We start from the raw sequence: 113,240 nt of genomic DNA, 5'->3' as shown, positions 1-113,240 counted from the left end.
TAAAATCAGGATCGCATCGATGGGTGGTGTTCATTTCTGTGGCCGTTCTTTAAGCAACATGTGGCAGTCCAAACCAGCCACAGCTTGCTTTCTCCTATAGGTTCTCTCATGTGGAGTTTCTACCAGATGAAAACTCTGGAGTTGAAAGGGGACCCCGAAGGTCATCCAGTCAACCCCCCTTCAGCCTATGCAGAAAATCCACCTCTCCAGCATCTCCCAACAGGTGACCCTCTAAACTTCCACCAAGGAGTGTCTACCAGTTCCCAAAAGCTGTCCGTTCCCTGCTCAGACAACCCTTCCCATCAGGATTTTCTCTCCAACCTTCAGCTGGAACGGAGATCTGAATCTTTGGCGTGAACCTCTGCCTCCAGTTTGCTGCCTTTGAGACTCTATGATGGTGAAACATTAAATAGAATTGTTTTTGTTTATTCCATTAAATATAAGTGCATTTATTTTTTTAAATAGCTTGAGTACAGAACTTTTTTTTTAAAAGAGTGACTTTCTTCCGTTATATCACGCAAATAATGACTTTAAGCTAATCAAACCGTTCCAGACCCCACATTTTAAAAAGCTGCTGGGTGAAAGTTAGCTACCTATTTTCAAACAGTAATTATTTAAAAAAACAAGTGTCCAACAGCATTAGTTCTCTGTGCAGACCTGATACCGTAAACTCATCTGCCTCTTGCTGGCCACTGTGTTCAGATGAAATACTTGAATTTTCAGAGTTCAGGGAAGCATCCTTAATTTGCAAGACTATATTATTGCACTCAAGGGTGTAAAGCACATCGCCAGCATAAGAACGGAGGTGTTTCTGAGGTGGCGCCTGTCAAAAAACATCTCATTTCCAACATTAAGGAAAAAGGATCTGACCGGAATTTGGGCCACTGGAGAGAGAAGATGAAGGAGACGAGAAAAACAGCTTTTTATACACAAGTAACCTGGAGCGTTGTGAAGAACTTCACTTTTAGAGCCACCACACACAAATGTATACACACAGAGACACTCATGAACACAACTACATGGCATTGGTGGGCAACATAGGAAGGAAGGAAGGAAGGAAGGAAGGAAGGAAGGAAGGAAGGAAGGAAGGAAGGAAGGGCCAATATGATTGTGTGTGGCTAACCTTGTTAGAAATCAGAAATCAGAAGAGGTAGGAGCATGAATTTGTGGGTTTGTGACGGAAATGAAGCCACACAGCTTCTGTCCCCCCGACAATACCAGGGGCTTCCAGAACTGGAGTGCTCAGAAAAACCAGTTTCATCCTTATCAAACCAAGTCTAGACTACAGAAGGTGGACCGCTCCATTGTACAACTTCCTCGCTTACAGAAAGGTAGCCTCTCAGGGGGAAGGATTCTCACTCAGCCTCCAGCCCTGACACTCTAGCGCTCAGCTGGCAAGGACAAAACAATCTCTGGAATTGGAAACAAAGGGCCGTGAGCATCGCTAGGTCTTTGGCACCGCTTAACCGCCTCTCGTGGGCAACATTTTCAGCCTGCCTTTCCTAGGGACTAAACCTACACACACACATACACACCCCACACAAACAGACACAATCATTTCTTGAAAAACTTCTTGTTCAGGAGGAAGATGAGAAGGTTGACGTTGACTTTGGCCTTGTCGAACATTTTCATGACGGCAACGCCCTCGTACTGCAGCTGCAGGAGGTCCTGGTGGGGGGGGAGGAAGAGCGAGAAAGTCTCGTTACCTCTGAAACGATATTTCGGGGAGCAGGCTCACCTCTTCATCCTTGGGAAGAAAGGACTCAGGAAAATACCTTCCTCGTCCCCTCGCCCTACTGGACCCCTTTTTGGGGGGGGGGTTCCCCATAATGGTCAAAAACCCCTCCCACTCCAACTGAGACCCCAGGGCTTGTCCCTCTTGCAGTCAGAATCCGGCCCTCGGCAGCCTCCCCAGGCTTTCCAATAATGGCCCGAAGCTTAGAAGCTTTTGCAGGGTTGCATCCTCTGAGTTCATAGAAGCAAATATATTTCCATCTATATTTCCATCTATGAACTCAGAGGAAGCAAGCCTGCAAAATACATTTTCCATAGATTTTTTTGCTTTTTCCACTTGCTGTTAAAGATGCCTTAAGTAGGGGATGAATTCGCCTCCCTATTCCACATATCCCACTTCAGAGATTTAGCTTTCCAGCAACCCCCACAATACTTTTCCAATTTAAAAAGCCTGAGGTTTTCCCCCCCAATCAGGAAACAATGGGGGTGCAATTTTCCCACGTCTCCCCCCCCCGTAAGATGTTTGAGCTCTGCCTGTCTATCTATCTGTCTGTCTGTCCAAGCATTGTCTAAGCCTTTCCTATATCAACAGATTTCATGTCAGGGCATAAATTATAAAGTTTTTTGTCTGGTGTTGTATCTATTACAAACCCCACATAGTGCCTGAGCCCTAATAGGAGGGGTATATAGAAGTTAAATAAATAAATAAAAATTAATAATAAAGTCCCATTAAACGACCCTAATTCAATTGAACCCAACGAAAACCTTTAAAAAAATAAAAAATAAAACAGTAACCAAGTCTAATGACTGGACGTTGTGATGGAAAAGAGATTCCTCTCCATTTTTTCCTACCTCCTGGGCTTTGCTCATCGTCCTTAGTGCATTAAATGTTAGTTTGGCGGCTCCTTGGGGCAGAGAACACTCTCCTTCTCCCCCTTCCCCCCCACCGTGCAATGGGAATGCCCTCCAGAACAGAGACTCCACCAGAGGTGCGGCCGAACTGCTTCCTCACCTGGTAATGGAGCTGAAACTTTTCCATCTCGATGCCCATAAACTTTGCCTTGACTTGGAACTTCCCGGCTTCCCCACAGGGCACAATTTCAAAGACAACATTTTTGAGTCTAATTAGAGAGGCAGAGGAAAACGGTATGTGTGTGTGTTAGGTTTTTAACTACATGGAGAGGAAAAAACACAGTTAGAGGCCCAGAATAAGAGGTATTTTTTCCCCCATTCCACAAAGCCGCACAATGTAGCGGTTAGAGTTTTGGCCTCAGGCTTTGGAGAACCGGGTTCAAATCCCGGCCTCTCAGCTCTGGAGTTCGTTGGCCGAGGGCAGGCCGACCGTCCTCCCTCTTTGCACCTGGACCACCTCGCATGGCTGTTGTGCAGGTCAAGGAAGCAGAGCAAGCCACCGGGAGTGATTTAGGGGGAGAAACACCTAATGTACCAAGATTTAAAAGTGCAGGTTGACAGATTCTGGGTGGAAAGCCAAATATCAGCCAGGAAGAAAAACAGTGGATCCGTTTTCTCCATTGATCCCACACCAGCCATGTGGGAAATCAACTTGCCAACCCCTGAGAGCCCAAGGGAAGGCAAAAGCGACCCCCCCCCGTCCATCTGGAGGGTGTCCCCCCTCCCCGGCTCTGCTTACTGGCTGAGCGGGAGGTCCTCGATCGCCAGCAGGACGCCCTTCTCGTGCAGCCGGGTTCCCGTGTAATGGAGCACCGCTTGCTTCTTGCTGGACCTGAGAAGAAAGGCGAAGAGGACGACGGTGTCGGTGCCGGCGTGGGAAAACCCGAGACTCTTCGCTCTGCTTGCTCTCCACCGCCCTCAACCCCTCTCCCAAAACACACGCTGACCCTTTGCAACCCACAAGACAGGAGCAGGCACCCCTCTGGGTCCCGATCCCCTGGAGGCAGGCAAAGGGAGCAACCGCGTTGAGGGGCGCACCTTTAAGCCCGGCGGAGAACCATGCCCTCATCATGGCCTCTCATTCCCCGGCAAGCAACTGCTTTGGGACAGTCTCCGAGGGTGGCCCCACGTACAACGCCTTGCCGTAATCTAACCAGCTGGCAGCTGCTGGGGTGTGTGCGTGCGTGCGTGTGGGCAAAGAAAACTGTGTCCAGGGTCAGAGTTTTGGACCATAGCAAATCAGGGGGAGAGCATTAGCCCCACGCTCCATGAGTAGAGATAAAACTTTGAGATGAGTCCTGTACTTTTATTGCACCACTAAACACACACACACACACACACACACACACACACTTCCAAGTCCAGCCAGAGTATTTTGTGGGAATTTTTTGCTTATCCTTTCAACCCCCCCCCCCCCCCCAATTTTAAACCAACTAAGCCTGGAAACAGATTCTGGAGAGGTTATTTTTTTTTCATGATGGAAATTAGGTGCTGCTTAACCCAGAACCTTTTTTTCCCCCTGACTCTTTGCTCCCAGAGAAGGTGGAAAGATGAAAAAGGAACTTCTCCAAATCCTGCCTACCCATGACTTAGACCAGGGATCTATGCCCTTGCCCGGGAAGCGCCCATTCCTTCTTTTCCCGGCCAGGAGGGTGGCATTTCTCAGCCGGCCCGCTTGCCCCCCCACCTCCTCCCCCCGGTTCGGGAGGCACCTGTTCTGGGCGGCCAGGTTGTCCAGGCACGTCCGGATGTACTGGTGGTAGAAGTCGATCTGCTCCTCGTAGAAGGCCTGCTTGGCGTGCAGGCCGCCCAGAGTCCGCTGCAGGCTGGCCAGCTCCGCTCTGCGCCGCTGGCGGTACCGCCTCTGGTTGCAGATGTCCTGCGGACGAGAGTTGGAGAACCCCCCGGGATCAAGTCCACGGCCCAGAGGTAGACTGCCACTGAACATGGGGGTTCGGAAGGCCCCGTTCCTGGCTTTCGGCAGTCCCTCGTTCCTCCCTTGCTTCTCCTCCGCTGAAGACAAAATCTTGGTCTTGCCCTGTACACCCCAAGTGCGAATCCTGCAGCCTGCCTTTGGCCCAGAGGGCCCTGCTTTATGGCTTAAGCGTTCGGCTTACACCAGTCCCTTCCCCTCGTGCCGTTAACTGCCTTCTCAGCCACTCACAAGCACACCGAGGGACCCACATTTGTGTGTCTAGAAGGCAGGACCTGCTTTTGATTTGGTTTCAATGGACAGGCCTTCCCTGGTTTTGCCCACAGAAACAGGTACGTCTGGGAGATGATCTTGCTTCCACAAATGATCCGAATGTAAGACAGTATACACTTTACGGGATGCTAGGCTCTTTCTCCCAGTCCCTTGCTGCCGGGAGTACCTGGGCCATCTCGTTGAGGATCGCCTGGAACTGGTTGCCGGCGTCCACCAAGCCCAGGCTGTCGAGCCGCCGAAGGTTCTTGAGGACGATCCTCTTCTTCTCCTCGAGGGAGAGGCAGGTGTCGGCCGCCAGAGGGTGGTGGGACCTCAGCCTGTCGGGGGCCCGGGCCTGGCACTCGGCCCGTTTCTTCATCCGCTGGTGGTGGACCACCTCCTGGAAGAGAAGGTGAGGGTTAGGGTCAACCATAAAAGCCATTAAAAAAGAGGAAGAAGAAGATGGAGAAGTCAGGAAGGAACCCTTTGATGCCCATCGACCCACCTGGTCCTCTGAGGCTGGTGTCTGCAAGATCTCCGTCAGGGAATCTCCCGGCTGGGACTGGATCACGTCCACCAGCAGCTGCTTGGTGCTTTTAAAAACAAAGCAAGATGAACATCCAGAGAGAGAGAGAGAACTATTTACAGAATCCCCTTGATCCAGTGCTGGACACTGAAGTTTACATGGCTTCAGAAAAACAATTCATCCACCCATGAGGATGACAGCCAGTGAAGCCTCCATGCTCCCAACGCAGTCTACCATGGAATCAGAGGTCCCCAGCTGAGAAAGAAATGAGGGACGGGCACCTCCCTCCAGACCTGCCTGACATCTCTGTGGATGTGCAATGCTAAATGGGGCTAAAGTCGATTTTCTGACCCAGACACCCTGCACTGCGATCAATCTGAACCTGCTCCAAACGTACCGGGGACCCTCTCTGCCCCTCGTGCTTATGGGTGGAGATGATTAAGCACCCCAAACATTTTTTGAAGTGCACAAGAGTGGACAAAACATCAGCAGATTCCCCCCCCCCCCCCCGACCATCATCTCCTCCTCTGCTTTTGGCATTTCGAAGCCACGGGGGTGGGGTCCCCACCTCAGCAGTAAGCTGTGCGTATCCTTCCCGCCTTCTGCGTCGATCGCGTCGGCGTCAAATTTGCTGCTCAGGGTGAGTGAGATTTCCATCTTGGCCAGCTGAGCTGGGGGTTGCTCCAAAGCTCCTGGCCCTGGCTTTTCACCTGCAAGTCATCATCATCATCATTATCCTCCTGCACGGCACATTCAGCAGCCCAGAAATAAGGGCTGGCAAATTTGTAGCGAAACACAGAACCGGGGAGCATCCTTGGACATGCCGGGGCCACCCCCTGGCGGCAGAGGGGAGAGGACACCCCATGGGCAGCTCAACCCTCAAGCCCGGCCCTTACCGATCACCCCATGGATGGTGGGCAGCTCGCCCAGGTCTTCCAGAAGTTCGTGGAGAGGGTCCCGAGGATCGGGGGCTACCAAGCGCTGGTGCTCCAGCAGCAGCTGCCTCAAAACACAAAGAATTCAGAGCAGGGCTCCGTTACGAAAAGCTCCCTTTCTTTTTTAACTACATGGCCCAAAATCCCCAGAGCCCATCCTTTATACCACCCTGCCCTCTGGTGGCAAAGTCTCTCCACTGCAGCCTGCCTGTGTCAAACTGTGCTTCCTTCTAATTCCCACACAGACATCCTCGCACTCTGTCAGAAGTAAATCAGAATTTGTCCATTTGCTTGAACGACACAAAATTCTCTCCCTTTGTAGAAAAAGGACATCATTCAAAGACAATATTTAAAAGCTCAGAACACGATTTACAAATGTGCTATTCCCTGTAAAATCCACGGTTTCCTTAAAAGTTAAGAAATTAAACATGTATTTCACTCTCATGCACTTATTCTGCATCGTTTAGATGTTTCATTTCCTTGCCTCTGAAGGCAGCCTTGGGCTGCAACTGAGGGTGGGTGGCGGGGATCCTGAGATATTTCGGAACTCAACTCCACCTCAATGAGGACTAGAAACCCCAGAAGGATGCCTAACCTTCCCATGCTTTGCACGCCCTCACCTTGTGCGTGTTAACCAGCTCCTCGGCCGTAATGTAGATCACCGGCTTGGTGAGGGCGACCATCTCAGAGTATCTGTCCACGTTAAACCGGTCTTCTGGCTCCGGAACAGAGCAGGCGGCGCTGATGAACTCTCTGGATGCAGGAGAAGAGAAAGGACAGACGTGAGGGGAGATGCTGGAAAATCCCAGGTCTCCAAGCCAGCCCTTATTTCTATGGACACCCCTTTAAGGACGGGACTTTCGGGGACCAACATCCTCTGCCTCGCACCCTCACGCCACTTTGCCAAGAAAGCTGGCGCTTCCGCCTGCTTTTGCGAACCATCCATCACGATGCAGACCAACCTGAACTTGAGGTGGGTCTCCTCCAGGTACTGGTTGACCACCCTCAGATGGGCATTCTCCCCTTCAAAGAGCTGGCCAGCGGCCGCCTGCTGCAGGATCTTGGCCACGGAGCCCAGGTTGCGCCGGTGGTCCGGATGGAGGGCCACGCCGGCCGAGAGGTCCACGATATCGAAGCCATCGGGGGCCACCACCGCCGGGTTCATGAAGCGGTAGTAGAGCAGGTTCCCAACCACCTGGCGAGGAGGCAGAAAAGGCCACTGAGTACAGAAGGACCTCAGCATTTCCAGGGGGCGAATTCCCACCCTTCCGGCCCCCGTGGATGCTGAAAAACGTGGAAGTATCGAACACTATAAATTGCACAGTCTCTGGATCCCTCTCGTGGCCAGTTCTAGTAAACAGACCCTGGCAATACATCTATAGAGTTGTTTCTGGGATTTTTTTAATTAATGTTTTCAGCCAGTGAATAAGTGGATATTGGTCCCGTGGATAGGGGGGGTCCTACTGTGTTTTAACTAAAGGCCTTCCAGATTCAGAGCCTGCGGGCTTTTCATTCTGCGGATCAAGCCCTTCCTTCCCGGCCACCACTCACCTTGTCAATGTCTCCCTGGTCGGTCTGTGGGAACTTCTCCGTTAAGGACGTCTTCAAGACTTTAGCGATGTAACGCATCCCATAACTGGCAGAGGAGACGAGGTTTCCGAGTCAACATAACCTTTTGCGCCCCTTTATTTGTTACTTTGTGGGCAGATGGGGGGAAAGAACAGAACTTTGCAGCAGCAAAATTGCCTCTAATGAACAAGTCACCGCTTGGATTCCTAATGGTGGGCCGAGAACCTTGACTGGCTCAGGATGAAGAATCACAGAGGGGATTTTGTTCACTAGCAGCAATTTGCTGCTACCCTCCCCCCCCCCGAAAATAAGCCCTAGTCAGTGTGATTTTCCAGGATGCTCGTCATAGAACCCCTAGCCCCCAAAATAAGCCCCAGTTAAGAGAAACCTCGCCTTCCACTCTTGTGCAGCAATACCTAAATATTAGCTGTTTATTTAAAACGCCATTTAAATGACTGAAATGCTACAGGAGCAAGAGTGGCGACCAAACAAAGGAAATTTGGGGGAAAAAAGAAAGCGAAAGGAGAACCAGTTCCTACGGGAGTTTGTCGACAGAGGAGATGATGGCCGAGAGGAACTTGTCCGTCACTGTCAGGAGGTTGCGGATGGAGATGTCCAGCCTCCGCTGGACCTCGGGGTGACCGAGGGCTTGCTCGGGGGTGACGTCGTAGGGGAGGGGGCTGCCGGGAGGAGAAAGGACATTTTATTCATTCTGAGATTCATATCCCCCCCCCAAAAAAAGAAGGGGTGCAGAGTGGAAACACCCCTTCGCAGCCCTTCCCTCATCAGAAAGGCTCTTTTCCCCACTCACTTGTCTCCTTACTCATGAGTAGACTGCAATAATCTCTTTCCCCCCCCCCCCTCGCTGGTGCTCTAAAAACCTCCTTTATTTTATTTTTTAAAAACATGGCAGTTGGGCTGCTGCTCTTATGTGCAAGAGGCTGCATAGCTTGGAAAATGTACTACAAATCCCATTGGCTGTGCGGACCAGGGGATTTCAGGATTTGTAGTCCAACGGGACAATTTGTCTCGCTTCTTTACCTGAGCCCCTTCCTTATTTGGAGGACTCGAGGAAATCCCTCGTAACTCCCTTTTGCAAATGCTCCTCTGACTTTTGTGACCAGGTTACTTTTCAAAATAAAATACTTTAAATATTAAAAGAAAAGAAAATGCGTATTTCTGTGATGTTATTACCAGAACCAGCCACTAGAGGGGGGCAGAGACCATGCTATGTATAGGAGTTGCTATTATCCGCAGTTTTCTGCATCCAGAGGCAGACTGGCTATTCATCCCCTACGGATACGGAGGATCGTACTGTATATAAGCTGGGCCAGTCAGAATTACAGAACTGCAGAGTTAGAATGTTCCTAAAGGTCATCTAGTCCATCCCCCATCAGTGGTGAATTTGAACTTAGCCACCCTGTGACTCTCTTCTCCTGACCTTTTCTGCCCCGTCTGGGACTCGGTCTGGTTGATCCACCCTCGGTAGATCTCCACGGGGCACGTGCGGATGCTCAGGGTCTTGTTCTGGAGAACCTCCTGGACAGGACCCCCTAGGATTTCACGCAAGGCGTTCTGCCCCCGGGCGTTGCGGTAGAAGCTCACAACCATCCGGATGACCGTCGGGTTCCCCGTCAGGATGTCACGGATCCTGGCGACTCTGGAGCTGAACAGGCAAGAAAAAAAGGGAGAGAAAAGGTGAAAGAAGAAAAAATCGGCACCGCAGAGACACAGGTCAGATGTTCAAACCTGTGCCGAGCTTTCTGGGAGCGTCACGACGGCACACTCCGTTCTGTTGCCAAGCTTACAAAAAGGTTGGACTTCCTTATTCCAGACCAGTCTATCTGTGGACTACAACTCCCAGCCAGGTGGGGATTTTGGGCACTGGCCTTCCAAAAATAAAAAAAAGTGCTTTTCCAGGCTCGGGAAGGTAAGTGCCCCAAGTTCTCCTGTAGGTATGCAGCTTCATTTGCTGAGGTTCGGCAGTGCTCCTCACCCAAACCATGCGCGCTGCCGGCAGATCACGGAGTGGGTGACCAGCTGGGAAGGAGTCCAGGAAAGAAGAGAGTCTCGCCCAGAGGCACAGCAGACACCCCCTCCTTCCTTGGAAGGGGGAGAGCCACCCCCCCGTGACATCCTCGCAGGCCAACTAAGCGAAACCGTCCCACCACAAAGGACCCACGAAGGCCAGCTGGGATTGGGGCCGTGCAAGGAGACCCCTCTGCCCCTCGGGACTCACTGGACTTCTTCTTGGAGGGCCGCCCTGAAGAGCCGGAGCAGAAGGCAAGCCTCCCGGGAGTTCGAGGCGTAGTTGTAGAGGGAAAACACCACCGACTCCATGAACCTGGTGGACTTGTTCTGAGGCATTTGTAAGACCAAGCGGGCCAAATACACCGGGTGGGTCTAAGAGAGAGAGCGGGTGAAGAAAGAGAGACAGCAAAATGGTCATTCTGCATTTTAACCCATGCTTTTCATATTCCTGGTCTTAATCGGCCGATTCTGAGCCTCGTGCACTCAGGGATTTGATCCCGAGAAGGCCAGCCCTCGTCCCTCTCCTTTCAAGAATTATTTTCTCTGCATGTACTTCGAGGGTCTTCCTCGGGGGGACCCTCCCCAAAAACAGAACAGAGAAGAAACAGGCCCAAAACTCAGCGGGACCATCCTGAAGAGAAGGAAGGACCAGAAAACCAGCTGCCAAGGAGCCCAGGGGTGGGTTTTCCAAGCAAGGGGGGGCCTCGCGGGCCAAAGATGACGCCGACGGACCTGCAGCAGGTAGAAAAGGTGCTGATATGCCTCCAGGGTCTTCCGCTTCTCCTGGCTGAGGGCCTTCAGCCCCTGGTCCTTGCCGGGGCCCATCAGGTCCGAGAGCTGCTCCTTGTTCTTCCTGGTGAGCTTCTTGCAATGAGAAACCACCTCCTGTCTCGGAAAAGGAGGGGAAACTTCCTTAAGGAAGGACGGACGGACGGACGGACGGGCCACCTTCTCCAGGCTCAGCCTCCCCTCCCCTCCTGTTTTGCAAAAGCTTGAGAGATTTCAATTAACCTCTCACCAATCAAGGATAAATCCAAATTCCAAACTTATTCCATCTGCTTTTGTGCCAGGCTGGGAGAAACTTTGCCCCTCTTTCCCACTTCAAAAAGCTGCTTCCGGCTGTCTCTTTTTGAAATTTTAATTCTTTTTTTGTGGCGGGGCTAAGATCCCATGGTTTCTCCCAACAAATCTCAAGGGAGGTCCGTGAGTCAACATGCCCCATTTCTGGGTCTTTAACTTTGTTTCTTGGGGTGCCTGCTTTTTTAAAAACTGATTTCCATGAACTTGGTGCTCTGAACACTCATTCTTCGAGGGTGAGAATTTAAGACCACGAATATAAATACTGTTGAGAAAAGTCACATCGGAGACCCTTCAAGAGCAGCTCACCCCTTGGTTAGGTGAGATTCTTCCTGCTTACACACAAGGAAACCCCCTCAAGAGTCTGCTTCTCCAATACCTTAGCTCCTTTGAGATTTCCCCGCAAAATCAACTCTCGGTTACCTGGAGGGTGATCCTGTTCTTGACCAGCAGCCCAATTTTGATGTCCATGAGATTGAGGTCGCTTTCCAGCTGCCGGTTGGACCGGATCCCTTTCACCACGCTCTCTTGGAGTGCCAGCAACTCCAGTTCCTCCCAGTAATCCTGCTGGCTCTGTTCCAGCAGGTGCGCAAAACGCCGGACGATGCCGAGGGGTGGGTTCCGGCTGTGGACTGGCATCGAAAGAGAGAGAGAGGTCAGAATCGTTACCTTGAACTCTGCACTGGTTCCCCAACCTTGACCAGACTAAAATTTCTTGGACTACAACTCCCAGAAGCCTTCGCCCCTCGCTGGGCTGGCTAGGGATTCATGGGAATTGTAGTCCAAGAACCTCTGGGGACCCAACGTCTACTCACTTGCAAGAGGAAACTAAAGGAAAATGGCTGGGCCAGAATCCACTGAGGGGGTCTTCCTCTTACCCGCTGTGGCTTGAATAAAAGGCAAGACCTTTTTATCTCATGATGTGTTTTCCATCTTTCCCACAATGCACAAAGGTGCACATTTTGTGTTTGTTAAGGGCTCCTTTTGAACACCACACCAGCCACTCCAGGATATAAATCAAATAAATAAATAAAAATAAATTTCTTCCAGAGACTAAACTCTCTTTCCTAGGCTTGGATCAGACTGCCCCCCCCCATCAAGGGTCTTGAGCCCTATATAGCTGGCTCAAAACCCTTGCTTTTAAATAAACCCTGCTTATCCTTCCCAAGTCCGTTCAGGGCTGAACCTTTCGGAGGTCAGAAACTCACGGGGTTGCCAGGATTGTGCCGTGACTTGAGCGCACTTGCCACAAGACTCTGTCAATTTCGTGGCAATGCATTCATCGACATGGCCATGCTTCGGAAGCCTTCCTCTCTGTCCCCGACTGGGTCGCCCTCTCTGGACACCTCTTGCTTTTAATTATTAAACCGTACTTTAAATAGCATATCGTTTAGCTGTTTTTTTTTAAATGTTTAACTTATTATGTTCTAAACGGAATTCCTTTTAAATACTGTGAGCCACCTTGAGTCCCCTTATCTGGAGAAAGGTGGCTCACGAAGAAAAGAAACAAACTAGAGGAGATCCGGCAATGACCGGCAACGTGGTTAGAAGGCAAAGCAGACCGGCCAACAGTCTCTGGACCCCCACCCCCACCCCCCCACCCACCAAAAGACGGGCACTTACCCAACATCCTGTAATCGCCTCGTGCTTTATTCGCCCGTACAAACGCCTGGATTTTAATCACGGCCCGTACCTGCCACGAGGGACACACACACCAAACAGAAGCCGGTCTAAATCCACACCATTGCAGAGGAACATGTAGAGTGGGAAGGGATCCTGAAGATCATCTAGCCCACCCCACTGCCAATGCAAGAAAGGCCGACTTCTTCCAGGGAGCGCGAGTCCCGGTCTACTCGCTCTGGGTGGCAAAGGCCAGCCCTTGTCAGGAAACCCGGGACCCCGGACGACCCCTGCCGTGCTGGGGGTAAGCCTGGGCCTCCTGACCCCTCCAGAGAAGGCACCCTATTCATTCACTTGATGGACAATTAAGAATCCTTAGGATGCACCCTGAGCACTAAGAAGCAGGGTTTTACTGCACAACAGGCATCATTCAGAAGCATGATTTTTTTTTTTTAAATTCCCAGTCGCCCGGTTGTGGACAAGAGAAGAGGGACCCTTGCACATCACGTTAATTCCACACTGGAAGGATGCTTTTAATTTCACGTTTGCAAAATCTACTGTTTCCCTGTTTGGCAGACAATCCTTCTCCCGCCCCTTCCAGCGAGGAAACAGCTCAACCCTTCCCACCCCAAAAAAGACCACCGGGGATGCCGAGGATGGCAAAAGGCTCACATTTCTGCGGAAGTAACGCAGCCGCTCCAGGTAACGTTTGCGTGCGAGCCACATCCGAACCCAAGCTTGGATCTGGAGACGGCAGGAAGAGAAGGCAGGTCATGTCATGCCCCGGAACTGGGAAGCAAGGAGACCCAAAGTAAAAGCTTCTTTCCAAACCCCCCCTCCCAAAAAAACCCTCCTACCTTGCGGGCGGCCCCCACGTGCCTCTGGAAGAACCGTAGCCTTTCCAGATAATTCCTCCGTTGCCGATACCCCCTCCAGCAGGCCTGAAAAGACACCGCATAGCAGCTGGTGAGAGGCGGGAGCCAGAAAGTCCTGGTTTCGAATCCTGCCTCCCCTGCTTCATGGTTTGCAGCCATACTGCCCTGCTGTCCAGGCATCCCATTTTCCAGCATTGTGTTTTTATTAACTTCAGTTTACATCTTTGTTGTTGTTGTTGTTGTTCTTGCAGGAAAGGGACTGGAGGAGGCTCACCATAAAACAGGGCAATTATGTAAGAAATGCAGGGAAGATTTTAAAAAGGTTTTAAGACATTAATTGGGGGGGGGGACCCACTAAGAGAAAACACCCAGTTTAAAGTCAATTCTGCTGTTGTTCCTTAAACAAAAATGGATTTGCCCCACTCTGGGAAGTACCCAGGAATAGCAGGTTTTGTATAAAATCGATTAGGGGGCTGGGTTCCAAACCCAAACAGCTCACAGCTTCCAAAATCACATCTAGAACTGGCTGCTGTCTTCACTACCAATGTTTTCTTTTAAACTTTGCATTTAAAACCCCTCCTTTTTTTTGCATCTTAAAAACCCTTTTTTTCAAGAGCTAACCAGCTACCAAATGCTGATGTGAGCACACTTCCATATTGCACAGAGAGAAAAGGACTTGCTTCATATGTACCGTAAAGGCGAGATTTGAACACAGGGCCTCCCAATACGTTGAGCAGGGAAGAACGGGTTGGGCGGCTCCCTCCTACCTGGATTTTTGTAGCCGCCGGCACCTGTTCGGACAGTAAGTGCCTCCGGGCTGCAAACCCCTGTCGGACGAGGAAGCCCCTCATCCGGGCTTGGAGACGAATCACCAAGGGGACGCTGGACTCCCAGAGGCGCCTCCGGTCGTGGGCAGCCGTCACCCTCCTGATGGTGGCCTGCAAGGTCAAGGAAGGGCACAGTCCAAGATGGGGGCAATCCAGGAGAAAGCCCAAGAAAGAAAGGGAGGGGGGAAAAACCAAGACAGGGACATTCCCAAGCCTTGGCAATACACTGCACTCCTTGTTTCAAGCGTCGCTCTGTGTATACCCTTAATTCGGATGCTTGAGAATAAAGATCTGTTTGCACGGCACAATGAGACCCCGCTGCTTCCATTTTCATGGCTCCAACCTATCGAAACCTGGGGTTTTTAGTTCAAGAAGGGGCTTTGAATCCAAATTGAATACTCTTTGCGGGAGAGAACATGAACAATGAGGTGCCAAGAGGTTTCCTAATTTCTGAAAGTACACCCCGTTGGAGGTTTAGACCATCAGGAAGCTGACGAGAACAAAAATCACAACCGAAAACAACAATGTGTGTTACTTGAAGGCCAGCTGACTGCCTAGAATGCTCTTCCCCGTAACATGTTGTGTTTATTTATTTATTCAAAATATTTTTTTACTCTGCCTTTCTCTTTAAGAAGGACCCCAGGCGGCTTCCTTTATTAAAAGACAATATTTAAAAACAGCGAGTCTACAAATCCAAAAAAGGATCAAACAGATGCCCGCCTGAAGAGAAAGGTCTTTGCCTGCTTGCAGAAGGATGGCCAAGAAGGGGCCAGCCTGGACTCCAGTGGGAGGGAGTTCCAGAGTCTAAGGGCAGCCACAGAGAAGACCCGTCTCCCCAGCAAATGCACCTGGGAGGAGGACGGGGCCAAGAGAAAAACACGTTGTGTTGATTCTAACACTCAGGGAGGCTCCTAAAGGGAGACTCGCTCCTCGGGATAGCTTGAACCCCCAAGTCTCGGCCCCTGCCTTTCCACAACGCCAGACCCAGCCAAGCCCCGGGCGGCTGCCCCGTACCTGGATTTCCTCCCGGCTGAGATGCGTCGTGTTGAGGGCGCAGGGCCGAGGCGGCTCCCACGAGCCCTCAAAGGTCTGCAGGCTGAAGTAATATGCCATCCCGTCCTTCAAGCAGTGGTGCACCCAGGGCTTTTTCGAATCCCCTGGGGGGGGGAAAACCCAAATAAACCAAAGCAAAAGCTCAGAGGGCATCGACATCCGGCTTTAAATCTAGTTTTGAAATTCCTGGAGGATGGGATAGCAGGAAAGTGGCCGGCAGGGGGTGGGAGGAGAGTGGAAAGGAGGTCGGGAACCAGAAGATCAAAATAGGGACATGCCTCTCTTTGTCTTACCTGTTTTGCTCCTGGTGGCCAAGAGGGCCCTCAGCTGCGCCTGGTAGCCCTCGGCACACTCCGCCACCACGCCGCAGAGAGACACGTCCGGATTGCGCAGGACCCGGGCCGTCTGCGCAGCGTTCCCTTCCTTGATGGCCTGGTTGATGGCCGCCACGCCTAAGGCCACTGCAAGGCAGGGTTAAACCGTGAGACGTGGTTGGATCCAGTTTATTCGCTGACACACTTCATTGAATCATAAGCAGCATGGAATAAGACACAATAATGTGTGAAATTTACAGGACGACTGTGGAGAGATCGGTCCCAAACTCCCCCTGCTCTGCGGATACCAAAACATGTGGAAGCATCAAACACTCCCCTTTGCATGGTCCGTTGTCCCCTCCGGTGTCCTGTTCTGGGAAATACATATTAATATGTACTTCTGGGGTTTTTAATTTAGTATTTTCAGCCAGCGGATAAGTGAATCAACAGATATCGATCCCGCGGATATGGGCTTCCTACTGTATTTTTTTCTCTAGCTCCAACCACTCTTCCTTAGGTTGCATTTTCTTCCACTTTGGTGCCACCTCTGCTGGGAATTGCACCCCCTAAGTGGCTGGCCAACAGAACTGGCCCATGGGTCAGAATCTTGTCCTAGAGCTCTCACCCCTCAGCCCCCCTTATCACTTTGTGGAGTTTGTTGGAAAGATTCTGTTCAGCAGCAGAAAAACAAAAACAAAAACCAGCCCCAGGCCGAAACGCCCGTACTTCTCATGGCGGCTTCAGTGTCTCGGTTGGCCTCGGAGACGCCATCCACGATCTCTTCCCACCACAAGGCAGCGCCAGCCTCCCCCGTCACCTGGAAGAGAGAAAATCCGGAGGTGCCTCTACCGCAATGCCCTGCTAGGCATTCCCCCCACCCCCACCCCCCGTGGCCAAAACCCTTTCCAGAAAAGAGGCCCTGACAACTCCAGGCTCGCTTTGGGAGTCTGTCTGTTCTGCGTGGTTGCAAAACCTCCGTAACTGCTGGAAGCGTTTAAACTCGTCCTTTCTTGGGTCCTTCCCAAAAGCATCATCACCTCCGCCGCCACCTCTCGGGAAAAGCCAATCTAAAACTGGACCAAGCTTCAGCAGGAGGTAGCCCCCCCCCCCCCCCAGGATAAATTGTTCGGATAACCATTCTAGTTGCCACAAGGCTCTTACTGTTTTTTGTCTTTGAATTTTTGTGTATTTGTCATTCGGCAGCGCCTGTTTTTGTCTCTTGCTATGAACTGCCCAGGACAGGGCGTCGCACTAATTGGGGAGGCCTCTCCATCAATCAAAGAAATAAATGAATAGCGATTCTCTTGGGTGGGCCAGCCACTGGTTCCTCCCCCAAAATAGGTTCGGGAAAGGAAGAGCCCTTCTTAGCTCTACAATTTGCAAATCCTTTTTATATATTTAAAAAAAACACCTTCATCTTTTTTAAAAAATTGTGCTGTATATGGGTTTTCTCTTCCTCCCTACATTAGCCTCACAACGATGCTGTGCAAGGTAGGCCGGTTGAGAAAGAGAAGGTTAAAAATCATGCACGGAGTCTCACAGCAGCACTTCTGCATGCTCTAACCACTACTTCCTGTTGCCTCCTCTTCCTTACCTGGGCTTTCTGCCTCAACCTCCGGGCCAAAACCTCGTGGTAGCGTTTAGCCACCGGCAGCCTCACGTCCTGGAGGCCGGCAGAAGGCAGCATCAGGGCCGTGAGGGTCCTCTCCGGGCTCCCTCGCTCCAAGGCCTCGTTAATTAACCGGACCGCCAGGATTTCTGTCAGAAAGAGAGATAAGCCAGAAGAGGACGCAGAAGCAGAAAGAGCCGGATCCTGAACTACCGTCAGAGCCCCGGATCTGTCGGGGAAACCAGTTCCAAGCAGGTGCTAAAAAACACAGAATGCTATTTTATAGCATGGTCTCTGGATCCTTCCAGTAGCCAATTTAGGTAACTTCATTCCACTCTTTCCCCAAAAATAAGACCTAACCTTAAAATAAGCCCTAGTATGATTTTTCAGGATGCTCCTAATATAAGCCCTACCCCCCAAAATAAGCCCCAGTGAGGTGAAACCCTGCCCTCCCTGCATTTTCTGGAGCAAAAAATAATATAAGACCCTTTCTTATTTTTGGGGAAACACAGTATTAAATATATATTTCAGGGGATTCTTCTTTTAATATTTTTAATCTTCTCAGACAGTGGTGAAGTGAATCCGTGCATACTGATCCCGTAGATAAGGGTGTCCTTATTTCTGGAAAAATCCTAGAAATATATATTTTTATAGATGACATTATCAGAACTGGTCGTTAGAGGAAGCCAGAGACTGTGCTACACATAACATTCACTATTAAAATGGTGTTTGCGATCATCCACAGTTTTCTAGCATCCACCGGGGGGGGGGGGGCTTGGAACGGATCTTAATCCCCCTCCCCGATATGGGGACCCTACTGTATATGGCCAACTATTTGGTTATTCGTTCTCTCCCTGGTTTCTATCCCATTTCCCTCCCAAACTAGGACTCAAACCTGTCTAACGACCGGGGAAAAAACCCCACACAAATAAAAAGGAAGTTTAAACAAACCATAATCTTAAAACAGAACCAATTTGAAAACTCACAGCTCCCAACTCTCAGGGAGAAAGCTGTGACAGGCTCGTGGGTCACCCTGGAACGATGCTCTGCGCCCAAACGATAACAGACTTTCCCCCCCCCGAAAGGCTAAGAGTTTGTATTTTTCAGTAACCTGGTGACTTACTCTCCTTTTCCTCCTGGACGGAAAGATTTGCCCTCCTCACAGACGCCTGGATGTCGTTCCAGCTCAAGAAGTGACTTCCGGATCCGGGAGGCGGCGTCGGCTTCTCTTTTAACAACTCCTCAAAATAACTGGGAAAGCAGAAAGCAGAGGGTTCAACAGTCGGATCCACTTCATAGCTATTCGCAATGTGGAACCTATTCTGTGGGCGCATTCGCCACTTTGGATACCTCCCAGAAAGTTCGGACGAAAAACCGGAGTGGAGTTTCACATGCAAACACACATAACACTGTAAAATCAGCTTTATAGATGTGTCCTATCCCCAGATGTATAAAACAGAGAGTTTTTCCCTATGCTTCAGTTTAAGGGAATTCCTGAAGACCTGGCGTAGGATATACGCCAGTCTAGGCTCCCTCTTCTCCAAAGGAAACCGGTCTCTCAGTCTCACCACCTGCAAAAGATCCTGGCCTGCGGAACTCCCTGCTCAGGGAAACAAGACTGATCCCCCCTCCCAGAGTTTTTCAGCTGGCAAAGACCTTTTTATTCAGCCAGAATTTGGGCACTTAAGCTGCAGAGGTTTTTACTTTTCAACTAGTTGATGGCATTGGCTCTTTTGTGTTTGTATGTTTTAGTCTATTTGGAAGTTTCCACTTTACTGTTTTCCCCCCTATTTTTAAGCCCTTTCTGGGTGGGAGTTTAGATACACAGTAGGACCCACAGATCCGTGGGACCGCTGTCCACAGTTTCAATGAATAGATTAAAAATGAATATCTATTAAAGTCTGAATATATTAAATATATATTAAATATATATTTAAAATATTAAAAGAAAAAATTACATAAATATGTATTTGCACCATGTATTACTGGAACTGGCCACGAGAGGGAGCCAGAGACTATTCTATGCAGTATGCTTATTGTTGGCGAATACACAACATGGTCTCTGGCTCCCTCTGGTGATTAGTTCTGGTAATACATGATGAAAATACGTATTAGTGGATTTTTATAAAACCATGCTATGAATACTGTTTGCTATTATCCACAGTTTTCAACATCCACGTGAAGCCTGGTAACAAATGCCCTGAGGATGGGAGAGGGTTTTTACTGTACATTATAAATAAATAAATAGCGTATTAAATTTTATACCCAGAAAGGGAGAGGAGGGAACAACTTTGGGTTGTGCCAGACTGTGCTTCCCAGTTCTAGCACTCCAAAACTCAACCTGCAATTCCCAGCAAGAGATCCACAAGGAGTGATCTTGAAGATCTAGTGCACCTACTAACTCTGCTAGTATAAGAGAAGAGAAGAGAAGAGAGAAGAGAGAGAGAGAGAGAGAGAGAGGGAGACCAGGCTTTCTCGCTTACCACTGGGCGTTGCTCTCTTCCAGATCAGACAGGCCCAAACTAGGGCTGGCAAGACTCCTCCAGAAGCTGCGGGCATCTTTGTCTTCCAGGGCTTGGTTGACCAGAGCCACTGCGGACAGCATCTCGACAGCCACAAACAGCTCCTCCTGGACCAGTGCACCCTGGCAGAGAGGAAACAAGGGCGGGGGGAGGAACGTCCTTGCAAATAACGGCAATAGCGTGGTGGACTTTCTTTCTTTGACACCTTGCGGGGTTTGCTCAAAATTGTCTCTGAAGAAAGAGTGCAGGGACCTTCAGGCTCCACCCATAGCACGAGAGCTGGAAGACCCACCCGAAGCCCTTGTGGGGAGGGGCCAGGAGAGTCAAAGCTCGCTAGATCTGCCAGAAAAGCCAAGATCCCACCAAGCAAGAGAACTTGCGCCGTCTGTCTCTTCGCCCACCTGTGGATGATGACGCTGGAGGACAGAAAGCTCTCGCTGGTAGAGGCTGGCAGCAAAGAAGAAAACGTCAGGCAACTGGGCCACCGGGTCGGCCAGGGCCCGCACGGTCTCCTCTGCAGCCCCTCTCCGAATGGCGGCATTGATGCGCCTCACAGCCTCCGCAGCTGCGCATGGGGGAGGAAAGCAGACTGTTGTTTGGGTTCTCACTAAAAGCAGGGCTTGGAACGGCCCAGAATAGGAATGAGGGAGGATATCAAAGTGTCCGGGCTCAGAATTTCATCCCTCCTGCCTCATCCCAGGCACAGAAGGATCCCATACACCCAGAAACAAGGGCTTCATGGGAGCCATTATCCTAAGTATAAGGAGCATCTCTGCTCACCAGCTCGTTCTTGGTCGCCTCTCTCATTGGCCACGTAAAGGCCAGCCTGGATTTCCTCTTGCTCCAGCATATCCACGTAGCCCAGCTCCTGGGAAAGGGCAGGACAAAGAGAAGTTTCAAATCAGTCTGGAATTATATGTTTGGATGAGTTTGGCTTGCATCAAGATATACTACATTCTGAGCATGCCCCTGATCTACTAAGCTTGCAGCCCATCGAAAAAGAAAAAGAAGAAGAGAGAGTGAAAAAGAGAAAATAACATTCAACCAGCAAAGTTTGCTTTTGAGAAATCCACGATATCCCTTTGGGATTCTTGTGGAAGTTAGCAGGTCCAGCTCTTCCCCTCCCAACTGTCCCCCATCCGTACTTACCAGGGCTTTCTGCTCCCGATCTGTGCTTAGTTGCTCCAGATACCAGTCTGCATTCTCCAGACGCAGGTTCCTCAGAGCCAAAGAAGGAGACTGCAAAGCAGAATACAGGCCCTGGGCGTCCTGTTCTTCCAGAGCGTCATCCGCCATCTCCAGAGCAGCTTTTACTGTGCGGGTGTGGTTTTCAAAAATAAAAAGCAATCAAACGGGAGGGATCCATACCCAGGAGTGAAATTCCCTCTCGCCAGGCTGTGTCCCCAGAGGCTTAGGCCCTGGCGTTCTGGGTTTACAGCTGGAAACACCCTGGCAAACAGCTGCCGGCTAAATGGGCAAGTGGCAATGTGAGGCACTCATTACAGCAAAGATAGACAACTCCAGAAGCGAGTTTTTATGGGAAGAGATGGAAAGATTATTAGGGTGGAAAAGCCAAAGACTGAAGACACAGCCAAAGGATGTTTGATTTGCTATTCAGGATGATTAAGAGAAGGGCATGATACCTGATATTCAGGAAATTAGGGAAAACAGGATTATCCAAAGTGGCCTTCAGTAACTTAATCCTTAGACACTGTTAATACCTGAAAAACTGTTACTAAAACCCTTTGAAAAATGTCTTACACCACCTTTAAAAAGTAACATTTGAGAGTAACAAAATGTTGCCCATTGCAACTCAGTAACTTAGGCATTGCTTATTATACCTGAAAGGCAACTTTGTAACTCTTTGCTACACTTTGTTCTCAAAAACAAAGTAACCATTTATAGGTAACTGTAACTAGTTACTTCCACCCTCTCTTGGAGGTGGACGACCTTCTGGGAAGCTCCCTCTGAATAAACCGTTTGTCCTTAAGGGGTGGGGGGTTTTCAGGTGCAGACGGGGCTCCGCATTTGGGTTTGGTGCAATCCCAGGACCCCCACCCAGGATTTGTCTAACACCCCCCCCGGAAAACATGGACCCGAGGAGAGAGGAGAGCTGCCCTCTTGCTCACCGTTCACCGCGTGGATTTGCCCTTGAATCTCAGCCTGGGTTAAGCACCTGTCGTAAAGGTCTTCATCGTTGGTCCTTTCCTGGAGGTCCTGCAGGACAGGCGACGGGCGAGAGGGAGCCCAGAAGACTCTCAGAGGGGCCACTTCTGAAAGGTTACTTCCTGGCTCTCGTGTTAGAGCAGGGCTCCCCGACCTTTGGGGAACCCCGGGGGGTCTTGAACTACAACTCCCAAAGCCTTCCCCACCAGCTGTGCCAGGACGAGGTTTCTGGGAGGTGCCATCCAGGAGCACTCGGGGTCCCCCAAGGGTCGGGAATCTCTGGTTTAGAGACGATGGTGCCCCAAATTCCCCCTCCTGCTCTCTAAATTCAAGCCTGAAAAGGGTTAAAATCAGGTGAAGCCAACCCTGTTGTAAAGAAAACCCATTTAGATCAAGGAAGGGGGGGGGGCGATTAAAAGCCAGACTGCAGAGCAGATCAAACACGGTGTGGCAGTTGAGAAAGAGACAAATTCAGAAGGGAATCCCAAAGGTCATCTAGTCCCCCATCTGCACTCACCTCCCCAAACACTGTTGGGGGTCCAAGATGGTCGGAGAGGATGACACCCCCCCCCCCCATTTTCCCCAAACTTATTCTGACTCTCCCTACTACTCTTGGCAAGCCCTACTACTCTTACCCGGTTCTTGGCGTTTCGGGCTTTCTCCACCTTGGCGTGGTAGAGGACTTCCTGGTAGATCTCGCCCAGGTGTTCCTGGAGGTCGGACAGCCGGGCGTTGGGGTTGCGCAGGGCGGCCATCGTTTGGGCCACATGGCCCACCTCGAGGGCCTGGTTGATGGCCAGGACAGCTGCGTGGACTGAGAAAAAAACCACAACAAGAAGAAGAATCAGGCACCAGAAAGGGGCACCGAATCCCTCTCACCCCCAGTGCGGACAGGGGTGAGCATCCTCCTTGGAACCTGCTCACACCCCCAAGAAGCAGCTCTCCTCTTTATGTGTCTTTAGCGCAGGCAACAACACCACAGCAACATGCATTTTGGCAGGGGATGGGCAGGATCCGATGGCCCATTGACGTCCGCCCAAGCAAAACAGCTTAAGGGGCAAGCAGAGAATTTTCCCCGGAGGAATGAGCTGCTCATGGCGCTCCTGCGGGTATGTCGTACGCATGACCAGGAACACCTCCAGCGCAGCATGGATTTTAGAAGCAACCTTGCTCCAGCGCACACTGTTTCCCCTGGTGCACCCCTTAAATAATGAGCACAATTTGGTCCAGCAGGGGAACAAAGAAGGGGGAGCCACACAGAAAAATATTATTTTGCAGAACTAAAGCAGATCTTTTTTTACATATTAACCACCATCTATCCGTGCATATTCCCATTCTCTATTCCACATCAGCTGAATAGTGGGAAGCGGCTTGGTTTAATGCCTTTTCAGGCACCGTCTTGGTCAAAGGCCCCCCGTGCTCAATATAGAGTGCAGAAGCCAACTGTTTTACCAAACATGAGACAGGAAGCCTATGCTCTCCCTGGTAGCTCTGCTGAGATATACTGCTCCTAAACCTGGAGGTTCCACTGGCCCTCAATGACCCCTCCCACAGTGCAACTTTTCTCTTCCACAGAAGCCCACGCCTGGCGTGCCTTACCTGCCGCTTCATCCACTGAGAGCTCATTAGCCAGGATCCCACCAATCTTGCTGAACGAGGGAAGCTGCAGGCCATATTTCTCCAGTTCGCGCTTCATGTGGTTGATTTCCTCATCTGGAGCAGGAGAAGGAAGGAGAGGAAGACCCCGCTCTCAAGCAGTTTTTTTTGGGGGGGGGGGCAATCAGCTCTCAGATCAGAATCATGAACAAAAACTGTAGGGGAGCCATTTGAAGCTCCCCCCCCCCCCCGGTGGATACAGAAAATCGCAAATGAGAGCAAACGCTACAAATACATCGTGGCCAGTTCTGTTGACAATACTATGGAAATATGCATCTCTGGGATTTTTCTTTTAATATTTTTAGATCACGGATAAGTGGAATAACCATGAATACTGGGGTCCTACTATACATTCAATGTATGATTGCATATTAGATGCTACGAATTTTGGGATAAGGGGATTCTGGGTTCTGGAGTCAATCGTTCGATATAACCTCTCCCTCCCTTTGGAGTTTTCAGGGAGGTCTTACCTGTGAATTTCACTTTTCCATACAAATCCTGGATCGGGGGCGCCAGGCCGAGTTTAAACAGGTACAAACTAGGAAGAAGAAAAAAATCCACATTTCCTTGTTTATAAAACAGGCTTCTGAAAAATGATGTGCTCAGAGCAAAGGAAGATCCTCTTTCTGGAGCCCAAATCCCAGAATCTCCAGGAAGCTATGGTCTAGAAAGAAAGAAAGTCTCTTTGAAACAGTGCAAATGACTGTGGGAGGGAGTTCCCCAGTTCCGCCACCAGCTGTGCAAATAAGCACAGCAAGAAACCACTTGATTTCCCCACTAAAAAGGCAGAAAATCATACATTGGTGCCTCACAAGATGAATGTAATTCATTTGGTGGTTAATGTTGTCTTGCGAAAAATTCATTTTGTTAAACATGTTTTACCATAGGAATGCAATGAAATCTAATTAATGTTTTCCTATGGGCGAAAAAAGTCAGAACAAAGTCAAATTTTGTTTACAAAGGGTTTATTAAGTGCTCTTTAAAGCCATACATATTGTGCAGATGATTTCAAAAATTTCAATTAAAAAACTTTAACTTTTAAAACATCATAGAAAAACATTTAAAAATCAGCAAACGTGAGGCAAGAGCAAAAAATGGAAAACATTTGTCTTGCGAAGCATGGCCATAGGAACATTTGTCTTGCAAGTCATCAACCCTATTCCCAAAACCATTTGTCTTGTGATTTTTTTGTCCTGTGAGGCATTTGTCTTGCGAGACACCACTGTATTTTCAAAGAATGCACACCCGCTCTCCCCTCAGTCCTGGCTCACCTCAGCGCATGGATGCAGTACACCACGCGCGGCATGTTCTTCTTGTCGTAAATGTCAGTGGTCTCAGGGTGAAAGATCTGTCGGGGAGAGGAGGGTCAAGGAGACCAGAGGCAAACGGGAAAAAAAACACCGGGTGGAACGAGGTGAGGGGGACGGCGGCCTTACCGTCGGCAGTCCGATGTGGCTCATGGCATTTCGCCACCGGTTGATGTTGTCGGTGTGGCGGAAGTGCAGCCCACACGCCTTGGGGATGAGAGGAAGGAGAAAAGGATCCGTCAAGGTGGTGTTTCACCCCCTACGAGGCTGAGCACGAGACGTCTCTCCCTGCTTTCTCTCCAACACGGGAGGAGTGGAGAGAGGCAGGATTGGACCCCAAGCCTTGAAGGGGGCATCCCCTAGGCTAGAGAGGTGCAGGAATGGGGGGTGCACGACCCCAATCCTTTCCAGGTCCATTTGGAGACACAAAGAAATAAGGAAGGAAAAGGACCCTATCCTGATTTGGGCGGGGGGGGGGAGAGAAAGGGAAGCACTGTGGCTTAGAAGAGGGGGGAAATGGGGCTGGAATCAGAGCTACCAAGGCCATCTCCCTACAGCAGAGCCTGGACCAAATTGGGCTCACCCTCGGTCCTCCGGGCCCAGAGGTGGAAAGGCTCCAGGGCTGTTTTTGCATAAATATTTTCACAGACGGGGAATAAATGCAAAACTGAAGGACGGAGAATGAAAGGACTTAGAAAGGCCAGAAAGGGATGAGGTGGCTAAACCAGCCAGGCTGTTCCCCCACCTGGAGGCTTCATCCAAAAGACAGGCAAGGTATCGTTGGCTTCAGTTTTCACCTTTGAAGTGAGTTTCTGCACTTTGTCAAAGCTTTTGCTGACTAAAACTTGGCAAGCTTTAAGGTACCACAGGATTCTTCATGCAACACAATAATGGGAGGGGGGCAGAGAGAAACATCTGCACAGCGGCGGCTTCCATTCCGGTCACTTGCCTTGAAACGGGCCTGATCCAGGTCATAGATTTTTCCCAGGGGACAGACGTCGGGGGCAAAGAAATGCCCCAGTTTGGCCAAGATGACACCGTTCCTCAGACTCTCCTCCAGGTCAGTCGGGGCGGCCAGGGGCTCTCGTAGGCAGGCCTCCATCCAGCTACGACAGGCAGAGATACAACAGGAAGAGTGGCTTTTCTCCCGAGGTGCCGTGGGTGCTAGTCTGGCTTTGGCGCCTTTGAGAACCACCAGGGGAGGAAACCCTTCAAAGGAGCGACAGAACCACCCTCTCCAAAGCAGATAGACTGCCCTGACACACTGGCTCTCTACATTTCCCCAGGCCTCAGAAAAACTCCTTTCCGAAGCAGTAACTATGGGGCTATAAGAAGGTAAACAATTTAAACTTATTCTCCTTTTCTTCTTAGATTAATTTGCCTAAGCCTCTTTTCCAGACCATCCAAGCCAGGGACTGAAACCAGGGCACCAAGTGGCGGGGAGTTCCGCTGACTCAGCATGCCCGCAACCTCAAGAAAGAGAAGAAACTGTGGCGAAGCTGGGAAAAAGTTACTTTAGAAGGGCCAAGAAGAGCAGACCTATCGAATCAGAACTTTATAAGTCAAAAAGCATGCGAGTCCCATTGATTCAACAGTTACATGTTACATTGAGCTAAGAATTAGATTTAGGGGGAGAACTAACATCCCCATAATCCCCATGGCTGCCTGAAGCAGGGGAGCATGGGACTCCATATACACCAAGCCCTGATGCCCTAATAGCAAACCTACCGCTTGGCCTCTTCAAGATGACAAAGATATTGGTAGGCAACGTTCTGGCGTCTTTTCTCATCCATTTCATCTGCCGTAAGGCGCTCATCTTGGAAAAACAAGAGAAAAAAACATTCGATATACACAAGGCAAGCGTCTGCAGAACACCGGAGATAAAAACGCAGGAGGACATGCGATTTGAAGCCTCCTTTTATCCACTTACAATTGAACTTGTGTTTCATTTCAAAACAGATTAACGGTTCACGAGGGCCACCCCAGGACTTCGCACGAACAAGGAAAAACCTTCTGGCTCAAGCAGACCTTCAAGATCTCAAGAAGAGCCACTTTTAAGCATTTTTCTGGTGTTAACTCTTAACAATGTGAACGGAGAGGCTTCTAAACAGTTTCGAATTGCATCCCCTTCCAAGAGGGCAACCGATTTAATCCTGTGTTTATGGACGCCTTGTTTTTATGTTCTGTTAATTATACGGCCCCAGTTTCTGGGAGACAGGTGGGATACAAACGCAGCTCGCATGGTGACATGGAGGAAATAAATCAGGGCATGCATCCCGGATTTTGAATTCGGCTTAAAATCAGTTGGTTTGGGTGTCGGCCTGCGTATCCTGCCAGGAACACTTCTTTAAGATGTGTTGTATACACATAATTTTAACATCACTGCCTTGGGGGGCTTCATCCTGCACTCTCTCTTCCCCCCCCCCGCCCTCATGCTAGCAGCCTCTCATGGCCACGAGGCACTGCTGCGGTTTTTAATAGTTTTGAATGTCTTTAATTAAATTCTTGCAATCTGGAATAGCGCCAGCACAGAATGACAGATTGGGGGGTGGAGAAGATGAAAACACAGGTTTCCTTGCAGCTCAACACATGCACAGATGGGGTAGACTTTGGAGGGGGGTGCCAGGTAGCCAGGCTGAAACTGACCGGAGACATTGACTAAGCTTGCTAAAGAGGGACACATACACAAACACACACACACACACACAGAGGGGAGGGGGAAATGAAACTGACCAGAGGCATTTTGACAACAAGGACTAGGTTTGTGAAGGAGGGAGACACAGAGCAGAGGGTCAGGCTGACCAGAGACATTGACGGGGTTGGTGGAGAGGGAGAGAGAGGATGTGGAAGACACACCGGGGAGTGGTAAACCCCACAGACACAATTTAAACCAATAGAGGAGCTAACATATGCCAAAATTATTTGACATCCTTGTTAAAATAAAGGGCAGAAAAATAAAATGTCTCCATTTGGATTGAAACAACGCACTCCCCTTTCAAAACAATCTGCACTTCCATGTCCCTCCTGTAGTCACCTTTTAAAAAAATCGATTTAAAACATGCTAAACCTGATTCAAATTCAGAGGGGTTTCCCCCCATCCCCAAGTCTAACCAGGCTAAAATATATATATACTATTTTTTAAGGGGGGGGCTATTTCTGAGAGAAAGGAAGGACGGACATTGAATCAGGCAAGCCAGAAATGGAGGGAGGAACGGAAGCGTTTTTCAAGCCAGGGTCTCATGGAGAACCGTGGCCCCAGGGAGGGGCCTGATCCGCAGGCTTCCCCGAGAGAGGGAGGGAAGGAGCCAGCATAGAGCTGGGGAAAAACAGAAGTGGGGCCGTTTCAGGCCCAGGAGAGGATGATTCATCCCCGCCCGGCGGCGGTTTCCCGGCCTCCCCCGCAGTCAAGGCTCCCTCCCTCCCTCCCTAACGTTTCCTTCTCTGGAAAAGATGTAAACAGGTCCCCGGGCGGCAGGGCGGATCCGCCCCACCTTTCGGCTCGACTCCCGCAAGAGGAAAGGAAAGACCTTGAACAACAAAGAACCCCTTTCACCGCTTTTTTTCCTTCCGGGAAAGGACGGGGCAGCCTCGGCGGTGGCGGCCACCGTTTCCCGCACGGGCCGAAGCCGGGCGTCCTCAAGAAAGACCCCCCGAAGCCTCTGGGGGCAGCCACGAGGGTCGCCTTCCAGGCGGCCCCGCCGGAGGGAGCCCCAGATTTTTGGCTAACAGGGGGGGGGGAAGAGCGGCTCCCCTCCCTTTGGCGTTGGGGCTGGAGAAAAAGGGAAGCCCGGATTCCCTCCCGGGGGGGGGGCGGTTTCGAAAGCAGGAGCCGCGGGAGCCCCTTTCGGACCGTCCAGCGAAGAGAAGACGCAAGCATTTTAATTAGGATGATTTATTTCAGAGCAACCAGAAGCGCTCGGCTGCAGGCTGAGAAATCTCCCTTATGTCAACTGAGGAGGGGTTTTTTTGGGGGGGGGGGGTGTTCGTTCTTTCTCTTTCTTTCTTTCTCTTTCTCTCTTTCTTTCTTAGCAATCCCGACTTGCGGATGATGGGAGCTGCTCTGTTGTTCCTCCCAGCCGCGAAAGGAGGACTCACTTGAGAGTCCCTTACTGGGGTGGGAAGGCCCCCCCTCCTGCGCCCTGGACTTGGGGGGGGGGAAGAACTCATGCTTGCCCTCCGCCAGATGCTCTGCCAGCGGCCACAGAGAAAGGAAAGGAAGGAAGGAGGAGCCAGGGCGGAACAGGAGGAAAAGCCTTGCAGCTGCTCAAGGTCTTCCCGGGGTATTTTTGGGGCTGGGGCGCGGGGAAACCACAAACCACCCTCCTTTCCGGTCCCAACGGAGACTCACAGCCCGCTTGGGTGGCGCCCGGCCGCTCCATCGCTCCAACCGGCAGCGTCCCGGTTCTCCTACTCCACCTTTGCTCGGCTCCGGCTGGAGACTTTTTGAATTCTCCCGCCGCCTCTTCCTCCTCCTCCTCCTCCTCCCCCTTCTCTAGCCAGCTGCGCGGCGCGGAGGATGCTGGGCGCTGTAGTTCCCTCGGGGGCGGCACAGCTGGCCGAGGCGAGGCCGGCTGCCCTTTGCGCCCTGGGCGCACGGCGCGCCACGACCGGGCCAGGGCGCGCGGGAAGCGCGGCGCTTAAAACTGGACGCTCTCATTTGGATCGCGGCTGGAACAGCTGGGCCAGGAGCCTGTTTGAGGGAACTACAACTCCCAGGATGCAACAGGTCGGCCTGGGAGATTTCTGGGATTTGTGGGAAATAATTTTCCCTAGTCTTGGCTGGCGAAAAAGCGAAAGGATGCTCCCCTAATAAAAGCGCTTTTCCAGGGTGGATGTTCGCAAATTCCAACCCACTTCCCGGGTCCGAGAAAACGCGGCGTCCGAGAGAAACCTTTTCCGCTCTTAAAGGGCCACCATTTATTTATTCGCTGGTTCGTTCGTTCCTACTCAGGTCCCTTCGGTGGTTTTCGGAGAGACGGCCCTGGTGTGTTTCAGCAGCAGCACAAACACAAAGCAGGAACCAAAGACCCTTTGAAACTCTTTGGAGTTTGAAACCTTTTCTTCTAAAGGATTAAATTCCATTTCTTCAGACCCATCTCAGGGGGAAAAAAAATCACAGGGAGAGACAGCTTTTAGCCTTAAATGGACCACAGTACTGTATTGTACCGTTGATTTATTTTTAATTGCGGTTTTGTTGTTGCTGCCACAGCAGAGAGGCCAGTGTCACCTCTTGAAACTCCCTCTGTTATATACAACATGGTTAAAGATTCAGGAACCCTGCTTTCTTTTTGCTGTGGCCACTGGACCCCCTTCCCTGGGTCCTCAGCCCAGAGAGCAGCAGCTGGCCAAAAAAAACAAAGAACCCAGTACAATGTAGTTGTATCAAAATCAAAAATTAAAAAGACTAAATCTGAGTCTATTGTAGTTTGGGAACATCATGAGAAAGCAGGATTCTCTGGAAAAGGCTATCATGCTGGGAAAGGTTAAGGACAGCAGGAAAAGAGGAAGACCCAATACAAGATGGACAGACTCCCTCAAGGAAGCCACAATGCTTGCGTCTGCAAGAGCTGAGCAGGGCTCTCAACTTTCCCAGCGCAATGGTCTTTTCCAGAAATAATCTTGCCTTCTCATGAGGTGCCCCAAGTAGGACCGCCCTCAGCTGCAGCATTTTTGTCTCCAGAGAGAGAGAGAGAGAGAGTTCAGATTGGATTTGATCTAGCACCCACTGGTTCGTCTTATCTGGCTGTCCAGCGCATGCCCAAAGCTCTCCTCCAGCACCAGTTTCCGACCAAGTCAATGAATAAACCTGTGTCTTTAAAAAGCAACATGAGAAAGCTTCCGTATGAAGCCCAGCCGAAGGGGAGACACGGGAGCGTGGAGCTGGTATCCATGGAGAGATTCAGCCTGTCTCAAGCAGACTGAAAAGAAACCGAATACTTTCAGACCGTCACACATGGAAGGGAGAGAGACGACCCCAGTGGGCTTTCTAGGGCAGCTGGCAGCTCGGCTGCCTCTTATTAACCTTCCTGCAGAAGAAACCAGCCGAAGGTAAGTTTACTGTACATGCTCATTTAAATTGAAATTAAAAAGAAGATGCTGATTGATTGATGTACTTGTTTTTGCTAGAAACACCGCACCCTTTCTCCCCACGTGCCTTTTAAAGAAGCCCTGGAAAATGTCAACAGACGGATTTTCCTGGAGTTTTCCAAAAATGCTTTCTAACCTCTCTTGAATTCTTGGTGGGTCACTTAAACATCCCCCCCCCGAATGTACCCTTGGAAAGTCTCAGGGCCTCTGTTGTCATTGGAGGCATGCATTTAAATGAGTTCTGCCCCCCCAAATCCAAATAAAGTCCTTGGAAGGAGAGAGGGGTGCAAAGGCAGGCAGAAATTCCACAGGTGATGCTGGTAGATTTGCAGCTCAATGGCTTTTCTTGCTTTAGATTTAAAGTTTGGTTTTCGTTAAAGGAAAGGATTCAAAGGGAAAGGAAAGAGGTTTTTGAATTAACATGAAGAAGAACTTGGCAGGAACGGCTGTGGCAGAGCAGGGACCGGCTGCCTCCGAGGGCGGGGGGGGGCCCTTGGAGACTCTTCAGCAGAGAGGCTGGGTGGCCATCAGCCAGGCGAGGCTTCTTTCCCTCAGAGACGCCCCCTGGTAAAATGTTAGTTCTAGAAATTCAATGAATGTTTGCGTGGGGAGTAATTGATCAGTTGTCAACCAATGTTGAAATGAAAAAACCATACCGCCTTACTCCTGCAGCTTCTTCTCTGTTGATGTCCCTTTAGGAGATTCACGACTTCCCACCCACCCACTCGACAAGCCCCCGATGGCTTTGGAAGACACGTCTGCGCTGGACGCAGGGCTGATCCGGGAAGGGGGCTCAGGGCAGGCCCCTCGGGGGTCCGTGAAGCAGAAGAGAAAGAACAGTAAAAAAAGCAAAGCAGAGATCAGCGCAGAGGAAACGGAGAAAAGGGAACACGAGGAAACATCCCCGAGGAGAGACACGGATATTGAGGGCCTGACCGCGGCGGGCCACCGGGCCTTGCTTCGCGGCGATACCAAGAAAGCGCTGGCGTGCTTCAAAAGAGCTTTCGTCCTTTCCGAGGGGACCGCCAGCGAGCAGGCTCGGAGGGTGTGTGCCTTCAACCTCGGGGCGGCTTACGTGGAGGCTGGGAAGCCGAAGAAGGGCCTGGACATCCTCCTGAGGTCTCCGCCGGGAGAGGGAGAGGAGGCCGCTGAGCCCACGGGGGACCTTTTCTTCAACGTCGGGGCCGCCCACGCGGGGCTGGGGGACTACGCCAAGGCCCTGGAGTCTTTCCGCCAAGCCCAGTCCTGCTACCGCTCCGTCCAGGCTGGGTGCGACGCCAGCACCTCTGTGAAGATGGGCTACTGCTACCTGGGCCTGGAGGACCCCTCCCGGGCCGCCTCCTGTTTCCTGGAAGCCGGGCGAGCCTACGAGGAAGCCGGGAGCCCCGAGCGAGCGGCCACGGCCCTCTGCCAAGCAGCCAGCCTCATGGGGCAGAGCGGGCGCCACGGGCCCGGCGAGGTGGTGCAGGTCTTGGACCAGTGCCGGCAGCTGTGTGAACAGATCGTGAACAGGGCCTTGCTGGGTACGTTTCCAGAAAACGCACCAGCCCAGATCCTGGGGTCAAACTCTCAGTACACCCAGTATTGGTATCAGAAATTGGAAGGAGAGACTAGGTCTCAGGGTGTAGAAAAATGTAAATCATCTTTATTCTAAATCAGGAGGGCATAATGGCCTGCTGCAGTTCCCTGAAGGCTGACCATGCGTGCCTGAAAGGGCACGGTGCTCTGCTTTCTGAAATCAACCTCTGAGCATTCCCAAGCTGGAAAAGACCCTCTGGATCATTGGGTCCAGCCCCTCTCCTCTGGCCCCCGCAGCCGGAGACCTAAACCTCTGAGCTATCCATGACGGAAAGCCTTCTGTGCCAGCGCGACACCGGATACGCTGCAGAAAAGACACGCCAGGGCCACACGTTGGAGACCCTGAGGGCAGGGGATTCCAGAATTATGGAATTTTGTCTCCATGAGAGGAGTTGGTTCAAACCCTACAATGACAGAGTTGGGAGGGGTGTCCAAGGCCATCTAGTCTGACCCCAGAGGCAGGAAACCCACCACTGAAGCAAGTAGGCGTCCACTTTAAAACTTCCACTCTCCAAGGGAGTCCATTTCCCTGTCAAACAGCTTGGATGCTGTCACTTCGGTGAGTGATCTCAGGAGGCTCGGGACCCCAGTTTTTGCCTGGGTACTCACTGCCACATGATACCCGCCACAGCCTGCTTTTCACATTCGGCACACAAACAAACAAGCGAAACCTCTTTGTCCTTATGAGGCCAGCAGATTCTCTGATTTGTTTAAATTTGAGCCAATGCAGGAAGAGACAAATATATATTATTGCACACACACACACACAAAAACACACAGCGAGTGTACACCGTTTTCTCTGACCCGCCTCTCTTTCTCTCCCGCTCGCAGGAAAACTCTACAACGACATCGGACTCTGCTTCTCCCAACTCAAAATCTTCTCGCTGGCAGCCGAAAGCTTCGAGCGCGCCCTTCCTTTTTGCCAAAACGGGGAGGAGGAAGCTGCTGTTCAGGATCGGGGCAAAGAGGCTGCCGTCCTGCAGAACCTGGGAGCGGCCCAGAACATGCTGGGGAACTTCAGCAAGGCCCTGGGTTTCCACCAGAGAGCTGCAGCATTGCATAGTAGGTGGCCGGACGGATCCGTGGCAGGAGTCTCTCTCTCTCTCTCTCTCTCTTTGTGGGGTTGGGGGGGATTAGGGAGAGAAATCTAAGCAAAATATTGGCCATTCCAGGACTCTTGTAAACACCTGCATTTCATGTTGTGTATGTTTGGTTCACCCAACACACAGAGTTGGAAAGATGGAGTTTGGCGAAAGCATCTTATTTGAACCAGGATGGCCATTCCGAGAGGTGGAGTCCCAAAAACAACCGCCCCCCCTTCCCCACATGCACACATTCCCCAGATCTGGGTGGGTCTGTCTGTTTGGAAAGCCGTGCAGCTGGTTCAGCTCTGTATAGGTCAAAAAAAGCAATCTGTATTGTTATGTTTTCATGTGAACATGAAATTTGGCAAAGCCTTATGCACATGGATAGGATGCTGGATGACATTTTGTAATGCAATAGGACCCCTGTATCTATCGGATCAATATCTGCGGTTTCACTGACAATATTAAAAGAAAAAGCAATCACCCAGAAATATTTATTTTCACAATGTATTTACCAGAACTAGATGGAGCCCGAGACCATCCTCTTTTCAGAGTCTGCAGATAAATGTAACCCCATACAGACAACACGCTGCTCTGATTAAAACAGACTTCAGCGCAAAATCCAGCAGAGCAAGGCAAGGTTAGGGTCCAAAGCCGAGCAGGCAACGAGGAGGTGGAACGGGTGCGACGATTTGTGCATTTTTGTGCCTTTGTGTCTCTGTGCGTTGTGCAGGCGCCCTGGGGAACCGGAGGGCCCAAGGGCAGTGTTTCTGCAACACGGCCTTCGCGTTCAGCCAGCTGGGGGACCACGAAGCGGCCGAGGAGAACTACCTCCATGCCCTCCAGGCCTTCAAGGATGCAGGTGAGGCCGGAGAGGGGACGAGAGGGGGGAGGGAGTGTCGAGACGAAGGAGACGCCCGGCCCCACCAGCTCCCTGGGGTCCTTCTAGACCCACTTCAGGATCTCAGGGGGTCCAAGCTTAAGCCTTCCTCAAGCCCTTTACCTGGTGGATGTCCAGACATCCCATTCCTTCTCTGGGGCTTTCACTCCATTCTAAAAAGCCGAAACACCCTCATTGAGTCTTAAGGACCGGATCCTTTGGTTTCACCATCTGTGATTCAGAACAGGTGGTGCTTCTCTGGGAGACCATCTCTCCCTCTGTTACCGAGAGGGCCAGTGCTTGGGAAAGTTCCTTTTTTTTTCCAGACTAGCACGCCAAGGGGCTCCCCGCTGGCCGGAACCTCCTAAAAGAGTTTTGGTTGCAAGCCGGACTCTTTTGAGGCTCTAAAGCCCTTCAGGGGTGAACGGGTGGGTTCTTCTCGGTCGTGGGCTTCTCCCCAACCGGGTTCCCCTTCTCCCTCTGCAGGTGACTTTCAAGGGCAGCGCCAGGCCTGCGAAGGGCTTGGGGCCTCGCGATTCCACCTGGGGGACCCCGAAAAGGCCGTTTTGCATTACAAAGAAGCCCTCCGGCTGTTCTCTCCCTGTCCGGTAAGGCTCCTCGTCTTTAGTCCTTTAAATATTTTGCCAATGGTCATCTAAAACAACAACAAAAACCCTTGTCCTGCTGCCTGTGGATACAACTTTGCAGCTGCTTCATTAAGAGGCGGAGACTGTGTTTGGAAGAAACGAAGGGACTGCTTGAAACGAACTGAGTTGGTCTCCAGGGAACGGTCATGGTAGGGAAAAGGCGGAAGGCAGCAGCAGGAAAAGAGGGAGTCAACGCAATACGAGATGGGCAGACTCCTTCAAGAAAGCCACAGGCTGGAGTTTGCAAGAGCTGAGCTGGGCTGTTCAGGACCTTTCGGAGGTCCCTCGTTCGTGAGGTGGCCATAAGTTGGAAGCAACTAGAGAGCTGGGACTGTGCAAAACGAAACAAGGGGAGACTCTCAGGGCAGGGAAAAACAAGGGGCTTTTGGGCGATCGCTCCTTCATAATGACACCATAAGTCGGGGTGTGTGAGATGTGATAGCAGAAAGCAACCCCAGGTGAGCACTTCCCTCCCCGGGTGTGGCCGTTTGGAAGTCTGATAGATGTAAGACTCCAAAGGCAATCCTAAAAAGGGGATTTTTCCCTTCCCAAGCCGGTTGCTTTCCATCCCCTCCTGCAGGGGAAAACCATCTCAACCTTTCCCAACCCTTTGGAAATCAAACGGAGCCGCCGTGCTAAAGGCCTGATGGAAGCCAAAGAGTTCATGCGTTTGTTGCTCCTGGGTTCCAACAGCAAACACTCACCGCCGATCTCCCTTCCTCCCTGGCAGGACGCTTCGGGCCCGGCTCAGGAGCGGATCGTGAACAAACTGACCGATGCCCTGCAGTCCAAGCTCTCTTGGAACAGCCGGATTTTCCATGGCGGTGCGAGGACCCCGTCGGCTCCGATGGTGAGTGCCTCACCTGTGCTCTTTCAAAAACATTCGGGGTGGCCTCTGGTCCTGGTGGCTATGGATAATTCTGTGGGGCAGAAGGCTGGTTGCCTCGGAAGAGCAGATCCGGGGAATCACAGGCAGGAGGGTTGCCTTCGGCTGGTGTTCTCATGGCACTAACTGGCCACAGTGGGTCCTTCACCCTAATCCCGACGGCATGAGGTGGGAACTCTGCAGCCCCATGATACAGTGCAATACCTCGTCAGCTGCTGCGGTTCCATCTGACGAGCATCCCGGGCTTCGTGGTTTGGTGGAAGGTGTGCTTTTCCATTGACACTCCAAAGGTTTGCTTCTAAACTGTGCTTTGGATTGCTTTCCATGGGCTTGTCCTTTAATCCTTTTTTCCAAAAGCTGGCCGTGTTTGGCCTTTGAAGGGCATCCGTGCTTTCTCCCTTCCTCCTCCTGGCTTTTCCTTCTGCTCCTCTGGGCCGGGAGCCATTAAGAAACCGCAGAAGAAGTTGAGAGGGCAGGACAAGAGGGGAATGGTGGATTTATGGGTCTGCTCCACTTCTCTTGCAGCCCTCTTATCCACACCTAAACTCCCTCCCCAGACCCACGCACCTCGAGCGCACCTAGATCATCAGTCTGCAACAGTTGCACCGTAACAGAGAGGCATCCCATTGCAGTTTTTACAGCGTTGCGTGCTGCCTGTGGCTGAGTGACTGGGAGGGACTTTTCTGGGGTGACTGTCAATCTGTCCAGCATTGACCAATCATACTCGCCCACCTCTGAATTCATAGAGAGCCCCGCCTCTCTGCTAAGTGTTCTTTCCCCCTGTTTATTTGTTTATTAGAATTAAATCTAAATTTATTTATTTATTAGATTTAATATCTAAAGCCCCTGGGTTCCATCTTTTGGAAGTCAATGTTGTTTGTTGCTTGCTGTGGATCTGTGCACAACTGGAAGTAATGAGACGTTTGTATTCTTTCTCCTGCGAACGTCTCAGAGTGGGTGATTAAGATCTCAAGTGCCATTTAATGAAAAAAGGGGTGGACTGTCTGAGGAACGTGAAGCTATTCTCTTCTCTGGGTCTTGAGCAGGGTGGAAATTGCAGAGTAAAGTCTCCGAGCTGTTTCTTTGCCAAAGCATCCTCACTTCCACCCCTCCCTCCCAATCCTGGTCTCCCCAAATTCATCCCTCCACCCACCTACCCACTCCCGATCTTCTTTCTTTATCTGGAAGCAAGATTTGAAGTTGTCAGCGCTGATCCAAAGTGGGGGGGGGGAGGTGAGGAACCAGGAAGTCTGTTTTATGGGTCTTTGCTCCGACATTGGTCTTGTTCGGCGTGGTGGTGGTATTTTGTTCCCATAAAAACAGATGCAGGATTAAGGCTGTTATGATAGAACCGTTTATTTATTTATTCAGGCAATCCCGACAGCGGTTAACAAAGTCTCATCCTTTCCTCTTGTTGCCGTGCATAATTATCTTTCCAAAACACCCACACACAAACACACACATCTCCAGATTGGACCGACGAAGGGAGGACGGCTTCTCTCTTGACAAGGACGAGGGTGATCTCGATCTTGGTCCGTTTAATGTCCGTCCTCTGTCCAGGCTTTGCTTGCCATCATCTTCCTCTTCTTCGACAAGTATCCCCAACGGGCTTTTTGGGGACACTTCCGCCTCCTTCCGCCGCCTCCCAAATTGGGCCCCCCGCTTCCCCTGAGGGGTCCGCTGCCGTCTCGGCCCCCTGGGGTGTCCCCTCAGAACCCAAACCCATCTTCTCCTGGAAGAGAAAAAGGGGGGGGAACGGTGAGGACGGGAGCCCCGGGCCAGGATCCGACTTGCCGTGGGGCTTGTCCAAGCGGTCCTGGTAGCCCCTGGCGTGGACGCTCCACCACCCGACCCGGCTGAAACTCCGTGGGTCCCAGGGGGGAATCCCAGGGGCTGGGGGGAGATATTTAGCCGCACAGCATCCTGGCTTCAGCACCCACCATGAAGTGATTCTGGTCGCGGACCCCCCAAGAGGGGTGCGGGGGTCTTCGCTGAGTAACCCCCTCATCTCTTTCCAAGAGGAGTCCATCTCCTCCTGCCCCTTTCCAAAGATCCTCTTCGGCTGCGCCAAAGTGGGCGGTGGCGACAACGCTTCGTCTCCCTTTCTGGAGGGTCTCCGGGTGTTCGAAACCCATTTCCTCCTGAAAAGAGAGAAAGGGGGTGAAGAAGACAGGAGCTGTGGACCTCCAACCCGCTCGCTGTGGGACCTGACAAAACGCTCCTCGGGGCCCCTTACGTGGACCTCAATCTCCCAGGAGTTCCCTTGACGAAGGAGGTGCCGTTTCCAGATGAGGAAGGAGTGCTCCTTGAAGAGGCAAAACTGATCTGCGTTGGGCCAAACCCACGCTTGGTCAATCAGCCTGCCTTTTTGCTTCATCATGCGTTGAAAGAGGATGCCTCTATTTGCATGCTTGGTGAGTCCCAGCCAGGCAGCCCTGAAAGAGTTGCGTTGCTGGAGGGAAACCGGCTTTAAGAGGGAGGCCTGGATTCAAATCCCTGCTGAGCCCCATAAACTCACTGGGGGAGGTGACTACGGGAAGCCACCCCTAAAGTACGTCATGCCCCTCAGAAGGAGCGCCACCCTAACTAAGGGACGACTTCTCAGTGCCGCTCAGCAATGACAACGGCTTCAGGAAACAACAGAAGTCTTTGCTTTTCCTTCTATAAAAGGCAAACACAGCGGGAAGGGGGCCCAAGTGGGAGCCCTAAGGGCTGTTTGCTCGGTCGCTCTCTGTGCCTGCCCTCCCTCGCAGGGTTGTTGGGGGGGGAATAATCTTGGTGACCAAGCCAGGAAAGAGTTTTAGGGTCCCCGGGGGGGGGAGAACCCCGTGACATCCTTCACACACAGGCCCATGGAAATACTCACAGCCTCAAAAACATGCTTAGGGGCTGGTAATGGTCCGGTGAAATGCTAAAACAGGGGCGTGACCCACAGAGCACCCCCTTCACACCACCGCCCAAGAGAGGCTCCAATGGACAACTGACCGTTGAGCCCAGAGGTGGACATTCTGCCAAGAATCCCCCCCCCTTTGTTACGGCAACCCTCCTGCGTATCCTGGCAACGGGCCCCTCCCTGCCCCACTGCCTGCCTTGGGGAAAGCCCCCCTCCCTCCATGCTCCCCTCTTTCCTCTTGGGCTCCCCAGAATGTGGTCTTGCAGGATAGACTACCACCGGCCCTGGAGGTTCGTGTGGACCTTCTCACAGAGGAGAACTTGATTGCCTCATGTCTTGCGGAGAGAGAGAGAGAGAGAGCGGCCGATAGGTCTCCCTGGGCGAGGACATGGGGACCCGATCCAGCTGGCGCAGGCCGGGGATGAAGGAAGGAGAGGGAGGAGGAGGAGGAGGGGACTCGGGTTCAAAACCCTCAACAGAGACCAAGGGGGAAGCGAAGGAGCAGGAGGGCCCTTTTTCCGCCCCTCAGGGAAGGTGGAGTGTTTGCTGGTCCAGAAACGCTGGGCCAAGATCCGGGTGGGAACCCCAGCGGAGACCCGAGGGAAGGCAGCAGAGCGGAGGCACCCCGAAATTCAGCCCGCTGCCATTCCCAGCTCCTGCGCCCGCCCTGGAGGGACCTTGGCCACAAAGGAGGCTGGGGAGGCCCAGATCCCACTAGGCCGCCTCCTCGAAGGGTGTGGAGGGGCTTCAGACTCGGCTTGCTTCAGGATGCCGCCAGCAGAGAGAGGACCGCCTGGACCCGGTGCCAGATGCTCAGGAGCCTCGTGAGAAGCTGCTCAGTCGCTGATCTTGCTCGAAAGGAGCGCTGTGGAGACCGTTTCTGGCGGATGGGCTTCTTGAAGGACGGGCCCGTCCCGGCAGTAAAAGGCACGCCGAGCAGGAGACACACTCTCTCAGAAAAAGGGGAAAGGGGGAAGATCGTTTGATTTCTCTCCACCCTAACGAAGCGGAGTCCTTGCCAGTCCCAGCGTCCAGAGTTCATCGGACCTGCGACCAAGGCGGGCTTCGACTCAAACCCCCACCCCTGAGAGGAGCACCGGAGCTCCCGTTTCTGAAGGGGGGGCGGTCTCTTCCTTCTGGGATCTCAAGAGGCCAGGAAATGGAGGACCGGTCAAGCTGGGGGGCTGGAGGTGGGGTGGGGTTTCTCCCCAGGGACCACCTGATCCTTTCCTTTGGAGGCAAGGATCCACCCAAATGACATCCCACAACCTCATTCAGGACGACCCTCCTAGGGCCCGTTTGACTTAGTCGTTTCCGTGTCTGGCTGCGGAGCGGGAGGTTGGGGGTTCGATTCCCCAGTGGGGCCTCCTGCGAGGCGAGCCGGCCTGGGTGGCCTTGGGCAAGCGGCCGAGTCCCAGAAGAAGGGAACAGGGAAACCACGTATGCACCTTCTCTACCGGGAAAAACCCTCGAAAGGTGTTGCCCTGCGGAAGAACTGACCCGAGGGCGCATTAAGGATTATTATTCCCCACATGTACCCAGAGTCCCTTCAGCAAACAGGGAGACGAAACCACGGGAGGCCGTTGTGCGAGGCTGGAACTCGAGCTTTATTGGGAAGGAAGACGCCGGAGAAGCTTCACCCCGAAAACAAGCAGCGGAAAAAAGACTAGGAGGGAAAACCACAGAGATTGCGTGGAAAGCAACAGGCTGTCTTTTACATATAGGGTTGGGCCAAAGCAGGGGGTCCTGGACAAACACCAGGCAAGGAGGGAGAGCCGGAGGGAAGGACGGAGGGTGTGCGCCCTACGGAGGGTCCCACAAGATCTCTGCCCTTCTCCAAATACTTAGGATCATGACAGGGGTCCTGAGACCTCCTGGGAAGGCTTCCCTTTGGTTCATTTTTCTGTTCCTCTCAAAAGGTTTTTAGCCGTTGTCTTTTTCCTGCTTTTTGAAGGACCGTCGTAGGCGTGTCAAGGATGGCCTTGGAGGCAATTCCCCTCCCAAGCCAGGCTCCATCTCAGGCAAGTTGCCAGGGCGTCCTTTCCAATTATGGGGTGAGAGGAAGAGGGGAGGGATCGAAAAGCCCCTCAAGGCGGGGAGGACGCCTCCTCTGAGCAGGTGGCTCAGAAGCTGGATGGAGGAAAGGCAACACCCTCAGCCCTCAAGAACGAGTACAGTATGGGATGTGTAGAAGATGGACCTGATCCAAGGCGGATCCCAACTCCCCTCCGAGCCCTGCCCTGTTTGAACAAGAAAGGAGCCATCCGAGGACCAATCAGGTTGGCGCCAGAGAGGGTAAACGGGGTGAAATCCAACAGGGAAGGAGGCAGCTGCCGTCAGGAGGCCCTCCTCGCTCACGATCTCCTCAAAGCCTCAACCCCGGGGGCTTCAAAACCCTTGCCTTTCTTTCAGGCGGCTGGTGGGGGGGAGGGGTGGCCATTATCTGCTGTCAAGTGGAAACCAGCTTATAGTCACCCTTATGTTGCTCTTAAATAAATCTGGTCTCTAAGGAGGGGTTTCACCAGTTCCACTCCCTTAGTGAGTTTCCCTAGCCGAGTGGGGATTCGAACCCTGTTCCCCAGAGTCGATATCTGTCACTCTGTGCAGGGCACCCATCTGGGTCCAGGGCAGGGAGAGGCACGGAAGGGAAAGAGAGGGCCCCTGCCGTCCCTCCTCCTGACAGTTTGCTGGGGGGGGGGTGTTCTGTTGCTCGCCTTGAACCCTCCCGGGCCCTTCTTGCCGGGTGTCCCGCGATGGGTGACCCGAAAGAAAGGGTATGCATGATCCGTCTCCTCCCACCCTTCCCTGGGGCTTGTTGTCGGGGTGGGGGTGGGGGGAGAGGTATCCCCCCCAGGGGAAGGTGGACAGGCGAGGGGGGTCCCTGGGTTTTGGGGAGACAAAACCACGGGAGGCCGTTGTGCGATGCTCAAAGTCAAGCTTTAATAAGATGGAAGAAGACAGAAAAGCTTCACCCCAAAAACCAGCAGAGCAAGAAAAAGGGAAAACCACAGGGATCTCATGGAAAGCAAAGGGCCGTCTTATACGTATATCATTGAGTAAAAGCAGGGGGTCCAGGAAAAACGCCAGGCAAGGAGGGAGAGCAGGAGGGAAGGACGGAGGGTGTGCGCCCCACGGAGTATCCTCGGGCGCCTCTTCCTCGAGGGACCAAAGAAGCCTCTGGCATCAGGTTTCTCTGCCCGGGACTCGAAGGTTGGTGGAAGGTGACTGGGTGGCTTCAGGATGACCCTGAAGGCGGATCCGGGTTCAAAAGCCGAAGGAAGGAAGGACGGAGAGCAGCAAAGGGACCAGGAGACCACGTTAGAGCGAAGAGGAGACGGAGGCAGCCGTGGGTCTCATGAAAGGGGGTTCACACTCCTTGGCGTGGCCGTGGTCAGAGAGGCCGGGAAAAGAGGCCTCGGAGGGACTGTCGCCCCCCCACTAATGATGGAGGGCCCTCCTCTGGACATCAGCAAAAAAATCAGGGAAACGGCCTGGGCCTGGAACTTGCACAGTGGGAGGTAATGGCCTTAACATGACTTCATGGCGGGCGATAACATGAAGAAATGGGCCTGACATTCTGGAGGGGGGCCTGAAGGTTGGAATTCGCACAATCACAGGTGGTGGCTGTATAGAAATTACATCACGGGGTTTAACGCGACCAAGTCTTCCCGACATCCTGGAGCAGGTCCTGAGGGGAAAAAAGCGAGAGAGCCAAGATTAAGGACTCCGGGGGAGCAAAGGGGGACCCGCATCCCCACCCCTGAGGTTCCCCTCCAGCCTCCGGGTCGCCTCCGTGAGAAACAGGGACGGGAAAGGGATTCATGGCCTCCCCATCTCCGTCCCCCCCAGGAGAAACTCCCGGTCCTGTCGCCTTTCCCCGGCGGTGGAACGGAGGAAGCCCTTTTCCCTCGAGGGAATAAATGGACCCGTTTAAACCTTCAGACTCCTCTGAATCAGAAACAAGAGGTAATCCACTGTATTTCCGGGAAATGTCTTTCAGAAAGTTCCTTCTTTCAAATGAAATTACCTTTCCTTTCTATCGACGTAAATCCATCTGGCAGACTTTCCACATTTCAAAACCAATTTGAGAAGCTGACTTACCAAGGCCTGAAGAAGCCGAAGAGCAGAAGCCGAAAGGAGTCCGAAGGCGATGTCGGAGACGCCGGAGACGGGAAGAGTTTTATATGATTCACTCATATCCCACGAAGAGGGTGGACCAATTCGAGGGTACCAATTTCCTTAAGTATAGGACAAGGCTAATCACCCCTCCCTTCTTGGAGGGCACCCAGGTGTCCAAATGGTAACGCGGAGGGTCCCACACGGTCTCTGCCCTTCTCCAAATACTTGGTCACGACAGGTGTCCTGAGACCTCCTGGAAAGGCTTCCCCTTGGCTCGTTTTTCTGTTCCTCTCAATGGGCTTTTAGGTGTTGTCTTTTTCCTGCTTTTTGAAGGACCGTCGTAGGCGTGTCAAGGATGGCCTTGGAGGCAATTCCCGTCCCAAGGCAGGCTCCATCTCAGGCAAGTTGCCAGGGCGTCCTTTTCTAATTATGGACGAGAGGAAGCGGGGAGGGCTCGAAAAGCCCCAGAAGGCGAGGAGGACGCGTTCTCTGAGCAGGTGGCTCAGAAGCTGGATGGAGGAAAGGCAACACCCTCAGCCCTCAAGAAGGAACACGGGATGTGGACAAGATGGACCCAATCCAAGGCGGATCCCAACTCCCCTCCAAGCCCTGACCTGTTTGAACAAGAAAGGAGCCATCCGAGGAGCAATGAGGTTGGCGCCAGAGAGGGTAGACGGGGTGAAATCCAACAGGGAAGGAGGCAGCTGCCGTCATGAGGCCCTCCTCGCTCACGGTCTCCTCAAAGCCTCAACCCCGGGGGCTTCAAAAGACTTGCCTTTCTTTCAGGCGGCTGCTGGTGGTGGTGGTGGTCGTGGCCGTTATCTGCGGTCCCGTGGAAACCCACTTATAGTCACCCTGATGGGACTTTCAGGGCAAGCCTGGTCTCCAAGGAGGGGCTTTCACCAGTTCCTTTCCCCCTTTGAGTTCCCATAACTGAGCGGAGATTCGAACCCTGTTCCCCAGAGTCCGATTCCATCACTCTCTCCACGACACCCGCGTCTGGGTCCAGGGCAGGGAGAGGCAGGGAAGGGAAAGAGAAGGCCCCCGCTGTCCCTCCTCCTGACTGTTCGGTCGCGTGGATGGGGGTCTGAGATGGCTAAATTCAGTCTCTCCCCGAGTCCCCACAACCCATTTTTCTTTGAAATCCCTTTTCTCGCCTTGAGCCCTCCCGGTCCTTTCTTGCCCAGGAAACGGGCAGAAGGGAAGGTCCCGTGACCGGCCGGATGTCCCTGGGTTTCGGGGAGACAGAAGTAGCCGAGGCCGTTGTGCGATGCTGGACGTCAAGCTTTAATAAGAAGGAAGAAGCCAGGGAAGCATCATCCTGAAAACAAGGAGGGAAAGCCACAGAGATCTCATGGAAAGCAACGGTCCGTTTTATATGTATAGGACTGGACAAAAGCAGGCCAGGAGGGAGAGCAGGAGGGAAGGACGCAGGGTGTGCTTTCCCTCGGGCGCCTCTTCCTCGAGGGACCAAAGAATCCTCTGGTGTCAAAGAATTCTCTGCCCAGGACTCGAAGGTTGGTGGAAGAGGACTGGGTGGCTTCAGGATGACCCTGAGGGCGGATCCGGGTTCAAAAGCCAAAGGGAGGAAGAACGGAGAGCAGCAAAGGGACCAGGAGACCATGTCAGAGCGATGAGGAGATGGAGGCAGCCGGGGGGGGTCTCACGAAAGGCGGTTCACACTCCTTGGCGTGGCCGTGGTCAGAGAGGCCCAGAGAAAAGGACTTGGAGGGACCATCGGTCGTCCATGATGATAGAGGCCCCTCCTCTGGACATTGCGACAAATCCACAAAAGACCTGGGCCTGCTATTTGCAGAATCACAGGTGCTGGCTGTATAACAACTAACACAAGGGGGATAACGCGACCAAGTCTTCCGGACATCCTGAAACAGGTCCTGAGGGGAAAAAAGCGACAGAGCCAAGATTAAGGACTCCGGGGGAGCAAAGGGGGACCCGCATCCCCATCCCTGAGGTTCCCCTCCAGCCTCCGGGTCGCTTCCGTGAGAAACAGGGAAGGGAAAGGGATTCACGGACTCCCCATCTCCGTCGCCCCCCAGGAGAAACTCCTGGTCGTCTCGCCTTTCCCCGGCGGTGGAACGGAGGAAGCCCTTTCCCTCCTGGGAATAAACGGCCCATTTAAGCCTTCAGACTCCTCTGAATCGCAAACAAGAGGTAATCCACTGTATTTCCGGGAATCTTCCTTCAGAATGTTCCTTCTTTCAAATGAAATTACCTTTCCTTTCTGTCGACGTACATCCATCTGGCAGACTTTCCACATTTCAAAACCGATTTGGGAAGGTGACTTACCAAGGCCTGAAGAAGCCGAACAGCAGAAGCCGAAAGGAGTCCGAAGGTGATGATGGAGACGCCGGAGACAGGGAGAGTTTTATACGATTCGCTCTTATCCCACGGAGGGGGTGGACCAAGTTGAGGGTACCAATTTCGTTAAGTATAGGACAAGGCTAATCACCCCTCCCTTCTTGGAGGGCATCTCCGTGTCCTGACGCCAACGCGCAGGATCCCCCACGGTCTCTGCCCTTCTCCAAATACTTAGGGTCACAACAGGTGTCCTGAAACCTCATGGAAAGGCTTCCCCTTGGCTCATTTTTCTGTTCCTCTCAATGGGTTTTTAGGCATTTCCTGTCCTCTTTTTTTCTGCTTTTTAAAAGGACCGTCGTAGGCGTGTCAAGGATGGCCTTGGAGGCAATTTCCGTCCCAAGCCAGGCTCCATCTCAGGCAAGTTGCCAGGGCGTCCTTTTCAATTATGGGGCGAGAGGAAGAGGGGAGGGCTCGAAAGGCCCCAGAAGGCGAGGAGGACACCTCCTCTGAGTAGGTGGTTCAGAAGCTGGATGGAGGAAAGGCAACACCCTCAGCCCTCAAGAACGAGTACAGTATGGGATGTGTAGAAGATGGACCTGATCCAAGGCGGATCCCAACTCCCCTCCGAGCCCTGCCCTGTTTGAACAAGAAAGGAGCCATCGGAGGACCAATGAGGTTGGTGCCAGAGAGGGTAAACGGGGTGAAATCCAACAGGGAAGGAGGCAGCTGCTGTCATGAGGCCGTCCTTGCTCACGGTCTCCTCAAAGCCTCAACTCCGGGGGTTTCAAAACACTTCCCTTTCTTTCAGGCGGCTGGTGGGGGTGGTGCTGGTGGCAGTTATATGCTGCCAAGTGGAAGCCCGCTTATAGTCACCCTTATGTTGCTCTTAAATAAATCTGGTCTCTAAGGAGGGGTTTCACCAATTCCACTCCCTTAGTGAGTTTCCCTAGCCGAGTGGGGATTCGAACCCTGTTCCCCAGAGTCGATATCTGTCAGTCTGTGCAGGACACCCATCTGGGTCCAGGGCAGGGAGAGGCACGGAAGGGAAAGAGAAGGCCCCCGCTGTCCCTCCTCCTGACAGTTTGCTGGGGGGTGTGTGTTCTGTTGCTCGCCTTGAACCCTCCCGGGCCCTTCTTGCCGGGTGTCCCGCGATGGGTGACCCGAAAGAAAGGGTATGCATGATCCTTCTCCTCCCACCCTTCCCTGGGGCTTGTTGTCGGGGTGGGGGTGGGGGGAGAGGTATCCCCCCCAGGGAAAGGTGGACGGGCGAGGGGGGTCCCTGGGTTTTGGGGAGACAAAACCACGGGAGGCCGTTGTGCGATGCTCAAAGTCAAGCTTTAATAAGATGGAAGAAGACAGAAAAGCTTCACCCCAAAAACCAGCAGAGCAAGAAAAAGGGAAAACCACAGGGATCTCATGGAAAGCAAAGGGCCGTCTTATACGTATATCATTGACTAAAAGCAGGGGGTCCAGGAAAAACGCCAGGCAAGGAGGGAGAGCAGGAGGGAAGGAAAGAGGATGTGCGTCTCCCAGAGTTTCCTCGGGCGCCTCTTCCTCGAGGGACCAAAGAATCCTCTGGCGTGAGGTTTCTCTCCCCAGGACTCGATGGTTGGTGGAAGAGGACTGGGTGAGTTCAGGATGATCCTGAAGGCGGATCTGGGTTTAAAAGCCGAAGGAAGGAAGGATGGAGAGCAGCGAAGGGACCAGGAGACCACCTGAGAGCGGAGAGGGGACGGAGGCAGCCGGGGGGTGTGAAGGAAGGGGGTTCACACTCCTTGGCGTGGCCGTGGTCAGAGAGGCCGGGAAAAGAGGCCTTGGAGGGACTGTCGCCCCCCCACTAATGATGGAGGCCCCTCCTCTGGACATCAGCAAAAAAATCAGGGAAACGGCCTGGGCCTGGAACTTGCACAGTGGGAGGTAATGGCCTTAACATGACTTCATGGCGGGCGATAACATGAAGAAATGGGCCTGACATTCTGGAGGGGGGCCTGAAGGTTGGAATTCGCACAATCACAGGTGGTGGCTGTATAGAAATTACATCACGGGGTTTAACGCGACCAAGTCTTCCCGACATCCTGGAGGAGGTCCTGAGGGGAAAAAAGCGAGAGAGCCAAGATTAAGGACTCCGGGGGAGCGAAGGGGAACCCACATCCCCACCCCTGAGGTTCCCCTCCAGCCCTTCGGGTCGCCTCCCTCGGAAACAGGGACGGGAAAGGGATTCACGGCCTCCCCATTTCCGTTCCGCCCCCCCAGGAGAAACTCCTGGTCCCGTCGCCTTTCCCCGGCGGTGGAACGGAGGAAGCCCTTTCCCTCCTGGGAATAAATGGACCCCTTTAAACCCTCAGACTCCTCTGAATCAGAAACAAGAGGTAATCCACTGTATTTCCGGGAAATGTCTTTCAGAAAGTTCCTTCTTTCAAATGAAATTACCTTTCCTTTCTATCGACGTAAATCCATCTGGCAGACTTTCCACATTTCAAACCCAATTTAGGAAGCTGACTTACCAAGGGCTGAAGAAGCCGAACAGCAGAAGCCGAAAGGAGTCCGAAGGCGATGTCGCAGAAGCCAGATACGGGAAGAGTTTTATATGATTCACTCTTATCCCACGAAGAGGGTGGACCAATTCGAGGGTACCAATTTCCTTAAGTATAGGACAAGGCTAATCACCCCTCCCTTCTTGGAGGGCACCCAGGTGTCCAAATGGTAACGCGGAGGGTCCCACACGGTCTCTGCCCTTCTCCAAATACTTGGGTCCCAACAGGTGTCCTGAGACCTCCTGGAAAGGCTTCCCCTTGGCTCGTTTTTCTGTTCCTCTCAATGGGTTTTTAGGTGTTTCCTGTCCTCTTTTTTTCCTGCTTTTTGAAGGACCGTCGTAGGCGTGTCAAGGATGGCCTTGGAGGCATTTCCCCTCCCAAGCCAGGCTCCATCTCAGGCAAATTTCCAGGGCGTCCTTTTCAATTATGGGGCGAGAGGAAGAGGGGAGGGCTCGAAAGGCCCCTCAAGGCGAGGAGGACACCTCCTCTGAGCAGGTGGCTCAGAAGCTGGATGGAGGAAAGGCAACACCCTCAACCCTCAGGAAGGAACACGGGATGTGAACAAGATGGACCTGATGCGAGGCGGATCCCAACTCCCCTCCGAGCCCTGCCCTGTTTGAACAAGAAAGGAGCCATCCGAGGACCAATGAGGTTGGCGCCAGAGAGGGTAAACAGGGTGAAATCCAACAGGGAAGGAGGCAGCTGCGGTTGGGAGGCCCTCCTCGCTCACGGTCTCCTCAAAGCCTCAACCCCGGGGGCTTCAAAAGACTTGCCTTTCTTTCAGGCGGCTGCTGGTAGTGGTCGTGGCCGTTATCTGCGGTCACGTGGAAACCCGCTTCTAGTCACCCTGATGGGACTTTCAGGGCAAGCCTGGTCTCTCAGGATGGGCTTCAACAGTTCCTCTCCCCCTTTGAGTTCCCATAACTGAGCGGAGATTCGAACCCTGTTCCCCAGAATCTGAATCCATCACTCTCTCCACGACACCCACGTCTGGGTCCAGGGCAGGGAGAGGCACGCAAGGGAAAGGGATGGCCCCTGCTGTCCCTCCTCCTGACTGTTCGGTGGCGTGGATGGGGGTCTCAGATGGCTAAATTCAGTCTCTCCCCAAGTCCCCCCAACCCATTTTTCTTTGAATTCCCTTCGCTCGCCTTGAGCCTTCCCGGGCCTTTCTTGCCAAGGGAACGGGCAGAAGGGAAGGTCCCGTGACCGGCCGGGTGTCCCTGGGTTTCGGGGAGACAGAAGTAGCCGAGGCCGTTGTGCGATGCTGGAAGTCAAGCTTTAATAAGAAGGAAGAAGCCAGGGAAGCATCATCCTGAAAACAAGGAGGGAAAGCCACAGAGATCTCATGGAAAGCAACGGTCCATTTTATATGTATAGGATTGGACAAAAGCAGGCCAGGAGGGAGAGCAGGAGAGAAGGATGCAGGGTGTGCTTTCCCTCGGGTGCCTCTTCCTCGAGGGACCAAAGAAGCCTCTGGCGTCAGGTTTCTCTGCCCGGGACTCGAAGGTTGGTGGAAGAGGACTGGGTGGCTTCAGGATGACCCTGAAGGCGGATCCGGGTTCAAAAGCCGAAGGAAGGAAGGACGGAGAGCAGCAAAGGGACCAGGAGACCATGTCAGAGCGATGAGGAGATGGAGGCAGCCGGGGGGGTCTCATGAAAGGCGGTTCGCACTCCTTGGCGTGGCCGTGGTCAGAGAGGCCCAGAGAAAAGGACTTGGAGGGACCATGGGTCGTCCATGATGATAGAGGCCCCCCTCTGGACATTGCGACAAATCCACAAAAGACCTGGGCCTGCTATTTGCAGAATCACAGGTGCTGGCTGTATAACAACTAACACAAGGGGGATAACGCGACCAAGTCTTCCGGACATCCTGAAGCAGGTCCTGAGGGGAAAAAAGCGACAGAGCCAAGATTAAGGACTCCGGGGGAGCAAAGGGGGACCCGCATCCCCACTCCTGAGGTTCCCCTCCAGCCTCCAGGTCGCTTCCGTGAGAAACAGGGACGGGAAAGGGATTTGCGGCCTCCCCATTTCCGTCCCCCCAGGAGAAACTCCCGGTCCCATCGCCTTTCCCCGGCGGTGGAACGGAGGAAGCCCTTTCCCTCCTGGGAATAAACGGCCCATTTAAGCCTTCAGACTCCTCTGAATCGCAAACAAGAGGTAATCCACTGTATTTCCGGGAATCTTCCTTCAGAAAGTTCCTTCTTTCAAATGAAATTACCTTTCCTTTCTATCGACGTAAATCCATCTATCAGACTTTCCACATTTCAAAACTGATTTGGGAAGGTGACTTACCAAGGCCTGAAGAAGCTGAACAGCAAAAGCCGAAAGGAGTCCGAAGGCGATGCTGGAGACGCCGGAGACGGGGAGAGTTTTATACGATTCGCTCTTGCCTGCATATGGGGTGGACCAAGTCGAGGGTACCAATTTCGTTAAGTATAGGACAAGGCTAATCACCCCTCCCTTCTTGGAGGGCATCTCCGTATCCTGACGCCAACGGGGAGGGTCACACACGGTCTCTGCCCTTCTCCAAATACTTGGGTCACAACAGGTGTCCTGAAAGCTCATGGAAAGGCTTCCCCTTGGCTCATTTTTCTGTTCCTCTCAATGGGTTTTTAGGTGTTTGCCATCTTTTCCCCCCCTGCTTTTTGAAGGACCGTCGTAGGCGTGTCAAGGATGGCTTTGGAGGCAATTCCCCTCCCAAGCCAGGCTCCATCTCAGGCAAGTTGCCAGGGCGTCCTTTTCAATTATGGGGTGAGAGGAAGAGGGGAGGGATCGAAAGGCCCCTCAAGGCAGGGAAGACACCTCCTCTGAGCAGGTGGCTCAGAAGCTGGATGGAGGAAAGGCAACACCCTCAGCCCTCAAGAACGAGTACAGTATGGGATGTGTAGAAGATGGACCTGATCCGAGGCGGATCCCAACTCCCCTCCGAGCCCTGCCCTGTTTTTAAACAAGAAAGGAGCCATCCGAGGACCAATGAGGTTGGCGCCAGAGAGGGTAAACGGGGTGAAATCCAACAGGGAAGGAGGCAGCTGCCGTCATGAGGCCCTCCTCGCTCACGGTCTCCTCAAAGCCTCAACCCCGGGGGCTTCAAAACACTTCCCTTTCTTTCAGGCGGCTGGTGGGGGTGGTGCTGGTGGCAGTTATCTGCTGTCAAGTGGAAACCCGCTTATAGTCACCCTGATGGGACTTTCAGGGCAAGCCTGGTCTCCAAGGAGGGGCTTTCACCAGTTCCTCTCCTCCTAGTGAGTTCCCATAACCGAGTGGGGATTCGAACCCTGTTCCCCAGAGTCTGAATCCGTCACTCTCTCCACGACACCCGCGTCTGGGTCCAGGGCAGGGAGAGGCATGGAAGGGAAAAGGGGGGGCTCCCTCCTCCCCTCCTCCTGACAGTTCACTGGGGTGGGTGGAGGGTCTGAGCTGGCTACGTTCAGTCTCTGCCCGAGTCCCCCCCCCAACCCATTTTTCTTTGAAATCCCTTCGCTCCCCTTGAGCCTTCCCGGGCCTTTCTTGCCAAGGGAACGGGCAGAAGGGAACGGGCCTGTGACCGGCCGGGTGTCCCTGGGTGATGCTGACCTTGGGTGACCTTTGAAGGAAGCACCATCCCCCGGGGCTTGGTGTCGGTGGGTGGGGGGAGAGGTTTCCCCAGGGGGAGGTAGATGGGCAGTGGAGGGTCCCTGGGTTTGGGGAGACAAAACCACGGGAGGCCGTTGTGCGATGCTGGAAGTCAAGCTTTATTGGCAAGGAAGAAGCCGGAGAAGCTTCACCCCGAAAACAAGCAGCGGAAGAAAGACGAGGAGGGAAAACTACAGAGCTCTCGTGGAAAGCAAGGGGCCGTCTGATACTTATAGGATTGGGCAAAGGCAGGGGGTCCTGGAGGGAAGAAAAGAGGGTGTGGGTCCCGTGGAGTTCCCTCTGGCGCCTCTTCCTCAAGGGACCCAAGAATCCTCTGGCGTCAGGTTTCTCTGCCCGGGATTCGAAGGTTGGTGGAAGGGGGCTGGGTGGGTTCAGGATGACCCTGAAGGCGGATCCGGGTTCAAAAGCCGAAGGAAGGAAGGATGGAGAGCAGCGAAGGGACCAGGAGACCACCTGAGAGCGGAGAGGAGACGGAGGCAGACGGGGGTCTCACGAAAGGCGGTTTGCACTCCTTGGCATGGCCGTGGTCAGAGAGGCTGGACGAAGAGGCCTCGGAGGGACCGTCGCCCCCCATTAATGATGGAGGGCCCTCCTCTGGACATTGCGACAAATCCACAATCAAGACCTGGGCCTGGAATCTGCACACTCAAAGCTGCGGGCTGTACAACATTTATATTAAGGGGGGAAACGCCACCAAGTGTGCCCGACATCCTGGAGGGGGAGAGGACGGCTGGAACTTGAACAGCCAAAGCTGCCTGCTGTACAAAAAATACATCAAGGGCGAAAATGGCATCAAGTATGCTCAACATCCTGGAGGAGGTCCTGAGGAAAAAAGCGAGAGAGCCAAGATTAAGGACTCCGGGGGAGCAAAGGGGGACCTGCATCCCCACTCCTGAGGTTCCCCTCCAGCCTCCGGGTCATCTCCGTGAGACGGACGGGAAAGGGATTCGTGGCCTCCCCATTTCCATCCCCCCAGGAAACTCCCAGTCTCGTCGCCTTTCCCTGGCGGTGGAACGGAGGAAGCCCTTTCCCTCCTGGGAATAAATGGACCCGTTTAAACCTTCAGACTCTTCTGAATCGCAAACAAGATGGAATCCACTGTATTTCCAGGAATCTTCATTCAGAGTTTTCCTTCTTTCAAATGAAATTACCTTTCCTTTCTATCGACGTACATCCATCTTGCAGACTTTCCACATTTCAAAACCGATTTTGGAAGGTGACTTACCAAGGCCTGAAGAAGCCGAAGAGCAGAAGCCGAAAGGAGTCCGAAGATGATGCTGGAGACGCTGGAGACGGGAAGAGTTTTATACGATTCGCTCTTATCCCATGGAGGGGGTGGACCAAGTGGAGGGTACCAATTTCGTTAAGTATAGGACAAGGCTAATCACCCCTCCCTTCTTGGAGGGCATCTCCGTGTCCTGACGCCAACGCGGAGGGTCCCACACGGTCTCTGCCCTTCTCCAAATACTTAGGGTCACGACGGGGGACCTGAGACCTCCTGGAAAGGCTTCCCCTTGGCTCATTTTTTTCTTTTCCTCAATGGGTTTTTAGGCGTTTCCTGTCCTCTTTTTTCCTGCTTTTTGAAGGACCCTCGTAGGCATGTCAAGGATGACCTTGGAGGCAATTCCCGTCCCAAGGCAGGCTCCATCTCAGGCAAGTTGCCAGGGCGTCCTTTTTTAATTATGGGGCGAGAGGAAGAGGGGAGGGCTCGAAAAGCCCCACAAGGCGAGGAGGACACCTCCTCTGAGTAGGTGGCTCAGAAACTGGATGGAGGAAAGGCAACACCCTCTGCCCTCAAGAAGGAACACGGGATGTGGACAAAATGGACCCAATCCAAGGCGGACCCCAACTCCCCTCCGAGCCCTGCCCTGTTTGAACAAGAAAGGAGCCATCCGAGGACCAATGAGGTTGGCACCAGAGAGGGTAGACGGGGTGAAATCCAACAGGGAAAGAGGCAGCCTGGTCGGAGACGAAAGCCATCCAGCCATGTTTAACCACCTCTTTCAAGGAAGTGGGAGAAAGACGCCTGGTATAAATTTCTCTTCTGCTGACAATCAGACCCTCTCCTCTCCTTCGGGTCACCCAAGGTCAGCATTGCATGGGGGTGGGACACCCGGCCGGTCACGGACCCTTCTCGTCTGCCTGTTCCCATGGCAAGAAAGGGACAGGGAATGCTCACTGCAAGCCAAGGGATTTCAAGGAGGAACGGGAAACTCGGGCAGAGACTGACCTGAGCCAGTCCACAGACAGAGAACCGGGTGCAGGCGGCATGCCACCCACACCCACCTCTCCCCGGAGTTTCATGGAGAGGTCGAACAATGCTGGAGACAAAGCGAGACCCTTCGGCCGGCATCCAACTCAGGAGGGGACCCTGGGGGGGGGGGCACCTGGGCTGCTGACATTGCTGCCCTCAAAGGTCAGGCTGGCCTTCTCGAGGGATGCTTGGGCATCGTTCTGCACACTGGCGTGATGATGCAAGACAATGCCACCCATTTCAGGATGGCTGCGGTTGGGAGGCCCTCCTCGCTCACGGTCTCCTCAAAGCCTCAACCCCGGGGGCTTCAAAACCCTTGCCTTTCTTTCAGGCGGCTGCTGGGGGTGGGGGTGACGGCCGTTATCTGCTGTCAAGTGGAAACCCGCTTATCGTCACCCTGATGGGACTTTCAGGGCAAGTTTGATCTCCAAGGAGGGGCTTCACCCGTTCCTCTCCCCCAGTGAGTTTCCCTAGCCGGGCGGGGATTCAAACCCTCTTCCCCAGAGTCTGAATTCGTCACTCTCTCCACGACACCCGCGTCTGGGTCCACGGCAGGGAGAGGCACGGGAGGGAAAGGGATGGCCCCCACCTTCCCAACTTCTGGCATTTTGCTGGCGTGGGTGGGGTTTTTTCCTGAGCTGGATCCGTTCAATCTCCCCGGGATTTTCCCTGTTCTTTGAAACCTCTTTGCTCGCCTTGAGGGCCCCCCCCTCCTTTCTTGCCAAGGGAAGGCCAAGTGTGTCCCTGGGTGGTGCTGACCTTGGCTGACCCGAAGGAAGGGAGAGGTTCCCCTCAAGGAAGAGGCGTCTGGGCATGATCCTCCTCCTCCTCCTCCTCACATCATTCCCTGGCGCCTGTTATGGGTGGGTGGGGGGAGAGGTTTCCGCAGGGCAAGGTGGTCAGGTATGTGTGTGTGGGTTTCCTGGGTTTCGGGGAGACAAAACCACGGGAGGCCGTTGTGCGATGCTGGAAGTCAAGCTTTATTGGGAAGGAAGAAGCCGGAGAAGCTTCACCCTGAAAACAAACAGTCAAGGCAGCCTTTCCCTTGAGGAGACGCTCCTCAGATGGCTGGAGAGAGAGAGAGAGCAAAGGGCGAAAAAAGAGGTGGTCTTGGCTGGGATGGAGGGAAGCGATCCGGGAGAGAGGAAGGCTCCTCGTTCGTCTCAAGGTCTTGCGAGGCCCTTTCGCCTCCTCCTTCTCAGTGAAAGGCAAGGGAGCCCCATCGGGCCGGATCCCTCTGAGCGGGACTTGAGGGTTCCTCAAAAACAGGGTGGGAGAAACACATCGTGATCCTGAAGGCCGGTCCGGGTTCAAGAGAGGAAGGAAGGAGAGCAGAGACCACGTGAGAGCGAAGAGGAGACGGAGGCAGCCGGGAGGGTCTCACGAAAGGGGGTTCGCACTCCTTGGCGTGGCCGTGGTCAGAGAGGCTGGGAGTAGAGGCCTCGGTGGGACCGTCGCCCCCCACTAATGATGGAGGCCTCTCCTATGGACATCCGAACAAATCCAGCATAAAGAATTGGGCCTGGAAATTGCACAACTGCAGGTGGTGGCTGTACAACAATTTCATCAGAGGGGATAATGCGACCAGGTGTGCCGGACATCCTGGAGCAGGTCCTGAGGGGAAAAAAGCGAGAGAGCCAAGATTAAGGACCCCGGGGGGGGGGTCGAAGGGGAACCCACATCCCCACCCCTGAGGTCCCCCTCCAGCCTCTGGGTTGCCTCCGTGAGAAACAGGGACGGGAAAGGGATTCGTGGCCTCACCATCTCCGTCCCCCCCAGGAGAAACTCCCGGTCCCATCGCCTTTCCCTGGCGGTGGAACGGAGGAAGCCCTTTCCCTCCTGGGAATAAACGGACCCGTTTATACCTTCAGACTCTTCTGAATCGCAAACAAGAGAGATTTATACGATTCACTCTTTTCCCCAAAGAGCATGGACCAAGTCCAGGGTACCAATTTCGTTAAGTATAAGACAAGGCTAATCACTCCTCCCTTCTTGGAGGGCATCTCCGTGTCCTGATGCCAACGCGGAGGATCCCACCCGGTCTCTGCCCTTCTCCAAATACTTAGGGTCATGAGAGGTGTCCTGAGACCTCCTGGAAAGGCTTCCCCTTGGCTCGTTTTTCTGTTCCTCTCAATGGGTTTTTAGGCGTTTCCTGTCCTCTTTTTTCCCTGCTTTTTGAAGGACCGTCGTAGGCGTGTCAAGGATGACCTTGGAGGCAATTCCCCTCCCAAGCCAGGCTCCATCTCAGGCAAGTTGCCAGGGCGTCCTTTTCAATTATGGGGTGAGAGGAAGAGGGGAGGGATCGAAAGGGCCCAGAAGGCAGGGAAGACACCACCTCTGAGCAGGTGGCTCCGAAGCTGGATGGAGGAAAGGCAACACCCTCAGCCCTCAAGAACGAATACAGTATGGGATGTGGACAAGATGGACCTGATGCGAGGCGGATCCCAACTCCCCTCCGAGCCCTGCCCTGTTTGAACAAGAAAGGAGCCATACGGAGACCAAACAGGTTGGCGCCAGAGAGGGTAAACGGGGTGAAATCCAACAGGGAAGGAGGCAGCTGTGGTCGGGAGGCCCTCCTCGCTCACGGACTCCTTGCAGCCTCAACCCCGGGGGCTTCAAAACACTTCCCTTTCTTTCAGGCGGTTGCTGGAGGTGGTGGGGGAGGGGTGGCCGTTATCTGCTCTCAGGTGGAAACCCGCTTATAGTCACCCTGATGGGACTTTCAGGGCAAGCCTGGTCTCTCAGGAGGGGCTTCACCAGTTCCTCTCCCCCAGTGAGTTCCCATAGCCGTATGGGGATTCGAACCCTGTTCCCCAGAGTCCGAATCCGTCACTCTCTCCACGACACCCGTCTGGGTCCAGGGCAGGGAGAGGCACGGAAGGGAAAGAGAGGGCCCCCGCTGTCCTTCCTTCTGAGAATTCGCCGGCGTGTGTGTGTCTGAGCTGGCTATGTTCAATCTCTGCCCGACTTTCCGATTCTTCTTTGAAATCCCTTTGCTCGCCTTGAGCCCTCCGGGTCCTTTCTTGCCAAGGGAATGGGCAGAAGGGAACAGCCTGTGACCAGCCAGGTGTCCCCGGGTGGCGCTGACCTTGGGTGACCCGAAGGAAAGTGTTACGCACAATCCTTCTCCTCCCACCATTCCCCGGGGGGCTTGGTGTCAGTGAGTGGGGGGAGAGGTTTCCCCAGGGCCTGGTGGACGGGGAGTTGGGGGGGGGGACTCTCGGTTCGGGGAGACAAAACCACGGGAGGCCGTTTTGCGATGCTGGAAGTCAAGCTTTATTGGGAAGGAAGAAGCTGGAGAAGATTCTCCCTAAATACAAACAGCGGACGAAAAACTAGGAGGGAAAACCACAGAGATCTCGTGGAAAGCAACGGGCCGTTTTATACCTATATCATCGAGCTAAAGCAGGGGGTCCTGGACAAACGCCAGGCAAGGAGGGAGAGCAGGAGGGAAGAAAAGAGGGTGAGCGCCCCACGGAGTTTCCTCAGGCGCCTCTTCCTCGAGGGACCAAAGAATCCTCTGGCATCAGGTTTCTCTCCCCGGGACTCGAAGGTTGGTGGAAGAAGACTGGGTGGGTTCAGGATGACCCTGAAGGCGGATCCGGGTTCAAAAGCCGAAGGAAGGAAGGACGGAGAGCAGCGAAGGGACCAGGAGGCCACCTGAGAGCGAAGAGGAGACGGAGGCAGACGGGGGTCTCACGAAAGGGGGTTCACATACCTCGACCAGGCCGTGGTCAGAGAGGCTGGGAGAAGAGGCCTCAGAGGGACTGCCGGCCGCCCCTGATGATGGAGGCCCCTCTTCTGGACATCAGCACAAGTCCAGCAGAAAGAACTGGGCCTCGAAGTAGCACAATTACTGCTGGTGGCTCTATAACAATTTCATCAGTGTCGATAACGCCAGCAGGAGTGCCCGACATCCTGGAGCAGGTCCTGAGGAAAAGCAGCGACAGAGCCAAGATTAAGGACTCCGGGGGAGTGAAGGGGAACCCACATCCCCACCCCTGAGGTTCCCCTCCAGCCTCCGGGTCGCCTCCATGGGAAACAGGGATTCACGGCCTCCCCATCTCCGTCCCCCCAGGAGAAACTCCCGGTCCCGTCGCCTTTCCCCGGCAGTGGAACAGAGGAAGCCCTTTCCCTCCTGGGAATAAATGGACCCGTTTAAACCTTCAGATTCTTCTGAATCACAAACAAGAGGTAATCCACTGTATTTCCAGGAATCTTCATTCAGAATGTTCCTTCTTTCAAATAAAATTACCTTTCCTTTCTGTACATCCATCTGGCAGACTTTCCACATTTCAAAACCGATTTGGGAAGGTGACTTACCAAGGCCTGAAGAAGCCGAACAGCAGAAGCCGAAAGGAGTCCGAAGATGATGCTGGAGACGCCAGAGATGGGGAGAGTTTTATACGATTCACTCTTATCCCACGAAGGGGGTGGACCAAGTGGAGGGTACCAATTTCGTTAAGTATAGGACAAGGCTAATCACTCCTCCCTTCTTGGAGGGCATCTCCGTGTCCTGACGCCAACGCGCAGGATCCCACCCGGTCTCTGCCCTTCTCCAAATACTTAGGGTCACGACAGGTGTCCTGAGACCTCCTGGAAAGGCTTCCCCTTGGCTCGTTTTTCTGCTCCTCTCAATGGATTTTTATGTGTTTCCTGTCCTCTTTTTTCCGTGCTTTTTGAAGGACCGTCGTAGGCGTGTCAAGGATGGCCTTGGAGGCAATTCCCCTCCCAAGCCAGGCTCCATCTCAGGCAACTTGCCAGGGCGTCCTTTTCAATTATGGGGTGAGAGAAAGAGGGGAGGGCTCGAAAAGCCCCTCAAGGCGAGGAGGACACCTCCTCTGAGCAGGTGGCTCAGAAACTGGATGGAGGAAAGGCAACACCCTCAGCCCTCAAGAAGGAGTACAGTATGGGATGTGGACAAGATGGACCCGATCCGAGGCGGATCCCAACTCCCCTCCGAGCCCTGCCCTGTTTGAACAAGAAAGGAGCCATACGGAGACCAAACAGGTTGGCGCCAGAGAGGGTAAACGGGGTGAAATCCAACAGGGAAGGAGGCAGCTGCGGTCGGGAGGCCCTCCTCGCTCATGGTCTCCTTGCAGCCTCAACCCCGGGGGCTTCAAAACACTTCCCTTTCTTTCAGGCGGTTGCTGGAGGTGGTGGGGGAGGGGTGGCCGTTATCTGCTCTCAGGTGGAAACCCGCTTCTAGTCACCCTGATGGGACTTTCAGGGCAAGCCTGGTCTCCAAGGAGGGGCTTCACCAGTTCCTCTCCCCCAGTGAGTTCCCATAGCCGTATGGGGATTCGAACCCTGTTCCCCAGAGTCCGAATCCGTCACTCTCTCCACGACACCCGTCTGGGTCCAGGGCAGGGAGAGGCACGGAAGGGAAAGAGAGGGCCCCCGCTGTCCTTCCTTCTGAGAATTCGCCGGCGTGTGTGTGTCTGAGCTGGCTATGTTCAATCTCTGCCCGACTTTCCGATTCTTCTTTGAAATCCCTTTGCTCGCCTTGAGCCCTCCGGGTCCTTTCTTGCCAAGGGAATGGGCAGAAGGGAACAGCCTGTGACCAGCCAGGTGTCCCCAGGTGGCGCTGACCTTGGGTGACCCGAAGGAAAGTGTTACGCACAATCCTTCTCCTCCCACCATTCCCCGGGGGGCTTGGTGTCAGTGAGTGGGGGGAGAGGTTTCCCCAGGGCCTGGTGGACGGGGAGTTGGGGGGGGGGACTCTCGGTTCGGGGAGACAAAACCACGGGAGGCCGTTGTGCGATGCTGGAAGTCAAGCTTTATTGGGAAGGAAGAAGCTGGAGAAGATTCTCCCTAAATACAAACAGCGGACGAAAAACTAGGAGGGAAAACCACAGAGATCTCGTGGAAAGCAACGGGCCGTTTTATACCTATATCATCGAGCTAAAGCAGGGGGTCCTGGACAAACGCCAGGCAAGGAGGGAGAGCAGGAGGGAAGAAAAGAGGGTGAGCGCCCCACGGAGTTTCCTCGGGCGCCTCTTCCTCGAGGGACCAAAGAATCCTCTGGTGTCAGGTTTCTCTCCCCGGGACTCGAAGGTTGGTGGAAGAAGACTGGGTGGGTTCAGGATGACCCTGAAGGCGGATCCGGGTTCAAAAGCCGAAGGAAGGAAGGACGGAGAGCAGCGAAGGGACCAGGAGACCACCTTAGAGCGAAGAGGAGACGGAGGCAGACGGGGGTCTCACGAAAGGGGGTTCACACTCCTTGGCGTGGCCGTGGTCAGAGAGGCTGGACGAAGAGGCCTCGGAGGGACCGTCGCCCATCCCTGATGATGGAGGCCCCTCTTCTGGACATCCAAACAAATCCAGCAGAAAGAATTGGGGCTCGAAGTAGCACAAGTACTGCTGGTGGTTCTATAACAATTTCATCAGTGTCGATAACGCCAGCAGGAGTGCCCGACATCCTGGAGCAGGTCCTGAGGAAAAGCAGCGACAGAGCCAAGGTTAAGGACTCCGGGGGAGTGAAGGGGAACCCACATCCCCACCCCTGAGGTTCCCCTCCAGCCTCCGGGTCGCCTCCATGGGAAACAGGGATTCATGGCCTCCCCATTTCCGTCCCCCCAGGAGAAACTCCCGGTCCCGTCGCCTTTCCCTGGAGGTGGAACAGAGGAAGCCCTTTCCCTCCTGGGAATAAATGGACCCGTTTAAACCTTCAGATTCTTCTGAATCACAAACAAGAGGTAATCCACTGTATTTCCAGGAATCTTCATTCAGAATGTTCCTTCTTTCAAATAAAATTACCTTTCCTTTCTGTACATCCATCTGGCAGACTTTCCACATTTCAAAACCGATTTGGGAAGCTGACTTACCAAGGGATGAAGAAGCCGAACAGCAGAAGCCGAAAGGAGTCCGAAGGTGATGATGGAGACGCCGGAGATGGCAAGAGTTTTAGATGATTCGCTCTTATCCCACGGAGGGGGTGGAACAAGTCGAGGGTACCAATTTCGTTAAGTACAGGACAAGGCTAATCACTCCTCCCTTCTTGGAGGGCATCTCCATGTCCTGACCGGCAACACGCAGGATCCCACACAGTCTCTGCCCTTCTCCAAATACTTAGGGTCACGATAGGTGTCCTGAGACCTCCTGGAAAGGCTTCCCCTTGGCTCGTTTTTCTGCTCCTCTCAATGGATTTTTATCTGTTTCCTGTCCTCTTTTTTCCCTGCTTTTTGAAGGACCGTCGTAGGCGTGTCAAGGATGGCCTTGGAGGCAATTCCCCTCCCAAGCCAGGCTCCATCTCAGGCAAGTTGCCAGGGCGTCCTTTTCAATTATGGGGTGAGAGAAAGAGGGGAGGGCTCGAAAAGCCCCTCAAGGCGAGGAGGACACCTCCTCTGAGCAGGTGGCTCAGAAACTGGATGGAGGAAAGGCAACACCCTCAGCCCTCAAGAGGGAATATGGAATTAGGACAAAATGGACCCGATCCGAGGCGGATCCCAACTCCCCTCCGAGCCCTGCCCTGTTTGAACAAGAAAGGAGCCATCGGAGGACCAATGAGGTTGGCGCCAGAGAGGGTAGACGGGGTGAAATCCAACAGGGAAGGAGGCAGCTGCGGTCGGGAGGCCCTCCTCGCTCACGGTCTCCTCAAAGCCTCAACCCCGGGGGCTTCAAAACACTTGCCTTTTCTTTCAGGCGGCTGCTGGGGGTGGGGGTGACTGCCGTTATCTGCTGTCAAGTGGAAACCTGCTTATAGTCACCCTGATGGGACTTTCAGGGCAAGCCTGGTCTCTCAGGAGGGGCTTTCAGCAGTTCCTCTCCCCGAGTGAGTTCCCATAGCCGAGCGGGGATTCGAACCCTGTTCCCCAGAGTCCGAATCCATCACTCTCTATACGACGCCCGTCTGGGTCCAGGGCAGGGAGAGGCATGGAAGGGAAAGAGAAGGCCCCCGCTGTCCCTCCTCCTGACTGTTCGGTGGCGTGGATGGGGGACTGAGATTCAGTCTCTGCCCGAATCCCCACAACCCATTTTTCTTTGAAATCCCTTTCCTCGCCTTGAGCCCTCCCGGTCTTTTCTTGCCAAGGGAACGGGCAGAAGGGAAGGTCCCGTGACCGGCCGGGTGTCCCTGGGTTTCGGGGAGACAGAAGTACGCGAGGCCGTTGTGTGATGCTGGACGTCAAGCTTTAATAAGAAGGAAGAAGCCAGGGAAGCATCATCCTGAAAACAAGGAGGGAAAGCCACAGAGATCTCATGGAAAGCAACAGACCGTTTTATATGTGTAGGATTGGACAAAAGCAGGCCAGGAGGGAGAGCAGGAGGGAAGGACGGAGGGTGTGCGCCCCACGGAGTTCCCTCAGGCGCCTCTTCCTCGAGGGACCAAAGAAGCCTCTGGCATCGGATTTCTCTCCCCTGGACTCAAAGGTTGGTGGAAGAGGACTGGGTGAGATCAGGATGACCCTGAAGGCGGATCCGGGTTCAAAAGCCGAAGGAAGGAAGAACGGAGAACAGCGAAGGGACCAGGAGACCATGTCAGAGCGAAGAGGAGACGGAGGCAGCCGTGGGTCTCACGAAAGGGGGTTCACACTCCTTGGCGTGGCTGTGGTCAGAAAGGCTAGGAGTAGCGGCCTCGGAGGGACCATCGGCTGACCATGATGATGGAAGCCCCTCCAATGGACATCGGCAAATTTTGAGAAAAAATTGGGCCTGGAATTTCCAGAATTGGAGATGATGGATATATAACAATTACATCAGGGGGGGAAATGCCACCAAGTCTACCCGACATCGTGGAGCAGGTCCTGAGGGGAAAAAAGCGAGAGAGCCAAGATTAAGGACTCTGGGGGAGCAAAAGGGAACCCGCATCTCCATCCCTGAGGTTCCCCTCCAGCCTCCGGGTCACCTCCGTGAGAAACAGGGACGGGAAAGGGATTCACGGCCTCCCCATCTCCGTCCCCCCCCCCCCAGGAGAAACTCCCGGTCCCATCGCCTTTCCCTGGCAGTGGAACGGAGGAAGCCCTTTCCCTCCTGGGAATAAATGGACCTGTTTAAACCTTCAGACTCTTCTGAATCGCAAACAAGAGGTAATCCACTGTATTTCCGGGAATCTTTGTTCAGAATGTTCCTTTTTTCAAATGAAATTACCTTTCCTTTCTGTCGACGTAAATCAATCTGGCAGACTTTCCACATTTCAAAATGGTAATCCAGAATCTCCTACCACCTCTATATCATTGCAAAATTTCTCGTTATGGGTTTCACCCAAGAATCTTACGACGAGGATGAGCCTGGAAATGTTTTAATTCAGGAACTGCCTTAGTGAAAGATTAATCTGTAGCCTTTGTGAGGCTGAACGTCTGCAGGCAAATTGGGTTGGAGGTCATGGGTATGGACAGGTTCCCCACCTCCACCCCATAGCACAGGCTACCTACTAGAGAAGTCCTGGGAGCCCTCTTGGGTTGGGGGCTCAGGGACTGGGGCAGAAAATGGGGGTCTCACCTGGACATTATAGGTGAGCGTCTGCCCTGGATGGATCACAAGAAGCTTAGACTTTGAGGAAGGAATTTCTAAATGTCCATAAAGGCTTGATAATTGGGAACCAAACAAAACTCTCAACCGTCTGAAGGGACAAGTATCTCTTGCAAGGCCAAAGGAATGCCATACCTGGCTTCCAGGTAGGTACTCAAGAGGCCAGAGAGCAGCAGAGGCGACCTGAACTCAGCACCACCAACATGGCTAGAAAGGGCCAAAGATTCTGGATCAAGAATCCAGAGGAAAGTTCGGCCTGGATAGGGGAATCATTCGGCTCTCTTGTCCCCCGAACTACAGCTTCCCTTTTGAACAAACAATTTCAAGATCTTTCCATCAGATTCATATCAAGTTTTGCAATTTTGGAGAATTTCTTAATTTTTCTTTTCGTTCATCCCTGTAAATAATTTCGGAAGGTGACTTACCAAGGGCTGAAGAAGCTGAACAGCAGAGGCCGAAAGGAGTCCGAAGGCGATGTTGGAGACGCCGGAGATGGAGAGAGTTTTATACGATTTGCTCTTGCCCGCAAGGGGATGATTAAGGGGGGGGGGAAGGTGGGACCAAGATTGTTAAGCAAAGGACACCATGAACCGTTCCAAATTTCAGGGACTGTGTCTGCGCTTTCTGGTAACTGCGAAGGTGGATCCAGAAGGGTCTTTTCCCCTTCTCCGAATTCACAGGCTGTGACATCTTGGAAAGGCTCCACCTTGGTGCTTTTTCGTGTTCCTCTTAATGGGTTTTTCGGTGCTCCCTTTCCTCTTTCTTGGTTTAGATGCACCGTCTTCGGCATGTCAGAGATCCCCTCGCGGGCAATTTGTGTCCCAATCCAGACCAAGCCAATCCCTGCCCCCAAATAAAAGTCACCACGGCGTCCTTTTAGCTGGGAGAGATGAGGAATCGGTAGGGATCGAAAACACCCTCAATTTGATGGCTTCTCCTCTGAGACAGTGGTTGGGAAACATGACTGAGAAAAGGAAAAGACCCCAACCGCTGGAAAAGAACAGACGGAACGGCCAAAATGGGCCAGATCCAAGGTAGATCCGAACTCCCATCCATGCCCTGCCGTGTCTGAACATGAAGGGAAGGTGGGTGCCAGATGGCGAGAAATCCCACTTTTGAACAGAGAGAAATCCGACAGGGAATGACACGGCCACGCTGGAGCCCTGGGTGGTGGCGGACGACCTGCTTCACAAAAACCATCCAGACGGGCTTAACTGTCCCTTTGGGGGGGGGGCAAAAAAAGCAAATAAAAGGAAAATAAACCTCGCAAACGTTCCAGTGGAGCTGAAACTCCCGGGCTTTTCATAACTGATCCTTTCCTTTGTCCAAGGATGGGAAGCGTTCAAGGCTGGCGAAGGGCTTTGAAGCCTAGAAAGAAAAATCTGGGGTGACCCCGGTGGCACCAACCACGATCCAGGTTGGCCAAAGAAGGGTGGGTGGGTGTGGAGTGTCTCCCAGGAAGAACATTTCCCCCTCCATTGTGTTCACTGATGATACCAGATTTCCTCCCCTCCATCCAAGCGATGCCAGGTCGAATGCTCTCCCTACTTTTAAAACAGTGAGAAAGCCCTTGCTTTTGGGTACGTTGAAACCTTTCCTCGAAAATAGGAGGAATCTGTTCGGTTGGTTCTTCCCGTTGAAGAAGAAACAAAATCAAAATCAAATCAACAAACACAACCCTTTCAGAATGATCTATTCTAGTTTCAGCCCCTTAAAATTATTTTCTTTAAAACAGTGGTTTTTGACGTCTGCTGTTCTCCAAGGTGGCTGAGTAAGAAATCACTACCATAATCTAAACCTTTCTCTTTAAGGTTAAATCTACTAAAGCAAAGTCAGGGAAAAGGTGGCACACGAGGGAATGTGATTGTCCTTAAACAAAGTTTCTTGAAGGGTTTCTTCAAGATTTGGAAAGATTTTTTTTCAATCCGTTTCTTAAAGCCATGTTGATTTCTTGAGAGGGAAATTGAGGCGGTTGCGTGGGCAGAAATGCCAGGAAGAACCCACCCTTAAGCGGCACCGGATGGCACCGATTGACCGAAAGCAGGGGGAAACGAGCCCTCCGTCGGGATGAGCCCTTAAAGGGTCGCAATCCAGTATCAGCAGCTATCTAGGACGGATCGTGGGCCTGCATTTCGACGAGGGGAGAAGCTGACCTTCCACGCCGTGAAGAAACAGGAAAGGAAAGCCACGCTTTGGGTCACAAGAGGCAGGGTGGCTTCTGGACAAAAAGCCTCTGGGCTGAAAAGATGCAAGGTGTGCGCACACATCCACCTCCCTGGATCACCTCGTCCCTCACGCAGTCCTGAACCAGCTCTGCATTTCCACCGCGTCCAGCACAGCGTGCACTTCTCTAGCGAGACACCAAGGACCGGACGCTCAGCGGAAGGCACCGTCCCGAATACTCAGGACCTGCTTCTTCTTCCCCAGGGAACTGCCTGAGCCGGACCCATCAGGTCTAATTTAAGAACAGACAACTATTCATTTCAATGTACCGAAATGTTCTCATAATTACTATGACGAGGCCTGTTTTCCTGGGTTCACCTCCGTTGACTCTTTCTTCAGACTAGAATGCCTTGGTTTCCGTCATTCGGACACAAAAGCCAAAGAGTTTTTTGTATTAGCTTCAAACGTTTAGCATTAGCTCCTAACACCGCTTGCGGCCGAGCTCTTTGCAAGCCCCTGTACCGGCGTGAAGAAAAGAGGTGGTGTCATCGTTGGTCTCCTCCCGATGCCCAGCTCCTTCCTCACGTACTCTCTAGAGAGAAATAGGCGGCCGAAGGAGGAAGTTAATTAAATTAAACAAAGCCGCCTTTTACTAGTGTTCTAGCTATTGAGCTCAATGGGCACATTTATTGTAAATACGCCTAGTGCTAGTTAAATGCAGGTTTTATTGTTTTTGCTGGTGACTAGGTGTTCTTGTTCTCATTGTCTGTTGTGGTTTTGTACTGTATGACGTGCAGTTGTGCCTTCATCGGTTGTGAACCACCTGGAGCGTATTTGCAGTAATGGGGCAATATAGAGGTTTTAATACCTACCGACCGACCGACCTACCTACCTACCGTGTGCCATATCGGGGTCTAAGAAGGCCCAGATTAAAATAAACCTTTCAGTCTTCAGTGTGTCCCCAAGACTTCACTGGGTTATTAATCCCTTTAATGCAAGATCAAAGGGATCCCGATTAAGATGCGACCTCTCTGTGTCTCTCTTCAGAAGCAACTTCCCAGATCACACCCTGCCAGCCAAGTCCGGTTCGCCGTGTCGCTGCAACACAAGAACGAGAGCTTCCCTCCTATGGCCTGCCGGGCGAGCGACTCGTAAGTAAGAGAAATACCACCACGGCCCTGCCTTGCGCTTTTCGCAACCGCTGGGATTCTCAGCTTCCTTTCTGCCCATTTTCCTCAAATGTTTTTTTCTCAGACCAAGGAGAAATAGAAATGACGGGTGAAGGAGAAGTGGAGAACACCCAACTATGACTAATAGCACAATGTGGATATTTTTAAAAAGCGAGTCTCGTGGAGCGATTTTTGGGAACTGTAGCCAAAATAAGTAACGTTTCCCTGAGAGATATTTACAAAATCAGCACCCAGAAGAACGGTAGTACCCCCATATCTGTGGGATCAATATCCACAGTTTCACTTATCTGCAGTCTGAAAATATTTAAGATATTAAAAGAAAAATGAGAAATATGTATTTTTGTGGTGTATTCGCCAAAACTGGTCACTAGAGGGGGCCAGAGATCATGTTCTGTGTTCTTGTTGAAGAATGGTCTCTGGCTGCCTCTAGTGGCCAGTCCTGGTAATACATAGTGGGCATTACCTGAAATGAGATGCTTCTCCCAGTCAATTTTCAGAAGTTAAGTTTCAAAGGCCTTTTAAACACATTTTGAAGCGACTTTTCAAAGCTTAGGCCCCCTGTCTTACAAATCGTAAGCGGCTGGGTTCTGTTCCTTTAACATAAGAAAAAGTCGCTGGCAAGAAGCCTGCAAACGGGATTGTAACAAGCCTTCTCCTCCCAGGCTGAAATGACTCAACAGGATAAATTCCTTTTGAAAACTAATTTTTCAGCTCAAGATTAAAAAATGGTGGGGTTGGTGGGTTGTTGTTTGGTTTGTTTGCCACACGCTGGCTTCCAGGAGCCCGGACGAAGTAGCTCAGAGTCTGGATTTGGTTTATTGGTCGTTGATCTTAGGTCTGTTGGGCAAGAAGACCACCAGAATCAGCGATCCGCCCCGGTCCAGTCCCTGAGCCATGGGCTACTGCACTGGGGGGACCTTGTGGCCCCTCAAATACCCAGCCCGAAACCAAAGTACCGTGGAGCCTCAGGTAGGTCGTTCCGTCGGCTTCCTCTCTCCTTCCCTTCCCACCTGCACGGAGCGGCCAAACCACGGTTCAGAAACAGGGCAGAACAAAGACCACGTCGAGGAAGAACGGAAGTTCGCAAACCATGGTTTGTGCCAATTGTGGTTTGTTGTGACCCCGGGACTGGCAAACCAGAGTTTAAGCGCTTGCTTTGTCTCCAGAGAGAACAAGACGAGAATGCAAGCAGCCCTTAAATAGGGCGAACCGATAGGCCTCAAGACTATCTATCTATCTATCTATCTATCTATCTATCTATCTATCTATCTATCTATCTATCTATCTATCTATCTATCTATCTATCTATCTATCTATCTATCTATCTATCTATCTGTCTGTGTCTGTCTGTCTGTCTGTCTGTCTGTCTGTCTGTCTGTCTCTATCTATCTATCTATCTATCTATCTATCTATCTATCTATCTATCTATCTATCTATCTATCTATCTATCTATCTATCTATCTATCTATCTATCTATCTACTTATTTATTTATCTCTCCCACCTATCTGGTCAATATGACTAGCTTATTAGCTCTCGCTCTTCCTGCAGCTCAGATCGGGGCACCCGGGATCCCCAACGGAGACACGGCCTTGCTCGGCAAGAGCACGGAGGACACTCGGGGTCCCTCGGCATTCCCGGATTTTCACAAGCAGGGACAGGAGAGCAGGTGAGCTCCTCTGGAGGAGCAGCTGGCCCCGAAGGCTGCTGGCCCCTGGAAGGTATGCAGCCGCCGAAGGTTTCAGAGAAGAAAAGGGGTTGCCGGAGTGTTCTTTTATATCCCAGAAAAAAATGTTTCCATTTAGACATAAGACATAAGACATAAGAAATTTATTTGTCATTGCGCTCACAAGTGGGTGCAACGAAATGAGGTGCTCTTCCCCAAGGTAAAACTGGACAACACTACAAAAAAAAAAGTTAAAATATACACAACTTTCACCATCCAAATATAGATACCCCGTTTTCTCTCAGCAATTAAAAAGTCCACCAAAAACTTATGGCCCCGCATTTAAACTCAATACTGCACTTGGGTAAAAACTGTTCTTGAATCTGCTCGTCCTTGCTTTCAATACCCTGAATCTCCTTCCTGATGGTAATAGTTTAAAGAGCTGATATCCCGGATGAGAGGAGTCTTTCAGTATGTTAGATATCTTCCTCTTACATCTGTTCTTATACAATTCTTCCAAAGAGGGGAGTGAACAACCAATGATGTTTTCGGCCGTCTTGATCACCCCTTGAATTGCCTTTTTCTCTGCCACTGTGCAGCTCGTGAACCATACACAGAGACAGTAGGATAATATGCTCTCAATCGAACTCCGATAGAAGGTGATTAACAAACTCTCAGTCAATTGTTGCTTTCTAAGAATCCTTAGAAAATACAACCCCAAAGTGTTTGCCTTTAAGCATTTGCAATATATTAAAAAGCATTTGCATCTCTCTCACACACACACGCACACGCACACGCACACACACACACACACACACACACACACACACACACACACGGGGTGAGCAGAATGAAAGCAAAGTGTCTGTTTTGCCAAGGCAAAAAACAAACAAAAAAAAACCTGGACAAGTTACTTCTCAGCTCTCAGCGGCTTCTCTTGTTGTTGTTGTTTCCAGCCACCTCAACACTTTCCTCTACCCGGATCCTTTGCACCAAAACTGCCTCCAGAGCAGGAAGGCCTGCCACGCACAAACATGTAGGTACAGCAGGGAGTTGTGGGGGGGGGGCTTCTCCTTTGCTGAACAAAACTAGACGGCACAGTTAACGCAGCGTTTTCAAGCAGGGTTCCCTGAAGGAGGGGAAACACTCTTGTTTCCTTCCACATGTCCCAAACTCACTGGCTTTTATTTGGCAACCGGTCCTTGAGAAGTAAACAAAGATTTTTGTGTGCAAGCCTGGCTGCTCAGACATGGAGCTTTGAAGGATCAGGGTATCTAGAGGGAAAGTGTACTTTCCTAAATTTTCTTTAAAAGGTGGTTGGTCTTGGCACTGCTCAAAGAGGCTCAAGGGCTGCTCTGGTGTTATTCACTTTCAAAGCAAAGGCGGTGGAAGACACGTCTCGAACTGCAGCCATTGGCAGCCTGGGTTTGAATCTTGCGTCACTTTTGACAAGAGTAAACCCATCTCCCCAATCTGAGGGCGTTCTCCCAAAAACCCCAAATCGGGGCGTCATCTCCTGTTTTTCTCTTTCGTCCGCCAGGCCAGCAGGAGCGTGGAGCCGTCCAGCCGAGAACAAGGACCTTACAGAGGTACATCGATTCATGGGCTCTGGCGGAAGGGATCCCCAATAAAAAAATTAAAATAAAAATCTTCAGCGGGAGAGAGGAGGTCCTTGAGGGCACAGGCAGGAAGCCAGGAGAGTGGCTGGAAAAGTCTGACAAGAACAGAAGGCCTTGGTGAATCCATCCAGATGTATCCATACAGGTTCCCAGTAAGAAAGCCATCGGGGTTTAGCTGTTTAGCCCTCCGGTGAGCCAAAGGGGGGCCCCGCGGGCTGCGATGATCTTCTGAGCACCTGGCTCAACCTGTTAACACACACCCCTTCCTCCTTTTCCTGTTCCCTTCCTTGGCAAAATGCTTCTGACGCATACACGCTACACAGCCTCTGCATTACCCGCTGGTATTGCTTTGACCCCCCCTTGAACCGTCGTGGCTCCGCCCTCTTGAGGAATCTTGGGAGTTGTAGTTTGAGGAGGGGCTCAGAACCCTCAGCAAGAGCAGCCTGGCACACACACACATACGCACTACACGGAGCCTCTAAACGACTGCTCCCAGGTCACAGCCCGAGTGAAACACACACACACACCAAGTGAAGCAGCGACAGCGCAGAGCCTTGTCACGCCTTCTCTCTCCTTCCTTTCTCAGGGCCCCGGGGCCTCCCGTTTGCGTCTCCGGCCGGCACCTGGAGCCCCGCCAACTCGGATGGAAGGAGAGGCTGAAGTCCGTCGTGTGTGCCTTGATGTGACCACGACTGGGCGCCCGATGGACCACCGGACGGGAACCTAGGAGGGATTCTAGGTCCAAACGGCCATTCCACAAACAGCCGCCGGCTGCGGATCCTCCGACGGACACGACACCCTGTCGGGGAAAGCAGCTGCCAACAGGTCACCCAAAATGAGGACAAAGAAGGTCCACATTACTTGCACAAAAATTGCATTGGCTGATATGTGTATATACCGATATGTGTATGTGCAGAGGCAAAATTAGACGTGGTTCTCGCTATTTAAAAATTCAGGTGGGGAACTTTCTCCTGACTCCACTGCTGCTACCCGGAGATGATCGTGGCTGCATAACTCTGCACCAGGATGGTGGCCGATAAATGAATACTATCGGTGAAGAAGAAAGCTTAAATTGAACACAGGCAGGATTTTGTTCTACCTCTTGAGTAGAACGCTAAAAACCAAATTGCAAATCGTGGTAAATAAAAAACGGCAACCGGTTCAAAGGAAAAACCTCACGAGACCTCTTTTGCTCGAGATTTTGAAGCACAGATTCGGTGGGCTCTCCCATCAAGGCGGCTTCAGCCGTGGGTTCTCCGCACCCGCTGGGGTTAGACTAGATGACCTCTGAGATTCCTTTCAAATGTACGATCCTGCCATTCAGTGAAACAGGAACGGTTCCAGCAAAACATGAAGCTGGACCAAACTGGACTCCATACGTGGCTTTATTAGTCATGCGCGAGGTGGAAAGCTAACAGGACAATGAAGGGGAAAGGCTTTGATTGTTATAAACAACATAAATAAATAAATAGGAGCCCATTCCTTTAGGAGGGTGAAAAGTATAAATCTGAGTGACGCTTGAAGCAGATTTCCTACAACGCCGCCGTTGCTCACGTTACAACCTGTCAACTCAAAACAGCGCCATTCCGCTGACTGTACAGAGAACTTTTTAAAGTAATATTTTCTGGATCATTGGTGTCGGAACCTTCCGGTCTCTGTGGTCAATGGGATTTGTTGGGCGGAAAGGTTTTCCCAGCCTCCAGGTCTAAGCCAACGAAGGGCCAGGGGTGGTCCCGGCGAGCCTCCGATGGGTCTTCTGCAGGCTGCCTCCTATGTTTTTACCGGAATTCCTTCGGTCTTTCCAGCAACCGCAGTCCCCTCGGAGGTCCTTAAGCCGTATTTGGGGGGAATACGCCACGCGCCTGACGGGATATTCCAAATCGCTTTCGGTGTCTGGGTCGGCTCCGTTCGTCTCTTCTTGGGGGTCTTTCCCCAGAGAGCTTTTCCCCGAAGGCCTTTGTCCCGTGGAACGGGCAAGAGGCTTCCGGGTGAGACTGGACCCCTTGTGGTGACCCACTGCTGTCGCAGGGTCGGGAGGGCTGTGGGGCAACTGAGTACCTGGGTTTGGACGCCCACCAGGACTGGGAACCCCAGAGGGACCCATCCTCCACCCTTCGGATCCTGAGCTCTGGGCAGGGGAGTAAGCCGGGTCCCCGGGATCAGCACGCAAGAGGCTTCCAGGGGACGGCCCGCTTTCCAAGCCTGAAGGTGACTCAATGGGGGAGCTGCTGTACTCAAAGTCTGAAGGCAGGCCGTGCGCCAGGGAGCTCAGCGCCACCGGCGAAGCAGGGGAGACGCTGCTGGGTTCAGACTGGGACAAACTGGAACTGGACTCTTCCCAAGAACTGCTGTATTCAAAACCGGAGGAGCTGGTCAGTTCCGGCGAAGAGGAGAGACTTGTGTAGTCGTAGAAGGAGGCGCTGCTGTATCCAGAGGGCTCTCTTCCGGGAAGCCAAGAGGAAGCCCGCTGTGCCTCTTTCTGGGGATGCGCCTGCATTTTCCTCTTGGGGTGTGTTGGGTGGGGTACTTCTGCACTGTTGGAATCAATAAAGGTGAGATTCAACAAGGCGGGAGGACAGAACGGGCTGAGAAGGAACCAGTGCGAGCACTTTTGCGTCACGGGGAATCTATGGGATTGGGGCCCTGCACGGAGGGGGCCTGGTCACAGAAACCAAACAGGCTGGCCTTGATGGGTTTGGGGTTAAGAACGGTTCTGGCTCTGTTCGGAGGCTGGCTTGCATGTTTTGGGGTCTCTCTGATTTCCCACACATATAAAAAGGGTTGAACTCCGTGGACCTTCCAGCCCTTAAATTCTACGACGCTATAATTTTTTTATTTCTTATTATGGGTTTAAAATATGTTTACCCCGCCTTTCTCCTAAAATAGGACCCAGAACTGGCTCGCTTCGACCAAAGTGGACCCAACAGGAAGTGCCAGGGGCCAACTGGGCAGGCACAGAAAGCTACCCTGCTTCGCCCCCTACGAACTACAACCCAATGGTAGACTGCCACTAAACTTGGAGGTTCTGTGCACCTGTGTAAGAACCCCCCACATGCCAGGCTGTATTAGACCCAGGGCTCCTCTGGTCCAGCACCCGCTTCCCAACAGCACCTACATTGCCACCTCTTGAGAAAAAGCAAGAGAGAAATGGCCAGCCTCTACCGGGGCACAAAAGCCAGTGGGGTGTCCCGGATAAAGGACTCAGAAGGCCCGCGTTCAAATCCTGTCTCGGCCAGGGAGACACCCTGCCAGTGGAAATAAGAAACCACTCCTTGACTATCTTCCACATACAGTACTTCGAAAACATTATTAGGGCCTCCATAATTCGGAAGCAGCTTAATGGGGCATAACAACACCCGACGGTACAGTTCACCTAATCATGGAGGCTCTACACCTGGGAGGCTAATAAACAGCTGCGCAACCAGCTCGTTCTGCGCCTCGGACTTCTCGGGACACCCACGCGGGAGGGCTGCGCTTGGGGTCAAGCAAGGGGTCCGTGGGCACAACGAGGGTCCCGTGGCTTTTCGTTTTGCAAGAGAAGAATCCACTCAACCGCCATCTTGGGACCCGACTTTACGTCCCCGGCCCTCCCTTCCTGTACCTGCTCCTCTCCAGCCACAGACCCACACAACACACACACACACACACATACCCTCAGCAAGCTGCGCCACAACCCCCAACCTCTCGGAGGGTCCGGCTGCCCTCGGAAGGCGGCCGGCGGGGCCGATTTGCCACCAAGGCGTCGCCCCCTCTGGCATCGCCCGGCTGCCCTCCGTCCTTCCTCTCCCGAAAAGGGGCTTGGGGGGTTTTATTTGGGGGGGGCGCGTCTTCCGCCTCCCCGGGCGATCTGCCTTTGGTTCTGCTTTCGGAGGTTTCATTGTTGCCAAACCAGCCGGCCGCCCGAACAAAGTAACCAGGAGAGGCAAACAAGGCGACCCTTGTTTATTGTTGTTACTGTTGTTGTGCTTCTCCGGTTCGGCGTGGGCCCGATCCGGCTTCGGTCCCTCCAGATCCCGGGAGGGAGGCAGGGCGGGCCCCCCAGACAGGCCTCCCCGCCCGCCCGCCTGCCTGCCTTGCCTGCCTTTGCCGGGAAGAGGGCTGGCCTCTCCCGAGCGGGAGGCGAGGGCGCTGCGCAATTACGCACGGCCGCGGCGCGCGCTTGGAGAGGCCGCATGCTGGGGCTCGGACGTCGGGGGACGGCGGTGCTGGGGCTCGGCCTCCTCCTCTCCCGCTCCGCCCTCGCCGCCCTCGGCCCGGGACGCTGCTCGGCGGCTCCGGGGCTCTGGATGAGGCCGGTTCCTGCGCCCGGCTCCTGCGCTCCGCCCGCCGCGGCCATGGCCACCCAGGCGCCGCTCAAGTACCTCGGGTAAGGAGGGTCAGGCGGGCGGGCTCGCGGGGGGGGGATCCGAGGGGACCTTGGGGGGGGGGTGCGAGGAAGAGGCTCCCGGAGCACGGGGCTTCAGGGCATACGCAGAGCGCCCAGGAGAGCCTGCTGGACCAGGGTCCTCCCCCCCCCTTTAAATCCTTGGAAGACGCCCAGAATCCATTCCCCCCCCCCCAGCGGGCCAACGGTCAGGCGGGGCGGAGGAAGCCCAGGAAGGATCCGGTCGAGTCGGGTGGAGGAAACAGGCGGGCCCCAAAGAGCAACACCTGTGAACAAACATCACACTCTGGTTTCGTATTGAACAACAACAATAATCATAATATTTAGTAATCGGAGAGCTGTGGGGAGGAGCCCGTCGGGTCCAGCCTCTCTCGGGGAGGCCCGGAGAAGTTGCGGGGGGGGGGGGTGCGCGATGGGACTCCCTTGCAGAGACCGGCCTCTCAGCCACGGAGCTAACCAGCTCTCTCCCCCCCCTCCTCCTCTGTGTGTGTGTGTGTACAAACACACACACAATTATTATGGTTGAGCTTAAAAGTATTGCAGGTGTGTACATTATATTTGGCTCTTTATCTTATTGCATATTATTGATTTCCTTGGAATGCTGTGTGATATAGACTAGAGCAGTGGTTCTTAACCTTTGTTACTCGGATGTTTTTGAACTGCAACTCCCAGAAACCCCAGTCAGGACAGCTGGTGGTGAAGGCTTCTGGGAGTTGCAGTCCAAAACTCCTGAGTAACCCAAGGTTAAGAACCAGTGGACTAGAGCATAAATTCATTTTTATTTGAAGTTAAATAAAGAAATAATAAATTAATACATTCATTTACCCAAAGAATATAGTACCTGCCACATTTATGTTTGTATTCTGTATTGTTTATTTATATGTAAACCATATTAATACTGTATGCTTGTTTGGGTGTGTACACAGACATAATATTAATGTTGTGGTTAAACGTGTTGCGTGTTTTTATCTTATATTTGGCTCTATACTGTACTGTACTATATTGCGTATTATTATTGATTTCCTTGGAATGCCCCCTGATGTATATCTTTACGTCCTGAGAAACATGCAAGGAAGTAGGGCAGGCCAGGAGGAGGGAAGGCGACTGGATCAAGGCCACTGGGGGTGGGGTGGGGTGGATTCAGGAGAAAGGCAGAGGCTGCTGCTGGTGGTGATTCGAACCCAGGTCCCCTCCCAACCACCCATCCTGGTCCTTCTGATTGTCATGCTAAGCGCTTCTTTCCTCTCCCGACCAGCCAGAAGGAGGCCCAGGCCATTGATCAAGAACTCTTTGAGGAGTACAAGTTCAGCGTGGACCAGCTGATGGAGCTGGCGGGGCTGAGCTGCGCCACCGCCATCGCCAAGGTAGGCTGTGCGGGCCCCCGGAAAAGAGCGAGAGGACGAGAGACGCGGGTGTTTTCCTGCGGGCCGTGGTGGTTCAAAAGTCTTGTTGGGCCAGGCCAGCAGTGGCCGAAGTTGGCAAACTCAAGAGAGACCAAAATAAAATGTTATTTCTACATTTCATACCAAGCAGCAAATTCAAAATAATTTTACGAGGTTTGGGGGGGGGTGTATTCTTTTTCAATGTAAACATTTATTTTTTCTCTTAGTTGAGCTGTTATAATATGCTGTGCAGTCATCTTTGGCGACCCCATAAATGACTCACCTTCAAAACGGGAGCCGGTCCATTTCGTATTAGGCCTGCCTCTTTCCCTGCTTGCCTCCAGAGCTGATGATGGCAAAGGGCAGGCAGGGAGGTGTGAGGGGTTGCCTGGAAGTGAAAAAGTGGGTACAGAATACTGAAATGCTCAGGAAACTGTTTATTTTAATTTATATATTCATTTAATTCCTCTACCACCCATCTGGCTGAAGAGTGGTCTAGAAATAGAAGCTTTTGATAACAGAGCCGAGCTGTGAAGTCTTGGCTTCCAGTAAATCTTCCTTTCCTGAGTTTTATCATACCTTTCTTCCAATTTTCAGAAGCATTTTTACTGGGCCATAAATCCCAGAAACATCTTCTTTCTATTATTGTTTTGAATTGTTTTTAACTGTTTTAGTTTACAATGTTTAATGGAACCCGCCCGGAGTAGACTTTGTCTAAAAGGGCGGGATAGAATTCTAATAAATAAATAAAAATTCTAAATTTGTTTTCCTGCACACAGTCCTTGAGCGACCTTTCTTTCTCTCACCTAGATTTTGCTTCTTCGCTTTGAAATAACGCGTGTTTCCCTCTCCTTCCTCCCTAAGGCTTACCCGCCCAGTAGCTTCACCGTCAGCCCGCCGTCTGTCTTGATCGTTTGTGGGCCCGGAAACAACGGAGGAGATGGGCTCGTCTGTGCTCGGCACCTAAAAATGTTTGTGAGTGAGCTGCTTGGTTTCCATACAGTGCAAATGTAGGGTTGTTGTTTAGTCGTGCCCGACTCTTTGTGGCCCCCACGGACCAGAGCATGCAAGGCCCTCCTGTCTTCCACTGCCTCCCGGAGTTGGGTCAAATTCATGTCGGTAGCACAATTATAGGGTACATTTGCTTTATTTTAAGGGGGGAGGAGAATTTTCTAGGGAAAAGGAGATTTAATATTGAAATACAGTGGTGCCTCGCTTAACGAGTGCACCGTATAGCGATGTTTCCGTATAGCGATCCCTTTTTCAGGATCGCTATACGGAAACATCCCCGATCGTCGCAATGGGGAAAACCTGCATTGCGAAGATCGGGTATTGCGGCGGCCATTTTGGAGCCGCCGAACAGCTGATCGGCGGTTCCAAAATGGCCGCCGGAAGCCCGGAAATGGCTGCCGGCAGCCGTTTTCGCGCCCTGCCCTCGCTTAGCGAAGGCGCGAAAATGGCTGCCGGCACCTGGAATCCTCGCTGAACGGGTAAGTAACAAAGGTATTGGAACGCATTAAACGAAGTTTAATGTGTTCCAATACATTTCCCCTACCCGTTTAGCGACGATTTCGCATAGCGAGGGTTAATCCGGAACGGATTAACCTCGCTATGCGGGGCACCACTGTATGAGGACCGTGGCTTGTGGTGCAGAAACCACGCTTTGAATAAAAGATGTCACTCCCATCAAAACGTCGCCCTTTTGAGGGTGACGGTGAGCCTGCTGTGTTTGGATTAAAAGATTACGGCCAGAATCCTGTTGAAAGCGTCATTTAGGGCCAAAGCCTAGCTCAGTGTCCCCTTCGGGCCTCCTTCTGGCCCAAACCTGGCATTCTGGTGTGCGCAGAAAGCTCTTGGGAGTCACTTTTAGTTCGGCCTGTTGAGAGGCAAGGTTTTTCAGGTGTCGGGAAAGCGAAACTTGGTTCAAAATACGGTCGAAAACGTCTTTTCCAGTGTTTTCCAAACAGTTTCTGAAATGGTTAGAAACACCAACCCTGCAACATTCAGACTCCCGTTTGAAAGTAGGACGGGGTTAAAAAAAAAGAGTGGAGAAACCCCCCTTTTTCCTCACGCTTTTAGGGGTGATCCTTGCTACGCAGATATATAACTGCCTTAAAACCCTGTATCGACTCCTTGATTAATAGCACGTCTTCTTTCCAACCCCATGGAAGAGAATTATTTAAAAGTTCCGTTGAAACCAGAAACTAGAGAAATCTGATATATATATATATGGGTAGCAGGATTCATGCTGAAAAATTCCAGATGCTTTACTGGAGTAATAACTTCATTCGGCCAACCGAAAAGCTGCATTTTAAGTCTAATAATTTAATTTAAAATGTATTATTGTTGTTGTTATTTGTTTTTTTCAGGGTTATGAGCCGACACTGCATTACCCGAAACGCCCCAGTAAGCCGCTCTTTGAAGGTTTAACCACCCAGTGTGAGAAAATGGGCATCCCGTTCCTATCAGAGTTTCCTTCAGAAGTAAGTTGGCCGCCCGCTTGGCTTTTCCGGAAGCTCATGTCCGTTTGGCGAACTTAAGAAAATAAAAATGCAAGGGAGCGAAAGAGGTGGACGCGTCAGGGGCAGGAATTGAAGAGCGGAGTTTGCCGGTTTGTGAAAACAGGAGCTGAGGCTGTTACGGGAACGGCGGATGAGACAGACGTCAGACCTCGCTGCTCGTTCTCTGCTTGCCACGAAATGCTTGCGGCTTTTGTAAAAAGGGGTCGTAATCAAGAACGGTCACTTTTCGCTGTTGAAGCTGCTTCTGGTTGTACAAAAGTCTATTTCCTTATTCAGGATTTTTGCTAAGGCATTTTATTTAACTCCTGGATAGCTCAGCGAGTAAGGTCTCTGGCTGAGAGTTCGAATCCCACCCCCACCCCCAGGGCTTGACAAGGGTTTGGACTGGATGATCCAGAGGGCCCCGGCCAGCTCGGTGGCTCCAGGACCCTTTTTCGGGCAACGACGGCCACCTGCAGCTAGAAGATCCACGCTATGAAGGCCGGGTGCGGTTCGCAGGCGGCGCCTGGCCCTCAACGCTCTCTTGCTTTCTCGGCAGGCGGCGCTGATTGACGAGGTCTACGGCCTGGTGGTGGACGCCATCTTCGGGTTCAGCTTCCAAGGGGCAGTGCGGGAGCCCTTTGGCTCAATCCTGAGCACGCTGGAGAAAGTCACCGTCCCCATCGCCAGCATCGATATCCCATCAGGTACGTGTGGGTAACGTCCTCGGTCAGGGCACCTGGTTTAAGGGATGGGGGGGGGGAGAGGATGGTGCCAAGGGAAAGGTGCGATTTAGGGACTTGATCCTCTCACCTCTCCTCGCCGATGCCATCCTGCTAGCCAAGATTCTGAGCCCCAGAGGAGACCGAACGTTTCTTCGTGCCCGGCCACCCCCCTCCTTTTCTGCATCAAATTGGGAACGTCTGCATTGCTGTGCCAAATTGACATTTACTTGGGTAGATGTCGCCGATTACAAGGCACGTGGGTGGAACGCCCAGCATCTTCCAACCCAGGGGATGATGGGCCTTGTAGGTCAAAGGAACATCTTCCGGTTCTGTGGATGGGGGGGGGGGGAAGAGCATTGGTATTTTTAGGGAGTAGAGCCGAAGGCCGTAGAGAAATGGCATCCGTCTCCAAAGCTCTTCCTTCACTTTCATTGCTCTCTTTTTCGCTTTTCAGGGTGGGACGTGGAGAAGGGAAACCCGGACGGGCTGCAGCCGGATCTGCTGGTCTCTCTCACGGCGCCCAAGCAGGCGGCCAAGCACTTCGCCGGGCGCTACCATTTCCTGGGAGGCCGCTTCGTCCCTGCGGCGCTGCAGGAGAAATACGCGTTGAACCTGCCCCCCTACCCGGAGACGGATTGCGTCCTGCGGCTGGCCTGAGCCCCTGCGGCGCGGGATGGGGGCCGAGGCGGGAGGAGAAAGGAAGGCTGGTGGGCGGAAGTCCAGACGGTTCCCTGTTTGGTTTTGGGGGAGGGGGGCTGGTGAAAAGCCGGTCCAGCTCGTCGTAGAGGGACCTGCTTTTTACTCGATCTAGCTATTCGGAGGCAAGAAGCCGAACGGCTTAAGCCAAACGCCCGAGGAGAGGTCAGGCCAAGAGGGAAAGGGGTCTTTGCAAACCTCTTAAACCTGCTTAAGTGGAGGGGCTTGGTTAGATCCGGGCTGACCAGCAGAGGACCAAGGCCAGATCCAGAGGCCTCTCGGCGGTCACCCCATCGGGAACAGATTTGGTTTTCCCCCTGTGCCTCCAGCACCCGCTTGTAAGAATTCCATCAGACCTTTCTTGTTTCAAAGCGATAGTTTTTATTAAAACAGAAGGTATTGTTTCCACAACAGCGTCCGCTGCCTGGGGCCTCTCTTTTAATGGTTGGGCTTCGTGACCTCCCCTTGTTGTGGGGGGGGGGGGGAAGTCTGCCTCATGTGGCCTCTGGGGAGGCGCCCGGCGGAGAAGGAGGAGGGATCAGGGCTGAGAAGCCAGGGTGCCCGCGGGCCCCTGAAATGCAGGCGCAACGCTTCGTAACCGGCTCCCCTTCAGCGCGAACTCTTTCTGGAGTGCAAGGGTGTCCAGAGCGCGAGGGCAGCCAACGGTCCGTCCATTTTCTTGAAGGTCAGCATGGCATCCCGTGGAGTGCAGGGTGTTAACTTATCACGTGGTCGTTGCACCACGTAATGTGCAAAAGGTAGGCAGGAGCGCAGCCCCCCTCCAAACCTCTCTGCTCCTCTCGCACAATGGAGACGGGACCCACCAGGAACCGGGCTCGGAGGATGATGTCCACGACCCTTCTGGCAGCCCCACGACCTCCCCTTTCAGTCGGCTTTCCTCTTGGTCTTCCGCCTGCGACCGGCCACCCCGGTCCGCGTCTCCTCCGTGGCCTCTGCGGCAAACCCTCCACCCTCCTCTTGATGCTTCCGCTTCCTTTTCTTCTTTTTCTCCTTTGGGGCTCCTCGAGCGCTCGCTTCCTCTCCTCCCATCCCTTCCAGGGCCCTGGGACTCCCCAGCTCAACCCACCGCTCTTTATCGCTTTTCTTGGCTTTCTTCCGTCTCCAAGCGGGGCTGGCCCCACGGCGGTCGTCCAGGCTGGGTCTCTCTTCCCCCGGCTTTGCTTCCGGCAGGTGGAGGTGGGTAGCCAGGAAAGCTTTCTCCTGCGCTTCCAGCCGGGCTAGTTTGGCGCTCATGGTGAAGCCGTGCCGAGCCCCCCTGGAGGAAGCACAGAAGAGGCGTCAACCAAAGAAAAATAACTATATTCGGGTCGCCCGCAAGCACGTACCCGGTTTTCCAAAAGCCCGCGCCACGACCAGAGTGCTTCTGGAGTAGAACCGGGTAGGTCTAAGGTTCGAGTCGCCCCATTGAGCTACAACGCACCAAGAGCGAGCTGGGTCAGTCCCTCTACCTTCCTCTGCCCAGCCTACCTCGCAGGGACGAAAGCCAAGGAAGCCACCTTGACCGCTTTAAAAGTTAAGATTTCACAACAGTGACTCCAGGCCTCTAAGCCGAAGAGGCCACGGGCCGGATCCTGCTGGCCAAAGAGCCCCCAGTTCCCTGGCACTTTTTTTAAGAACGAGGAGCTTTGGTGTGGCTCCAAAGGGAAGGCAAGGAGGATCTACAGATGGCCAGTAAATCGGGCGCCGTAAATGCATCCTCTCCACCCCATGCACACACACCCAGGTGGGGGTGAAGACCATAATTCCACACTCACTTATGGGCTGTCCTTCCCCCGCACGCCTGGACCAGTTCCTCGTCCGTCAGCCTGTGAACGACAAGAGGTGGGTGGGTGAGTGGTGGGACTCCCCCACGGGCAAGGGCCGGATCTGGGCCAAACCGCCCCGGGGCTCCCACCTTTTACCTCCTCGCCGACGACAGGTCCAGCTTCTCGTCCTCGTCACTGCTGCTGTCCGAAGAGGAAACCGGGTTCAAGGGTTCTTCTCCGCCGGACTTCAGCGTGGCTGCCTGGGAGGAGCCGAAACAGAGAATACAGTAGGAACCCCCTTATCCGCAGGATCTGTGTATCCGCTGATCCACGGCCCAAAATGATTAAAGGAAAAATCCTAGAAATATCTATTTTGAAATACAGGAGTGGCCCCTGAAGGGAGCTAGAGACCATGCTTACGGATAACATTCACTCTTACAGTGTTTGCTATTATCCACGTTTTTCAGTATCCGTGGGGGACCTTGGAACCTATACCTCCCGGACAAGGGGTTCCAACTGGAATTCTTAGCTCCAAAATCACCCCAACAAGCAGGCGAGGGGAGAAGCAAAAGGTTCCCCCTCCCCAGTTGAGTAACACCTAAAAGGCCCCCCCCGCCAGCCAGACTTTGGGTCTCTCTCTCTCTCTCTCTCTCTCTCTCTCTCTCTCTCTCTCTCTCAAAGTGATGAGTTTGCTTTTCCCCCTACCTTCACGAAACGACCGTATAGCATGTCCTTGTTCTTTTGGGCTTTGCGGGGTTTTTTATTTATAACGCTTCCGTCTTGCTCGGAGACCTTCCTCACTCTGACCTCGTCCTAGAGAGGAAACAGCCGGTGGGGGGGGAGGTTGAGAGAGAAGGAGCGCTAAGCGGCCGGAGCTCAAAAACCAGCGTTTGTTGGAATAAAATAAATATTAAAACCCCTCACTACAGCACTCCGACTCTTAGGTGCCCTCTTGCCGCCAGCAATTCAACACTCCTGCCCTGCAGAAATAAGAATCAAAAAGGCAACCTGGGAATGACACAGACCCAGCCCCGTTTCTTACTTTTAAAAAGAGTCTTACCTCTTTGTCGGGCCCGGGGCGAGACTGAGCCTCGTGCTCAGTGCCTCCTGTGTCCATTCTGAGTTTCGGCATCTGAGCTCCCCCCTCCAAAAAAATTCGTTTTTTTAATCCCGTGGCTTGGATCGGGCCCTACCCACACTTAGGGGGAGACCTTGGGCCGAGCCACGGATCCCTTCGGCCCACAGATTTTAGGGGAATCTCTTTAACCTAGCTTCTTCCGGCCAGCCTCGGCACCCGAGGAGACCAGCAAAGATTTGCTCTTGACTGGGAAAACCCGGGGTGGGGTGGAGGCTCTTAAGTGAGCGTCTCACAATCAATGCTGCTTTTCGGTTTCCCAACACGGGAAGGGAGACCCCAGCAAGGCCGGGGAGCCGCCGGCCGGCCGGCCGACCTCCCTCTCCCGGCCTGTTTTAAAACCTTTAAAAACTGCACGTCCGTCTTTCGAATCGGGTCCGCTAACCTCTTGGGTGTCTTCAAAACCTGGTGGTGCAGTTCTAATAAATGCTCCAAGGAGGGCAGGCGGCCTCCCCGGGTTCGAGCACTTTCAGCAATAAACCGACGGCCGCCCCAAAGATGACCACCCGCTGCCCGCTTTACCTTCCTGGCCTCCACGACAACGTTGGCCGCTGAAGCGTTGAAGAGATGGTCCCACCAATGGAAGGTGAACTCTTCGGCGGGATGGTGGCCCACCTGCGCCAGGAGGAGAAAATGAGAAGGTCCCCACGCAGGAAAAAAAACCCCATATCAACACCCACACACACACACACAGCAAAGAACAACTGCATTTTTTAAATACACATGCAGACTCAAAGACACATTGAACAAGTTTCTGGTCCTCAATGAAACTTTAGGATGTGGCGCAATGACCTGTAAAAGGGTACCCGATTCGCACGGGGTCCCCCTGAACAGCTGGGCAGTAAACCCTGGTTGTGATGTTCCTGTGGACCCCGTCGGACTGAAATTTAAGCCTTCTCTAGACACACACACACACACACTTGCTCAAGAGCGCAGCCTTTCCTTACCCCGGCCGTGTCACACTTCACTTTGACCTTGATGGCCTCGGAAATCCCATCTTCTTGCTTCCCGAGTCCTTTACCTTTAAAAATAATAATAATAAAAGGCATTTAAAAGCATGTGGGTAGGGAATGGGAATGAAGGACCCTTAGGAAGCACCCAGAAAAACCCACGACGCTTGAAATACAGGAGGACTCCCTGTATTCGCGGGGTACGGGTTCCAATCCCCGCCTGCAGATGCTGGAGAATGCAGATAATAGCAAACTCTATACAGTGGTGCCTCGCATTGCGTTAATTCTTTCCAGCGAAATCGCTGTAAAATGAAAATGTCATCATGCAATTTTTAAAAGCCCATAGAAACGCATTAAACCTGATTAATAAGTTCCTAGGGGCTTGAAACTCACCGTCCAGCAAAGATCCTCCATAGCGCGGCCATTTTCGCTGCCTGTGCAGCGAGCAATCTGTGCCAGAAACGAGCGGGCAGCCATTTTGTTTACCTGGCGGCCATTTTGAAACCACCGATCAGCTGGCCGAAAACCATCACTTTGCGATGATCAAAGCAGGGAACCGATCATCGCAAAGTGAAATTTCCCCCATAGGGAACATCGCTTTGCGATCGCTTTTGCAATCGCAAAAACATCGACGTCTAGCGATTTTGTCATCGAACGGAGCGCCCGTTAAGCGAGGCACCAATGTATGCAGCTCGGCCTCTGCCCCCTTCTAGGGGCCAGATCTGGAAACTGTAGAAATATTCCCAGGAAATTTCTTTTAAATTTTAAGACTGCAGATAAGTGAATGGATCCTGGGGATACGAGGTTTTTACACCTGTACTTTCTGACTTTCCCACTCCGCAACCCAAACACACACCTTTTTTCCAGCCGTGTTTCTTCAGCTGCTTCTCTGCGAAGGTCAACCCTTTGCTCCTCATCTTCTCCTCCGGCGAAGCTTTGCTCATGAGGAGGGCTGGGATTTGGGGTGCTGGCAGCGAGAATCCGTCGTCCTTGAAGGTGCCGGATCCGTCCCCTGCTCCCCCTGAGCACCAAGGAGAGAAAAACCGCTAGAGGTTTCAAAATAAGCCTCTGGAACGTACTTTAAAATGAATCGGGTCTTCTTTCCTCCTATAAACTTTTAAAAATTCTCTTGCCATCATTTTATTTTATTTTATTTTTTAAATCTCCGGTGGTAGAGGCATGTTTCAGAATAAAAATAAAAAGTTTTGGTAAGATACAGTACATGTTTTTTTAACGAAGGCTGTTCTCCTGAACATTGACGAATTCAAACCGGCCCACTTGATTTTTTTTTCCTTTTACCCTTTGAATAGTTTTTTAAAAAATATAATTTCCATCAATGACTGATGTTCCTAAATATTTAAAAGTCAAATAACAGAACTCCAAAGGAGATGCTTTTTAAATTTCCTTTTGATTTGCTATAGGCGTGGTTTAAACATCATAAATTTGATTTTTTTTAAAAAAAAATGTGCCAATACAGGGGTCCAACTGTAAACACCCACAGCTTCTCTTAAAAGGGGATGGTGACCCATCCCCATCATCCTCACCATCACGCTGCAATACCTCATTTTAAAAAGCAAGCTTTCGAGACCCACTGGGCTCCTGAACTGGGTTGAGTCTCAGGAAAAAAGTACTGTATAGCCCCTTTTCATGATCCTTGGTTATTTATTGGCCAAATAAGGCAGGATTTGCCCCAAAAAACCTCAAGGGGGAGACTTGCAAAAAAAAAAGCGAAATGAATGGATCCACACGTGCCCAAGCAGGCCAACCATTCCAGCGACGGTTCTATAGTTCGGACTACGCACCCTGGGATTTGTAGTCCCCCCCCCCAAAACTAAGAAATGCAACTTTCCCAAACTATTCCAGATGAGCCAAGAAGGGGGCTTAGGTGGCTAGCTGGCTTCCCTCCCGTGCATGCAACACCCCACATCCTTTTCTTTGCACCCCGACCCCTCTCCCTTTTTTGCCCCACTCACCCCCGATCCTAAAGAGGGGCGCAAGGCAACGCGCAAGGAGAGGCGCGGATGGGAGTGGCGGTGGGGAGGAACCTCGCCGCTTGGTTCCTGCGGTTCCCCCCCCCCCTCTCGTTTCAGCCTCGTGCTCGGAGAGGAAGCGACCGTCTTTGCAGGGCGGAGGGGGGGTCCAAAGGGGGCCGCCGGCCTCTGTCCCTCCTCATCCGCGGACCCCGCCACCCGCGGAAACGCGCGGCCCCCCGGAGCGCAGGAGTACCCAGCTTTTTGGAAGGGGGGACCTGCCTTTTCTTTCTTTTTTACTTCTCTGCGGGACTACCCTTCCCAGGATCCCTCGAACCGGAAAAGGCGGGGGGGGGGTTGACTGCAGCATTCTGGGAGTCATAGTGCAAAAAAAAAAAAAGTAATTATAAATAAATCCAGCCCCTCAAACCTCTGCACGCCTCTGCTTGGACGCGGCCTTTGGAAATGCTTTGCATTTTGTTAAGGCGAATTTTTTTTTTAAAAAAAAGTTTTTTTCCTGGACGCAGAAGTGATTTTTCTCTTTGCAAACTGGGTGGCTTCCTGGCAGGAACTCCTCAGGACTGAGAGAAATTGTCTTTTTTTTAACCCCCCCCCCCCGCTGTTTTCTTCCTGCTGCAAGGCGCACGCAAAGAGATCTCCTCTCCAAAAAAAACCTCGTTCATGCCATATACGCTATGCTACCGAGGAACCGGGTGCTAATTTTGCTCCATAAAAGCTCAAAGGGGTGGGGGGTGGGGAATCTTGAACTCAGTGCCTTTTTAAAAGAGCCCCCCCCCAAAGGTCCCCTGGCTTGTGATTGAGCACCAGCTTTTTTCTTTTGGAAATTTGTGAAACCTTTAGCCAACTTTCTCAGCCTCACGCCATCAGCCCCCCCCCCCCCCCCAGGAAAGCCACCCAAGTTTTGCAAGGAGAAATTCCACTTTTGGCTCCCTCAGGGTTTTTTTTTTAAAAAAAAAATTATATCTTTCTTCCTAAAATTTCAAATTTTAGAAACAGGGCCTGCCATGTCCAAGCTGGTTTTCCAAACATTTTGCATGCCACCTTGGGTCTCCCCCCCCCACCCCACAAAGGGGAAAAGTTGGGATGAAAATCACATAAACAAATATAGTCCATGGGGTTAGCAAAAGCTACCACGCACTGGAGAAGAAAGCCTGCCGGGCTAATAAAAGTTTGCTTGCTTTGCCTGGATGGTTTGTAACATTTTTATCCAACTTGTAGGAAATCCTTGGATTTATTTTTAATCATTTCTATGCTGCTTTGATTATATATTTAATCGCCTGCCTTTCTCCTAGTTAGAATCAAAGGCAGTTTACAATGTAATTTTGTTTTGTTTCAACGAAAATTGCAACGTTAAAAAAAAAAGCATGGTTGTATAACAAGATTAAAAAATACAGTTGAAAAAGGTATCAAAAGTGCCTCGTCGGTTAAGAAAAAAATGGCAAAACAAAGAATAGCAATGATAATGTTTGGGCTGCGCCTAGACACAACTAAACAAGAGGATTTGAAAGCCACCTCTTGCTGTTCTTGGCAAATAAAAAAAGGTGCAGGAAGAAAAAGTGGAGGGAAAAGATGTGTTTTTTGTGGAATCAAAAAACCACAACCTTTTGAAAGGGGTCCCCCAACGGTCATCTAGTCCAACCCTCTGCCTGTTCGGCAATCCACCCCTATAGCGTGCCCCTCTGGTCTCTGTTTCAAAGCACGCCAAGCAAGAAACACCTTTTGAAAGACCCCCCTCCTGGCGGATGAACAGCTCAGACCCCGAGGAGGTTCTTCTCTCACTTTTAGGCTCCCTTCTCACAAACTGGAAACCACAGGGTTTCGGGGTGAGAAAATGCAAATATCTTCAAATATTTAAAGGCGGCCACCTTTCCGCCTTGCAAGCATTCCGCGGCCAAGCTGATCTCCCGAAGGGCCAGAGAAAAGTCACTAGAAACAGCTTTCGGGGCAGCTTGTATCCAAGAGGTTGTTTCAAAATAATTATTTAAAATGTATGGTTTTTAAGCAGAATTTGCTTGCTATTTCTTCTGATTTCGAGATGCTGCCAAACACTGAGCCTGGAGGGACCCCCGTGTGTGAAACATGCTCCGGATCCCACTGAGAAGCATTTCCCCCCTCTTTTTTTGCAGTTACGCAAATATAAAAAGGGAGGAAGGATTTCACAAAATAAAGGAAAAATTGAAGAGCCTGTCTGATTTCTCAAAGTCATTTCCACAGGGAATCCTGATCCTTGTTGAATGCCCCCCTCCCCATTCCAGCTGGATGAACGGGGAAAGCCACCAAGCCACGGGGGCCTCATCCTGCGATCACCCATACAGGCACAGAACCTCTCGGGTCGACAGCAAAGCGGCCGAGAGGAACGGCTGCCCGCGTTAGAACGAACGGAAGCCCCACAACGAAAGAGATGGGTTATTTCGGGCACTTTATTCCTGGATGGGAAACCAGATTTTTTTAAATCCTGCAGCGTGGTCAGTGTGGCCGGATCACCCTGCAGCTTGTCCGGGTGTGTGTGTGTGTGGAATCGGCAATCTCCCGAACCGAACCGGGAAAAGTTCAGAGGAGTGGGCGGGAGGGGAGGGGAGAGAACGGAGTGGGGATAATCTTCCCGGGAAGGTGGAAGGGGGACTCCTCCTCGTGGCCCCGTTCTCTTTTCGGGTGCAGGAGGAGCGCGTTTTTGGTTAGAAAAGCAAAGTCCAGAACTTGACCAACGTATTTTGTGTGTGTATGTGTGTGTGCTGGCAGAGGGTAGGACCAGGGGGAAATATTATGGGCCACTTTTCAGGTCCATTGCATTCGAAAAAAGACTTCTTAGGGAGAAAAGAACACACGATTCCAAACCCCCGTGTCTGCATCCGGACTACTCGGCCCCCCTTTAAATGCCTGCTCGGGTGGCCTCGAGGTGCTCAGCTCCGTTTCTTGAGAAGGCCGCTGCTCCGCACCGCGAAAGCCAAGCAGGGGAGGCTGCAAGAGCCCAGGCGGGAAGCCGCTGTAGCAAGGAGAGCGCCAGAACCCCCTGGGGGGAGGAAGAAGGTCCCTCTCTGCATCTACTAGCATTTAAAATAAAATAAAAATAAATCATATCCCTTCCATGCTGTTCAAAATAAGACACACCTTTAGGCAGTGGGAAGACAGGGTCACTCCCTGGCTGACTGGGAGGAAGAAGTGGGCAAGGGGATCGGGGCGGAAGGCCACCTAAGTCAACACAATATTTTGGGCTAACCCAAAAGTTCTGCTTCTAATAACTAGAGAAGCTTCCTAATTTTGGGGAGGGGGGGGTCAGGGAGACAGGGGGGAGCGGTGTGGCCGGGAGAAGCAGCACGTGGTCTCAAAAACTGGGAATCCGAACCCATGTGTGATGCAGGTTCCCCCCCCCCCTGAGAAGGGAGGAGGAGATGTCCAGACGGGCAGTGCCCTGTTCAAGCATCTTCCGGTTCCACGGCTGAATCAACCGGTGGAGCTCGGTGGATCAGAGAAGGCCAGAGTCCTCACGATCTGCCTGCTGTAACAGACTGGAGGGGTGTATTATCGGGGTGGGTGGGAGGAGAGAAATGCAGCATTAGGAAGGCTGGGAGCCCAGCAGTCTTTCGATGGCCGCATTGACGTCTCCCCCCGTGGCGATGAGGGCCTGGAGGTTGGCCTCGCGGTTGATGAAGCCCATGGCGTTCAGCTGCTCCAGCTGATGCTGGAACCGCACTTCCGGGGTCTGCGCCTGTCGGGAAGGAGAGGGAGGAGAGGGAGGTGAGGGACACACCCCGTCCAGAAGCCGCCCACATCGAGACTTCAAGCAACCGTGTCCGGATTACGCCCAAGGCGCCACTGTACGTCCGTGCGAGAGGGAGGGCGGGGCTCAGGCACTGGACTTACTTGAGAGTTGCCACCGCCCAGGAGCTGGATCATGTGCTGCATGAGCTGATGGTGGGGGAGGCTGTCTCCGGCGGGGGAGGGAGAGGCGGGCATCGGAGCAGGCGGGGCCGGGGGCGTCTCGGGGATTGTGCTTCCTCCTCCAGCAGAAGGCGGCGGGGGGACTCGAGGCGGGACGAAAGAGCCAAGGCTGCAGGACGGGGGGGGGGGAACGGGGGGGGGGGAGAGGAGAGAGAGAAGCCTAAGCGGGGCACGGCAAACAGCGAGAGAAGCCAGACCCCGGCCAGAATCCCTCTTTTCCGTTTTGCCTGGGTTAAAACGCAGCTAGGAAGAATGACCCTGGTACGGGTGGGCCCAATCCTGACAAAGCTAAAAAGGCACCCGCCATTATCTCAAGCAACGGTTCTCAGCCCGTGGCATATCTTTCGCGGGGGAGACGCGGGAGTCGTCTGGGCGGGAGGCAGGACCCCCTCCGAAGCCTTCCCCGACAATTGAGGCGCCTGGCAGTGAAACGCCACAACCGGCTTCTCGTTAAGGCCACAGAGTTTCCACTGCAATTTTATTGGTAAGGAAGTCGTCCTTTCTGTGTTTTGCACGGCAAGTGTTTTTTTTTTCCTTTAAAAAAGGCAGTGCCATTGCAACTGTAATTGCGAATTCTGAATGGAATCCTTCTTCCTCGCTTCAGTTTGCCACCACCAAGACAAAGCATCAGTCTTCACAACTAAACATAAATTGGAATTAGCCGTTGGCGAGACTGAAGGGAGAAAAGGCTGAGAAGCAGAGACTGAACCACCACAAATGCTTTGCAAAAACAGGAATAGCACCTCTTTCCGTGTTTTGCTTACAGAAGCTAGAACAGGGGGAGGAAAACACAGCAAAGTTCCCCCCTCCTGTCTGTCTGTCTTTCCATCCATTTATTTATTCATTCATTCAAAGTATCTAATCACCCATGGAGAAAACTGCTCCTCTGGACAAGAGGAAAAACAATTTCCAGGACCACCAACAACACTTGCCTGATGATCTCTCGACTGTTCTGGTTAATCAGCTTTTCTTTTTTTAAGGGAGGGCCAAAAAACAATTCCTCTTGATCCTTGAGGCCCAGCGTCTAACCTTATGGATAAGAGCCGGCCACGAATCTTGTGCAAGAGAACCACCCTTGATTTCGTGCTGCTTTGGACCCCAAGGTGATCCCCTGATTCGCCCTGCCCAGCTCAGGTCTGCTCCCGGATCCCACACTTCCGGAAGAGCAAACCCCTTCGGTGATGGCTCTCGGCCATCTGTTGTCCTTCCCCTCCTTACCTAGGCACCAATCCGGGGGCCTCCGTCTGCAGCGTCTGGAGCCCTTGCTGGATCTGGAGGAGGGCCTGCATGGCACGAGGATTGGTCAGGACAGACAGAGAGTCGGGGTTCTGCATCTAGGGAGGGGACAGGAGCCGAGAGTGAGCCGCCAGGCAGAGGCGTTCTGATCCGTATGGATGCTGGGTGGTGCGGGTCCCCATTTCTCCGACAGCTTTCTACCAGAGGGGCGGGGGGGGGGGTTTAGAGTTGCTTCTTATGAAATAAGAAGGCTTTCAGTTCCAATTTGTCCTTCACCAGAAAGCAAAAACCACAGATGCATCATCACACCCAAGACACCTTGGGGGGGGCAATATTCTCTCCGCTCAAGACAAAATGCATCCCCCCCCCACGTCTTCTTTTAGGGCACCTTCTCTATTCCTGATGTTCTGTTTTCAGAGATCTGCAAAGGCCCCGGGAGACAAGGCCGCCCCCGATGTAGGCCAGTAGCCACCTTTGCCGTTTCCACTTCGGAGGTGGAATACATTCAGAGGCATCCAGCTGGTGGCCGGCGTGCCACTCCTTTATGAACCAAGAGTGAGCCTGTAGTGCCGTCTGCCCAGGTGCCCATCGGCAACCCAGCAAGAAGGGGCACGATTTGCCCCTTCTGTGCATGCGGCAGGATTGAAAACCCTCTCTTTCCACCCGCAAAGGCAGAAAGAAACCAGGCCATGATCCCTCAGAGGTCCCGCTCCAAGTCTTTGGGCTTGTAAACCGAAGTCACCAGCCCCGTAAATAAGAGCATTGAGGCTACGAAATCAACAATAAGAAAACGACAGGTTTGGGCGATGCTCGGGGCTTCCGGGGAAAAGAGAACGCGTGATGCCAGAGCCCCACACGCCTCGTCTGCTAACCTCATCCCAGATCTCCAGCCCCCAAAAAGGCTTCGCCCCATGCCAACCCCGAAAGGCCCGGAGAGGCCCTCTGGCCGGACGCACCTGCTGCAGGAAGGCGGGCAGCTGGAGTCGCAGCTGCTCCTGAAGCGAAGGGTTGCCGGCAAAGAGGGGAACATTCACCATCATCTGGAAGGAAAGAGAAGAGAGATACTGAGAAGAGAAAGCCAGCCTTGCGGGCGCAGATCCTACAGAGAGAGGTGGCTGGACCGCAAGAGAATCCCCTTTGCAGCCGATCCCTCCATTTAGGGCTTGTCCCGTGGCTGACAGTGGTTTTAGGTTCAACAGCATGCAAGGTATCTCTCCGAGGAACCCGGGCCCGCCCTTACTTGTGCTGCAATATCCGGGTTCTGGGCCAGCGCCTGCAGCATCGTTCTCATGTAAGGAGCCGAGATCACGTTCTGCATGAGCTGGGGGCTTTCGGAGATCTGCTGCAGGAGATTCTGCATCTCGGGACTACTAAACATTCCTGCAACAACAGAAGAAAATGCGGGAACGAATGGAGCGTAGGCTGATCAAGAAGTCGCTTTCAATAACAACTCGATAAAAAAACTTTCTCCACCGTAGGGTGAAGATGTTTTCTGTTGAAGAAAAAACAACAACAACATAATGTCAGAGGAAGGTGGCCACCCTCCCCACATGCACAAAACTCTATATCCACAGTATATACAGGATTTTCTGTCCTCTATTTCTATACGCTGTCTTACAAATATACCTCCTGAGTTTCTGGTGTTCTGTATGGGTAAGGCCACCCAGAATACTGTTGACTACCTCTGCCCGCATAAGCACAGTGGCATAAACAGCCACTGCTGCTGGTGAAGGAGCTGCCATTTTCACTCCTCACCGTAGGTGGATAACGTGACTGCAAACGCAATGAGGAATATAAAATGGCAACTTCTTAACTACCAGCAGTTCAGCACAGCAACTTATATCACGACGCTTAACATCAGCACATGCAAACAACAGGATTCTGGCCACCTTGTTTCAAGAGTTATCTGACTCCAAAATAAGAAGTAATTCAAACATTTTTCTATGTACTTCCACTAAAAAAAAAAGTTAATCTAAAAAAGGAAAAGAGATAAACCTTATTTTAGCCTCTGTGTTTCTCAGCTCCCATCGCTGCCAACGCTTCTGCCTCTCTTGCTATGCAGGGGGCCAGACTCACCCCCTCCGGGATGACACAGTCAGGCATACCTGTCCCTAAGTTGGCGGCATTGATCCCTAAGGGGTTGGACACCGTGGGGGTGCTCTGGCTGCCGACGGACCCGCTGCTTCCTTCGCTGGCCGCTCCCTGAGTCTGCGAAGAAGCCAGGGTGGGGCTCCAGGGGTTCGGCAAAGGCTCTCGATTCTCCGTCCGCAGCGGTTGCGAGTTCTGGTGGTCCGAACCCCCGGCCAGGGACGAGAAAGGGTTGTTCCCAAACTAGACAAAGGAAAAAGACGGCGGGATCAACAAGACTTCCCTGCTCGCTGCTGGGCTTTGCTTCCTGGGCTTAGCAGGAACAGAACGAGGGCAGGATATCCTGAAAGAACAGATTTCTAATTTAAAACATCATGTATGTCAATATATTCTTTGTTAGGATGAATTTTGATAGAAAAGCATGGCCATCTCCAAAGCGAAACTAATCTTCTCTTTCCAGCGACAAACACATGCCCTTCCGGCTCCGTTAGAGGAGATGCTGCTAGGTATTAGAGGAGAAAAGACTGCCGAAGAATTATGAACCTGGGTTGGTCCTATTAAAGCCAGAGAGGTCCAGCTCCTGGGGGCCCAAAAACCCATTTCCAACCTTACAGGACTCACTCCGGGGGCTGCAGCAGGCCCAGAAAATGATAGAGAACATTTAAGAAAAAACAACCCAAACGATCTTATATTTTGGCACGGGAGCGGCAGAAACAGACCGGTAGAGAGCCCTCCACCTGGCCCGGCGGTGTCGCCAAAGCTCTGTCTCATTCTGCGTTGCCGTAGAAAGAACCAAGGGAGAAAACCCAGCCTCCGCAGACCTGCTCCCGGGCCGCGCTCAACATGGGCTCCTGGATGTCCGTGTACATGCGGCGCAAGGCATTGTACCCTCCGGGGATGCTCTCCAGGTTGCTCAGCGCTCGGTCCTGGTTGCGCATCATCTCCTGCATCATGGCCGGGTTGCGCGCCAACTCCATCGTCTGAGAGGGGAGAAAGACAAGCAGAAAAACGCTCGAGGGGCTTCGTCCGTCTGTAGGGTGGAAAAAACCCAGCCCTGGAACTGGCATAAATGCACAGACCCAAAGCATTTTACGGTAGTGGCCACCTTCACCCACTCAAAGTGAACCAAACTTTACACCTTTGACACAGAAAACGACCTTCTGCTGAGCCAGGTTCGACCCGGGCTGAACAGATCTCAGAAGGAGCGTTCACGTGAGTGTCTTGGGGGGGGGGGAGCGTTTTAGAAGGGCTCCAGGAGGGGAAGAGTCGCCCACCTGGCGCATGAGCTCCGGGTTGTTGAGGATGTGGCTGATTTCCGGGTTGCGCTCCATCAGCTGCTGCATTTGCGGGTTGGCCACCATCATCTGGCGCATGAAGTCCGGGCTGGCCATCATGTTCTGGACCAGCGGGTTCTCCATGATCTGGGAGAGCATCTCCGGGTTGGACATCAGCTGGCGCTGCATCTGTTGCTGGAGCTCCATGAAGTTGGCCGAGCCCATCCCCAGGCGGCCCAGACCCACGATGCCGCCGAAGCCGGCTGGGAAACAGAGCAAGAGCCAATGTGAGGGGGGGGGCGTGTGGGGGGGGGTGCTGCCCTGGGGGTGCCCATGGAGGAGAACCCAGGGGAGGCCTTCCTGATCTGAAACACTCACACAAAATAGAGGTGGCCCCACCGGGCGGCCCATCCGCAGCCGGGCTGGGCACAGCTCCCAACCCGCCGGCCTGCCGGCTACCGCTCCCTGCCTCTGTGGCCAGGTGGCTGGAGGTGGAAGGCTGAGAGGGGGCCGCGGGAGAAGCTGGGGCCGCAGACGAAGGGGCCGGGGCAGCAGCCACCGCAGCGGGAGCAGGAGCGGGCGAGGCAGCTGCGGCCAAGGCCGAAGGGTCTGGCAACCTGGAAAGAAAGACGGGCAAGGGCTGAAGCCACTTGGGCTGGGTGGCTCTCCCACCCTCAGCCAGTCCGGTCAAGCCCCAAATCTGCCACGGCCCACCAGGCGGGGGGGGAGGGAAACAGTGGCCGTGAACACTGTCATCGTGGCAGGGCCCAGAAAGGGTCTTTGCTCTCGGCCCAGGCTTTTTGTGGACAGTCGTCCCGGTTCTCCCAGCGGGGGGCACTCACTTCTGGGGGGTTTTGATCACCAGGTGCACCGTGAGCCCGTCTTTGATCCCGTGCTGATGCAAGGTGTCCCCGTCCTTCAGGATCTTCCCTGCAAAGATCAGAACCAGCTGATCCTGCTTGGCTTTGAAGCGCCTGGAAATCTCTTCTTTGAACTGGGGAGGAAGAGACGTGCGGGCGGCACCTCGTTAGCGGCCTCCCCGGCTCGTGCTTCCCCCCCTTTTTGTTTGTAGGCCCCCCCAAAAGCAACACAGGGTCCCTGATGGAGCGCCTCGGAAGCCGTTCCGGGGGAGCTGGATTTATGCCCAATATAGAAAGCATCCTGGAAGGAGTAGCTGAGAGGGAGGCCAGGATCCCACCCTCCTCTGACCTCCCTGCCTTTCCTCACAAACCCCATTCCTTGCACAGCAGCGGACGGTGCCTCCACCCCACCTGAAATATTTCTATGGATCCAAGGCCGTTTCTGGCATTCCAGAGAAACCCAAGTTTTAAAGGCCAAATAACCTTTTTTTCCCCCCAAGCTTTAAAAAGCCCCCCCCCCCGCTCTCTGGCACCCTTAAGCCTTGGAAGAGGCCCTTGGGGATGGGATGGGATTTTTTTTGGGGGGGGGGAGAGAGGAACACACAGGGCCATGGCCACCCTCCCAAGGGCCTGACCACCACCACCACCACCCGGCCTGGGGATGGTGGGAGTTGTAGTCCGGAGTGTAAAGCACACCCACAGGTACACCCCCTCCTGGACCTCCCCTCCCCCTCTCTTGCAAGGGGGGGTTTGTTGTCTCAGAAGCCCCCCCTCCCTCCCTCCCTCCGTGCGAGAGTCTCTCTCTCTCTCACACACACACACACACACACACTTCCCACGTGTGTGTGTCTAACAGAAGGGGGGGTCCCCTCCTCCTCCTCGCCCCCTCCTCCCCCCTCGCCCCTCCCCCCTCCTCTTCCCCCACCCCCCCCGCCGCGCCCCCCACCTCCTTGACGGAGACCCGCTCGGCGGTGAGGATCTCCTCCTTGTCCTTCGGGGTCTTCACCGTCACCCGGATCAGGGCCGAGCCCCCCTCCGAGGGACCCCCGCCGCCGTCCCCCTCGCCCGTGCCGCCCGAGCCCGGAGGAGGAGGAAGAGGAGGAGGAAGAAGAGGAGGAGGAGGCTGCTGCGGCTGCGAGGAAGAGGAGGAAGAGGAGGAGGAGGAGGAGGAAGAGGCGCCGCCGCCGCCGCCGCCCCTCAGCTCCGCCATCTTGGCCGCCCTCCCGCCTTCCGGAGGGGAGGAGAGAAAGGCCGGGCCTCCCGGAGGGAGCCCGCCCACCATAGAGACCGGGGAGGGGGAAACAGAGAAGGGGCGCTTCCGGTTGGGCAGGCGGAAACAAAAGGGCGCCCCGGCGGGCCGCTCTACCCTCTTCCGCTAGCGGCTCGACGGGCCTCCTCCCCCCCCTCCGCGCGCCCTTTCCGGCGCCGGACCAATAGGAGCGAGGCCGGAAGCCACCACGCGCGAGGGGGCCGGGGCGAGGGCGGGGCGGGGAAAGGACGACCACAACTCCCGGCGTGCTTTGCGCTCCCGCCTTGATCAGCTGCGGCGCCTGACCCTGCCGGGCGGGCGGTTCCCTCCCTCCTTCCCTCCCTCGGGCGGCGGCGGCGGTCCTTCTTCTTCTTCCTCCTCCTTCCTCCTCCTCCTCCCGGGCCCGATCCTGATCCTGCGGCGGTCATGCTGCGGCCCAAGGCCTTGACGCAGGTGCTGAGCCAGGCCAACACGGGGGGCGTCCAGAGCACCCTGTGAGTAAAACCCGGAAGCGGCCTTTTTTTGGGGGGGAGAGGGGGGGACTACCGCTCCCATCATCCCCCGACGCTGCCTGGAAACGGGCCACTACACCTCCCAGAATCCCCTGCCCCCCCTTTCAGAACGGGCCTGGCCTCCTGGACTACTACAGCTCCTGGAATCCCCCCCCACACACGTGTGTTTTGGACTACAACGCCCAGAATCCCCCCAGGAGCAGGCCTTTTTCTCCTGGGCAGCCCTTGGAGTCGTTCCTTAGAAAAAGGAACTTGTGACCAAAGGGAATCTCCTCCACCCAAACCCACTTCCTTCGTTGGGGAGGGGGGGGGGGAGGGGAGAAGACCCTGCTGGGAATGCTCTGTGTGTGTGTGTGGACTACAAGCCCCAGAATCCCCAGCAGCACCGGGAGGGGGGAGGGCCTGGGAGGATGGCAGCAGTAGTCCAGGAAAGGAACTTTTCCTCCCTCCCTCCAGGCTGTGGTGCCCACTGGCCGCTCGGCTCTGATCCTGACCCCCGAAAGAGTCGTCCGTCCCCCCCCCGCTTCGTTCCTCTTTATCTTATTCTCCTTGCACTTTTATCCCGCAGACCCCGTGGCCGAGCTGCTGCTCTTGGGCAATTTCACGAGCCGTGATAGAAGTAGCGCAACATAATAATCAGAACACCCAGTGGAAATACTAATAAGGCATCCTGCACAATACAGTAATTCCTTTAAAGTAAAATTAAAATAATAATAATAATAATTAAAATAATAATAGGCGGCCGGCAGAGAGAAGTTCCTGAATACAAAACAGAAACAATCCAAAGTGTAACATTAATTAATATTCTTGCAAGGATTCGAGGAACGAAAAGGGCTTTTGTGCAGGGGGTGGTTCTAACCCCCCCTTTTATTTCCTCAGCCTTTCGGGGGGGGCCTCCAGATATTTGCCGACTGGCTCTCATTCTTGGTCCATCCTGTATTCCTCTCTACTCCCCCCCCCCCGGTAGGCTTCTGAACAATGAGGGCTCCCTCCTTGCATATTCCGGCTATGGAGATACAGACGCCCGAGTCACGGCCGCCATCGCCAGCAACATTTGGGTCGCTTACGACAAGAACGGGCACCAGGCGTTCAACGAAGACCACCTGAAATTCATCCTCATGGACTGTATGGTAAGTGAGCCTCCGTCTGTCGCCAACGGCCGAGTTCCGGCCGTTGGGTCTCGCTTCAGCTCTTCTGTTTTAAGCGTCCTTGGGTTTGCCGTTCGAGGAGGGATCTGGAGCTCCCTGCTAGGTCCCTCTTCAGCAGACGGCAACTCCCAATCTTCTGTAGGAAGGAATCGCGACGGCCAAGCGACTGTGTAGACATACCATAGAAAAACCCCTTGCCTCCTGGGGCCTTGGTTCCTCTCCTGCTTACCTTGGAAATGTGTAGGGTGGTGGGGAATCTAAATCTCCCACAGCAATGGATCCCTTTTCCTGCACATGTTCATTCCCGTTTCTCTCACTCTCTCCTTTTCTCCGCCCTGCGAAACGCACACAACCCAAGGAAGGCCGGGTGGCCATCACCAGAGTCGCCAACCTGCTGCTCTGCATGTACGCCAAGGAGACGGTGGGCTTCGGGATGCTGAAAGCCAAGGTGAGGGGCCTTTGCCGGGTCTGTGTGGGCGGCCTCCTTACAGCTTATTTATTTATTTGATTTGATTTATACCCCGCCCATCTGGCTTATAAAACCACTTTAGGCGGCTTCCAGACCAGCTTCCTTTGTTTTATGTTCCGCCCCCCCCAAGTCTGATTCTTCTCACCTGGAAGTGTGTGTGTGTATAAAACCTAACTGTTGGTTACCACCAAATAATAATAATAATAATTCCTCTCCTCCAACAAAATAAATTATGCCATTTCCCTAACTGCAGAACAGGATTTCAGCCCTTCTAGCCAAAGCACAGATGTTTTAGATGTTGGATTTTAAATTTTTTTAAAGCTGCTGCAGACCTGCGTATTTGAATTTGAATTTTTTTTCCTAATCTTTAGGGGATTGCTTTTTTAAATTATAGTGGGAACTCTATATCCCTGATAAGGGGGTCTTACTGTATTTTATTTACATGTGTTAGGGTGGGGCTTCTTTCTGCTTTGCTGTGTTAAGATTCGCCTTCTGTTTTCTCCAGGCTCAGGCGCTGGTCCAATACCTTGAAGAGCCCTTGACCCAGGTGGCTGCCTCCTGAACAAGTGTGTGTGTGTGTGGGGGGGGGGGAACTGGACATTTTCCCCACTAAGTGCGGTGCTCAAAAGAGAGACTTTTTCGGCCTTGTGGGCTCTGCTTCTCAGTCCAACCTTGGCTGATCCCGGGGGTGGGGGATGGGGGACACAACACTTGGATTGTGTGTATTTTGCAATTAAAAGGATGCATGGGAGGGATTAAAAAGTTTTGTTTTAGCAGCTGGCGTGTGGTCTCTTGGAGGAGGGGGTCGGGGATGCAACCCCCAAGCCATTAAAAGGGGAGGAGAGTAGACAGGAGAGGTGGACAGCGTGGGTTCATCACACAGGCTGAACGGAGAGGAGGAGACGGACAGAACTGAACCCAGCACACCGTCCCCGCTCAGACCGGGCTCTTAGGGAGCATCCGCAGGGTCCATTTTCAGTCGAGTACGAAGGAAAGGTTGCATCCAGAGAGACGGGAGAGAAGGGTAGAAATTGAGCAATGAAAACTGCAAGCTTGGAGGTCTTTACTTGGGTAGAATGGCTACAAAACAGAGGGGTTTTTATTTCCAATTAAATCTTCTCCACACCAGAGTGCATGGGTGGGGGCCCCATGTCGCTGCTGGCGTGGGAGCTGCTTCCCCATGATGGAAAACGTGTGTTCAGAAGGGGTCCCCTTTTCCGTTACGCCAATGGCTGCAAGCGGGGTGTTTTCCGAAGAGTGAGCCACGAAAACCTTGTTAAGTCTTCAAGAGCCCCCCCCCAAAAAAAAAAACTTGGTCCCTTTTGCTGCCCCCTAAGACCAAGTCTCTCCTTCTGCCGCTTCGCTTTTTTGGAAGGCTCCCTCCCGGTGAAGGAGACCTGCACCTCTCGGAAGCTTGCAAACATTTTTCTGCCTTTTGGGGGGAAATAAACTGGCCAGTTTCAGCTCGAATAAGCTCCCTTAGAGCAAACACACCTTCCCGAGCCTGCATTTGCTGAGACCGCTGGGGTGTGTATGAATTGCCACCTGAAGCCTGCCTGGCCCCCTCCCTCTTGTCTTTTACAAAGTCTCTTAAAACAATTTTATCCCGCAGGCTTTTCACAGCTTGCTCGCTGAAAGGCAAAGGAGTGCGCCAGCCTCTGAGCGCTCACTGCTGCCAGGTTTAATGGGTTTTGAATGTACCAGGAGAAATTCGTTTATTTTTGCTGCACTGATTTCATTATGTTTTATTTTATGTTACTGATATTGGTGTGAACTGTTCATCCGGATATATGTTGAAGGTGAAGGCGAAGGAAGCCGCTTAGGTGGGTTTCGGGTGCTTTCTGGCCCGAACGCGTCACGCCTCACCGGCGGGACCTGCTTGCTTGGTCCTGCGTCCTGTTGTACGGCAGCCACCTGTGCTGGCGAATAAACAAGGCGCCAAAGTGTACCTGTCCAGCCTGCTGGGTCCCCCTCGGCCTGGCTGGTCTTGCCTTGCTCTTCCGGCTGATGGTTTAGAAGCTTTGCATCCCCTGACTGGGAAAACAGAGCAGGATAGGGCCCCTTTAAGGGCGGGGGGGGGGGGAACCCAGCCATAAATTAAACCTATTTATGGTCTGTCCATAAATGGCCAAGGAGTGGCTTGACAGCATTCTTAGCAAAAACAAAAACACACACACACACAAACGGGGAGGGGGGAGCAGAACCTAAATCCAGTGCAAACCTTACAGGTTTACATCGTTTTCTGTTTGTCGAAACGCAAACACGCTTGAGAATATTCTAGAGAGAGACTGGCAAAACGTTAGGAAGAACAACCTTCAGAACACGGCCAAAGAGCCCGAAAAACCCACAACAACCATTAGATCCCGGCCGTGAAAGCCTTCGCGAATACATTCAATAATATTCTCGTTTTCATCTATTCATAGAATTCTTGGTTTTGACTCTTTCTTGCCAGTACGCCCAATCCTTCCGAGTCCCCGGAACCGAAATGAAAAAATATAAATATAATCACAGGACGCCAGTAGGCATAAAAGGGGAGGGCCTTCCTTGGGAAACACGGACGTTTTCTAATTAGGAGGAGGTGATCTGATCAAACATGGTTCGTTAATGAAAGTGGTTTGATTTTAGCTCCACACATGGCCTACCTCACAGGGTTGTTGTCAGGAGAAAGGAGGAGGAGACCCACATCCACAATGCAGTGGGGGGGGGGGAAGGATCATTTTCCTTAAAAGAATCCTGGAAACAAGGATTCTTAACACAAGACTTCCACACGTGTATGTTTTTCTGGGAACCTCAACCGAGGCCATAAAGGTTCAAAGCCAGGGATGTAAATATGCCGTAATTTTGCATGCCTGGATATTTTCTGTTCTTTTGCTTCATTTTTCAAGCAAGGAGCTTCTCACGGAAAGGCATGTTGGAAAGTCACATGGCATTTAGGAGACCCCTGCAGGCTTAAATTTTATATTTTTTTAAATGTGAGCTTTCTTTCGTGCACAAGTCCACTTCATCAGACAGAGGGAGTGGACTTGGGTCCATGAAAGCTCACATAAAAATATATATAAAAGTTAGTCTAAGGTGCTACCAGGTTTTTAATCTTTTTCTTGCTACTTTTTTTTTTTTTTTTGATATTGTTTTCATCTATAATGGTTACCCGGACTAACGCAGTCGCTACGGAGGTGGCACCTCTTGAGTCTTGAAGAAGGACCTCCATAGCAGAAGAAGAAACGACTTCACGTCTCTGACAGATTTTTTTTCCACAAATTCTCCTTCAGGAAAGTCAAAAAGAACTTTGCTCTTTGGCAGCTTTGAAACCATTGCCGTTCCGGCCCTCATCGGGTCCTTCTGTGTTCTCAAGTTACTTCCCCTCTTATGGCGACACTTAAAACGAGTTTTCGAGGTATCTGAGCTATTTAAGGAGTGGTTTTAGCTTTGCTACACACATACACACACAAACACTGTGTGACTTTCCACAACAAGGCAAGGATTGGCAGACTATTCCCTGCTTTTTTTTCAAATGCAGTTCACTTTTGACTTGCAAATAACTAGACTTATATATATGTTCTCAGGCACAGAAGAGGCTGGAAGATCAAAACCCCACTGGGGCCAGACTAGATGACCCTCAGGGTTCCCGCCCGGCTCTCCAAAGCGACGCTGAGCGCTGGGACGGTCCCTCTTTACCAGCCACCCCCTCGGGTGGCCTTTCCAGCCTCTTCTGTGCCCGAGGCTCTCCCCCCTCTTCCTCATTCCACCCCTTCCTGTCTAACTGGATCCCTCAGTCAGGTTTAAGGCAGGGAAGCGTTGCCATAAGCCGGAGGTGGCTTCCTCGGCGAGCATCCGAAGGTCTTCCCGGAGACCCCGGGCTCCTTGCAACTTCCCAAGAGAAAGCGGCACATTCCTACCTCTTAGGGCTGGGCGGAAATTCCTTGAGTGACTTGATCCCGATTCCTCCATCCCGTCTTGCATTTCCAAGACCTACGGAGTCGAAATCCACCCTCTGGAGAAGGAAAGTGGTTGGAGCGAGGCCCAGAAGCCTTGCTTTGGGGGACTACAAACCCCAGCATCCCCAGCCAAACCCCCTCCGTTCCCTCCTCCATTCCTCTCAGGGCCCGAGTTTCCATCCTTCGGGTCGCAAATGCTGGTCTCCCAGGAGAGCTAGGAGGACCCCTAAGATATGGGGGGGGTTTCCTGTCTTCGTAGACCTCACTGGCTCAAAATCCAGGAAAGCATCTCTAGGACCTCGAGTCACAGAGTTGGAAGGGGACCCCAAAGTTCATCTAGACCAGCCTATCTTAATGTTTTGACTGTGCTGTTTATTTGTATTTTATTCTTTTTATTTTTCTGTTCTGTCCGATGGTATTTTAACGGCGCTGTTTACGCAGGTTGCAAACTGCCCAGACGGGGCGGTATAAAAATGAAATGAAATCAATAAAATAAGACATAAATAAATTCCTCAGGACCTCAGTCAGAAGATCACACCTGGCATTTCATTCAACAACTTTTGGAAAATCCAATCCTCTGCTCTGGGTTGGGGGGGGGAACTGCTCCTTTGAGCCCAGCCGAGTCTGATTCGGAGGCAGCTGGAAAAAAAAGGCGGAAATAAACCATTTGTCGGTTGCATTTCAACATCCTTGTTTTGCCAACGACTCTGCTAAATATTTACACACTCTCCTTCAATACAGCAGGAAACAAAATCCAGCCGTTAAAGGTTCAAGCGCCCTGCCAAGGAAGAGAGGTGGCAACACCGCCTGGCGTTTGAAACCTGTACAGGACTGCTCCTCTCTGGGCATTTTCCAGCCTTCTCTGCCCTTTCGTTGACCATTAGTCCCTCTCTTTTCTCTCTGTACCCGCCACGTGTTTCTTGGCAAAGTGCGGTGGCAAATTCTTTTGATGAGCCCTGAGTTCAAGAGCGGGCATTCCTCAGAGGCAGAGGCACCTTGGCAGGGAAGGGAAGGTGGCAACCCACCGGGGAAAAGCCCCTTCTCGCTGGCTGCCCCTTCCCCTAACCCGGAGGTGAGTCTGTCCCACCTGTCTCCCCCCTCCCTCCCTCCCTCGTGCGCCGCGCCCAGGTGAGGGCGGGGCCGCCTCCGGCCGGACTAGCGCAGCCGCCGCCGCCGCCCCTGTGACTCAGGCGGCCGAAAGAGCTGCCCTCTCCCTCCTCCCTCTTGCCTCCTTCTTCTTTCCCGACCTGCCCCCCCACCTCGCTCAGGAAGGGGCCCCGCCCGCTTGCTCCCAGCCTCCTCCTCCTCCTCCTCTTACCTGCGCCCAGGTAAGCCTTCCGCCCACTTTCCTGCCTTCCTCGTTGCCTCCCAGCCTCCTGTGGCCGAGGGAACACCGGAGCCGTTCCTCTCTCTCCTCCACCTACCTCCCCCCACGCGCCCCGAAGTCGCAAAGGCAGGTGAAGGGTCCCCGCAAGACCACCCCCCCACCCCACCCCAGGTGAGGGGGCCGCCGGCCGCCATGGGCGCCTCCGAGGATGATTACAACTTCGTCTTCAAAGGTGAGCCGGACCCCTTGGAGCCCCTTGACTTTTTTTGGGGGGGGGAAGGACGGGAGGGGGTGAGGGTCGCCCTCCCCTTTTGTATTTCTTCCAATGGGGGGGGGGTCTCTCCGCGTTGGGAGGGAGGCAGCCAAGCCTTTGGAAGGGTCTCACCCTGAGTCCATATCCTGTTGACTGGGATCTCTCGTCCCTTTCCGCCCCCCCCCCAAGATCAAGAAAGGCGAGAGGGGGGGGTCTCCCGGGCGGTGGGAGAGTCAGGAGGACTCAAAGCCTTGGGGATCTCTGGGTAGCCCAGACTAGGTGGCTTGCCCACCCACCCACCCATGCCAGGCTTCCCGTGCCCCTCGGAGCTTCTTGGCAACCCTCACCAAGGAACGGCTCTCACCCCTCCATGATTGCAAGCAATCCCTGTTTTCAGGCAAAACATGCAAAGTGGAGGCGAAGAGCCATTAAGTGTACAAAAGACCCGCTCTTTGGTTCTGGATGCTAAGGCCCAAGCTGGCTGCTGAGGTTTTGGGGTCCTCCTTCCTGGGGTGTGGGGCCGGGGGGGGGAACGCATGCTTCCAAATGCCCCCCTGCCACCCACAGGAGGGTTCTCCTCTCCATCCTCACAGCAGCCCTTCGAGGTGGGCCGGGTGGTGGTCGGGGAGTGAATGTGACAGACCATCACGATGTTTTTATGGTCAAGGGAGGATTTCAGCCCCAGTGTCCTGAATCCTAGTCCGATGGTCAGAGCTGGGGAAGAGAAGGTCCCGGCCATCGCTGGTCAGCCAGGAGACCATTTCCTGAAGGCAAATCCACTCGGCTTGCATGAGTTTGAGCCAGATCCACCTGCGCCTATTTGCATACGAGCCATATGTGCCCCTGAAAGGGGGGGGGGAGGAAGGCAGCCTTCCCGTTTAATTGCAAAATAAACAACAAGGCGGTTAAAATCCAGCCGCCTCCCAGTGGAGAAGAGCAACAACAGCCGGCTGTCCGTTTAACCAACAGGGCCCGAGGGCCCCGAGGCGGTGGTGGGTCCCTTTCCTTTCCTGGCTTCTTTTAAGCCATACTTGCTCTTAGCCGAGGCGTAGTCGTCCTTCGGCCTTTTAAAAACTGATATTGTTATTAGCAAGAAGGCCAGGGACCCACCCCAGGCGGACGGCGGCGAAATTAAACGGGGTGCTGCTCAAAGTGAGGAGAAAGGGGTCTAATGAAGGATCGTTAATTGATCCGTCTGCTCATTAGAGGAGGCCTGGCGGCCGGTTCGGGGCCCTCCTCTGGCCCACATCTGGCCGAAAGCTTTGGCCTTCTCTGGAAAGGGCTTGCAGTGGGCTTGTTCCAGATGTTAAGGGGGGGCGCGTCGGAAAGGGGTCCGTGTCTCTCGCGCCCACAGGCCCGTTTCCTGCTGGCAGAGCGTTGCAGACTCAGGCCATCCCGGGGAGCTTGATGGTCCGCGCAATTCGTGTGGTTGGTGACTTGAACCCAAGCCCAATCATGATGTCCAGCCACTACGCCCCACGACATTGGGGGGGTCTGGCAAGATTCGTTTCAGGCATTTTCCCTGCCAGGTGTGCCAAAGCGGCCACGCATGTTGTCATGCCCCTCAACTGTCTTAGGGGCTTGTGTGAGCCACCGGTGGCTCTGCCTCGGGCGGCCAAATATCTTGGGGCAGCCCCTGTAACACGGGGGCCGGTTTCTATGCAGCTCTGCCGGTTTCACGGACGGACGGCTGGGGAGCCAAAGAAAGGCCCGAAAGGAAAGAAGGAGGTTACGCTAACAAGCCGTTAAACCGGTAAGCGGTTAAAGGCCGCCCCGGCTGTTCAGCCGCACAACGCACAAAAGTTAGGGCACCTAAATGCTTCTATAAAAAGGAGAAGTGGGTGGCTGTTTATCTTCACAATCCTTCCTAGTGGAATGGCTGCTGATTTACACATCACTGGGAGGGGGGGAGTGGAGAAAGAAAACACCAATTTGCATGAAATCAGACATCTAAATTTGTGCATCCAGAGGCAAAACCTTTTTTTTCTTAGAATTCAAACAGAACGGCTCGCACATGCATGGAAAGACTCGGTGACTTGTGTAGCTCTTAAGTCTGCTCGTTGTGGTTTTTTTCCTGGGGGGGGGAATCCCCCCCAAAAATGGACGGTACTTTCAAGTGGCTTTTCAGCCTAGAGCTTTCTGGGAACCGAAGTCTTTAAAAGAGGGAATTCACCCCTTCAGCCTTTATCCAAATCTCTCTTTGTTATTTTGTGGCTTTGGGCCTGGCTCACCCCTCCCTCTCAGAGATGCAGGAAGACCCCATCCGTGGGAGAGGCTTTGATTAAATGGTAATTGGTGACCTGTTCGGTTATTGCTTCTCACTTCCAGTCCGGCTGGACTGGCCAGGTCAGTAATTTGCAAAGATAGCACAGCTTGGAAGCTTATGTTTTAAAAAAGTAATTGCTCCATCCAACTCAGTACGGTGCACAAAAAGGAACTAATTGCTGTTACATTTGTTGAACATGTAGCTTTTTGCATTACTTATTTGCACAATTTTCCAAAAAAATTTCCCCCAGTCACTGTTTTTGTTACTTTTTAAAAATATCTGCCTTTTTCTTTGCTTGCTTCTTGTTATTGTCACTTTTTAAAAAATACCTTTGAGTCAGTAAGACGGTGATGTAAACGTCGAAAGAGTCCAATCCAAGACACAGACCGGGGAGAAAATGCGGTGGGCTTAAGAATGTGACAATCAACAGGTTTCCAGAGGTGTCGTTAAAAATAACTTTCCAAAGTACTGTAATTAAAAAAAACTCTTCCTACCACGTCAGTAGCGTGGCTTTGTCTCCTCTCTGGGTGTTACTAGTGAAATATCCCCTTCTTATATACTCTGGTTCCCCTCTAGGTTAAATTGTTAAAAGTTAACTATACTGTATTGCCTTCCAGCTCTGCTGTGATGATGGTTTGCAAAGCAGTGGTGCCCAGGATGATGGGTTTTAGCCTGTAACTCACTATCTGCAATTTCATTTTTAAGTGCGCATTGTATTTTGAATGCCCCTGATCTCAATTCCAATATTATGGCGTGTAACGCAGTGTCCATTCCTGCCCCCTTTAGTGGTCTTGATCGGAGAGTCTGGCGTCGGGAAAACCAACCTGCTCTCCCGTTTCACCCGCAATGAATTCAACCACGACAGTCGCACCACGATCGGGGTGGAGTTCTCGACCCGCACCATCCTGGTGGGTGACGCCCTCGTGAAAGCCCAGATCTGGGACACGGCTGGTCTGGAGCGTTACCGTGCCATCACTTCAGCGTAAGTAGAAACAGGGTATGGGGTAACGAACGTGGAGGCAGCGCTGTGTAATGGTTGCAGCAATGGGATTCAAGAGATCTACTTGTGCGTGGAGTTTGCCAGGTGCCCTAGGAACATTGGCTCCCAGACTGATTTGTCTCACGGGATTATCACGTGGATTAAGTACAGTGGTGCCCTGCATGCCGACAATAATTCGTTCCGTGAAAATCACTGTTTAGTGAAATCATCGTCATGCGAAATGTGATTCCCCATTGGAATGCATTGAAACCCGTTTAATGTGTTCCAATGGGGAAAATACCTAGTTGTCCAGCGAAGATCGCCCATAGGGAAGCCATTTTGTGTGCGCCGATCAGCTGTAAAAATGACTGTCCTGCGAAGCATGGGTCCGGAAAACACAGGGCAGCCATTTTGCGAAGCCAACGATCAGCTGTAGAAATCGTCGTCTTGTGAACAAATGGTCCGCGAAGCACGGACCAAATCAACATCCAGCGAAAACTGCCAATTGAAATCACTGTTTTGCGAATCGCTATAGCGATCACAAAACGTCATCGTTATGTGGATTCATCGTTTAGCAGGGTCGTCGTCTAGTGAGGTGCCACTGTAGATGGAAGGCCCATCTACCATCTCGAGCTCCTTGAAGAACTGGGATAGAAATGGAACAAATAAATATCTAAATATAAACCAATAGATAGTTGTCTTCGTTGTGTGCCGTCAAGTCAGTTCTGACCGACGATGAGCCTTTTCAAGGTTTTCCGGGTAGAGAAGACTCAGACGTGGTTTTCCCCTTCCTGTCTTTGGGCTGCATCCTGCTGTGGTAAAGCCACCCAAGCTACCTCTCAATCAGTGGTTCCCAACCTTGGTGTGTGTGTGTGTGGGGGGTGTCCCCAGATGTTCCTAGACTACAACTCCCAGAAATCTCCTGGCCAGCACAGCTAGAAGTGAAGGCTTCTGGGAGTTGTAGTCCAAGGATACCTGGGGTTACCCAAGGTTGGGAAACCTCTGCTCTAAATATATGGATGGATGGGTGGGTGGGTGGGTGGGTGGAAGGACGGACGGACGGACGGACGGATGGATGGCATCTCAGGATATACTGGGCTGTTCTGAAGCTCCCATAACTGATTTTGGCCGGTCCGCAACCCCTGGCGGAGCTGCCTGGGCCAGAAATGGGCCAGAAACGGTGGATCCCTCCCTTTCTCCCTCTTTCTCCTTCCTGCTTCTTTCCCTGCCCGTCCTGTTCTGACGCCTCCTCCTCCTCTGCCCGCCCCTCTCAGCTACTACAGGGGAGCCGTCGGCGCCCTCTTGGTTTTCGACATCACCAAGCACCAGACCTACGACGTGGTGGAGCGCTGGCTGAAGGAGCTGTACGACCACGCCGAGGCCACCATCGTGGTGATGCTGGTGGGCAACAAGACGGACCTGGCCCACTCCCGGGAGGTGCCGACCGAGGAGGCCAAGATGTATGCAGGTACGGGGTGGCGGGGGGGGGGGGGGTTAGGGGGGACAAGCAGGTCTGAGGCTTCAGTGGGGCAGGGATGCTAAGCAGGGCTGAGGAATGCCCCACGCCTCTGGGAAGGATTCGTGTCGGTCTGCCCGGGAAGCGGAAGCGACGTGAAGAAACGCAAGATGGTGGCCTTCTTGGTTTAAATGGTTCTCCGATGGATCCATTGATCAAGTTTCCTCTGCCTTCCCATGATAGGTTAGCTAGAACGGAGGGGGGTCGGTTAGGCAGGCTTCTCTGGGGCAAGAATCTCTCCTCCCCAAGCTCTTTCCTAGGTGCAAACGAGCATTCTAGAAATATATTTAATATTGTCATTTGTAGCACGGTTTCGCGTAGCGTTCATGCTTTTCCCATGTGGTTTGCAGGCACTTTTGCTGAAGCCGGTTCTGCTTCTTTTTTTTTTGAATCGGCCCCCAAAAAACTTGTTGTTTTCAGAGATTACCACTCAGAATATTGCTGCGCGTGTGTGAAAAGATCCATGGGATTTCTTGTCTTCCCTCCCGACCCCCTTTCCAAGAGGGAGCCGAGATCTGAAGGGAGTTTTGTGGTCACTCTTTTGTCTCCCCCCCCCCCCAGAAAACAACGGGTTGCTCTTTCTGGAGACCTCAGCCTTGGACTCCACCAACGTTGAGCTGGCTTTTGAGACCATTTTGAGAGGTACGTATGGGTTCAGGCCCTTGGCGCATCAAGCGTGGTGCGGAGTGGAAGCTTGCCTGCTCCTTGCTCTGAAGTTGCCGTGACCTGGGCCCCATCGCAGTCTGAGCCCCCCCATCCCTGAATTCGGGATGTCTCTTGCAACTCACGCCTGTGACCCCCAATATCCTTACAAAACCCAGTTTTGCCCCCCCCCATGAAGAAGCTCTCTTTCAGCCTCTAGTGGGCAATTTAATTTAAAAAAAATGGGGTTTTGTGGGACCTCCCGGGGTGCTCGGGTCCTTTCAAAAGGGGACCCCCATCTCCTGTGTTAGAGCCATCTTTCTCTACTTTTTTTTAAAGGGCCAGCAGACACGTTACACCCGGGGTCTGCACTCGCTGTCTGTTGTTCCAACACAGCTCATTCTTGTCCCTGCCTTTACTCCTGAGCAACGGCATTTCCAGAATAAATGTTTGCATTTATCCACAAATTTGAGAAAGAAGACGTTCGCTCTGAAACAAATGCGTTCGTTTCAAAGGCACCTATGTTTCAGTCCTGTTATATTTCGCTTTTTGTCCCGTCCCGATTCTACCTAATTTTTGGAAGCGGTTTAGCCTGTGAACGGTGACCCCCCCTCCGGCCCCTCCAGGGAAATCCAGGGATCCTCTGGGTCTAGGAAAACCTCTGGCCGAGGATCCCAATAACTCTCGCTGCCCTCCAGATCTGGCCATACCAGGGAAGAGGGACCCAGTGGCTGCCTACTCATGAGGAGTCCACTTTTGGGGTTCCGAAGAGGGACACCTAGAGGTGTCTCGCTTTCTTTGGGAATGGTTCGGAGTCTGAGCGGCCGGCTTCCTCGTGGGTCACCGTGCCACGAATCCAACTTCATATTGGGATTTCTCTATTTCTCTCTCTTTCCTCCTAGATATTTTCAACAAGGTGCAAAAACAGAAGCAGAAAAGTCCCCTGGACAACGCCGGCAACACCGTCCCGCTCTCTGCCGAAAACCCCAACGCCACTTCCGCCTCTCAGCCCGTGCAGGGAAAGAGAGCTTGCTGCTTGAAACTCTGAAGGATGCCGTGGGGGTGGGACGTGTGTGTGTGTGTGTGTGTCTCGTCCATCATGAAAACTGGGATTTTGGGGGAGAGAGAGGATCATTTGCAGCCTCTGTATCCGCCCAAAAGGGAAGGGTCCAATCCGGTCAATATCCCAACTGGAGAAGACCTCTCGAACCTAGCAGGGCTTAGAGGGCCGGCGTGGGTGGGTGGGTGTGTACGTCGGAGTCTCAGTCCTGAAGCTCCCCAAGTCTGTGGTCACCACTCGATCTTTTCGGCCTGATCGACCTCACAGGGTTGTTGCAGTGAGAGTAAAGCAAAGAGGAAGGCGGCCTCGAACCCAAGAGGTAGACGAGAAATACACCCCAATATAGACACCTAGCCTTAACGGGGTCCTCTTCATTCTAGGGACCTGACCCAGCCAGTACTAACAATCGGGTTTACCCCTTGTGCATCCATGTAAAAAAACAACTTACAGTAGGACCCCCGCATCTGCAGGATCGGTATCCACTGATTCACTTATCTACAGTCTGAAAATATTAAAAAATCAAAAGAAAAATCCTAGAAATATATATTTCTAAAGGTGAAGTTACCAGAACTGGCCAGTGGAGGGAGACAGAGACCATGCTATGTATAGTGTTAGCTATAATCCGCATTTTTCAGCATCCGTGGTGGGGCTTAGAACCAATCCCTCGCGGATACAGGGGTCTGACTGTATTTGATTTGATTTGATTGATTCTATTCCTGCCTTCTGGTCTTCCAGGAAACCTTAAACTCAATCTCCTAAAATGTTACGGTTGCCTGCAACCCTGGATTCATCCTTACGACTAGTCCATGCATACTTACCCAGGATTACGCCACTTGAATTTGGGGGGGGGGCTTCATGTCACATGATCAGAAAGTAACAGGGCTTACAGAGTAGACCTTTGGTCTAGATGGGCGGGATAGAAATCCAATAAATAAAAATACAAAAGTTCCTTTTTCCGGATTGAAAGGTCCCAGATTTCCCTCCACCAGCCTAGCTCCTGGGAGTTACAATCTTGAGCTGTTGTGTTTTTTTTTAAAAAAAAGAATTTTCCCATACTCTAGGAAGGGGTTGTGATGAGCGGGTGGTTTGATCAGGACTTGAGTTACTCAAGAGTAGAACCTGGCTGCATTTGGTGGCTTTTCCTCCATAGAAAACGGAGGGTCCTGGTGCCTGCGTAAAGCCCACTGCGAAATGGGCTCCCTCGGGAGGGAAAATGGCATATATATTTTTTGGTTCTAATATGTTCTCCAGGGAGCTCAAGCAGGAAGAATTTTTCCACGACGACCCTGCGAGGCAGCTCAGGCTGACGTGAGGCTCAGGGTTTGCCCTCTTAAGCCGAGTCTTATCTCAGAAGGCAAACCTCTCCCCCCGCCAAAAAAAAACCACCATAGAAAAGAATTAAGAGGTTTGTTTTGGCTTCAGCATCCGTAGACCGAAGGTTTTGTGGGCCGCGTCTGACAAAGTGGTCATCAAGCTGCTGCCTGCCAAATTGATGGAGACTCTGTGATTTAGCGTCTCCAGACTGCTCAGCTCTTGCACACTCAAGTGTCGTGGCTTCCTTGAGGTAGTCCATCCACCTCGTATTGGGGTCTTCCTCTTTTCCTGCTGCCTTTTCACCTTTCCTCGCAGGAGGGTCCTTTCTAATCATCATCTTGTCTTCTCGTGAGAGGCTCAAAGGAGGACAGCCCCAGTTCCATCATCTTCACCTCCAGAGGGAATTCAGGTTTGATTTGATCCAGAATCCACTTTGTTGCCTTTCTGGCCGTCCAGGATCTTCCACAAAACTATTATGAAGCGAAACAGAAGGTAGCATCCGCTCTCTGTCCAAATACAGCCCTTTGGGTCTTTTTTTTCTCCTTGGGGGGAAAAAACAACCCTTTGCATTCTCCCCAGTTTTAGGTGGGTGGGGGTGGAATTCAAGATCTTATCTCCTGTTCTTAAAAATTCTAGACTGGCAGTTCGGAGACAATAACATGCCCCCAAGAGGCAAGCAAATGATGTTGGGCATGAAATGCCACCTCTGTTCTAAGTCTTCTTTGCATGGTGGTTTTTATGCTTTTGGAGGGTGGTGTGGTTAGAAATGGGTAAGTGGAGGTGGAAATCTCACCCTGACCCACACCCAGAGGGTGCCTGACCCAGAATCAAGCTTAACTGGATGGATTTCCTTCCAGAGGACAAGAGCAGCCGCTTATGGGAGCGGAAATGTGCCCGGATATTGCTCATGTAAATTGTATAACTTGTATGTATTTACAGACGAAATATTTTGTAAATAAATTGCTCTGGATTATGCGTGCCCGACTCGTTTATGAGCTGGTTGATGTTTTTGGAACGAAGCTTAGGGCTATTAAATATTCCCTTTTTATTATTAATAAAATATTTTTTTTAATTTATTAATACTGAAGATGTTCAGTCTTAAAGGGTTGAAAAACATGTTTGCACCGGTTGATCCTGGCAAAACAGACTTGCAAGGTTTCTTCTCTTGCTGCAAAGGGAAGACTGGGAGGATGAGAGACATCATCATCATCATCATCATTTTGGAACCGCAGGGCTGGAAGGAGCACATGGAGTCCAGTCCCCTACATAGGGGAATCGAACCCCCAACCCAGGGACCTAAACCACTGAGCTAGCTAGCTAGCTACATTACTGAGCCCTATTCTGGATGTTTCACATCATCCTCATCCTCTTAGAACTGCAGAGCGGGAAGGGACCCTAAGGATCATCCAGTCCAGCCTCAACCGCGGAGCTAACCTGACCTGGCTTTCCTTCACGGCGGGCTCTATCCAGATTCCGTGGCAGATGGGCCTTGCTATCCGTGCTTGTGCGCTTAGGGGATGCTGGGGTTTGTAGTCCAAAACCCCGCTTCTCAAATCTGCCGGCCGGCTTTTTTAGGGCTGGCTCGTCGCGGCTTTCGAGCAGCCTTTTTGTCCACCCCTTGGGCGGCTTCTAGCCATCCTGCAGATGATGGATATTAACCTTTAATCTACCAAATCAACCCCCGCCCTTGTGTTCTGGGGCCGCCT

At 52.7% G+C, this 113,240-nt stretch overlaps 7 protein-coding genes and 2 long non-coding RNA genes across 11 annotated transcripts; 4 read left to right on the top strand and 5 right to left on the bottom strand.

Annotated features, from left to right (window-relative positions):
* Positions 1-405: 405 nt before the first annotated feature.
* On the bottom strand, positions 406-29,536 carry IQGAP3 (IQ motif containing GTPase activating protein 3). Its single transcript, XM_072983870.2, has 38 exons — positions 29,267-29,536; positions 26,647-26,734; positions 25,868-26,024; positions 25,048-25,125; positions 24,883-24,959; positions 24,082-24,149; positions 23,555-23,668; positions 22,591-22,769; positions 21,919-22,006; positions 20,939-21,102; positions 20,570-20,657; positions 20,191-20,354; positions 19,751-19,911; positions 18,391-18,518; positions 17,253-17,416; positions 16,385-16,475; positions 15,638-15,805; positions 15,306-15,448; positions 14,232-14,402; positions 13,447-13,530; positions 13,262-13,333; positions 12,593-12,662; positions 11,393-11,601; positions 10,625-10,777; positions 10,101-10,264; positions 9,303-9,527; positions 8,401-8,541; positions 7,844-7,928; positions 7,255-7,487; positions 6,913-7,045; positions 6,254-6,356; positions 5,926-6,067; positions 5,337-5,424; positions 5,019-5,231; positions 4,359-4,525; positions 3,386-3,478; positions 2,747-2,855; positions 406-1,668 (listed from the first exon to the last, which is right to left on the bottom strand). Exons 1-38 carry the CDS (start codon positions 29,295-29,297, stop codon positions 1,555-1,557), a joined length of 4,920 nt encoding a protein of 1,639 aa, XP_072839971.2. The 5' UTR covers positions 29,298-29,536; the 3' UTR covers positions 406-1,554.
* Positions 29,537-30,494: 958 nt separating this feature from the next.
* Positions 30,495-70,666, top strand: TTC24 (tetratricopeptide repeat domain 24). Its single transcript, XM_078382157.1, has 11 exons — positions 30,495-30,966; positions 31,704-32,528; positions 33,415-33,645; positions 34,402-34,530; positions 35,035-35,156; positions 35,926-36,045; positions 66,512-66,615; positions 67,490-67,623; positions 68,204-68,321; positions 69,275-69,354; positions 69,859-70,666. Exons 2-11 carry the CDS (start codon positions 31,745-31,747, stop codon positions 70,056-70,058), a joined length of 2,022 nt encoding a protein of 673 aa, XP_078238283.1. The 5' UTR covers positions 30,495-30,966; positions 31,704-31,744; the 3' UTR covers positions 70,059-70,666.
* LOC144584914 (uncharacterized) lies at positions 61,942-66,528 on the bottom strand. Its single transcript, XR_013539398.1, has 2 exons — positions 63,727-66,528; positions 61,942-62,577 (listed from the first exon to the last, which is right to left on the bottom strand). It is a non-coding gene; the product is annotated as an uncharacterized LOC144584914 (long non-coding RNA).
* A 638-nt stretch (positions 70,667-71,304) lies between the features above and the next one.
* On the bottom strand, positions 71,305-74,004 carry LOC110091217 (uncharacterized). The gene is made up of 2 exons (XR_012082064.2): positions 73,590-74,004; positions 71,305-72,471 (listed from the first exon to the last, which is right to left on the bottom strand). It is a non-coding gene; the product is annotated as an uncharacterized LOC110091217 (long non-coding RNA).
* A 90-nt stretch (positions 74,005-74,094) lies between these two features.
* On the top strand, positions 74,095-80,036 carry NAXE (NAD(P)HX epimerase). The gene is made up of 6 exons (XM_072984038.2): positions 74,095-74,303; positions 75,577-75,685; positions 76,568-76,678; positions 78,073-78,186; positions 78,764-78,911; positions 79,384-80,036. Exons 1-6 carry the CDS (start codon positions 74,110-74,112, stop codon positions 79,584-79,586), a joined length of 879 nt encoding a protein of 292 aa, XP_072840139.2. The 5' UTR covers positions 74,095-74,109; the 3' UTR covers positions 79,587-80,036.
* GPATCH4 (G-patch domain containing 4) lies at positions 79,983-86,183 on the bottom strand. 2 transcript variants are annotated; one of them, XM_072984039.2, is made up of 8 exons: positions 85,450-86,183; positions 84,333-84,497; positions 83,474-83,547; positions 83,049-83,141; positions 82,097-82,204; positions 81,548-81,651; positions 81,401-81,451; positions 79,983-80,901 (listed from the first exon to the last, which is right to left on the bottom strand). In XM_072984039.2, the coding sequence occupies exons 2-8, from the start codon at positions 84,418-84,420 to the stop codon at positions 80,511-80,513; spliced, it is 909 nt and encodes a 302-aa protein (XP_072840140.2). In that variant the 5' UTR covers positions 84,421-84,497; positions 85,450-86,183; the 3' UTR covers positions 79,983-80,510. The 2 variants fall into 2 exon arrangements, with proteins under 2 accessions (XP_072840140.2, XP_072840141.2); XM_072984040.2 differs by lacking the exon at positions 83,049-83,141.
* Positions 86,184-87,869: 1,686 nt separating this feature from the next.
* On the bottom strand, positions 87,870-96,186 carry UBQLN4 (ubiquilin 4). Its single transcript, XM_072984036.2, has 11 exons — positions 95,811-96,186; positions 94,847-94,998; positions 94,383-94,621; positions 94,005-94,267; positions 93,552-93,710; positions 92,748-92,973; positions 91,883-92,022; positions 91,599-91,682; positions 90,625-90,740; positions 89,329-89,515; positions 87,870-89,173 (listed from the first exon to the last, which is right to left on the bottom strand). Exons 1-11 carry the CDS (start codon positions 96,144-96,146, stop codon positions 89,021-89,023), a joined length of 2,055 nt encoding a protein of 684 aa, XP_072840137.2. The 5' UTR covers positions 96,147-96,186; the 3' UTR covers positions 87,870-89,020.
* Positions 96,187-96,414: 228 nt separating this feature from the next.
* LAMTOR2 (late endosomal/lysosomal adaptor, MAPK and MTOR activator 2) lies at positions 96,415-99,018 on the top strand. 2 transcript variants are annotated; one of them, XM_072984044.2, is made up of 4 exons: positions 96,415-96,607; positions 97,593-97,755; positions 98,136-98,221; positions 98,748-99,018. In XM_072984044.2, the coding sequence occupies exons 1-3, from the start codon at positions 96,540-96,542 to the stop codon at positions 98,211-98,213; spliced, it is 309 nt and encodes a 102-aa protein (XP_072840145.1). In that variant the 5' UTR covers positions 96,415-96,539; the 3' UTR covers positions 98,214-98,221; positions 98,748-99,018. The 2 variants fall into 2 exon arrangements, with proteins under 2 accessions (XP_072840145.1, XP_072840144.1); XM_072984043.2 differs by having other exon boundaries at positions 96,419-96,607; positions 98,132-98,221.
* Positions 99,019-103,585: 4,567 nt separating this feature from the next.
* Positions 103,586-110,240, top strand: RAB25 (RAB25, member RAS oncogene family). Its single transcript, XM_072984041.2, has 5 exons — positions 103,586-103,736; positions 106,810-107,005; positions 108,277-108,470; positions 109,080-109,160; positions 110,063-110,240. The coding sequence occupies exons 1-5, from the start codon at positions 103,697-103,699 to the stop codon at positions 110,206-110,208; spliced, it is 657 nt and encodes a 218-aa protein (XP_072840142.2). The 5' UTR covers positions 103,586-103,696; the 3' UTR covers positions 110,209-110,240.
* Positions 110,241-113,240: the final 3,000 nt, after the last annotated feature.

Source organism: Pogona vitticeps, chromosome 15 (genome assembly GCF_051106095.1).
Source record: "Pogona vitticeps strain Pit_001003342236 chromosome 15, PviZW2.1, whole genome shotgun sequence".
Classification (NCBI taxonomy): domain Eukaryota; kingdom Metazoa; phylum Chordata; class Lepidosauria; order Squamata; family Agamidae; genus Pogona; species Pogona vitticeps.
Note: the sequence above shows the minus strand (reverse complement) of the source record. Positions and strands in the feature narration are given on the sequence as shown.

Bases quoted from the DNA above. Each gene is read 5' to 3' on its own strand.
- IQGAP3 (XM_072983870.2), bottom strand. From the start codon at position 29,297: ATGGAGCGGCCGGGCGCCACCCAAGCGGGCT. The intron at 24,960-25,047 runs GTAAGGCCGCCG...TCTCCCCGACAG, and splicing joins GCCACATCGGACTGCCGACG to ATCTTTCACCCTGAGACCAC. The intron at 13,334-13,446 runs GTAGGAGGGTTT...TGCCGTCTCCAG, and splicing joins ACGTGGGGGCCGCCCGCAAG to ATCCAAGCTTGGGTTCGGAT.
- TTC24 (XM_078382157.1), top strand. From the start codon at position 31,745: ATGGCTTTGGAAGACACGTCTGCGCTGGACGCAGGGCTGATCCGGGAA. The intron at 66,616-67,489 runs GTAAGTAAGAGA...CGTTGATCTTAG, and splicing joins GCCTGCCGGGCGAGCGACTC to GTCTGTTGGGCAAGAAGACC. The intron at 67,624-68,203 runs GTAGGTCGTTCC...CTCTTCCTGCAG, and splicing joins AAAGTACCGTGGAGCCTCAG to CTCAGATCGGGGCACCCGGG.
- NAXE (XM_072984038.2), top strand. From the start codon at position 74,110: ATGCTGGGGCTCGGACGTCGGGGGACGGCGGTGCTGGGGCTCGGCCTC. The intron at 75,686-76,567 runs GTAGGCTGTGCG...TTCCTCCCTAAG, and splicing joins GCGCCACCGCCATCGCCAAG to GCTTACCCGCCCAGTAGCTT. The intron at 78,912-79,383 runs GTACGTGTGGGT...TTCGCTTTTCAG, and splicing joins CAGCATCGATATCCCATCAG to GGTGGGACGTGGAGAAGGGA.
- GPATCH4 (XM_072984039.2), bottom strand. From the start codon at position 84,420: ATGAGCAAAGCTTCGCCGGAGGAGAAGATGAGGAGCAAAGGGTTGACC. The intron at 83,548-84,332 runs GTGTGTGTTTGG...TTATTTTTAAAG, and splicing joins GAAACACGGCTGGAAAAAAG to GTAAAGGACTCGGGAAGCAA. The intron at 80,902-81,400 runs GTGAGTGTGGAA...TGCTTCCTCCAG, and splicing joins GGGGGAAGGACAGCCCATAA to GGGGGCTCGGCACGGCTTCA.
- UBQLN4 (XM_072984036.2), bottom strand. From the start codon at position 96,146: ATGGTGGGCGGGCTCCCTCCGGGAGGCCCGGCCTTTCTCTCCTCCCCT. The intron at 93,711-94,004 runs GTGGGCGACTCT...CTCCCCTCTCAG, and splicing joins ACCCGGAGCTCATGCGCCAG to ACGATGGAGTTGGCGCGCAA. The intron at 92,974-93,551 runs GTCTGCGGAGGC...TCCTTTGTCTAG, and splicing joins TGAGCGCGGCCCGGGAGCAG to TTTGGGAACAACCCTTTCTC.
- LAMTOR2 (XM_072984043.2), top strand. From the start codon at position 96,540: ATGCTGCGGCCCAAGGCCTTGACGCAGGTGCTGAGCCAGGCCAACACG. The intron at 96,608-97,592 runs GTGAGTAAAACC...CCCCCCCGGTAG, and splicing joins GGGGGCGTCCAGAGCACCCT to GCTTCTGAACAATGAGGGCT. The intron at 98,222-98,747 runs GTGAGGGGCCTT...TGTTTTCTCCAG, and splicing joins TCGGGATGCTGAAAGCCAAG to GCTCAGGCGCTGGTCCAATA.
- RAB25 (XM_072984041.2), top strand. From the start codon at position 103,697: ATGGGCGCCTCCGAGGATGATTACAACTTCGTCTTCAAAG. The intron at 107,006-108,276 runs GTAAGTAGAAAC...CGCCCCTCTCAG, and splicing joins TACCGTGCCATCACTTCAGC to CTACTACAGGGGAGCCGTCG. The intron at 108,471-109,079 runs GTACGGGGTGGC...CCCCCCCCCCAG, and splicing joins GGAGGCCAAGATGTATGCAG to AAAACAACGGGTTGCTCTTT.